Source organism: Tetranychus urticae, chromosome 2, assembly GCF_039701765.1.
Source record: "Tetranychus urticae isolate SD_2017Ah chromosome 2, NJAU_TeUrti_SD_1.0, whole genome shotgun sequence".
In the NCBI taxonomy this organism is placed as follows: domain Eukaryota; kingdom Metazoa; phylum Arthropoda; class Arachnida; order Trombidiformes; family Tetranychidae; genus Tetranychus; species Tetranychus urticae.
The window spans coordinates 14,279,192-14,395,747 of NC_142959.1; the positions used below are offsets into that span (position 1 = coordinate 14,279,192).

Here is a 116,556-nt window from a genome sequence, read left to right on the forward strand (position 1 = left end):
GCTTCAAACATTCCGCACTAGCTTCACATCTTTGTTTGCGTTGGGCCTCTGACTATGTGGAACTCAATTCATAGTCATTTTTTTGAGGGCTAATTCGTCTTTTAAGATAGTGTATGTGATACCAATCGATACGTTGAGTTCTGCAGATAATAGTTCAACAGAAATTTTCTTGTCCTGCCGTTTACAATGACATTTTTAAGATAACCTTTAGGTGATTGGAGTAAAAACTGGTTTCGTGTAAGGATAAGTTAAGGAGAAAGAATTGAGAAGGAAAAATGAAGTAATTATGCTTGAGCTTTTTAAAGCTAAAATGGACATGTGTGAAGCACACTGCGAAGGGTTGAGTAAATAATTATATTCTGAAGATGATCAGAGTTAATGACAATTAGTAATATGAGTCGGATTTGAATAACGTAAGAAAATCGTTTATTAACATGAGAATCGAGAAAGTATCATGTTTGGGTTAAATTCAAAGGAATCATCAAGTTTAATTTAGGAAAACTTATATCATCCGAAAGAGCTTGGAAACGGCTTTCGAATGATGTACTGAGTTAATGATGAAAACATTAATTGTTGGTGAGATAAGATGATCCTTAAAAATATTCAATATTATTGAGTAGACATGAGAGTTATATTTGTAGCTCGACACTGGATGAAGTTACAGACATATTAATTAAAAGTATTTCAGATGCTCTTTCTAATGATATGTTAATTGTCTTTGTCGGTTGTTTGATTCTTTAAAAATAGTAGGGTCGCCAGGATGACTTTACCCATTATATTCCCTATGTGAATACATAGACTTTTGACAGTAATCAATTATATATCATTAGTTAGAGCTTGGAAAGACAAAGCAAATGATATATAAACCAATTAATGCTGAATTATGTGGTTGACGAGTAACTGATGACCCAAGTTTGAGTCGAAAAAGTGAAAAATTGAAAAATTTAAGGTTAAATGAAATTAATGGTAAATATGCTTATCAGAGTGAATCTGTTGTAGTCTTGAGGTCTGATTACAACCAACACCTTTCCCTGCTTCACACATTTCCTTACAAAAATGGTTATGAGTAAAATAAACTAAATAGTAAAATGAGTTACATCGATTGGTAAATGTATTGTAATTACTGCTTTTAGGTTAATGCAAATCAAAAATTATATTAATATCAAAGTAAAAAAATGAACATAATGAACTCAGAATGTTTGTTCGGTTATGGTTTTGTGCAGTGAATCAAATAAAAAGTATAGAAAGAAATCATGAAATGTTCAGTAATTGTAAACTGTCCTACGGCATACTGGAAGTTGAGTTTCCTTGAGAATATCATTATACGGATGATTATTGACAGATGATAACATTAAAATCCGTCATAAATCACGATCTGATAACTTTTTAGGAATTCCAGACCTCGGTGTTGCAAAGATAATATTGTAAAGATTTCAATGTTTCAATTGAATTGAAATAATCAGTGAAAAATGGTCAAAGATACGATTTAATTTATTATGAAATCCCACAAGATGATTGTTTGTTCGAGTAGAAAATTAGCAAAATCATTCCATAATAATTTTCTCGGAAATGAAGCTTTATCTGAAATCCATGTCTCTTGCACATAAACAAAAATTATCTAACCTTTCATCATGAAATTCATTTGCTGCATTAATTAAGCATTAACCATGCATCTTTTTATATTCAATTCGATATTCATTTCCAAATCATTATTCTTATCATAATCAGTTTTCAAACCTAAATTTTGAATTTTCTCAATAGAGCCTGCTAAAAATGAAAATAACGACCATGAATCTAAGTATTACGAAACTCATATTACATGCTTTGAATCAAACTTACAGTATTAAAATTATCTCTCGGGGTCGACTTTTGAGTGAGTCCTCAACCATCCGAAGCATAGCATTTTACTCTTTGATAAAATTGTTTTCTCCTCATGATTCGGATGATTATTGATTCCTGGTTCTTTGGTTATTGATGAAAATTCCCAAATCATTGTAACATTACAATCAATACAACGCCAAGATTTTTTATAATTTATTACAATTTTACTATCATATATAAATTCACGGTATACTAAATTGAAAGGACAATAGCCAAATCGGCCCAAAATTCAGAACTTGCTCAGCCATATATCAATCGAAAGCTTATGATGAGTAGATCGGGCCTCCCTAAAAATCGGGTCAAATTTCGTATCACCTGGGGAGTTATTCAGCAGATTCCTTGATACCCAATGACGACCACCTTAAACATATTTTTTCAGATAGAACTTTGCATGAAAAATCCAATGATGCTATGCATGTTGCTCTAAACCTGTGGCCTTTTGAGTTATTTTACTTTGAAAGTTTTGCATGCTGCAAATGAATATATAAAGCCGTGGCGTTTCTTAAAAACCCTATGAGGACCACCTCTGACCTAGTACATATTGTTAAGCGCCCTAAATACTATCATGAAAGGTCAAAAATAATTCTCTGAATATGTGGTTTTTAGATTTGCCATCTACAAGTCACTTTTTCATAATGTCACTGAATATAAAATGCCGTGGTCAAATCTAAAACTACATGTTTAGAGTATTATTTTTTAGGGAGGCATACTCCTATCATCATAAGCTTTCGATTGATATATGGTTGAACGAATTCTGAATCTTGGGCTCAAAATCGCACATTTTGGCTATCCTCCTTTCCCTTTTTGTTTTTCACAAATCCATTTTTTTTAACTCAATATTTCCCTATGAAACTGGACATAAAACTGAACTTTTTACGTGCATTTCTTGTTTCAAATCAAATGCAAATCTCAGTATTCATCTGTGAGAATATTAGGGGCTGCAAAATGTAAGCGTGAAAAGTGGGTTATTCGTGTCAATTTTATTGATTTTACACATAGTTACCCCTCAGGTCAATACAGTTTTGCCACCGGTGTGGCAGTGCGTCAAGTCCACTTTTGTACCCAAATTCCGGCTTGTTTTCAAAAACGGCGGACATAATCTCTTCGGATGCCCCAAACCGCTAACCCCGTACGAATCTTTTGAGATTTGAGAACAAAAAGAAGTCACTAGGGGCCAGGTTTGGAGAATAAGGCGGATAGTTGATCATTTGGCATCCTTTCTCTTTGAGTAAGGCCATTGTTTGTGCAGACTTGTGACAACGAGCGTTGTCTTGCAAGAAAACCGGTTTTGTTGCGCCTCTCTCTGGTCTCGATCTTGATAAAAAATTGGAAACTTCACGGATTTGGTTGCAGTACTCATCAGAGTCAACAGTAGTACCAGATTCCATCCACTTAAGATATATAATTCCGCTGCTATTCCACCAAACGCGAGCCATCAACTTTTTTCCAAGGCGGTTGCCTCTGACCTCTTCCGATATGTCTTGCTTATCTTTGACCCGTTCTTTTGACTCTTGTGATGTCAAAGGGTCATAAGCATATACTTAAGTTTCATCCATAATAAGCTAATGCTTAATGAAATTGTTCTTGTGGCTTTGGTACAGCTTCAAACATTCCGCACTAGCTTCACATCTTTGTTTGCGTTGGGCCTCTGACTATGTGGAACTCAATTCATAGTCATTTTTTTGAGGGCTAATTCGTCTTTTAAGATAGTGTATGTGATACCAATCGATACGTTGAGTTCTGCAGATAATAGTTCAACAGAAATTTTCTTGTCCTGCCGTTTACAATGACATTTTTAAGATAACCTTTAGGTGATTGGAGTAAAAACTGGTTTCGTGTAAGGATAAGTTAAGGAGAAAGAATTGAGAAGGAAAAATGAAGTAATTATGCTTGAGCTTTTTAAAGCTAAAATGGACATGTGTGAAGCACACTGCGAAGGGTTGAGTAAATAATTATATTCTGAAGATGATCAGAGTTAATGACAATTAGTAATATGAGTCGGATTTGAATAACGTAAGAAAATCGTTTATTAACATGAGAATCGAGAAAGTATCATGTTTGGGTTAAATTCAAAGGAATCATCAAGTTTAATTTAGGAAAACTTATATCATCCGAAAGAGCTTGGAAACGGCTTTCGAATGATGTACTGAGTTAATGATGAAAACATTAATTGTTGGTGAGATAAGATGATCCTTAAAAATATTCAATATTATTGAGTAGACATGAGAGTTATATTTGTAGCTCGACACTGGATGAAGTTACAGACATATTAATTAAAAGTATTTCAGATGCTCTTTCTAATGATATGTTAATTGTCTTTGTCGGTTGTTTGATTCTTTAAAAATAGTAGGGTCGCCAGGATGACTTTACCCATTATATTCCCTATGTGAATACATAGACTTTTGACAGTAATCAATTATATATCATTAGTTAGAGCTTGGAAAGACAAAGCAAATGATATATAAACCAATTAATGCTGAATTATGTGGTTGACGAGTAACTGATGACCCAAGTTTGAGTCGAAAAAGTGAAAAATTGAAAAATTTAAGGTTAAATGAAATTAATGGTAAATATGCTTATCAGAGTGAATCTGTTGTAGTCTTGAGGTCTGATTACAACCAACACCTTTCCCTGCTTCACACATTTCCTTACAAAAATGGTTATGAGTAAAATAAACTAAATAGTAAAATGAGTTACATCGATTGGTAAATGTATTGTAATTACTGCTTTTAGGTTAATGCAAATCAAAAATTATATTAATATCAAAGTAAAAAAATGAACATAATGAACTCAGAATGTTTGTTCGGTTATGGTTTTGTGCAGTGAATCAAATAAAAAGTATAGAAAGAAATCATGAAATGTTCAGTAATTGTTTGCAGTGGTTAAAGGATGGAGAGCAAAGTGATTTGGTTAACATGTCGGCAGGTTGATCTTTTGTTGAAATGAAATAAATCTTAATAAAAAGCTTGTTCTTGATAATCGCGAATAGCGTGAAAACGAATGGCAATGTGTTTTGTTCTTTGATGAAATACATTATTCCGGGTTAACAATATTGCTCCCTGATTGTCATTCATAATTTTTATTGGCAATTCAATGTTGATCGAAAGATCTTTGATAATTGAATGTACCAAAGTAAATCTCTCATACATTCAGCAATGGAAACATGTTCAGCTTCGGTTGTTGATTGAGCTACACTTCTTTGTAATCTTGAACACCAAGAAATGGGTGATTTTGCTAAGGTAACAACAAAACCTGATGTTGATTTTCTGGTAACAACATCAGCAGCATAATCAGCATCGGCATAACCGATCAAATCAAAATTATTAGGTGAGAAACAATATTCAATGCCAACATTCACAGTACCTTTATGTCGTTACAATTATGTCGTTGGTGAGTAACTGATGACCCAAGTTTGAGTCCAAAAAGTGAAAAATTGAAAAATTTAAGGTCAAATCAAATTAATGGTAAATATGCTTATAAGAGTGAATCTGTTGTAGTCATGAGGTCTGATTACAACCAACAAAACATGTCAGAACCATTTTTGCATTAGGCTTAAGCCATTTTCTCCCTTTTTAATCCAATTGATGCTGCTTAGGGTTCAAAGTCGGAATCTTTTTCATTAAATATTTCTTTAAAAGCATTAATCTAGCTAAAAAAATTGGATTAGTTAATTAACTGAATCAATTTACTGTAATATTCAAAAAATCTGCTGTCCTCATACTCATTGCCAGCAGTGTACTTTATTCTTGACATTGAGTAGTCAAATCTCATTGCTAAACCTTGGACTGTTACTTTACTTTGTCTTGAAATTTGGAAGTCACTACCTAAGGCAGGTCGTTACACTGAATTGACATTTATTCTGATAACATTGAATTTACTCGTTGAGTTTTTGATAAAATACTTCATTGAGAATCTGATTTTGTGAACAATTTAAAATAAAAATACTATAAATAAACGCACAGAATTTTAATGAGTGTTTGAATTCATTGAAATTTTAATTCTTCATAACATTTGTAGCAATTTTCATTGGTAAATGAAACTGGCCAAGGTAATTATAATGGTTAATGAGAGGGTAAATAGCGATGTAATGAAACTGTTGTTTATAGTGAAGAGGTTGGCGAAAGTAAAGCCAACATCACTGAGCGCCATTCGAGCAATGAAAATGTCATTCTAAGAGACAAAATTGAGAAGTAAAAAGTTAATCATTTCAATGGACTACAATTTATTTTACTTACTTCATGGCATGATTCAAATGTGTTCAATTTGAATGATAGTTCATACAAATCTTCCATCCCTTTACGTGATAAATTGTTTACTGAAACCAAATTGTAAGTCAAAAGGATAAATAGGATTGCGTCAATCAACATGTATAGGAACCAACTTGAATCGAACCTTGTCTTTCGTCCAAATGACATGACAATGTTCATAGTAACAAAAGCAAAGTATTCCATATAGAATCTTGTAATGTAGTAGCGAAACAATTGTTCAGCACTTTGAGTTGATCGCACCGCATAACTATACTTTTGTCTCAAATCTCTGATTTTGTGGAATAAATGACCAAATGATTGGTCAGATAGTTTATTTAAGTTAGCGATTTGTGAATTGATCTGATTAAAAGCAGCCTTTAGACAGAAGCAAATGTTGCAAATCATGTTTAGATGGAATAATGAGCCGAATCTGAAGAGTGCTGCATGAAAGCAGCGTAAGATGAATACAAATGGATTGTCAGTATGAATAGATAAACCTTTAGCTGTTATGATGTACAGTGTCATGTAAATGGTGAATGCCACACTCAAAAGGGCTTGAATAATTCGACGATTGCGTTTGATTTTTCGAACTGCAAAGCTGTCCGTTTCAATGTGCAACAGTTGAATAGTAGAGATAAATTCTCTGAAGTGATCCATATTAAAGCCAAAAACGATCACCAAACAGGTAAACAACAGATTGATTACATCTGTAGTATGAAATGAAAATTCCAATAGCAAAATCTTTGAGGTGTATCTGCAGTTACTGAAAAGATAAAAAGACATCCATGATAGTTGGAAAGCTGATCCATAAGCAGATGTCAATAAGAGTACTATTTTAATCGCTGGTCCAAGTATGTATTTGGAGGGTAAAATGTACCCATCCAAGATCACTTGGTTGAATATATTTAGAGGTTTGGGTTGAAACATTTTATCTGTAACTGCTAAGGTTTGACTGAAAATGATTTCCCAAAGTGCAACCAAATTTATCTATCAATCGATTTGATCCAGAATTGGTAAGCAAACACGAATGGCTTTTTTGTTCAATTCAAAAATTATTTGAACAAAAGAAACAGTGAAAACTATGGATACACATACATAGTAAATGGAACCATAATCATTTATTATCATTGATTGTCCAGTTTCTGCTTTATTGTCAACCTGTTTTCATGAAAACGAAATAATCATTTGTATGTGCGATAAAATATTAATTCAATATTCCGATAGTTTTTTATATTCTGGTGATATCCCGCTTGGATCGCGTAATTCATACCTGTGGCGAAATAATATTGATTATCTGGTATCTTGAAGCAATAGCTGGAGTTGTCCAAAACGCAATCAAAAATTATCTTCTAGGGTTAAGCAATTCATGCTTCTTTCATTTCACCTTTAAAGATCGAATGAATAACCATGAAGATAGTTCCGATAATTGGAAGCTTTGAAAATAGCAAAATCAGCACCCGTAAAAGGCAAAAAATTTTAATTGAAACATTCATCGTTTCACTGTATGGATAATCATGCAGTCAAAAATAATCTTTAGAAACTTTAACGCATAAAGGGTACTCTCATGATGAGGAAAAATAGAACTGAGAAATGCTGTGAAATCGAAAGCGCTTATATTAATCAGGAAAGTCATTTGATTATTGCACCGTTGAAAATATGCAGGTAGCTATAGTGACCTAGAAACCCTTTGGCTGAAAGTAAAGATCACGATTAGTTATCATGAGCTAAGCATGAACGCCTACTAGATCCTGCGGAGCGAACAGGCATCTTAATTTCATCTTATCTTCATTTAAAGTTGCACTTTTGGGTGAAGATGTCCTTTGATTTTACTAATTCTTTTCCTCTCCATCTGTTGATTTTACTAATGGACAAATGATTATTTCATGACGGATAACGAAATTGCCCATTTCTCAATCCTTTGTATTGACACTAATGATGATTGAAATATGATTTCCGAATATTTACTGTTGAATTGGCATCGATGTCGAGTTTGGTCAACGAGTCAAAGTTTAGAGTGAGAATTTACTTTCAGACTCTGGATGGCTAAAGAGTAAACTATTTAGTTATTAAATAAACTTAAACTGAATATACTGATTGTTCAACTTCGAATAATTTGAGAGTTTGAAAAATTTTGTATAAAAGTTGTAATTGAAAAGCAAAGAATTATTGTGAGTTGAAATGAAAATTGCGAGGCATTGTTTTTACAAAAAAGTACGAAATGGATTTCTTTTTAATCAACATCCAGTCGCTATATTTTAGATTAGCTCAATTTGAAAAAAATTACTAATTGTTTAGCTTAGAACTCATCATGTTTAGTTTCTGACTTATCATCGTCATCATCATCGGCTTCTTCTTCTTTATCAACCTCTTCATCCTTCTTTTCCTCTGCAGCAGCTTCAGTTGCTTTCCTTTCTTCTTCATCCTGTTTCTCTTTCATTTTTTTCTCCTCTTTAACTCTTTCCAAGATATCGTTCAATGTTTCATCGGCTTCCTTTTCACTGTCAGTGATCAAAATGTTGTCAAAAATGGTTCCAGCTTTAACTTGCCATAAATCAAAACCAACACTACAGATTTCTGGATATCTGTAAAGTTTATCATCAGCAACGTAATCTGGATTATCGATTTCAGGATGAACCCATGGTCCTTTGTATGCTGGGTTATCGATTTGTTTTGGTTTCCATTCACCTAAATATTAAAAATACAAAAACAGGACAAAGAAGAAAAATGAAATATAAAGTACAATAAAAACTGAATTGAGTTGATATCTCACAAGAAATATTGAGAAATATAGCAACCCAACTTCCAATACAAAAAACTAATAGATTCATGTAACCATGTTTCTCTACTTTCACTTTTTATTCATTTTGAAATTACCTTTAAATGCTGGATTGTTAATTTGAGGTGGTTCCCATTCACCGTCCATTTCATCGTCCCAATCTTCGGGTTTAGATGCATCAGGGTCTGGGATATATTCTGGTTGATCCCAATCTTCAGGTTTTTTGTCTTCAGGGTCATCAATTTTGGCTCTGTCATCCCAATCTTCGGGTTTCTTTGCATTAGGATCCTTAATTTTCTTGGGTAATAAGAAGTTCCAATCTTTTTCTAATTCTCCTTTCTCTACGGTTTCACCGTCAATTGATACTTTGTAAGTGTTGTCAGGCTTAACAGTCAATCGATAAACATGTGTATGGACATCATCCTTACAACGAATGTCTTTATTAATGAGCAAATTTGTTCCTTTGTAGTTGAAAATAGCATGGACTTTTTTGGTTGCTGGACCGCAAATATCAGGTCCAAACATAAGTAAGTATGGAGAATCACCATGAAGTTGCTTTTGATCAAGTGCACAATCAAATACTTTCAAGTATCCACCACCACAGTCAATGTTTTGTTCGTGTTTTACTGTTGGAATCAAATGGAATCAAATGAAAGAGAGTGGAATAAAAAAATTAAATATCAATCAGATTGTAGATAAAAGCGACTGATTGAGCATTATTATAAATGGTTACTAAGGTTCCATCAAATATGAAATCTATTCAAAATCAACCGCCATGTATACTGCATGGAATTGTTGTTTACTTTATCATTAAATTAGTCTACATTTGTATTGCCGTTCTTCATTACTGATTACTTAATTGTAGTTAATAAACTAAAGTATAATGCTGTTTAAGTAGGCGATTATGTTGACGTCACACACCCAAACCACATTTTAACAGGGGAGCAACAAACTTGATATTTATTCATACACTTCTGGACAAAGACATATTGCCACGTTGAGACTTAACAACTGTAACAACATTTCTCTAGTAATGCTCAAAATAGATAACATTATGATATATTGTATTATCACTGATTGTAATATCGATATACTAACCTGAAAATTGTACAACCAGGTCTTTTCCTTCATTATCAAACTTATTGTCTTCAAATTTAGCTGAAAGACCATAGAATCTGGCATCTTGAGATGTTTTGATTCCCTTGTCTTTTAAATCATCGCCATAAAATTTACCGGCTGTCCATTCAAATTTACCAAATTCTTTACCAGGAAATTCTGATTGTACCCATCTTTTCTCCCAATTTGGTGTATCAAACTCTTCTCTAAAATAAACAGTTGCACCAATGCCTGTTGCCAGACAGGCTACAAGGCAAAATACTAATTTTACTAATTTCATTACCTAGAATAACAACAAGACAACAAGACATTAATCAATAAAAGGATAAATTGATAATTTAAGATCAATCTAATCATAAAAGAAACAAGAGAAGATTGAAGAATAATCGAGAAATTTGATTAAATTGAAAAACATTGACAGATTGAATCTGCAAAGAAGGATATGAAAGGAAATCCCAGAAAAGACTTTACTTGACTTACCTTAAATTTGAATAAAAAGATGTCAGGTTAAGAAGAATAGATTTTTATTGCAATAAGTTACAAATAAATATGGGTAATATACTTAATAAAGTTACAAATGCACAATTAGTAATTAAATTGATTGACACAAACCCAATTGAATTACTGATTAATAAACTGACGAGTCTAAACACAATTGTTTAACCTGGTAAAGAAATGATCCAAGTGTAAGCTGTTCATTGGCTGAAATAAAATATGCACGCAGTCGCAGGTTGATACTCTGGTCACAAATAAAATTTTTAATCTTATCATTTATTAATTAACCCATTAATTTCATTGTTTTTTATACACAAATTAATATTGTTTGATCAACAATTTATCAAAGGAAACAATAAACTGAAGGTCAACATATTAGCATTTTAATTGTAATAAAAAATAACCAAGTTTGTGCTTTAAATGAATAGTGTGTCTCTATCTAAATGCTGATATTATCTTTAAAGAGACTCTTAAATGCCGGTTAACTCAAGTCACATTTGTTTGATTATAATCAGTCTGCTAATCAACATAGACTCATAACATCTGGTTTAAAATTTAACATTTCATCTCACCAGTGTTTCAATAGCTAATTGCATTTTCTCGAATTGAAATTGGCTACATGTACATTAATCAACGTTACTCTTAAACCTAATTTTTAAAAGTGGTTTGATTTTAATTACAAGTAACAAAATCCTCTTAACAAATTGATCCCTCAAAAGGAGATTATTACAAAACGCTTTAAGATATTAAATGAAATTCTTAACAGCTGAGCCAATGGTTCTAATTAACACATGATGAAGTACAAATTATTATAAATGTCTAACCAGAAAATAAGACACCAAAACAAGACCGTCTTTCGGTTTGGGTTACCTCGAGCGTAGCTCTATCTGGTGGTGTTATTTAACTTTTGATCGGTAAGAACCAATTTTAAACGAGAAAAAGTTAATTCTTTGTAAGTTGATGTTGGTCCAGTTGATTGATTAAAATTATATCATTCGACTGATTTTAAATTAACTGACATATTGATTGATCATCAGGTCATGACTAATAACTTGTATTTTCGCGCTTAGCAACGAGGTTTTTAGAAAATAAAGTCATGTGAATGAAATGAAATTGAAAACAAGTTCTTTACCAAAGGATAAATATATTTGGAAGAGAATTCTTTTTTTTTGTATTATCAGTTTGATATACATTTTTAAGTGTGTAAATACGAGAGCGAAAGAGGTAAAGGTAATAGAGTGGAGTAAAAATAAGAGAATTGAATGAAAAGTGGGAAATTTAAGACCAGAAAGAAAGAGTTGAGAAGTAGAAGAAAAGGAAATTTTTCATACAAACATTTAGACTGCATAAATTGAATTTGATAAAATATTTCAACGACAGTTAAATTAACACCAAAAAAATCTTGATTTCACAACGATTGAATCGCAATTTTTTAAATATTTTTTTTATATATATTTACTTAGATTTTTCTTTAATCACTGGAGATTGTAATAGTTTCAAATGATACTTGAATCGGTTTGAAATTGTCAACAAATCCTTAGAAGATCACCGTTAAAGTTGCTTGATAAATCTTTAAAATGGTCGTCATTGGTCAACAAAACAAAACCATAGTTTCACAAAAAAATAAAAACTGAAAAAACGCAAACAAACAAAAGGCTCAATATTATCTTTGTAATTAATATAATATATATAAACTATATATATTTGTTCATGTTAACTGCTTTGTTTCATCCTGTAGTCGTCTTCAAAGTGTAAATAAATTAAACATTCAGATTGAAACACATAACCAAGCCAGAGGAACGCAGGATATTTTGGGGTCCATTCAACGATTTCAATGAGATAAATAAACAGGGTTGATGGGCAGGACGTAAATGAAAACAAAATGAAAATCGAACATAAAAAAAGAAAAAAAGAAAAAAAATTGTAAGAAATAAGAATAAAAAAAGTAAAAAACAAGGCAAAAAGGGTTTCAATATTTGAATAAATAAAAGGAGTCAATATATTCTCAAAAACATTGAAGAAAGCAAGATGATAATACTGAGAAATGATAGGTATAATAATAATAATGATAATAATATAATCATCGCAATCATAATGATAAAATGGTTCCCTAGACAGCAAAAACAAACGATATTCATTAATGGTTTGTTCAGAGGTTGAAATATGGGTTAGTAATTTGATCAAGCTGATGTTATCCGTTTACCATGAAGTCGAACCATTATGAATTCATGTTTCCCTGGATGACGATCAGTTGATACAGAATTTTTTGATGTTGCTGTTTTCATCTCTTTTTCAGCTTCTTTCTTCTTTGCTTTTGAGAGTCGAGCAACTTCACAATAGGTTAATTTACCTCCATTTTCACAAATATCATCACCATTATTATCACAATCATTCTCTTTGCCATCAGTTTTACCCTCGCCATCAGTGCTATTATCAGAAAGCTTGATTCCTGAATTTTCTTTGCAAGAATGATGATGACTGTTTAATTTGTCCTCAATAGGTAAACCTCCATTAAGTGTAACTCGCAATGATACGTCGTCAGGTCGAGTTGAACAAATTGAAGGCTTTTTTGTCTCTGAAATTGGAGTCATTTGGCGGAAACTTTTAAGATATCCTTTCAACAAAACTTTAGTCGTCGTTGCTGATGTTCCTTGTGTAGTTGTTGAATTGGAAATATTTTTTGACAATTTGGAAATATTGGCTTCATTAGTTAATGCTGGAGACGAGGATGGAAAAGATTCAACAGAAGGACTTTCGGCAATACTGGCTTTGGCAACTTCTTTATCATCAATAACAATAGCACCATCCTGATTATCACCTTTAGAAGAAGTCACTAGATCAATATTTTCGTTCATCTTGTTATCATTATCATTATTACCACAGACAGTATTTATATTTTTATTACAGCTAATTCCTTTTGCATCTTTTAAATTTTCACCATTGTGTCCTGAAAAATCATGACTTTTCTCATGACTATCATTGCACGTTTCAATCTTTTTAATTGCTCCATTGGAGGTTAAATGTACCCTGCCCGAGTGATGATTAAGTGTTGAAAATAAGCTTGGATTATGGGTTGATGAAACATTTGACTTTTTGTTGCTGTCTTTTGTCTCTTTGGGTAGACAATTAACATCCAAGGTAGACTTTGCTCGATTGTTGGACTCATTATTATTGATTGATAAGGTTTTGCAGTTAAGGTTAACTTTCATTATATCACTGTTATGTTTGTTACTGTGTTTGTTTGAGGCAAGAGTAGGGTTATTAACAAAAGTACTGCTACTACTACCACCAATATAATTGATATTATTACAATTACTATTACTACTGTTTTTATCACCCGATGATGTTGAACTCGTCCGACCAGTTTGACTGATTGTACGAAGAGACTTTCCTGTCTTAGAGACAGTTCCTCGAACTATGTCGGCTAATGATCCATTGGAATTTGAATTTAAAGTAATTTTGATCACAGATTCACGATTGTCCGTATTATTACATTCACTTGATGGTGAAGTTGAACTATAAGAATGAGAAAACGTTATAATTAGAGTTAAATACTGTGTGAAAATGCGTTTGTTAGATACTATTGTAATACTTACGAGATGCCGTTTGATGAACCCAACTTGGGAAAGTTGTGTGCGTCTGCTGGAGCATCTACTTCTGAGCTCGGAAGCGGAGGAAATGCCGATGATACAAGATCAAAGTCTTGAGCCTTTGGCATCTTTTTCCTCTCTGGACTACGAGCATGCTTGTTTTCATTAACAGTTCGTGGGTTAAGTTTGCTACTTGAATTGACTGTTGTTATCTCAGATGTTTTTGCTGTTGCTGATTGCATCGGTGATGCTATTGCAGTTGCTATTGTAGTTGTAATCGTTGTTGATGAAGATGCTACTGATGTTGATGATGCATTCGCTGATTGTGCTGATTGATTTACTTCATCTTTCTTCTTCTTTCTTATTGGTTTTGTTAAAGATCGAGCAGAAAGATTGGATTGAATAGCATTTGATGCAGTCAGAACTGACTCATTATTATTCAATCGACCAACAACAATCTCATGTTTACTTGAATCATTGAAATTTGAAGATGATTCGCGTGACTCAGTTCCTGTTGACAAAAGATGACAGTGTGAGAAAATTCAATTGACTTTCATAATGAAGGAAATACTCTTTTAAACTAAAACTTACTGGAAGAGTTTACTTTCTTTAATTGAATCTGAGTTGGAAGAGCCGCTGATAGATTATTTCTTTGATTATCATCACAATTATGTGATGAATTTGTCGACCATGGCTCTGTTGAAATTGAAGAAGAAAAGATTATTTTCAATATTAAAATGTCTCAAAATAAGGAAACTCAAACTCATTCATCAAAACTGACAAAAGAAACAGTAATTTTTTATCTTTACCTAAATTTTTGACTCTTTTATCACCGTTTTGATTGATTTTGATAGATAATCTGAAATAAAAGAAAGGAATAGTTCAATATTAATAAGATGAAAATGAATTCGTGTTTGAAAATAGAGTGAGGAAATGGATAGTTTACTAAATGAGTAAAATTAGCTGGAAGAATTACCTATTTTCTGAACTTTGCCGATTTTCATTGGAATGCGCATCATTTATTTTCGCTGAATTTGTCTTACTTTGCAGATGAACATTTGAATGATGATGAGTTGAATGATTGTCATGATTCGAAATTGGCGTTGCGCTAAACCGAGATCCAGGACAACCATGATTAACTATTGAACCCGAATAAGAATTGTGATTCTTTCGCAAATTTAAATGGCAACTATTACCAGTAACACCTGAACTACTGATTGAGGCATTTGTCGAAGTTCCAGATCCACGAAGCAAGAAAGGCGATGGTCGAGAAGGTGCATTGTGGACTGGCTTGAATGCAGCATGTGGTGAGAGACCGTTTAAAGTGAAAACTGTGCTTAAATCGTAGCATTGAGTCGTTGATGGAGCTGGATATGTATGCAGCATAGTAGGTGGTGGTAATAAAGTTGGGAATATCTGTTGATGGAAAGAAAATATGAATAATTATAAAAGAGGAAAAATCAATCTCTCAATTAATTCATAGCCATTCATTAGAGAATGAGAGAGATGGAGAAAAAGGTGTATTAAATGACCATCAGGTACATACTGAAGGGATTGTTGGATAAGATGGATTAGTTGGAATTGCTGGATTGTAAACACCATTGGCATTAACTGGACTCTCCAAGGTATTCAAGTTTCCTTCAAATCCAATATTTGGTTCAGCTCCACTTTTAAAAGTTGTATAACTCGAGATAACTGGTTTAGCTTTAATTCGAGCCTAAGTGGATGTTGAAATAGTAAAAAAATCAAGATTGATATCAGAAAAATTGGGTTGTGTGAAGAACAGAATATCGACCATTTTAATGAAGACTTACCATTATTGGTTTATCTTGAAACGTTTTGACTTCTTCTCTTAAATATCTGAAAGCTCGTTGAGCATCTTCATCTGATTCAAATGAAACATACCAACTATTGTTGTGCGCGAATTCACAAGAAACGAATTTTGGACAATCTTTACCGCTAAAGAGATCTTGAACGTCCTGGTCATTTATGAATGAGGAGAGAGAGAAAGAAAAAAATGAAAATTCTTTCAAATTCAAGTAAAATATCTTGAAATTTCCAATAAATTTTTAGATAGTCTTACTTTAAGAGGAGTTGATTCGGGTATTTCCCTGAGAATGAGAACACATCTTTTGCTGATTGGACGAACTTTTTGACCACTATCGTCGACTTGAACACATTGTGATTCTATAGTAAAAATAATTTAGATGGTTATGTTAGCTATTATGTAAAGTAATGATTGAGTTAAAATCGATGAACAGTTCACTTACCTTTAAGAACACTAACAATGAGGTCAATGTTGCGAGTCAATCTTTTGATTTGATCGAAGTTGGCAACAGTACTGATTGGAACATATTGATCACTGTCCATTTGAGATTTTAAATAAGAATCACGGGATAAATTTTCACGAGAAAAGTAATACTCTAATTGATGTTGGAGCATAACTTTTAACCTGTCTAGCGGTATTGATTCCTCTAAAGGCCTGATTTCCTCTTTTGATTGATAAGAATGCTGCTGAAAGTGATGATGGTTACCTGCTAAGAAAATAGATGATAAAAATAGAAAATTAATGAAAAATTACTTAAAATGAAAATCACAACACATTTGAAAACTCAACCATGCCAGCATATGCATGTTGAATGATGACATTAAGAGAACTGCATAGATTGAACAAAAACAACTAGATTTAGTTAATTGGTTATTAAAATGTAAATGTTGAAACACTCAATCAACACATATTACTAAAAAATTAGACAGAATTTAATTTAAATAAAAAAACTAGACCAAAATAACAACTAGACATGCTTTTTTCTCTGTTTCAAGTCTTTAACAAAGACTTGTAAGATGTATCAGAAGTTCAATTTTTCAAAATTAACCGCTATGCTTTAATCTTATGGCCAAGAAGTATTACTCTTTGTTTATGGCGGTGGATCGTTTTATTTTTGCAAACCTAATGTGAGTTAGTTCCAATTATTTCTTTCTAATTAATTTTGTGTTTGTGTAATTAAATTAACAACACCCTAAAGATTGGGATTGATGATTGGAAATTCTCATTAATCAATAAACACAAGAAATCCAGTGCTTCTTATGGACTAATTTATAAAGGATAATAAGTTGTAATGAATCTATATTTGTGTACCAAACGAATCATCTTGTTTTGAGTTACGATGGAATTTTAATATGATTTTATAATCATATCATGTCTGCCAATCTTAAGAATTTTAATCTTCAAAATCAAGAGGAGTGTTTAAAAGGTAAGATCACAGCTTTTTTTCGTGAAAATGTTAAACAGCAACCAAACAAGATTGTTATTATTTGTGTTTTTGCTTTCTTAAACAAACCTTTTCTCAAATGATCAGGAGGAATGAAAGGTGCCATATTGGTCGAGCCATGGTCAATGCTCTTATTACATCTACATTGGCATACTTTATTAGCAAAATCAACGGAGCCAGCTAACCATGTATTTGGAACCTCAAGAGAAATCAATGGATTGGCTGCTACTGCAGGAGGTGCCAAAGCTGCTACTGGTGTAGCAGTTGATGATGACGACGATTGAGGTGACAATTGTTGCGATTGGGGTGGCGTTGAAGATGAGGTCAAAGATGTCGATGATGATGCATTTAACAATGGTTGGAAACATTGACCTGATCCTAGGTAGCCCGAATCCTTAGAAGCTCTGCTGCTACTTGTACTGCTACTACTTCCACTGCTGCTTGAACATCCACTGTCAAAATTGCTTTCATCAAATCTTTTCCTATTACTATTTTCATTATTACTATTGTTAGCATTTGACACTTTGTTTAATTCACCGTTTTCCTCATTTCCTTTGCATCGTTCAATTGTATCATCGTCTTCAAGAATAGGATTGGTTGAGGAAGAAGATGATGAAGATGACGATTCTTTACCAGAGCTGGTAATTTTTATCGATTGGGGCACTCGCAAGCAACGTCTATTGCCCTCATCATAACTGATGCCTTCATTGACTGCTGCTATGGAAGAAAAATATGGAGAAAAAGAATGAAATGGAGATCAGAATTGTACATTTTTCAATTTAATCTTTTGATTAATCTAAAACTAGACGAGATCAAAAAATAACGAGCATCAAACCCACAGCTCATCACCCTTCAGCCTAGTATACCTCAGGACATTGACTCATACATCTCATGGTTGTTCAAAAACCCGTATTATAAGGTATAATATACAAGCCCTCATAATTCAACACCTCGAGTGTAAAAATTGCATAAAAAGGTGAGTTCAATCAGCTGTTTCTATCTAATTTGTTATTAATTGTTATCTTAATGTTATTATTTCTCTTTAGAATCTGCGGTAGTTCGAGGAATATATACCTACAAGGATTTTTTCGTCATTTTTGGGTTTATCTTTCAGATTACGAAAAATAATGAGACACATATTTAGGCTTCTTTCGCTGGTGCACCTTTAATAATATCCAAGCACTTTAAGTAAGGATATTGCATTGTAATGTATTTCAGTTACTGAAAAGTGACTCAACACTTTCATTTTGATGTTTTCATTCAGAATTAGTTTCATGTCCTTTTCAATGATTGCAATACATTACTGTCCTTACTAAAAACACCTGAATATGATTAATAGTGCACTAGTGAAAAAAGCCATAATACGCGTCTCATTTTTCGTTCTCAACAAGATAAGGTCGAAAAAATTCCTAACAGTTACAAGCAAGGGTCCTTCCCTTGTGAATATCAAATTTAGGTTGGATTACTGTTGCTGACGAATCGTTTTGATCAATTTTACACAGAAAGAGCTTTGTTATCTCTGCTTGTGTACTAAATCGGTAATTGAATTATATTTTCCAGAAAAGGCCGAACAAGAAAAGTCAACTAATTGAGTGATTTATTTTTCTCCTTCTTGGTTTTAAAATTTACATATGTATACACAAAGTCTGAATGCATTTATTTCGTTTTGCAACAAAGTATTTGTACTGATTCTGTTTTTGCATAAATTCAGTATGAAGTGCTCACAATCGACTCTAGAAATTGTCAGAAAACAAAAAAAAAGTAATAAATTGGTAACCATAATGAATATGGTGATGAAAAAGAAGATGTTTCAAACCAATAATATGTAAGGTATGTACACCTAAGCAACTTGATTCACAAATAAACGACTGACTTCGTTCTTTCTTTATCCTTTTTCTCTTATTTAGTTATTTCTTATTTTTTATCTTGTTTGATCATTGTTTCCAGTTTCCCAAGTGATTGTTATGATGATGATGAAGTTACACAAAAGGAAAAAAAGACATAAGTAGAAATCGAAGGAAAGGAAAGCAAAAGGAAAATAAGAAGAGGAAAAAAGAGGCCAAACCATGGTATAATCAAATTGCAATAATAGATTCAAGGCACGATTATGTTTAACTTGGAAGTGGCCAGAGAAGCAGCGTCTCAGACTTTTGGATAACAACAATAACAGAAAAAGCTATATATTCAAGTAGATAGGAAACAGAAAGCAAATATCAACAACAACAATCATAATAATAACAGCATCAACAGTAGAAACAAGTGAACACACTAAACAAATTAATAATATCAAGTAATGGAAGACAAGTGAATAACCAGAATATAATAAGGAATGTAAACAAGGAAGCAAATATGGAAGTGGAAAAAATTAAATCAAGATTACTTCATGGGGATTCTTGAATAACTAATTGGAGAGAAAGGTAAACCCAGATGATGATAATCAATAGCAGACCAAATAATCAACAAGCTACTCCATTTATTTCATGATAAAGACATCGTATATGGAATAAACAGAAGATGGTTTTGTTGACGTTCATCATCATAATGGTGATAATGGCGATGATGGTGATGATGGAGATTATATGGAAGGGATTTCAAGAGGAAAAACAAAGAAGCAAATGCAAATTACATGATAAACAGGAACCAGAGTGAACAGTCAACAAATGATTTAACCAATAATCAAATTGACCTTGGTTAACTTTAATGTTCCCTTGCCTACAAATTTTGCTTGTTTTATGGGTTTCATTTGAAAAAGTGCAGTTAGTTGCTAACTTGTTGCTGATATTGTTGCCAGCAAATGTTCACCAAGGATAGACCAGAAAGACTGACGACGAAAATTAATTTGAATATCTGTAAGATGCAATTAATGTTAATATTTATGAAGACAGAGTACAAGGCAAACGATTATAACATAAATTTTTATTATCTTGTAACCATTTTGCCAGTCCATTCTGTCAGTAATAATTTAATAATATTCAATTCATTCCATGATAAATTACTTTTCATCGACACATTTTTCAATTTTTAATTCTAGTCATATCATTCTTTTTCTTCTTTTTTTCAGCCAGTTTCTCCAGTCAACTCATGGTTACAATGTGGATACATTATTAATATTGGATTGAGATAAAGTAACAAAATATATTGTAGGAAACATCAAATCAAATAAGATTGATTAACTTCACTCATCTGGATAAAGCTGGTGTTGTATCCATTGATAAATGACTCTGTCTGCCAAGTTTGATGATCAAATGGTTATGAAATGCAATTTAATGTGATTGTAATAAACGTTAATTGATATGTAATATTACGTATCAATTTTACAATCCTTTTCATTTGATTATCATTACCAATTTTCAGGGAAACATTTATGGGCTACAATGTTTTTTTACCTTCACCAGTGATTAAAAGAGTGATAAATTGTCATCAAATTGAAATTGATTTTTCTTGTTCTACACCCGAAACATTTTCATTATTTGACCGCTTCTAGTTAATTACTCTAATCACTGAATCTGACTGTTACAATAAATACAATGCAATAAGGAATCAAATCAGTGAAAGCTACAAAAAAAGGTTCGTAATGAAGGAATCAAATGATAAGCATTTTGCTAATGTAAATCAATCAATGTATTGCAATAATTGAAAGGTAAATTACAATTAGATTATCAACCAATCAATAAACATTTCATTGTCTCATTAAATCTTTAAACTAATCAATATCAACCTTTATTTTCACCACAGCCAACAATCAATGTAAAAAAGGCAACAACCAAATGAGCAACATAAAGGCAATCCAATTCAAGAGAAATGGTAAACTGATCAAATGAATATCTCATGATAAAAGGAATGGTGGAAATGTCAAACAGTAAATTATTTTCCAATATCAATCAACATTGAGAAGTAAATTGTGGAATTAAAAATTGTACAAAAACAAAAGTAATTGGTAATTAAAACTGCAATGTTTCCATCAAAACCATTACAACCAAAATCATGTATTGTTGACATACAGCAAGATGTGTGTAGGTTGATAGGTAAAGATGATGAAAAATGATGAACAAGAATAATCAAGAAGGAGAAATGAAAATATCTCAGTTTAACCATGATTTGGTTGCAGGTATGAAATAGGTAAACAACGTGTTTAATTAATAGCTGTAAATCAATGGAAGCCTAAAGGTTATGAGAAAGGGTAAAAAATACCAGAAAAAAAAGTTAAATCAATAAAGATATATTAAAGATGTCATGAATCTATTTATATATATTGATGATCATGATAACCAGGCATCCATAACCAGAAAAAAACATTATCATTAATGCATATAATTGTTTAGTGATTCAATGGATTTGAGTAATTCATGTAAATCTGTAAATTGAATTTTGTGTCTTCCAGATACAAATCTCAATGTATTGTTGTCAGCATTGTAAACAATTTTCATCTCATTATTTGTATCTATTTAAATTGTATTTGTTAGCACAATAAAAGGACAGACAAAAGGTTGGAGATACTGAGAATGAATGGATTTTAATTAAATCAACTTCAAGTGAAGTTTATTAATGCTAACAATTTACATTTCAACAATACTTATTGACTATGTAAATAGGGAACAAAACTGTTAAACTTTGATATTTATGCTCACAGATATTTCAATGTTAGATGGATAAACGTTAAAAAATCAATTTTCATTCACCGATAGAGACCAGGGAAGGTTACAAATGTTAAAAGCTAGTTTACAGCAATACAATTATGTGACTCTTAATTCAATTCAAATCTTCAATTGTAAAGGTTAAGGTTTTGAATCAACTGAATAAATTGAAAAGTCAAATACAAATTTGTAAACAAAGCTGTCTTTTTAACAGCAACAGCTTTATTTAACCTTTCAACTAACACCAAATGTTTTCATGTTTTAAGTTGACGATTTTTCAGACGAATCATTTTTCCCTGTGTGAGAAATTCATGAAACAATTGCCAATTCGCATCTTTGGTGACAAAAAATTTAAATTGTGAAAAGGTTAGAGTGATAAAAGTCAATCTCAATCAATAAATCAAATCAAGTTACTGAGATTTGAACCAAATCCTTGGTAAAATAACCCGATGTCTTTCAAGCTTGGAGTCAAATTTATTACAAGCGTAATTTAAACTCATAATTGAAATGCTGTAATGATCAACTCTAGTCATAAAAACCGATCAATAATTCATCTAACCTTAGCTTGACTCAATTATCAGAGTGATGCTAAAATAACATGATGACGCTCAATAAACTTGCAGCCAAATAACCGTTTAAGATGTTTCAGATATTAGGTTAAAGTCAACTTGAACCAAATAACCCAAATACAGTCTCGTCTGATCAATTTGTTACAATAATGCAAAATAAGACGATATTGAAAAGTCTTATTCAGCCAAAACAGCTCAAGTTGAAGCCAAATTTTACACAAAATTTCGTCTCAAAACAAAGGTTATGTTCATGGTTTTCCAGTCAATCATTTGAAATACTCTGAATTTCAACGTTTCTCTGTTAATTATTTTCATGTTCAACATTTTCTTTATGAAATAAATGGATAAAAAGTGAATCAAATGAGTGTAATGTAAATTTTCAAGTAAATAATGATTACCCTTGTAAGCATTAAAAGCACATCAGAGACACTAAAGTGACCCAACTCTTGAGAGTGAAAAAAGCAAGACTTATTCAATAAGAATGAACAAGATGAAGAAAAAAACAAAATAACATGAAAAGTAACAACTGGGAATGATAACTACAAGTCAAAATAACACTTTAATTTGACATTTTTTGTCTACTTCATCTTCATCATTGTCTTCATGATCATCTTGAGAGGAAAAAAAAGTAAAATGGGTTAAATGGTTAAAGTTATTCAGGCTCAATGGAAAAGGGTAACAATGAATTCACCAAGGAAAATGTATATAACCATAATCTTGCAATTTTCTTGCTCTTTTCACCTTTTCCTTTTCACCATTTTACTGGTTCATCAGTCTTCATCATCACCCTAAACATCATAAACATCATTGTCATCATTATTGTCCTTGCACCTTCAACTAATTTTGTTATTCAAATTGTTTGACTTTTTGCCTCTTCTTCCAACCCTAACTTCAACACTAATTTTACTTAATAACTTAACACTAATGAATATCAAATGAATAATATTAACAGTTAGATTAAACAGTATTCAGAGACAACCATTAATCTAACATGATAACCAATTTCACGTTTTTTTCTTATTCTTACAACAATACTTTCAGATTCTTGAACACACTTAATCAGTTCAACAGTTATTAATTGGACAAAAAAGCTATTAATAACATTTCAAGTTATTCACTTCAAAATTGATAATTCAATTTGGCTAACCAGTGATGCAGTTTCAACCTTTTTTTTGTCTAACTTGAGTTTTCCTTATAATTTGATGATTCCTAATGTGATCATGAATTTTGAGCGATTGAACAGAATTGTTTTTGAATAAATTCATTGCTATGGTAAAGGTCAAAGGGATATATTTTTAATGGTAAATACATTTTGACATATGTTGATGTTTTAATCAAATTGCGAGTTTTCCTTTGTTTTTTACTGTAGTTTAATGAGACATTTGCTAATAAAGCAACAATTGTGAAAATGTTTTTCCCTCAAATGGCAACCTTTTTGGAAGCTAATTAAACTGATTTAAAACTGTATCAAACTCAATTAAATTCAAGTCTTTTCAACAAACACTCTAATCCAAGATAAACCAATTTGATTGCCTTTATTGTTGACGATTAAAACAGTCAATTAGAGTCTTTTTAAAACCATTTAACTGACGACTTCAATGGAAACTGTTGTTAACTTCCTTTTATTTTGCTAGTTAATCAAAATTGAAATGATTATAAATAATACAAATCAATGTTTGCACATGAAAATTGGGTAAAAAATAAAGGCACAAAATGAGTGAAAAAATGTACGCTTGAAAGGAATTGAATAATATTGAGAGTAAATAGAGAAAAAAATATAATATTAAGTTAAAGTCAAGAGTAAAGAGGACAAGTAATGGTCAGTTTGGACAAACTTAGCATTTGGTAAAATCAACTCCTACGTAACATCAGATTAATGGATAAATGGTTGAAGTTGACGAGAATGATGACGATCATGATGACTATGATGATGGTAATTGGATTAGATCAATTTTACAGTGGATTGAAAGTTAATAACAATTTGCAAGCCAACTCTAGATTTAACCCGATAACAGTTAAATCTTATAATCTGGTCTACTTAAATAATTGTTTTCAATGTAAGGAGGATCTGCCAAAATCGACTCCAATTTTTCCCAATAAATCTTTTCCAATCCAAATTGTTGATTACGAATATTTAATTTGCTTTTCATCTTCCCAAGACATTAAAAAATAAAGACTTAAAGAGTTGAATTGATATTCACACTCGAGAAATGAAATAATTGCTATTTCAAAAACCTTTGATTCCAAAAATCAATAAGATTTTTATTTAACTATCAAAGCTTTTCACTTTCATGAAACATTCGTCTTTTCATTTAGCATTTAAAAATCATCTGAATTTCATCAAGAAATTAGTCAACAATCAATTTAACCTGATTAACACCATCGGATTATCTTGCTACATCAACGTTGAACCTCATGAAACTGGGAGACATTTTGATTCCTCAACTTGACCTTACTTTGGCTATTTTCAGCTCATGAGAATATTTCAAGAGGCGATTTTGTCGATTTTCATGAGCAGATCCTCTTTGGTGTTCAATTAAAACGTTGTTTACGTAGTTAACCAATTATTGATTTATCTTTCTAGCATCTAATAAAAGGTCTAATAAAAGGATTTGAAAAGGGAAAAAAGAGCAAAATTTTGGGTTAATTTGGTAAAAGCTGAACAACAATCTTGACTAACCTTTACATTAACTTGGTTGTAATCCTTGAAGATGTGCTCATTTGATTACATCAAATGATTTAATCTTATTTTGCTAGTTAAACTGAATGGCTTAATAACAATCAATCAATACATTTGTTACCAGTAAAAACTAATTGATCATCTTGTTATTATCAACAATTGCGTAGGAAGTGTAAACACATCAAACAACAAACCCAAATGAGTATGTAAATAGAGTCATTTTTTTACTTGTTGTTTGTATACATTTCAATGAATCTATTTTTATCCCTTCAATAGTCATCCATTCTCATCAATTTCATCATTATAATCATCATAATCATCATTATCTTCATTGTTAATAACATTGGTAACCATAATTCAATATTAATCACATTAATAATTGAAAGAGTTGAACGAGTCAAAACGAGAAAACAAAAAGCGAAGACTTATTTTTAGACTCGCTGGTAAACTGCTATTTATAAAACGTTTGCCTTATATTAAGAAATGATAATGATGGACCGTCAATTGATCAGATAATTTACGTTCATTGAGCAAATCGGAAATTCAGCTCAATCATGATTATTATGGAGTAAAAATGAATAGAGTCTAGAAGATGAAGAAAAGGCAAAATTAGAAAAGAGTTGCCTACTTGATTCTATTTTTTGCATAAATCACTTTTTTCCTTCTTTACTTTTTCCTCAATCTAATTTAAATTATCAGCATTTTAGGATTTATTGGCTTTGCCTTTGCAATCCTTTGGAAATTCATTTCCAGTCAAAGATAAGGTAAAAATGGAAACCCATTCAACCCATTTCAATCCATATTATTTATCTCTTCACCTTCACTTCATCCATTGAAACTTTTCATATTTTCAACTCTTCTTTGTAATACTTTCACCATGAAAAAAAGAGTTATTTTCAACATTTGCTTTTCACATTTTGTAACGTTTACTGTTGAGTTAAATGTACAATTATAATGTAGCTTTTGTTGCTATTTCATGTTTGTTTATTTGTTTGTTATCTATTAATGTTCAATCCAATCAACCAGAACTTTCCATTGCTATTCAATATTATCTCTTATTCATATTCGTTTGGTTGAAAGAAGAAGAGAAATGCAAAGAAAAAACAAACAAAATGCAATTGATTTTCGATGAATATGAGAAGCCAGAAACTGATTAACTCTGATAGGCAAAGGATAATCAACGATTAAAGTTGTAAAATCATGTAAACATTTTCTTGCAAAAAAGAAGCAAAGTTTTCCATGAAAACGAACCATAGCAACAAGTGACTTTACTCTTCCATTTTCTGGTTTTTTTTCTGGTTCTTATGGTTTGTCCATTGCAACCTTTAATCGCACTTTTACATTGATGATGTTCACTGAGTATCAACTTGATCATGTTATTATTATTAATATTTAATTGGACATTTTTTTTCTCTCTTTACCTTTGTTTTCATATCGAATCGTAATTATGTCTGATAACCTGATCATGACAATAGTCACAGTTACCATGGGAATTCAAGTAAATGTAATAGAAAAATGAAATTATAATATTTATAATGATTAGCAAATGATTAATCAATGAAACTCTGGTTGAACTGAAAAGGGAACAAAATCATTGAACACAATATTGAATGTTCAGTTTAAATGAATGGCAAAAACAAAAGGCTTTTACAAAAGGCTCAGAGAAACAAAAGTTCAATTCGATTCAATATTTAAGAAGATTCTTCAAGTTAATTGAGTCGATTGTCAGGCAAATTCAAGTACAATAGTTGATAAAATGTTGACCTTTTTGGTGCAAACATTTTTCTTCGATGAAACAGGTTTTCATCAGATAATCATTGATATTTATTATTTATAAGTTTTCTGTAAAAATATTTTCCACCAAAAATCCCGGGAATTTTGCCTTTTTTTACACTCAAAGGAAATGTTATTATTCTGATTCTTTGCCTGATTCAATCTGAATCTATCTGGGTTTAACTTCCCAGACAAACTTGATGAAAGACAAAAAAGATTGGCTAAGTTCATTTACCTTTTCAGGGTAATATTCAATCTCAATTGGTTTGTTTTCTTCTTCGTTTTTTTCTGTCTTTTTGTTTTCTCAGGTTTATTCAAAAAATTAATATCAAGAAAATTCATATTCATTGATTGAGAGCTTTCAATTGCTTTGATTAACACTCTTCAAGTTTGCTTGTCCTTTTCATTTACATTCAATTATAACAGCAATAACTTATCGATTAATTTAATTTCCCTGATGAAAATGGTTAACCTAAATGATTAAAGTTGCGTTTTTGGTTTATCATTTTATAATTATCATTTGATTTGAAACTTGATTAGGATTGACCTGAAAATGGAAAATGAATTTAAAAAAAAGTAGGGAAATAAAAAGTTCATCTGTAAACATTATTTGCTTATAAAGTCTGCATTAAACAAGTTTTTTCACATTTTCATGCTCATAATTAGACTCGAAATTTGTAGTTAATCAAAAAAAACTAATTTGTTTGTAATTTAAATTGAAACTATCAAGACAATCTCAAGAGTCAACATTTGGAGATTTAAATTAAATATGATTAATCAAAGTTAACAGTTTTCCAGACAAACAATTGTAGACTTATTCAACCTTAAGATTTGCTTATTAAATATGCAATTAATTTGAATAATTTCCGAGTTAATTAATCAACATTTAATTTACAGAATCAATGATAAGTTGAAATCTTTAAAGTTTTAGTTAAATTGGCTATTTTTGATCAATCGATGGATGTTAATTAGAAATTTCAATTTCTGTAATTAGCCATTTTCCTTGCAGTTTTGTTGAACATTTTCAGTTTGGGTTTTGGGTTTCATTTTTTGGTGCAAACCTTTTTTTTACCTTCTGGGGTTTGAGCTCGGGTTTAAACCTCAAAAGGTTTGATTGATCAATGATTCATGATTATCTGATTCTGTTCTTACCTTTTGATAAATCCAAAGTTCTTCTTCTCCTTCCGTCATCTCGTTTATCATCATTGTCCCTCCTTGTCTTTGGACGATCACGTGAAGATCTTGAACTGTTATTAGCATTATTACAGCAGGAATTGTTGAGACAATTGTGATCACTTTTGAATGTATCACGAGATCCAACATTGGCCATTGGAGATCTGAGACATGTTTTGATCTGAAATCGAAACAAGATAAGTTAATCAATTTGACCAATTGGTATCATGAGCCAGAAAATATCGTTCAATATCAAACTTAATCGTGAGGAAAGCTGAGAAAAGGTGAAAAGTAAAGAATGAGAAGAAACAAGATTTCAATTTGTATTCCAATTCTTTGTGTTTCTTTGAAAAAGCAAATTTACTTTTTCGTTTCGTTTCAATCTTTTACCTTATTATTGTGATAATACTTTGAGTTAAATAATATTAACTAGAGAATGAAAGTTGGAACAAAATGAAATCTTCGAAAAAAATATCTTAAAATTAAAGATTATACAAGTTATTGTTGGGAGTGAAAACTCCCAAAGAGAGTTGACTTTGCTTTGTTTTTGCCTTTTCATTAAATTTAGAGTTAATACGCTTCTAGAATCATGATACAGAATTAATAAGAAACTTTCAATGGAATTAGTATCATTGAGTATTAAAAGGGAAGTAAAAGGTTAAATGATGATAAGTTTAAGGTTTCAGTTTCAAGTTTTCATGACGGAAGTTGATTAATATTCTGGTTGCTGCTTGTAACAATTAAGTTGACTTGTAAGGTGTAAGTCATCTTGACTTTTGGTGATTGTTCAGGTTCAATAGCATATTCAGTAGATTCACTAATTTTTCAACTTTCTTGTTTCAAGATTTAAGGTTTAAATTAATATGTCAAGGTATGGATGAAGGTTTGGATTTCAATTGTCAACCAATTTGCAAGGTTTAATCATTACAATTGACTTTTTTTGGGTAAATGATTATCCAAATGTTAAAATGGTTTTTGTCTTTAGCGTGTTTAACGACTGTCACTGATTTTTATGATTTATTAATGATCACAGAAGAGTGAAAAATGATGATTAAGTGAAAATGAAAAATTGAATTAAATAACAATCAAGAATAGAGTTGAATTGATTTGTATGGTTATGAAGTTGATGGTTAAACAAGATTGGAAAATACAAAAAAGATGAAAGTAAATAGAGAAAAAAATGTCAAATGTTTACTTGAATTCAATTTGTTGGAAACAATTAAATTAGTCTTGAATTTAGATTAAAGTTTAATCCCAAATTAAAGAGTAAATTGTGAAGAAAAGTGTTTGCTGTTAATGTTTCTTTTCAATATTATCATTATAATCAATTAGAGAAGGTTAATGTTGATGGAAATCGCAAAGAAACAATCAAAATGATTGTTGCATGAATTGTTACATTGATTGTTACATTGGCTGTTCCATGTGCTTTGATTGTACATTAATTATGATTATCATGATTCTTGTGAATGGTTAGATTGGTCAAATAAATTGTTGAAAGGAAATGTTTTGTTGAAAAAGTGAAATAAAAATGTATTGAAATGAAAAAGGTAATGAATGGTTAGGAAATTATTGGCACTGATTACTGATTATTTTATGATTAATGTTTCCATTGGTTCAGTCTTTTCATGTTTCAATATCATCATCATCATCATTGCTATTTCACATTTTAAGGTTAATTTAGTTACAATGGAAGAAGAAAAAAAAATCAGAATAATGTTAATAAAACAATTTCTTGCCAATCATTAACAATCAATTTGTCTAACTTTCTATGGGGAAAAAACAATCAATTTTGGTAAGGTGTTAAAGATTGTTCAATTGATTTAAAGTTATCTAATGCCATAAATCAATCTAGTTAATTGTGTTACGATTAACTCTTAACAAATCTATAATATTAGATGATTTCTGAGGGAAATAAATTTTCTGGTTTCTTTGCTGGTCTCATCTCTTCCATATTGGGTTCACTTAATTCCGGTAATCTGTAACATTAAATTAAAAATTTGTTAAAATCAAGTTTGGCTGTAGACTCATGATTAGCGGATTAGATTTGACTAAATGTTGATGAACAATTTAATTACTCAACATTTTTTCTTGCATTTCATTAGGTAATGGGTTGAGAGAAGGTTAAATAGGTGAAAATTAATTCATTGGGATTGAGTGAAAACAGATCAACTTGAAGATGATTAACCATTAACAGTGATAATAATATCTTGAGAATCAGTGAAAGGAGTGTGATTAATATTATTGTTGTGTTTACAGTAAAACCGTGAGTTGAAAGCTTAAAAAAACAATTCAACAGTTTGGGTTGTAAAGCATTTTAATGTACACCAAAACTATGAAATTGTTTTTTTTGGTGTTGTGTGAGTGTCTCTTAATTATCTCATTAAAAATGTGAATGTTTAATTAAGATATAAATATATACAGCTACATGCATGTAGATTGTATACATTTATGCACTAAGATGGGATAGTTTAGCTGATAATTACTTCAATAGAGTGGAAGAAATGTCTTGACATGAAAACGACAACAAAAAGTTAATCACAGTTTATTGTGCTTCAATGTTTGGATATTACTTTGCTCTATAAATTTGATTGTCAGTATACAATTGGTGAGACTGAGTGTCATCAATTGAATACATAATCACACTGTGAACGTGAAAGATTTGTAATACCATTAAACGCAATTGACACAACAGTTGATATTGTTAAAACCAATATACAACTGTTGCAGTTGCTGTTGCTGTTGCTGTTGCTGATGATGATGACGATAATGATGATGTGAGACAGATAGGGAAAATTTAAACACTGAAAGCTAAATGGCAGTTGATGGCAGCAATACAATCTCCATTACATATGATTAACGCTGTAAAATGAAAGAAAATCTAAATTAGTAAATCTGGTTAATTGCAATTGAGAACAAGAAGTTTAACACAAATATACTCTTTGATATATGATCAGTAATCAGTATTGATGACGGTGATGATGATAGATTGACTGGGTAAAAATCAATAGATGGCGGTTATGAGATAAAAAGTGAAATCGATTCAATTTTTGATTGAGACAATTCACAGGTGAGATAATATTGATAGAGCTTGATTGTATCGGTGATATTGGAGGGTTAGAATTGAAATAAATTATTATTTTACTCCATCATTGTCAAGGTCCTTCTCTTTGATGCCTTTTTTTTTGTGTTAAAAAAGAGAGAGAAACAAAAGTCCAAAACAAAGAGTTCTTTTGTTTACATTTAACTTCAGCTGATCTGCACCTTTTGACTCGATAAATTTGTTTCTATTCTTATTGATCATGTTTGGTATTTTACGTAACACGACAGTCAATATCAAACAGTTTACTAATAAACGTCATCACCATGATCACTGGCATCACTTTTATTTCTCTGTCCATCAAGTTGACATCAATGAAAGAGCTTTTTTAGTAAAGATGAGAGACTTTATCTAGCCTACCAAGACTAATGATTGTGGTTTGAAGTTGCTAATAAAAAGGAGTGAAAAAAAGGAGGTGGATGAAGGAAAGATGGAAAGAGGGATAAAAAGAGAAGTAGAAAGATGGTGGTTATGATGAGGATGATGAAACACAAGATGTAAGATGAAGTGAAGGTAAGAGTAAATAATCCAAACGAGAAGTGGATGATGAAGGGAAAGATGAAAAGTTGAAACGAAAGAAATGTTAAAAGAATTAAGTAAAACCATGTTTACCACCAGATTGAACACTTTATCCACCCAAATGGCAGAGACACTAAAATACCAGAAGACCAGTTGAAGAGTTTGGTTTAATTTTGCCTTTAAGCTATTAACCAAAGAATTTATACTGACAATTCAATCGATTAAATAAATAATTTCATGGTCACACTAACTGAGGAATTAAACGCTAATCGTAATCACTAAATCGCAACACCAAAAGATATCTTAAAAATCACGGCCATAAGTCAACAGTTCACTTTACATAGAAATCATTTATAATTTCAATAATTACTACCCTCTATTGACAATTTATTTAACCTCGCTTTTTGAAAAATCATTGTCTTGGTTAAAGATAACGGCTTTTTTCGTATCTTAATTTATGTTTAACCATTTTGTTTAATATTTTTATTCTTAAGAGTTATTTACTTTAATTTTAATTTCGTTATTTAGTCTGTTTGTGTTGATTAAATGTGAATAAGAGGGAAATTTATTCTAGCCTTGTTCATTGATGAGATTCATGATGGTTACATGTTAGAGAACAAAAAAACATGCTAATGCACATGATGTAACAACAGTGTTACTATTACACTTAAGTCTTGTCTGTTTACCTCCAATTATAATCAGGTTAATGATTGTTTAGCTTGTCTTTTTATTTTTATTATTTAATTTTTACCACTTTTTACTTTAATTTTGTGTTCACCATTTCCTTTATCTTTGTTTTTACCACCCGTTTTTTTTATAAAATTGTGAAATCAACTGTTACCATTAAGCCTCTTCCATGTATTACCGTGTTACCGCACATTCAAGCTCTGAGCTTTTAAATGAGTACCTCATTTATAAGTCTTTTTTGTTCTCAATAACGATGCGCTATGAGCTTAAAATTCACTTAGAAAAACCGGTTTACAATTAATTTATTTCTTAAGAATAAGCACTGATTTGATAAGCTTGATTATCATTTAATCTTATCAATCATTCACTTGTTACATCAGCAATGACCGTTTCCGTTTCCAGTGTAAAAGTTTCTTTTCCTTTGCAACCATGCCTTTCTTAGCAAAATTTAAAAAAATGAAAACGACTAATGAAAAAATCGTTGATTCTTGTATTGACCTCAGTACGAGGGAAAGATCGATAAGTCTAAGTGATCAAAACGGTGAAAATTTATGTGTGAACGACAATCTTAGACCATCAACCAGTTCAACGCTGTCAGTTGGAGAGGAACATAACGGTGAGCAATTTCATTTAAACCGTAATTTTGGATCATCGACAAGTGCAACGTGGTCGATTGATGAGGAACAAAACGGTGCTATTATTTGTTCAGACGACCATCTCGGACCATCGACCAGTGCAACTTGGACAATCGACGAGGAACAGAACGGTGTGGATGTTCATTTAGACGATAATCTCGGACCATTGACAAGTGAAACGTGGTCAGCTAGCCAAGAACAAAACGTTGAAACTCTCGATGCTAATGAACTTCGAGGATCATTGTTTTCAATCAATGAGGAGCCAAACGGTGAGAGTCAATTAAACAATAATTCCTATCGTTTATCACCCCGAAACGGTTTTTCAAACCAAGAAAGTTCCACCGACAATTTTTGGTCACAGTTACTGGGTGAAAGTTCTGAAGCCTCACTCAGTACCCAAAATTCTGAAAATCAACGTTCGTCAGCATCTAATGATGATTTATTAGCTAATGATGATGTACCATTAAAGAAACGTCGTAAAAGTTATACAACCGGTGACAAGCTTAGATACATTGAAGAGATCAGAAAAAACAATTATTCGATCAATAAAGCTGCCAAAATTTTTCAAATCCCAAGAAAAAATATTCAACGTTGGATTTCTCAGGAATCAGCATTGAAAACGGTTCGCGATGATCATGACGAGACAGTACGTCTACGTAGAAAGATTCCTAGGAAACGAGTACCAAAGTTCCAAGATATTGAGAAGAAACTTTTAGAACGGTTCTATGAACGACGATGTTCAGGACTCAGAGTTTCAGCTGATTGGTTGAAAAAAAATCAATGGACATAGCTCTTGAGCTCAATATACAAAACTTTTGTGCATCAAACGGTTATATTTCTAGATTTCTAAGCCGTAACTTGATTACATTAAGAAACGGTACTTCTGTTGGACAAAAATTACCTCAAGATGCTAAACGTCTTGCCTGTAATTTTATTGGACATTTTGAAACTCTCAGACAAAGATACAACGGCTGTGATATACTCTATGCTAACATGGATGAAGTACCGGTCTGGATTGACATGCCTGCCAATCATACATACGAAAGAAGAGGTGAAACTTCAGTCAAACTATCGTCAACCGGTCAAGAAAAAACGAGATTTACAGTTGTGTTAGCAACTCTTTCTAACGGTTTGAAACTAAGGCCAATGATCATATTCAAAGGTCGTGATGGTCGAGCTGAAGAGTATATCGGTAACGTTTTTGTAACTTACTCAAAAGGTGGTTCAATGAATGACGAATTGATGCAACGTTGGTTAAAAAAATGCTGGAAAACAAGGCCTAACAATATTATTGATAATTTGGATCATAGCGCATCGAAAAGACGAACCGTTTTAGTGATGGATTCATTTCCTTGTCATAAAAAGGAAAATTTCATTGAAGATCTTGATCGTTTTTATAATACTTCAACGGCTATAATTCCAGGAGGTTTGACAAAGGTATTACAACCTGCTGATGTATCATACAATAAAACGTTTAAAACAGAGATGCGTCGGTGCTGGGAAGACTGGATGGAGAACGGAAGAAAAGAGTTCACCAAATGACCATTGTGACCATTTATTAATTTATATCAATGGTCACATGTCTTACAAATGCATCTATGTAAGTGTAAAAAAGCGCAACTGGCTTATCAAAGCCTATCTTAAACGGTTACATCATTATCTAAGAAGCGCTTATTCAAGCAACAAAAACGGTTCATAACTCCGACTCATATACAAGTGCATGATTTTACCGGTGAAGAAAAATTAGGCTTATAAGTGAAGCTGATTCACTCATAAGCACAGAGCCTATTTGAGCGGTAACACGGTACTGTTTCTATGATTTGTTTTATGTGCTGTTGGCTGTTGATATTTGATAAATCACTGGATGGATTCTGATTATGATTGTTAATTATTTAATGGCTGAGTAATTAGATGTATTATATCAAGGTGTTATCACCAAAATAAAATACAGATTATCATCATTATTATATCTCGTAATTCTGATATCATTCTCATCAATATCAAGTCTTAATGATGCATGTAGATTATGTGGATAGTTTTGGCAAATGAATGAAACTCACAATTGTCAGATAAGATTTGCATTGAAACTGTAAAGGATCACCAATTCTTTCTCATTATTTTTTGGTTATTAATGTTTTTTTTGTTATCTTCAAGTTTCACTTCAGATCAAGTTTCATGTCAATTGAAAGGGGTAATCAAGTTGTTGCTGATACATTTTTGTTATTTAATCAAACCTTTCGACAGTCATGTTGCGCTTTTTTAACTCTTAACGTTTGTTATTTATTTTTTTTGCTAATAATGCTTCAATATTGATTTATTGATTAACCAATGATCCACACTAATCATTTTTGTTTTTTTCTATATCACAGATCCATGTTAATGGCCAATTGGTCAAGCAGTTAATTGTAAAATAATTGTGAACGGGAAAAATGATTTGGACAAAAGCGTCGTTATGATCACTTGGTAACAAAAAAATTAAGAGTGAAAAAAGGATTCAAGAATTAGGAAATTGTTGGTTGATAAATTGTTTATTATCTGGTTATTATGCCAAGAATAATGATGATGAAGATGATGGTCGATTGATTGATTTAATTGAGTAATCAAGTGAAATATAGCTGAAGTGAATCATTTACTTTGAAGAGTACAACTACAACAGCATCAACAGCAGCAAAAAGGGTAAAGTTAAAACGCATTTATTATCAATTATGGTATTAATATAACGGAAACCTGATTAAATAGAATCACCAGTTTCACGTTTTTTTTATTATTTGTTTTAATTTGATTACTCTTTTATTTAATCATTAATATATTATTTAGATTTCAATTTCTAATTTTGCCTCAATTTTCTTTATCCAGGTGATAAAATGAAACAATGAGGATGATATACATTTCACTCGGTTATACTCGATAGAATTGAGTTCATCAAGTAAAAAGGAGTAAAAAGGATAACTCTATGGAAATGTTATTAAAATATTAGGATAACAAGAAATTGCAGGTGTATGATGGCACAAAATAGGAATAACAACAAGAAAAAGAAGATGATAAAATGAGAAAAAGATCTTATTTTGATTAATCTGGATATGGAGACAGAAAAAGACGAATTGGATTAAAAAAGTTCAACCATTTAAATTATCAAGACATCACTTTACGGACAAAATAATGAGACAAACAGAAGGGAAAAAAAGAAGTGAAAAGCAAGAAAAGTAATGGCAAAGAAACCTATGGAAAGAGTTACTCTACATCAACTGTATTTACCATGTCATCAAAATTACAGGAGAAACTGATAAACCATTTGGATGATGAATTATTTTGTATAAAATATTAACGAAGGAGAAGCAGTAGAGAAAGAAGGTAAGACGATGACAATCCAAAGGGAAAAAAGATGAAGAGTTAAGAGAGAAGGGAAAATAGACAGAACCAGATAGACAGAGATGTTTATGAAGAAAAAAAAGCAATATTACAAGAAGACGAGGAAAGGAAAGGCAAAGGGAGAAAGAGTTATGACCTTTAACCTATGCTAGGAAGTGAAAGTCTCTTCTAAATTGGATAGATTTGCTTCCGCCTCCGTAAAAAAAATGTATAACATCGCCTACACCATTACACTTTTATCATCAACTCTATTTTATGTGCATCATCTTTTATTCTGACTAAACTCAATGGAGAGAGAAAAGGCAAGAGAGACTGGGTGAGATTGAAATATATTTCAAAAGTAAAAGGTGAGGGAGGATTGATTGAAAATTGAAAAGGTAACCTGATGAATACAATGGATGATGACATGAGAAAAAAAAATGATTAGGATATTTGTAAGTGTATTATGTTGATTGTCATTATAACTCAAACAAAACATTGGAAAAAGTTAAAGATAGTCTTTTTTTTTCAATGTGTGAATTGTAAACAGACAGGGGTGAAAAGGATGCTGATTGTGATGTTAATGAAGAGAGGTAAAAGAGTTATCATTTATTAAACATTTCATTTAAACTATTATAATTTTCATTTTACTTAAACATTTTTTTTTGCTTTCCTTTTTTTATAGCCTTTTTGTCATCTTATTTACTCATGGATTGTTTCATCTTTTACTCTCTTGATTTTGGTTCTGTTCAAGATGGAAAACCAACAAGTCTAAAACATTTATCCAATCATTCATGGGGAAATTTAGGTCAAAGGTCACTCGACTATCCATTGATGATAACTACGTAAATTGGTGTAAGGCGGGAGGAAAAGGAAGCGAGAGAGATAAAATAGATTCTGTTTGAAGATCATACTCTCACCCTTGCATGATCTTGCACAGAAGATATTTTTTTGAATAAAAATAGATAGCGAGGTGTTTCTACCCTCCATATTGATTATATCATTGCAATTGAGTGATAGTGTGTGTGTATGTGTCAGTGAGAGAAGGGAAAAAAAGAGCAAAGTAAGGAAGAGTAGAATCAGATGATGAAAAAGAGGCAACATGAAAAGAAAGATAAATGAAATCTCAAGATGATAGATAAGGGAATGTAAGGAGAGCAAGTTGGTGATCAAGAGCGAATACGAGATGGAAATGTCAATATGTATTAATGTTGACAGCCTGTTGCTTATTTCTGTATCTGACCTTCATTAGAATTGACCCCTTTCACCAAAGAAGTTATCATCATCATAGTCAATATAATAACAATATAACTCTCTCCAGTGAAGCAAACTAAAGAAACTGACGTTGCTGATTTTCACCAGCTAACATATTGTTTACCTTTTTACACTGAAATCAATACCAAGAAAGCCAAGTAAAGCAACAATTTGAAAGAAACAGTTGAACACAAGAGGAAATTGGTTAAAGGAAATGGTTTCCATCAAAATATCAAGACAAGTTTGGAGAATGAAGCAGAATGAGAAGCAAAAAACGTCCAAAATATTTGAAAAAGACTATCTTTTTCTTCATCTTCACCAGGTTTCCACCAGGAAAGTTCATTATATCAAAAAAAGTGCAAAATCCTAACGGTGCAAAGGTTGCCTGTCTTCATTTTTTCATAACCATCTTCAACTTTATCTGTCTCTTTCTACTTGTTTCTCAATGGTTGAGAGTATCGTTAAAGCGCGGGTAAACGCTTCAGGTGATGACAGTTATGGCGCAGTAAGGGAAAGAGATGATGACGACAGATAAAAAAGAGGATTGTAAAGTAAGAGAAGAGAAGGGAAACTTGAAATATCGTTTCTGTTTTTTCAGTTATAACGATGGAAAAAAAGTAACCAAGTAGATCACTAATAACTGAAAACGGGTAACCTTTAAAAGCCTTGAAGCTATGCAAAATCCGGTAACAAATATTTGACCTAACACAGCTCCTGTTTTGTTGCTATTTTTGGTTTATTCGTTTGTTTTTTTTCTTCAATTTCTATCTTCATCTGCATCATCATCATGTTTCAAAGTTTCAGCTTTTTTTATCTTGTTTTGCTCTTTTGCTTTCTCTCTCTTTCCATCTTTCTTTTCTCTAGCTTTACCTGATTACCATCACATCGCCATCACATTTCTTTCCATCTATCTGATTGATGTAAATTTTATCGTAAACTGAACCATGTTTCAACGTTTCTACATTACTTGTTCAAAGATATGTTCAAGGTATTGCAAGATAAACCCCATTCAGACCAAACCATTCACCTAGACTGGAGCGCATTAATCATAATCAACAATAAGTATGATAATCATGAATAATATTGCCTAAAAATATGAATCTTATCCTAATCTTTCTCTTATTTTCTTCTACTCTTTTTTATCATTTCAGTTTTCCATTTCCGCTCTGATCATAATCAACGACTTACAAAAAAACGTCAATCAACGCACTGTGATGGCACACGTTTCAGGTCAAATTCCGATCAACAGTAAAGAGGAGAAAGAAAGAAAGATGATGAGAAAAAGCAAGAGAGGAAACTTGAATGGTTGAGTGAGAATAACGAGTGAGTCGATTATTAACTAGTACCAACATAAAGCGGCCTAACATTGATCATCTTTCTCTCTCTCTCTCTCTCTTTCTCTCCCTTTTGATTAGAAAGAGAAGATATAAATATATATATATTTATGAGAGAGTAAGGAAGAGAAGGAAAAATGAAGAGCGGGATTCAACGTCACGTTACGTTCAGCAGTAAGAGTCAAAAAAGGGCGCACGTTACAGGGTTAAATTTGAGCTTGATTAAAAGTAGAGGCAAGTGAAGCAAAAAAATGAACCATTTGATAATTAAATAAGAAATGTGAATTAAGTTTGATAATTTTCTGTTTTTAGGTGTTTTATGGGAAAAGGATAGATTACCTTTTGGATTACGAAGCACCTCGGAGAGTAAGCTGTGCATATGTAAGTGTCCTGGGAATCCAGGAAGGAAGGAAGCGGAAAACCAGTGGCTTGATGCAACGTCATCAATACGGTCAAGCAGTTAGCTTCGTTGTATGAACTGCCTCACTAAGAAAGAGCGAGAAAGAGAGAGAGAGAGAGAAAGAGAGAAAGAGAAAAAAACAAGAAATAGAATACAAGATGACGGTGATGATGGAGATGAAGACGGTTATGGTGGTGTTGAACGAGCGAAGATGTAAAAGAAAGGCTGGAAAAGAGATAAAATAGATTGCTGTTTAACTCCGTTATGTGTTGATTGTTTGTTTCTTGTTGCTGTTATTGTGTTATGGTAAGTTAGATAAACAGGTACACACACAGATGATGATAAGTTAAACACGATTAGGAATGATGTATTAGAAAAAAAATAAGACGATCAACAAGATGAAGAGTAACAGGTAAAGATGTGGTCAAGCGTTTTGTTTATTTCAATATAATCTTTTCACTGTATTAATTGTAAATGTACGTATCACTTTATATGTGTTACACCAATATATCAACAATTGAAGCTAATGTTGACGTAGAGCGTAATGATGATTATGATGTTGGTGATAGACAAATGACTATGATGATGTTAATTTCAACTCGCAATTATTTCTTTTCTGTGTTGGTGTTATTAATTTCATTTGGGATTTTATACGATTTTTAAAAAACAATTTAATTAATGGCACACAATCCAAAGTTTAATCCTTCAGGTATTCCTCATACTGTAAAGGTTGCTCTTGCTGTAGGTAAAAATCACTGGTGATAAGATGGTATTATTAATGATCATTTTCATTTCAATGGGAATGATGTTGATAAAGATGGTGTTGATAGTAATGGTAATGGTGATTGTATTGGTGACGATGAGTTGAGTTTAAAAAAAGCATCATAATAATCCATTGGTTTCAATGTTGATTTGAAAACGATTTGTTGGTGGAAATCACTTTTGTAACCCAAACCAGGGTTAAAGATTAATCAAGGTTGATGAAAAAGAGCGACAATTTGAAATTGAAAATAAAAAGCTTTTGATTTTGTTTTGATTGTTTTGATGATGATTGTTGAGAATCCCTTTTATTTGAAGACTTCCCATATGGTTTAGTTGAGAGTTAACAATATTTACGTTTACAACCGTTAGTAAAAAAGAGAGATTGAAACAGTTACTGAAACTTTTACTCACTTCTGCACACTGAATCTCCCAAAGTTGTCTCACTCTGGTTCTCTTCTTCTTCTCTCTTTCAAGTCTTACATTTTTCTGTCTTTCTTACTCTCTTTCTTATTCTCTTTCTTCTTTCGTCTTCTCTCTAGTTGAAGCTAATTGTAATAAATTGGAGTAAAAAGATTGCGATGAAAAATAAAACGCGGTAACATTAATTCATGTATTAAACTCGATACTTTTCTGAAAACTGGATACAAATAAACCGCTTCAACATTTAACAAATGGGAATCAAGAATGGTTAACAAGGAAACTGGACAAGATGGCTGGCAACGGGTAATTTCAAGTAAGACCTTTTTGTTATCATAATTTATTTGATTGTTTACCACAGTGTTTTTAATGGACAATGGTTACCAAACAATTTTTGTTAATGTCAATCAGGATCACAGGATCAGGAAGACACACCGAGGACATGGAGAGACGATAATAAATAACAAGAGTGAAAGGTGAGAAAATAGTGAATCTTTTTTTTTTATTTCTAGCTTTTTTATTCGTCTGTTTAACTTGTTGATTTAGCTGGTGTTTTGTTTTCTCTTTTTTTAGTAATATTATATTTGATGAGATTTAATTGTGTAATGGAGGTAACACTGATTTAATGATTCTGACGTTTAAAGAGTAGATGGAAAAATAGAGGTAAAATATGTGTAAACAGACGGATAAAAATGAGGATGAAACTGATGATGATGAAAACATGGTGATCACCATTATAACCGCTATTGGATTCCTTTTTGTTCGTATTAACATCAACTCTTCTCTGTGCTCATGTTTACAGTTGTAGTACCACTCGTTGAAAAAAGAGAATGTGAATTTTTAAATATATACTTCGTTAATAATGATAATATCGATAGTAATTTACAGTTTTTTTAATCACAATTGAACAGTTGTTTCTTTAGTTGGTAACGGTTTGCGTTTCTTTTTCCTTGCTAATCTAAAATATCACAGATTCAAAACGAATGTTCGATGCACTTTCTTCTTTTTTCTTCTTCATCTTTTAATCATTCTTCATCACATCAGCTCACTCATTCATCATCATCAATGTCTCCCTTTTTTTCTTCATCCAGAAATGAAACTGCTCAATATTTACAATTACTTCTGAGTCAACTCCTCACCATGATTTAACCATGCAAAATCTGTGTTTTTTTAAAAAAATTTTCACTTAATCTTTTCTTTTCTGCATATTTTGTCTTACTATTCTAGATGTTCCCTTATCATCATCCTGATCCTTTGTTTACACATTTTGCATATCATTGTCATCATTCACAACACTGGTATTCATCACATTTTACTTTTACATAATACTTCCGGATCAATCTTATAATACCTTTTCACTTCCATGCCTGAAAACTTGAAGATTCTGATTTCAATTGAATTGTCACACCGAACCATTCGTTGATCTTGGACCAGGGCTAGCCAATCGATTCAACATTCAAAGTGATTTCTAAGAATTGAAAGACGACATTACCGCACAGATCATAAAGTGCACGCGAATTTGATTCCACCAATCAGTTGAAAGGATAAGTCAGATTTATGCGTAATGCTATTTGCAGATTAAATAATAATCATCATTAGTATCCTCATCTTCACCTTCTTTACTTTTGTTCTTAAACACATTTAATATCACCTTCAACCTAACTCTTTCATTTTCATCTGATCTTTCCTTTCCACTAACATAATCCTTTCCATTTTGTTCACAATCCCTCAAATCAACTGGTTAATGCTACTTATAATAGACGTTTACATGCTCTTTCCATAGATAATTAACATCATCGTCTGTTGAAAAAAGATTTTCTCTTTTAGTCGACTATTAACTCAAATCGTTTACATGATTAACGTATCCAGATTTCTCGTTTGAACAGAATCTAATTTCTTATTAATTAAATTCAACTAAATTATTTGGCAAGTTAACCATATGTTTTAGTTTTATTGAACCAGAATATGTTAGCTTTTATTTAAACCTTAGTAACTGACTAATCAATTAGGTCAGAAATTATTCTTCGTAATTTTGGCTGATTTGTGAATCAATGATTGTTATTAATATTAAAATTTTCTCTCCTTCAGTAAATGATGATTAAAAAAATAAACCATTGTTGAAGGTTGAAATATGAATAGAGATGTGAACGACCCCAGGCTTATGGACTGGTTGACTAAATCAAATGAATAAAGTACAGGTTATTAACAATAAATAATGATAATTATTGCTACTATTATGATAATAGTAAGCAAAATAAAAATGGTTTCCACAGACAGATGGTTAAGAATGGAAAACATGTTGAAAATTGAAGTAGCTTAGACTCAAAATGTTTTTTTTGTGTTGTCCAAAAAAGTGAATTCAAAAATCGTCAACTCCTGTTATCAATTGTCTACCATTCAAATTGTATGATCATTACAAACTCAATTTAACCTCTAGTCATTGTCAAGAGTGACTTTTGGAAATACTTTTTGGTGTTTTTTGTTGTGATAAGAGTAAAGATACGATGAAGTGTTTAAATTGTCTCTTGTTAATTCTTGGAGTCATCATCCAGGGTAAGTTGTTGAAGTATTTAGTTGATAGACTTATCAATTCTATACAATAACCAGCCATTTCTTTTATCTGATTGATATATTTTCTTCATCTAACCAGAATCCGATTCCATATTGATTGAACGGGAAGACTTTGATTTTGCCTGTAGCAATATCAACCGATTAATAAAACAAGGAGTGGGTCCGATTGAAGCCGCTGAAAGGGCAACAAAGGAGTTACAAATAAAGAAAGGTCACAATTTAGATGAACCAACTGGATCCTTTAATAAAAAGGCACATCAAGTTGTCCAATCTGCTGACGGTCGTATTAATTGGCTTTTCTCAGTTTTCAGTTCAATTTTACAATCACAGGCTGTCAAGGTTCAAGTGGGTGACACTAATTCAACTAAAGTTGGTGTTTTTGGTAAACGGGAATCTCCTTTGAATCTGCAAATTCCTTGTGAATTAATTCCATTTCCATCGGTTGTTGATTCTACTGATGGACAATCGATTAAATTGATGCTTCTTTCAATCGACCATTTTCTTAATGAAAATCGACTTTGACGAAACCAACAATCCTTTAAACGAATAAAGATGAAGACATTTTATATTGAATTGGAATCGATTTTAACCTAAAAGTCTCCACGAGTTTTAGAGTGAGAATTTACTTTCAGACTCTGGATGGCTAAAGAGTAAACTATTTTGTTATTATATAAATAAATCCTTCGAATCCTTTGTATTGACACTAATGATGACTGAAATATAATGATTTCCGAATATTTACTGTTGAATTGGAATCGATGTCGAGTTTGGTCAACGAGTCAAAGTTTTAGAGTGAATTTATTTTCAGACTCTGGATGGCTAAAGAGTAAACTATTTAGCTATTAAATAAACTTCAGCTGAATAAATTGATTGTTTCACTTCGAATAACTTGAGAGTTTGAAAAATTTTGTATAAAAGTTGTAATTGAAAAGCAAAGAATTATTGTGAGTTGAAATGAAAATTGCGAGGCATTGTTTTTACAAAAAAGTACGAAATGGATTTCTTTTTAATCAACATCCAGTCGCTATATTTTAGATTAGCTCAATTTGAAAAAAATTACTAATTGTTTAGCTTAGAACTCATCATGTTTAGTTTCTGACTTATCATCGTCATCATCATCGGCTTCTTCTTCTTTATCAACCTCTTCATCCTTCTTTTCCTCTGCAGCAGCTTCAGTTGCTTTCCTTTCTTCTTCATCCTGTTTCTCTTTCATTTTTTTCTCCTCTTTAACTCTTTCCAAGATATCGTTCAATGTTTCATCGGCTTCCTTTTCACTGTCAGTGATCAAAATGTTGTCAAAAATGGTTCCAGCTTTAACTTGCCATAAATCAAAACCAACACTACAGATTTCTGGATATCTGTAAAGTTTATCATCAGCAACATAATCTGGATTATCGATTTCAGGATGAACCCATGGTCCTTTGTATGCTGGGTTATCGATTTGTTTTGGTTTCCATTCACCTAAATATTAAAAATACAAAAACAGGACAAAGAAGAAAAATGAAATATAAAGTACAATAAAAACTGAATTGAGTTGATATTTCACAAGACATATTAAGAAAATAGCAACCCAACTTCCAATACAAAAACTAATAGATTCATGTAACCATGTTTCTCTACTTTCACTTTTTCTTATTCATTTTAAAATTACCTTTAAATGCTGGATTGTTAATTTGTGGTGGTTCCCATTCACCGTCCATTTCATCGTCCCAATCTTCGGGTTTAGATGCATCAGGGTCTGGGATATATTCTGGTTGATCCCAATCTTCTGGTTTTTTGTCTTCAGGGTCATCAATTTTGGCTCTGTCATCCCAATCTTCGGGTTTCTTTGCATTAGGATCCTTAATTTTCTTAGGTAATAAGAAGTTCCAATCTTTTTCTAATTCTCCTTTCTCTACGGTTTCACCGTCAATTGATACTTTGTAAGTGTTGTCAGGTTTAACAGTCAATCGATAAACATGTGTATGGACATCATCCTTACAACGAATGTCTTTATTAATGAGCAAATTTTTTCCTTTGTAGTTGAAAATAGCATGGACTTTTTTGGTTGCTGGACCACAAATATCAGGTCCAAACATAAGTAAGTATGGAGAATCACCATGAAGTTGCTTTTGATCAAGTGCACAATCAAATACTTTCAAGTATCCACCACCACAGTCAATGTTTTGTTCGTGTTTTACTGTTGGAATCAAATGGAATCAAATGAAAGAGAGTGGAATAAAAAAATTAAATAACAATCTGATTGTAGATAAAAGCGACTGATTGAGCATTATTATAAATGGTTACTAGGGTTCCATCAAATATGAAATCTATTCAAAATCAACCGCCATGTATACTGCATGGAATTGTTGTTTACTTTATCATTAAATTAGTCTACATTTGTATTGCCGTTCTTCATTACTGATTACTTAATTGTAGTTAATAAACTAAAGTATAATGCTGGTTAAGTAGGCGATTATGTTGACGTCACACACCCAAACCACATTTTAACAGGGGAGCAACAAACTTGATATTTATTCATACACTTCTGGACAAAGACATATTGCCACGTTGAGACTTAACAACTGTAACAACATTTCTCTAGTAATGCTCAAAATAGATAACATTATGATATATTGTATTATCACTGATTGTAATATCGATATACTAACCTGAAAATTGTACAACCAGGTCTTTTCCTTCATTATCAAACTTATTGTCTTCAAATTTAGCTGAAAGACCATAGAATCTGGCATCTTGAGATGTTTTGATTCCCTTGTCTTTTAAATCATCGCCATAAAATTTACCGGCTGTCCATTCAAATTTACCAAATTCTTTACCAGGGAATTCTGATTGTACCCATCTTTTCTCCCAATTTGGTGTATCAAACTCTTCTCTAAAATAAACAGTTGCACCAATGCCTGTTGCCAGACAGGCTACAAGGCAAAATACTAATTTTAGTTTCATTACCTAGAATAACAACAAGACAACAAGACATTAATCAATAAAAGGATAAATTGATAATTTAAGATCAATCTAATCATAAAAGAAACAAGAGAAGATTGAAGAATAATCGAGAAATTTGATTAAATTGAAAAACATTGACAGATTGAATCTGCAAAGAAGGATATGAAAGGAAATCCCAGAAAAGACTTTACTTGACTTACCTTAAATTTGAATAAAAAGATGTCAGGTTAAGAAGAATAGATTTTTATTGCAATAAGTTACAAATAAATATGGGTAATATACTTAATAAAGTTACAAATGCACAATTAGTAATTAAATTGATTGACACAAACCCAATTGAATTACTGATTAATAAACTGACGAGTCTAAACACAATTGTTTAACCTGGTAAAGAAATGATCCAAGTGTAAGCTGTTCATTGGCTGAAAAAAAATATGCACGCAGTCGCAGGTTGATCTCAAATAAAATTTTTAATCTTATCATTTATTAATTAACCCAATAATTTCATTGTTTCTTATACACAAATTAATATTGTTTGATCAACAATTTATCAAAGGAAACAATAAAACGAAGGTCAACATATTAGCATTTTAATTGTAATAAAAAATAACCAAGTTTATGCTTTAAATGAATAGTGTGTCTCCAACTAAATGCTGATATTATCTTTAAAGAGACTCTTAAATGCCGGTTAACTTTACTGAATTGTCAAACTAGTTTCAAACTTTGAGATTCAAAGTAGAATCAAAACATCTGTTCATGAATCAAAATTATGATCCAATAACTGAAAATGAAACCTGTCAATTTAGCTTTAACCAAAGTTAGTGTTACATGTCAAAATTTATTGAAAATTCATCAAACTAAATACTTCAATCACTGTTGAATTCAGTTAGAAGGAACCATGGACAAAATAAAAATCGAACAGCTTTGTTAAAACTGAAAAAGTTAGGATTTTAATTAAAAATAAATGAAATATGATATGAAATTCAATCTTTCAAAAACAATATCAAATTCAACTTTACAAGTTGTTATTATCAGAAGAATTTTGTTTATCACTCTGTAGATGTCGCTAACGACAATTATGACAAAAGTGGAGATGAACGCCATCTTCTGCTCTTTAAAATTACTGTTTACATGTTGGTTGTTTCTGAAAGTTTCAGAAGTTGGTTTTTAGTTGTTGCCTCAGTTCAGTTGCTTTGTTAACATCATGATGTTTAATTGAATCTCACTATTTTTTAGTATTGTTATTTAATACTTTAATTGTTCCTTTCATATGTTTACATAAATATTTCTTCGAAACTCATCCTCCATGTTAATTCACAGGAATAAAGTTTATTTTGTAATGTATGTTCTCCTCGGATTTTGGCCTTAGTTGGTGTTTTTACAACAACAACTACAAGGGTCAACATGTTACCCAAAAAAGTCTGTTTTCTTATTGGATTCACTTTGTGCCTCTTGGTACCCTATTCTTTTGCTCAAGGTAAGTTTCTTAATGGTCAGATCAATCTTTATTGTCTTTAGACCAAGAACTTTTTCATTTCTTTTATAAGAATAGTATAAGAATAGTAATTTAGGATAAAACTTCAATAGTTATAAGATATCACAAATAATTGTAGGTAGATATTCAAATTGATTATCTTCAATCTATATTTTGCTTGGTCAGTTTTCATTTATTTGAGTGTTGCATAATTTTATGAAAATCTTTATATTCAATCTGAATTTTTCACTTCCTAACTTTGTTATATCTTTCATGATTAGACAAAAGTTTACTTTAATATCTTCTCATCTCTTTTCATGCTCTCTCCAATTTCATTATTCTTTCACTGAGGTCATTAGTTTTCATCTCTCATGGATCAGGAACTGAATTTTATATGAGACTATCTGATTGATTTTTATTGAAAATGTTTACTCCCCTAGTATGAATTTTTCTGTTTCTCTTTCCCTCACAATTTGTTCCGCTATTTATTTAAAACCTTATAAGTTCAATGTAGCAACACATTTTCATTACCAATTTCACAAATCCTTGATTTTAATTGATTAGTTTAATTTTCTTTCCACACCAGTTATAGCACCACCTAATCCACCCAGAGATTTACAAATAGAAGTTGTATCTGGTAAAATAGTTCACCTCGATTGGAGTCCTCCTTCCTCTGGACATATCACTGCTTATGGACTAACCATCGTCCCATTATCAGAGCAAGATGAAACGGGTATACGTAATCTACAGGTTGCGGCAACAGATGATTTACCTTTAACTCTACGTGATCTTACACCAGGAGGAACTTATGAAATTCAATTGCAATCAATTAATGGTAACATCTCAAGTAATCTTTTCTTGTCAGCCAATTTTACCACCAAACCAAACACACCAGGACGTTTCATCGTCTGGTTTAGAAACGAGACAACCCTGTTGGTGCTTTGGCAGCCTCCTTACCCTGCTGGTATATTTGATCAATACAGGGTAAGCATTGAGCCTCGGGATGCCATCCAATCAGTTCTCAATGTTGACAAAGAATCAGAACCCCCGGGTCCAGCTCAAGCAGCATTTTATGGATTAGTACCAGGTCGAGCTTACAATATTTCCGTTCAAACAGTTAGTCATACACAGATAAGTACACCGACGGAAGCCAAATACTGGACTGTGCCACTACCACCGACGAATGTTACCTTTGATCAAACCACAGTGACATCTAATTCATTTGATGTTAAGTGGTCACCGCCGAAATCATTATCTGAATTTGATCGTTATCAAGTTTCATTAAGCATGAAAAGTTCGATACCTAAATCAGTACCTAAGGATGCACCGCGAATGGTAACATTTAATGAAAATCTTGAGCCCGGAAAAACTTATGAAGTGGTTGTTAAAACTGTTTCTGATAATGTTGCTAGTTGGCCGGTAACTTGTAATGTTACCACAGCTCCCTTACCTGTTTCAGAATTGAAAGCTTGGCCTGGAGAGGCAGGCGAGATTAATGTTTCCTGGGTTGCTAATAATGATTCAGTTCAAGATTCTTATATGGTTAAATATCATGAACTGGAGGCCTTCAATTCTGATGGATCAGTACAAGTTGTCCATGAGACTAAAGTGGTTCTCGAAAATCTACTTGATGGCCGTAATTATTCAATTGCGGTGGTTGCTGTGAGCAAGGGGATTAAAAGTGAAGAAATTGTGATTTACCAACCAACCAAGCCAGCTCCACCAGTAATTGGAATCTTGGAGCCTGTCACTAATAACAAACTAAATGTTTCTTGGAAATCAGATGTAAACAGCCGTCAAGATTCTTATAAAGTTGTTTGGATCAGAAATGATACCCAAGAAAAAGAGGAATCTATCACTAAAAACAATTGGCTTCTTTTAGAAGGGCTTTTTCCTGGCGGGTCTTATGCTATCAACGTATCTGCCATTAGTTATGGTCTGGTCAGTGAACCTCACACATATGATAAAACTATACCACCTCTACCTCCAGGAGGACCTCAAATTGCCAAAGCTTCCAATTCAACGGTAATTTTAACCTGGACACAACCCAACCAGTCTCTGGTTGACCATTACATTGTCCGTTATCGACCTGTTGGATCTACATTTTGGCGTGAAATGGGAGTTATTAACATTACATCAACAGAAATTCGTGATTTAGTTGCCGGTGAACGTTATGTTTTTCGAGTGAATACAATTTCTAATAAAGTAGAAAGTCCGGATGTCCGTGAAATAGAGCAAACAATGTACCCAAATGCAGTGGAATCAGTTACTTACTCAATAGGATCTGAAAATATAACATTTAAATTAGTTACACCATTAGGACGTGTTGATTATTACATAATTGTTTATAATACGGTTCGTGAACCCACTCAGCAAAACTCAAAACAAGTTCCAGCTGGTAACAATACTCGTGTCGGAACTCTAGTGACCATTGTAATAGACGAGCTTACTCCTGGTGATATGTATTCCTTCCGTTTTTACGCTGTTAGTCATAATCTTCGAAGTGAAGGGATCGGTGTCCAAACCAGAACAAGTAAGTAGCGAAACAATTATCAGATAAAATGAGGAAACTCTTCCCTTCTAATCACAATTACCTATCATTATGCGTGTGTTCAGTTATCACTGTGCAAGTATCAAAACCAAATACATAACAGTTATCTTTCCAAGATCCGGTTATCGATTTTAAAATGGCAAATCAAAAATATCAATCTACCTTAAAATTAGTGTTTGTGTGTTTATTAATACGAACCATTTGAGACTAAAATTATGTCAAAGTCGAATGAGCTTGACAATCAAATGTTGCTGGTGAAGAAGTAAAATGCAAATATCTTTTTTTTAATCAAGATAATTTTTCACCCAAAAAAAGCCAGATGATAGTTTTGCTAATCAAAGCTGTTAGCTAAAGATAATTTATAATGAAAAATATTATATAAAGCTATTGGTAGCGATAAAAGAAACGAATACGTGTTTCGCTGTCTTCCAACGAAAGAAAAATTGAGAAAGCAAATCATTTTTTAGAGACAGTAAAAGTCGAAAGAGAAGGTGGCCTCAATTGACTTGTTTTCAGTTCGAGTTTCAGAATTACATTCAAGTTAGTCATGAATAGTGAAAGAAATACCTGTACAAGTTTGAAAAGTATGACCATTTGCTTGACTTTAACCTGTTTCGCTGCTTCTTGGAATGTCCTGAGAGGCAAGAGAGAAGAAGGAGAAAAAAGAGAAAGAAATGAATCAAGACTTTGGTACGTCTTTTTCACACAAGAAGCCAGAAGAGAAAGAAAAAAAGTTGTTCATGAAGATGAAAAAGAGAGAGAATTTGAGGTTTGGAAGATAAAATGAAAAAAAAGGAGTAAAGGAGAATAGGAAGGAAGATTGTTTTTGAAGAAGAAAAATCAAGTTTCGAGTTGTAATAATTTTTCTTCCAACAAATACACACCTTTAATTTTTACCATTCACTTAACGGTTATTAACTACAGAAAGTTTCAACAGTTAATTGTTAAATTGTTGTAGGTTCATTTAATCATTGGCTGACTCAACTTTTATACCAACCGTTTGTTATAAAACAATCACAGAAAGACACACAAAAATATAGCAAAAGGTAAAAGAGCAAAAACTAAACTCCAATTGACTACAACAAGGTCAATAATTACTAATGATTAGGTGAATAAAGCCTACGATAATTTGGATAAATTAAGATCTCTTCCTTTACATTAATCTACATTTGTATAGTGAAAATGCGTTTACTTTTAATGATAAGGTTGATCATGTTGAAAGGGCGAGATAAATGTTGGCGTTTGGTGTTGCTTTCAGTTGATCTTGTTTTTTGTTTCTTTTTATTTGTATTGTTCATGTTTTTTTAGTGTGTCGCTATTCATCTTCAGGTTAACTCAGGGAGATTGGCTCATGAAAACTGGTTGTCACTTGAATGGTTTGATGAGCATGACTAGGTAGTGATGTTAGACTATTTTTCAAAATGAAACCCTTTTACTTGAGCATTGAGAAACGATTAAATTCCAAGTTTACCGTTTGTTGCCTGATTAGCACAATTGAACTTCATTGATTTAACCATTTACACAAAAATACATTTTTCACTGCCACTAACCAAAGAGGCGAAAAGCAAATTATGATAATGATGATTAAGGTGTGAAGAGATTTGAACAAAAAAACGTTGAAAACGTTGCGACCTTTTTTGATTATATCTTCAATCGAAGAAGCAACAAGTGAAACCTTTTTTTGCATAAAATGAGTTTGGTTGCCTTCATCACTTTCCATCTTTATCATCAGCTTCTTCAGCCTTTTCATCCTGAAATGGCAATTTAAAAGGTTGAAAACAATAATCAAAAATTGTATGCATTTGTAGGAGCTTGAGGTTGAAAAAAGCTTTAACTGAATGAAAAAAAAGAGTTAAATTAATGGTCAATTAAGCTTAGCCTTTACTCAAATAGAACAAGGTCATTTTTTCATTGATCATCGGCTATTCTGTAAACGGTATTGTGCTTAACCACTTTCTTCTGTATTAATATCTTTACTAATTTAAAATTATCTCAATTTACCTTTTAACTTTTTATACGCTTTGATTGACCGCTGGTCAATGAATAACAACCTTTCAAAGCTATTATTGTTACTCGTTGAAGCAAACTAAATATCAATCAAATTAACCGATAATCTGATTGACAGACATTGAATAATGTTATGTAAAAATTACAATATTTGAAATTTTCTTAATCACTATTTAATTGTCATTTTGGATATTTTAATATTCATTAATCTAGTTTTGCAGTCTATTGGTTGCAGTTGAAAGGAAAAGTACATGTAAATACAAAGTTTACAATTTCTCACTCTTAACTGATTCAAGTTAATGATAACAATTAATCGTCAACAGCATCAACAATAAGCTGTGAGAAATGATATAATTTGAATGATTGAAATGATAATATGAAAACGTTTTAACCACACAAAAGGAGTGAAAGTTGATTCGTGATAATATAATGTTTACAATTGTGAAAACATTCAACAAATGGAAACATAATCAAACCAATTTTACCTTTTCAATTGTCAAATTAATAATCAAACTAAAACAAGTTCAATAATTAATGAACAACATTTTATGAAACTAAAGATTCAAGGTTAACATGATTGATACAAAACTTGATCTTAGATTTTCTGGTTAATCTAAACCCAATCTGGTTTTATTCGTGAATATCTTATCCAGTCTCCATTGCAAGTTAGAGTTAAAAGCAACTGTTGAAAAAATGGAAAACATGAATCTTCATGAAAAATGGTTTGAAAATGAATTTCGTTAATGAAAAGAAACAAAAATTGCTATCAATATCGAGAAAACAAGCTTCAATTGTTTATCATTAAAAGCCAATTCTCGATATGCTCGATCTGGTTATTACAGTTATTACGTTTAGCATGATTATCAATTGAACAAAAGGCCAAGATTGTTAATTTAGTTTTGAGAACGAGTTAAAACTTGTGTGAGAACGAAAATTTTATTTCATTTTTTTACCTTTGATTTACCAAAATAATATCAACTTATTATTATCAATTTATCATTAGCATTTGATACAATTGAAAGGCTTTCAATCAGTTTCGATCGACATCATTTTCAACTCTACATTTGCATTTAATTTGGGTTTTCAACTCGTCTCTGAAAACCTTGATTTTTGCTCGTTTTCTTGCAATTTCAAGAATCAAATTGATTTTAAATATTTCAATCATTTAATCATAATTTCTGCCGGAATCAAAATTTTACTTTTATTCAAGGAAATCACTTTTTTACATCGATTGATACTTTCAATGAATGGCATCAAGGATGATTTGTGTTAACTTATTGTTTGCTTGTTATTGATTCTTGTTTCTGCTGTTTTTCACTGTTGATTGTTTTGCTATTAGTTTTGTTTTTTCACCATCATTTGGATTCACAATCATCTTGACCCAGAAAAAGAAGTGAACTTTTAAAATGATGAAAGATGATTATTTCTTGAATAATGAGATAAGCATGAGGTCAAAATATCTTTTCGCATTCATATTCATCAGATGAAACAATTGTCATCTGTCAACCACTCAATTGTTGCTCATTCAAATCAACTTTTCCTTTCGCATTTTCACTCTTCACCAATCTTTCAATTTACAAATTTTCTCATCTATTTATGAAAACCAATCGTAATAAACTGATAGATTTGATAATCATTTGCAAAAAAAGTTCACAATTGAGTGCAATTTTATCTTCAAGTCTGTAGTTTACATATTATTATATGGTTTAACTGTATAATTAACAAAAGGATGAAATGTTTAGCTTATCAATAGTTTCACCGTTTTCACAAATCTCAAGTAAATAAGCTATCAAATTTATTATTTTATTCAATATAATCATTGGATACAATTTAGCCAGTCACAGGTTAACAAGGCAAACAAATGATCAATACTAAATATATTCAGTTGCCCGGTACAGTCACAAGAGAACCTGATTTTAAGGCAAATATTCCGGGCTCTTTCCTGTTCTCTTCATCTTTCCCATCATCATCATCATCTATTTTCTCTTTCTTTTCTTCTTTTCCTCTTAGCCCCTGGCCAATTCCAGGCTCCTCAAAAGTCAGGCCAAGGTTTGAAACATTTAGCAAACCTTCTGAGAAAAAGAAAGCTATTTTTGCATCTTTGTCCGCACTTAACATCGCTCGCATTAATTGCTTACCTTGAATCAATTTTTTCCAATTACATCATTTTTTCCATTTTATCAACAATTATTGAAATTATTTGATCTATTTCATTGCCTGCCATTTAATGTTTTATCAACTTTTTGCATTTCAATAACCTTTAATAACTCGGATGTTTGTTTGCAATTTATGTTTGCTATTGATAATAGTCTAATAATCAGCTCATTATGGTAATGATTTTGATTTTAGATCCAATTATTCATTTTATATTACTGTGTTAATTAAATTATTTTATCTGTAGCAAATTGCTACTCTAATTGATCATTTACTGAACAATTTCTGGTTTTACAATGAAACTCTAAAGCTAATTGGTATTGATAGGAAGAAATTTGAACAATTTTTTGCGCTCCAGATCGTTAACTTAATTATACTAGATTTAACAATTTCGTCTTAATCGTTTAATCTGTGTTTTTTCAATTTTTCACCGTTTTTCAATCAATGTGCTTTATTAACTTCATTGGTAATCGTTTGGGTTTACTTGTTACATTCTGGTTCTGAGTCTGGTTAAGAGTGTTTTGGTCACCAGAATGATGTTAAATAATATTGTTACTCATTTACCAATTGGCTGATAAACAAAAAATATTGCGATTAAAAACGTTAATTGTTGTTGAATGATTTGTCTGATTCATTGATGGGACGATTAACGAACAACATTTTTTTACGTTGACTTAGCAGACTTTGTTAACTATTTTCCGCCACTATTAACATTAATCATGGTCAATTTGCAATTAAAGTAATTTTGCTATTGTTTTTCTTTTGACTAATGACAATTTTAATTAAACATTGACTCGATAATTTAATACTTTTCCTGTTTACCTTCTCAATCTATATGCTTTTTTCAAAGCAATTCATTTTTTTACGTTTGTCTGTATTCAAACATTTACAGACTCATTGATTAGTTGATAAGGTAATTACAAATTCATTGATTACCTCATGAAATGGCTTGATTAACATGACTGGTAATGCCAGAAAAAGATCACTGAACACACCTTATTTATAGATTAAATCAATGTTTATTTGCGATTGAATGCTAATGAATCCTTTTTATTTGTCATTTATTTAAATTATTAGTGCCTGTGATCAATTCTGTAATTAACATTGTTACCGATGAACAAGAAACTAAAACATTGGGAATCAAGTATACACCAACACCTCGAAGGAACGTTATTTTTGATCGATATCGGTTCCAATTGGTTAGCGATCAATCAATTCCTGCCCAAGAAAAATTGCATAACGATACTTCTCGCTTGGTTTTATTTGATAACCTAATACCTGGTCGTTTGTATAACATCTCAATATGGACTGTAAGCGGTGGTGTCCATTCTGTTCCAATTATCAGAGAAGTCCGTCTATTTCCAGAACCAGTTCGCTCTCTGTCTGCCTTGAAAACTACCGATACCGAAATAACCTTGGTATGGGAAGCTCCAATCGGTGATAAAGATGGCTACGAGATAACCTATCTTGATCCTCAGATAACAAATCGGCTGGTTCGCAATATTACTTTTGCAGAAAAGATATTCTATTCTGGCTTGAAACCTCATCAAAATTATTCCTTTGAAGTCACCACGCTCAGTGGATATGGAACCTCAACTATGCTTCGAAGTTCACCCATTTCTCAAACATTTACCACCTCTGAATCAATTCCTGGTCGAGTTGCACTTTTCCATTCAATTGATGTTAAACCAAATGAGATTACACTGAAATGGGATTTACCAGTTTCAGAGCAAAATGGTGTTATTACTGGTTTCAATATATCTTATTATCCAAAGGGTAATCCGGTAATGAAACACCAATCTTTTGGGCCAACAGAAAATCAGGGAACAATTTATCAACTAATTCCAGGCAAGGTCTATGTCTTCCAAATTCAAGCTCACACCAAAGTTGGACCTGGATCAAAGGCTACCTGGGAAGAAGCCATGCCTATTTGGCCACCGCCTTTACATTTACCCAATATTGTGCCCACTGAGGTGGGTCACACTTCTACAACCATTCGTGTTCGTTTTAGGAAAAACTTTTTCTCCAACATGTACGGTCCCATATTGGCTTACACCATAATTGTTGCCGAAGATGATACAGGAGACACTCGACTGTCTGACCTTCCCTCTTGGCATGAGGTTCAGAAAAAGTCAACTTGGCCTGCTTACCAAGTTGTTGAACCCTATTATCCTTTTAATGGCTCTTTAGTTGAAGATTTTACGATTGGATCAGAGGATTGTTTAAATTCAAATGCCATTAAGAAATATTGTAATGGTCCCTTAAAATCTGGTTCAATCTACAAGGTTAAAATTCGAGCTTTTACTGCTCCTGATAAATTCAATGATACACTTTATTCTTACCCCATAGCCACGGATCCAGATAATACTGCTTTGTACGTGGGAATTTTCCTCCCATTGTGTCTCCTCATCCTTCTTGGTTTCATCATTTTGGTCTTGAAGCGTAAACGTCTTGGTCCATTCAGTTCAAGAATCAAGAAAAATACCAAATCAATTCCACATATGGGTGGTAAAGAGGATGCTCTTTCCATTGCTGAAAGTGAACTTGTAACAAGCCGTCCCATCAAATTAAAGGATTTCTCTGAACATTATCGTATCATGTCTGCTGATTCAGATTTCCGTTTCTCAGAGGAATTTGAATTGCTTAAATATGTTGGTCGTGATAAACCATGTACAGCAGCTGATTTACCAGTTAATCGACCCAAAAATAGGTTTACAAATATTTTACCATATGATCATTCTCGTGTTAAACTGTTGCCCACAGATGACGAGGAAGGCTCAGATTATATCAATTCAAATTACATTCCTGGTTACAATTCACCAAGAGAGTTTATTGTTACCCAAGGACCTCTACATTCAACGAGAGATGATTTTTGGCGCATGATTTGGGAACAAAATTCTCGAGCCATTGTAATGTTAACTCGTTGTATTGAAAAAGGCCGTGAAAAATGTGACCGTTACTGGCCTTCTGAACCTCAACCCGTTTATTATGGTGATATTCAAGTAACAGTGCTCAATGAATCCCAATATCCTGATTGGTCCATCTCCGAGTTTAAAGTCATGAGGGTAAATAAAAAGACAAAACCAAGCATTCATTATCATTATCATTTCTTCCAGTCAAACTAATTTCCAATTCCAATTTTTGTTTATCTTCCATTACAGGGTGATCAATCCAGGATAGTTCGTCATTTTCATTTCACCACCTGGCCTGATTTCGGGGTTCCTGAGCCTCCAATAACCTTAGTCAAATTTGTCCGATCATTTAGAGAAAGAGTATTACCTGATAGCAACAAACCTATTGTTGTACATTGCAGGTTAGCTTCTCATCTTTCAACCCTTTTCCCTTTTCTCTTCCTCTTTCTTCAATCTTAACCGCAACCATTTCAATTTTTCATTATACTCATCATCATTTAAAAAACCAACTAAAAACCAGTTTTATTTTCCTACTTCTTTTTTAAATCTGTTCACTTCCAGTAATATGATTTTACCTTTATCTTCTTTCCACATTATCCATCATTGACCTTCCACATAATAATCATTATTAACATTTATGATTATTAGATCTATTATTATAATCCCAAAATATTGTTACTATCAATCCTAATCCTTCCTTATTTTCATTTTTCTCATCTCATTCCTTTTCTTAATTCAACCTTTCAACCTGATAAGATATCAACCGCTAAAACCCAAAAATCCTATCTTTCTCTCTTTACCAGTAACAATCGGTAATCATTCCAACTAATCAACCTGATTATGAATTGGTAGTAGACTAAACCATTCCTTTTTTATCCTCTCATTACACTCACAATTAACCAACTCAATTGTTTTCAATGATTGAACAATTTAAATCTTTTTGTTATTTGTATATTTTTTTACTGTTTGCTCACCTCACAGTATTGGAAACAAGTTGATCTTCAGTCACAGCTTTTACAGTTTAGATTAACAGATTATCAACACTTTCTTACTTTGATCATTAATTGAAACTTTGTGCTGCTATCAATGTGCAAATGTTTACGCTTGACTCGTTGAAATCTTCGTTAGTAAACTCGACACACTAAACTAAACAATTTTTTACCCTTTCACCAACCAAATATCAACCTTTATTTGCTACTCATCTTGTCTATCATGAAACATGTAATAATCATGATTACTCTGCTTTTATTTAGGAAACATGTTTCCGAAAATTTAACGTTCCCATTGCGCAAAAAAATAGCTTCACTTGACAGTTCATTATTAGTACTGATGATTACAGGTTGATCAGCATCACCAGCATAAAAAAAGTAAAGTAAGAAAATTGTGTTTAAAGATAATCGGAAAACGTGTGAGAACCTCAATCAAATAATACTTATGAAACGATTTAATTTCAATTGAGAAGCTATAAGTATCGTATTAAGGTTGATCAAGTTGCGAAAATTATGTTGTGATCAATCAAGTAGAGTCGCTTTTTGATTGTATTATCGTGTGTAAGTGAAAATTGGGCGATCAGACAAAAAAAGCTCAATGATGATACAACTACTTATAATTTCCTTGATTTTCACTGATCAGTAATTACAATAGATTCTGTCAATTCTGTAGATTTCTGTCAATTTTCACTTGTAGGTGTTGAATATCAACTTTGCTATGAATCCATATATGATCAACACTTACAATTTTATTGCTCTCCACAATATTTCATTTCAATAACAACTGTCCATCTCAACCTTCACTTATTTTCACTTGATATAGCATAATGCGATCACTTGTCGCCTACAATCTTACGGAAGTTGATTTACCTTTATTTGGTCATCCAATTTTACTTAATAAGGAACCTTACCTTACATTAAGCTTTGAATCACAAATTATTTGTTGAATAAAAAATGGTCAAGGTTAGTTGAAGATGTTTAATGATGAGTAAATATTGAACGTTATGGATGATACTTTTACCTTTTTTTACATTCAAACAAAAACAATCAAATTATAATGCTATTTAATCGTAGTCTGTATTTTTTGTTAATTGGTCATTTATATAAAAAGATTTTTTTGCTCAATTGTTTTTTCCAAGAAAAGTGAATAGTTGGAAAAGCTCATGAATTGAATTTTTGTTCATTCATATGAATGACTTTTTGTTGAAAGTTTATTCATTTTTATCCATTCACTTTTACTGAATCTGGATTAGCTGCAAAAAAAAGGTTAACTGACTCATTAAAAATAGTTTATGCTCAAGTTGGTCATGTTTATCAATACGTAAACTCAACGGCAAATGTACCATTAAAATACCATTCAATGATTAAAAATGCACCAATTTACTATTCCTTAATCATCTTGTTAACCAAACAACTTTATCATTGGAGTGTCAATCAGTGATAAACTGTTTCACTCTAACCTCTAATATTATCATAATTTTGAAATTGAATTGCAAATAATATTTACTTTTACCTCCTTCACTATTAACTTAATTAGCTTAATTTAGCCTGATTTAACTTTGTCGTGATAATTTGTCTTTGATTTTGCTTTTTGTATTACCATTTCATTAACCATTAACATTGTCAAACTTGAATTCCTTACTTCTTTCCATGTTCCTCTCCATCCAATTATCTAATTATAAAACAACAAATTATGATTAAAACATGATTAATTAACTGATTTACCTTCTCTCTTCTTACAGTGCTGGTGTTGGCCGATCAGGCACCTTTATCGCTTTGGATCGTATCTTACAGCATATCCAAAAATACGATTATGTTGATATTTTTGGTATTGTTTATGAAATGAGACGAGAAAGAGTTTGGATGGTTCAGAATGAGGTATCTAATTGAAAACAATTATTTTAAACAGCAAATAATTAGAGGATGTTTATTTTTACACTTCGCAACATTTTTGTCAGCTTGAACATTCAGGTCAAATTTGATACCTTTTAACCTGTTGTGTTATTAGTTAATTTTTGCTTCATAAATCATTCTTAAATTTATTCCCTTCTTACAACCTTTTGTTTAGCTGATTTTTTTCAGCTTTTCTTCCCTAAAATTCCATATTATTTTCCAGCAATGAAAGCCAAATCTTTATCAATGTTATTTAGCTTGAAGCCAAATGTTAAACTTGATATTCATGATGAAACTTCCTTAATTGTAGCTGGTTTAAGGGATGAGGCCGGAAGAGAGTGACAATGTTTTCACATTGAGTGATTAAAATTGATTGATAAACATGACATCAATTGGGATCGGCAACATTTAATTTGGCAATTTTTCAAATAAATTATCCAACAAATGATATTGTATCAATGATTGCTTGATTGTGTCTGTTGATCACATCTTTTTTAACCCAATCTCATGAACCTTTACATTCAGAAACATTTACATCTAATTGTTCAGGTCAAATTTGCTGTTTAACTGTATTTATATAAACTATTTTTAATTTACTATTTGCTGATAATTAATGAAATTTCTTCTTCTATTTTCAACAGCAACAATATATCTGTATTCATCAGTGTTTACTTACTGTTTTGGAAGGTAAAGCTGACCTCTTGGACTCGCCCAGACCTGAAATGCATCTTAATCCTGGGTTTGATGGTAAATTAATTCAAAGTAAATTGTTTGCCAATCAATTCTAATAATTCTTTTGTTTTCCCTTTTTTATACAGATGATGAAGGTATCGCTGAATCTGGGATCTGAGAGTTTACTTGATTATTGTTAGCTAATTAACGGTGAACCTGACTTGTCCAAACTCGGAGGCCTGAATTGGATTGAATTTTATTTTCTTTTGCTCTATTTATTTAACTGAAACCAAATCAAATCAGGGCTGATATAAATCATGAAAGAATTTGCAAGACTGGAAAAGCACAAAACAATGAACTTTGATTTCAAGGATCGCCAAGAATGAAAAAAAGGATGAAATTAAATTTATTCATCGAGATTTTATTTTTCAATGTTCAGCTCAACGATAATCATGAAAAGAATCAACAAATCAAAATGTTTCTTCTGTTAAAAATTGAATCTAAAATTATAATATCATAATTTCAAGCTCGTTGGAAGTTAATAATTCAAAGACTGGAATCAAGTTTTATACAATATTTGCACCAAAGAATGGTATTTAAAAAAAGTATCTTTATTCTTCTCATGGTTAATGGAAGAAAACCATCGAATCATTGATCACTTATCAAATCAATATATCAAATTCAAGATCAGCCGACACTCAATTATGAGACTGAAGAAGCGAGCAATCAACAGTGGATCATAATCAAGACAATTTTAGCAACATCTAAGTCATAGTTTTATTGATTAACGAAGCCCCAATCATCTCAACACTTCCAATTCATCCAGGAGAAAATGAATTTCCAATTTAATTGTTTCCCTTTTCTCCTCTCAAATTACTCAATTTAGATCTGATATTGTAATATTTGACAAAAAGCGATGTTACAGTGCCATTTGTTTCTCTTATTTTCATCATAAGCGAAAGGATAAACATTACTCAAAGTCCATTTTATTCATTACTGGACACGGCTAAATCTTGTAAAATCAACCCTTCTTTTGACCTTTTCAACATCTGACTGAGAATTAATTCATATATTAATTTTTTTGTAATCTCTGCCTCACTATCATCACTCATTTCAAACAAAACAATCTAATTTGTTTATTATGTAAATTTTTGTTCCTCATCAAATTTTCCCTCTTCTCTCATCATCATCTGTTAAATATAATGTTCATTTATCTAATTGTTTCATTTTTTTCTCTTCTAATAACCATTTGTAGAAACAAATCTCTCATTTCTCTCTTTCATAGTTAATTTCATTCTCTCTTATTTTTAAATTCTTATTTATCTCTTGATTTTGTATCAAATCCTCACAATTATCATTTCCATTTGTCTGCCAACAAAGTTTCAATTTTCAAAGAAGATCTTGAATTCAAATAAATAATTCAATAAATCATATTGAATCCCCTTGTTAATTCAATTCTCATTTATTTAATACTCTTTCAGCTCAACTAACTCTGAGAATCAATTTAACTAATTATTTCTATGTAATTTTATTCGCCCTGGACTTTTTTTCCTGAATTATAGCTTATTTAATCAAATCGGCACCAGATATCACTATTAAAGCATTAAATTGCAACAGAATTCAGTTCAATTTGAAATTTGAAGATATTTTAGTTAGTGCATAATTAATTTACAAATGTACACATGGTTTCTACAATATTCATCTTCTTATCATTTTGGCTCTTCTAGCCTTCTTTTTCATGTCACTTGTCGACTTTTCGTAATCGAAAAGCTTGTTCCAAATAGGTAGTTGGGCATCTTCTGGTATATGAGAACGATACTCCTTCATTAAATCAAATTGTTCATATTCGTTGTGATGTCTGTTATGAACAGAACGTTTGTAATAATATTCCCAAACACCAAGCATTTTCTCGATTCCATAAGTTTGATGTTGATATCGAATTTTGAACCAATCTATAGACCAAGGTAGAGGAAGCATTTTAACTTTGATTGGATTCACTGGCACCGGAGCACCTTCTTTTCTCAATTCTGGTTCCATATCCAAAGGAAAAGTAGAATATTGAGGTTCTGCATCTCTCAAATATCTTAAATCTGCATCTAGACGCTTCTCCAATTTTATCACTTCGATATTTTGTATAGTTGGGTTATAAAGATCATATCTAATTTCGATACCCTCACGGTCGACAATATTTCTTAAAGTAAAACATGAATTGAGGCCAGTGCCTTCTCTAAAAATGCAGATACCAAGAAAACGAGATATTTTACCAGCAGCATTGACATCAGAAACTGTAACAGCAAGAATTGAACCAACATAAAATTCTGGAATATCCATATTGGTTTTTCTCTTTAACATATCGTTATGCTCTATAATTAAAAAGATGAAAGAAAATTTCAAAAGATTTATCATTAAAACAATGTCTAGCTTTTATCTCTATTTATGTCAATTGATTTTGATACTCACCTAAAACAGTTTTAATTTTATGTCGATGTTCAGGCTTAGTTGAAGGGAGAAATTCAGGATATTTTAGTCTAATTGACATTAAATCTTCCTGAATTAACTTTTGACTAGATGGTATTTGTCTTTTAACCTCTGATGTAGAGGTATAATTGCATGGAAATCCTTTTCCTTTGTCAAAAATTTCTTTCTTGTGAATCCAGGACCTAGATGTTCGCAATTGACATTGAAGCGGCACATTGTAAGAATGAATTAATTTAATTACTCGAGGTAAAACCATCTCAACAGAACAAAAAAAGAGTCTTCAAAATTAAAAACAAAACACATGAAAAACCATTGCTAGCTCTTAAAATAGATTAATCGCTATTTTAACAGCAGATTTTTTAATTGCATCATTTATACTATTATTTACATTGTATTGTTTCTTGACTTTTCACATTTCAATTTAATTCGTAATGAAGATCACATTTTGCCTCGTAAATCACTCTGAACTTTGTTTTCTGAATTTAGAGCTTATTTAAGCAAAATGGTACCAGTTATCACTATTATTTCATTTAATTGCAACAAAATTCAGTTCAATTTGAAATTAAAAGATATTTTAGTTTGCTGTCAGAATAACTTTTGTAGCTATTTTTCGGTAAAAAGTAGGAAGGAAAACTAAGAAAGTCTTATATTCCTCTGGATATCTACTTATTATCTTTCTTCCATCTCTTTCAAATAGAGATGTTATTTTAATTTTTGTTGTCATTTTTTGTTTTTCAATTTTCCTTAATTACTAGTTTTGTTTATTTTATTTATTGTTCTCAATTTGCAAGGTAGATATAGTCCTCTACCAATCTAGCAAAACCTGTTCTGATTTCAGTGATGCTGGGTAAATATGAATGATGACAAGGAATGTAAGGATACATGTAATGAAAACAATGTAATTCTCAATAGTAAAGCAGCCAATGCTTCATCGTCATCAAATGGACCTCCATCTGATTCCCTTCATCCACACCAATTATCGGGACCCAATCATAATCATCATCACCAAACTCAATATCATCATCAAGATTCTGGGAACAACTTAAACTCTTCCAATGGTAGCTCTATTAATTTGAAAAACGGTGGTCCAGGTTCTGGGTTTAATAATAACAATAATAACGCACTAAACAACAATTTCAATTCTGACGTATGTCGAGATTTCTTACGTAATGTTTGCCGACGAGGTAATGGATGTCGATACCGACATCCAGAAGGGACTGAAGCTGAAGAATTGGGGAAAAAGGTTGATTTAATATTTTGTCATGATTTTCAAAACAAAGAATGTCGCCGGTTGAACTGTCGTTTTATTCATTGTACAAAACAAGAAGAGGAAATTTATCGCATCAGTGGCAAGCTACCTTCTCATCTGATCGAGAAACTATTGTCCAATAAACAGTCATCTGGCTCGTTTCATTCGTTGAATCAATCGCACCAAGTTGATTTGAAATCAGCTGTCTGTGATACAAATGGATTGGTTTCTAATTCATCTTTAGCTTCTTCTCTCGCCTCTTCCCTTGTTTCATCACTTGCTTCATCTTTATCATCATCGTTAGCCTCATCCGTTGCTTCCTCCGTTGCCTCCTCTGTAGCTTCATCCTTTTCTACCTCGATACCTGTCTGCAAAGACAACCTCAAAGGAGATTGTCGTCGAGGTGTGAGATGCAAATTTCGTCACATCTCTCAAGCTGAATATGATCTTGAGTTACGAACCAATGCTGCAGCTGCTAATGCTGCTAACGCTATCCAGCATATTAGAACTCCGTCTCTAGACAGAAATCACCATGCATCAGGTGTTTTGTTGGACGGGCCAACATCATATCAAGTTGGATTAGCCCCACCTGAGCCTAAAAGGCGAGCTTATGATGCATCCCTTGGTTTTGGTACTCAACCATTTACCTTGTCACCACAACGCGCGCCCTCACATGTCGGTCTCTCCCAGGTTCACTCAATTAGTGATTTTGAATTTACTTCAAAACAAACATCTCTCCCACCGTTAACTCAATCAACTTCTAATTTAGTTTCCTATTCGCAATCCAGTCAACTTCCCAACCAAGCTCTGTATAGTAATTCCCGTTTCTTAGAAGATGAAAATTGCGCACTTCGACGTCGTGTTGATGAATTAAAAAAACAAGTGGCCGATTTGATGGCCACAAATGAATTTCTACTGGAACAAAATGCTCAGCTACGTACAATGGGCAAATCAGCCCACCAACCTACCCCACCTCAATCAGGACCAGCGTCAATACCACCTCCACTCGGGCCACCGCCAATTATCAAACCTGAACTCATCTCTAGTTCAAGATCTGGAGAAATACCGGCGGCCCTTGCTGCCACTCTAAATTCTCAATCTGGAATTCCTGTATCATCAATGGCTGCTCTGTCAACAAGCGTTATCAGTACTTCAACAACTCCCTTGGTTAGCTATCCTATCATGACTGCAGCCATTCAGTCGTTACGTCCTCCTATTATTCCTCATTCACTTAGCCACTAGAAGAAACTAGAAAAATTTTGCAATTTAACAAATCGGACAATTTAAATATGTATTCAATACTTACAGTATACACATCAAAATAACTTAATTCAACTTGCTTTGCACTCTGTGAACAAAAACAACTTTAAAGAAAGATACAATAATCATATTTATTAATCCATATTCATATAAATATTTATATATATTATCCTCCTGGTAGTGAGAAAATATATATTCATTTAATATAAAATATCATTCAATGGTCCATTCAAAATATCTGTACACTATTATAAATATACAAACACATTTACATATATATTTACATCAAAGTGATTAGATTACGCGATTTTAATCGAAGCTGCAATGTTACAGAATCGACACCAATTAACAATTCTCAATTCTAAAGCAATCATGTTATTTATTTATTTCTAATTAATCCTTGCACCAACATTTTTCATGTGTACACTTGATTTTTTGATTCTTTTACCCCTTTATTCATTGTTTCTCAATCAAATTTTTGTTTTTTAGCAATCTTGGAATGATAAAAATCTAAAAAATTAAATAAGGAAATGATAATTGAAAACTTTCACGATACTTTTTCTTGACTTATGTTTACATGCTGATTTTTAAGATTATTATTGAATCGAGTTGAATGGGAGTTTCGAGCATTAAATCATTAACGCAAATGCCACATTGATTTTATTTTGGTCAATGTAATCTACATCAATTATCCCAGTGATAAACTTGTTCTAAATGTATGGCCATGAGAGCATTTCAATGTGAGAATGAATCGGATGCTCCAACAGATGCATAAAACTTTCTGAAGTCAAGCTAATCAAATGGTATCTCCTAAGTTTTACCAACAATCTTTAACAAACACATTTTCATACAGATTATTTAACTCTGAAGTAAATCAATCAGCACAATCAGCGAATGCATCATCATCAAGAGTAGCATCTTTATCAACAACGATTACAACTACAATGCAACTGCAGTAGCATCACCAATACATGGACTTAGGGATGTTTTCAAACAATTTAATCGAGCGGGCTATCAAAGGGTTGATGAACTAGATAAAAGAGGGTGCTAATATCTATTGTTTACATGTTAGTCTATTAATTAAAAGTGTGAAAAGTGCCTTAATTAAATATGCCAAAATTAACATCTCGTAAGTATTACCAACAGTATCTAACAAACGCATTTTCGCAGATTATTAGACTCCATTTATTACGTTTTCTCATTTTTTAGTTCAACTTAACCATCAAGTGAATGTAATAATACGGACAATCGTGAATCTGCGATCAAAATCAATCAAAACGGTGATAAAAGAGTCAAAAATTTAGGTAAAGATAAAAAATTACTGTTTCTTTTGTCATTTTTGATGAATGAGTTTGAGTTTCCTTATTTTAGGACATTTTAATATTAAAAATAATCTTTTCTTCTTCAGTTTCAACAGAGCCATGGTCGACAAATTCATCACATAATTGTGATGATAATCAAAGAAATAATCTATCAGCGGCTCTTCCAACTCAGATTCAATTAAAGAAAGTAAACTCTTCCAGTAAGTTTTAGTTTAAAAGAGTATTTCCTTCATTATGAAAGTCAATTGAATTTTCTCACACTGTCATCTTTTGTCAACAGGAACTGAGTCACGCGAATCATCTTCAAATTTCAATGATTCAAGTAAACATGAGATTGTTGTTGGTCGATTGAATAATAATGAGTCAGTTCTGACTGCATCAAATGCTATTCAATCTAATCTTTCAGCCCGATCTTTAACAAAACCAATAAGAAAGGAGAAGAAAGATGAAGTAAATCAATCAGCACAATCAGCGAATGCATCATCAACATCAGTAGCATCTTCATCAACAACGATTACAACTACAATAGCAACTACAGTAGCATCACCAATTCAATCAGCAACAGCAAAATCATCTGAGATAACAACAGTCAATTCAAGTAGCAAACTTAACCCACGGACTGTTAATGAAAACAAGCATGCTCGCAGTCCAGAGAGGAAAAAGATGCCAAAAGCTCAAGACTTTGATCTTGTATCATCGGCATTTCCTCCGCTTCCGAGCTCAGAAGTAGATGCTCCAGCAGACGCACACAACTTTCCCAAGTTAGGTTCATCAAATGGCATCTCGTAAGTATTACCAAAAGTATCTGAAAACGTATTTTCACACAGTATTTAACTCTAATTATAACGTTTTCTCATTCTTATAGTTCAACTTCACCATCAAGTGAATGTAATAATACGGACAATCGTGAATCTGTGATCAAAATTACTTTAAATTCAAATTCCAATGGATCATTAGCCGACATAGTTCGAGGAACTGTCTCTAAGACAGGAAAGTCTCTTCGTACAATCAGTCAAACTGGTCGGACGAGTTCAACATCATCGGGTGATAAAAACAGTAGTAATAGTAATTGTAATAATATCAATTATATTGGTGGTAGTAGTAGCAGTACTTTTGTTAATAACCCTACTCTTGCCTCAAACAAACACAGTAACAAACATTCCAGTGATATAATGAAAGTTAACCTTAACTGCAAAATGGTAATAATAATAATGATTACAAGATGAACCGAAATATTGATATAGCGACTTCTATTAAAGGTGATAATCAGGATGGTGTTATTGTTATTGATGATAAAGAAGTTGCCAAAGCCAGTATTGCCGAAAGTCCTTCTGTTGAATCTTTTCCATCCTCGTCTCCAGCATTAACTAATGAAGCCAGTATTTCCTAGTCTCGAAAATATTTCCAATTCAACAACTACGATGACTAAAGTTCTGTGCTATCTTAAGTTTCCGCCAAATGACTTCAATTTCAGAGACAAAGAAGCCTGCGATTTGTTCGACTCGACTGACGACGTATCATTGCGAGTTACACTTAATGGAGGTTTACCTGTTGAGGATAAATCAAACAGTCATCATCATTCTTTCTTTATTTTTTGTGAAACAATGCTTTTTTCTTGTTGACGAATGACGACCATTTTGAATATTTTTCAAGCAACTTTAACGGTGATCTTTTAAAAGTTGTTGACAATTTAAAACGATCCAAGTATCATTTGAAACTATTACAATCTCCAGTGATTAAAGAAAATCTGAGCAAGTATATTTGGTAAAGAGATCAATTAATGCATTTTGTCACTCAAATTTTTTACTTAAACACAATTTATAAATATACACACTATTTCTACAATATCTATCTTTTTATCATTTTGGCTCTTCTAGCCTTCTTTTTAATTTCACTTGTTGACTTTTCGTAATCCGAAAGCTTGTTCCAAATAGGTAGTTGGGCATCTTCTGGTATATGAGAACGATACTCCTTCATTAAATCAAATTGTTCATATTCGTTGTGATGTCTGTTATGAACAGAACGTTTGTAATAATATTCCCAAACACCACGCATTTTCTCAATTCCATAAGTTTGATGTTGATATCGAATTTTGAACCAATCTATAGACCAAGGTAGAGGAAGCATTTTAACTTTGATTGGATTCACTGGCACTGGAGCACCTTCTTTTCTCAATTCTGGTTCCATATCCAAAGGAAAAGTAGAATATTGAGGTTCTGCATCTCTCAAGTATCTTAAATCTTGGTCTAATCGCTTCTCCAATTTTATCACTTCGATACTACGAATAGTTGGGTTATAAAGATCATATCTAATTTCAATACCCTCACGATCGACAATATTTCTTAAAGTAAAACATGAATTGAGGCCAGTGCCTTCTCTAAAAATGCAGATACCAAGAAAACGAGATATTTTGCCAGCAGCATTAGGGTCAGAGACCGTAACAGCAAGAATTGAACCCACATAAAATTCCGGGATATCGATATTGTTTCTTCTTTGTAACATATCATTATGCTCTATAATTAAAGAGGTGAAAGAAAATTTCAAAAGATTTAGCATTAAAACAATGTCTAGTTTTCATCTCTATTTATGTCAATTGATTTTGATACTCACCTAAAACAGTTTTAATTTTATTTCGGTGTTCAGGCTTGGTAGAAGGAAGAAATTCAGGATATTTTAGTCTCATTGACTCCAACTCTTCAGGAATTAATTTTTGACTGAGTGGTATTTGTCTTTTATCATCTGGTGTAGAGGTATAAGTGAATGAAAACCCTTTTCCCTTGTCAATACCTTTTCCTCCTTTGTAAATCCAGGATCTTGATGCGGACCGTAATTGACAGTAAAGAGGCACATTGTAAGAATGAATTAATTTAATTACTCGAGGTAAAACCATCTCAATAGAACAAAAAAAAGAGTCTTCAAAATTAAAAACAAAACACATGAAAAACCAGAGCTAGCTCGTAAAATAGATTAATCGCTATTTTCACAGCAGATTTTTTAATTTCATAATTTATAATATTATGTACATTGTACTGTTTCTTGACTTTTCACATTTCAATTTAATTCATAATGACGTTCAAATTTTGTCTCGATAATTTTTACCACCTCACCAGGCCTCCGAATCCCCCTCACAGTTCGAGGAAAAAAATATTCAATTTCATAGGTTTATAAATTACTCAATAGAGGACACTAATATAGTCATTAAGGGAATCAAAGTTGATTTTTTCATTTTTATGTTCAATGTTTAGAGTTGGAAATAACACGAAAAAAAGTTATTAAATATATATTGGTATCGAATTAGTAGCTATCGATAATTTTTTGAAGATTTTACCCTCATTTCCATAAGCTAATGCTAAACGACACTTTTTTACTTAGGGTCACCAACGACACAAACCCTGTAATCGGCAAATCATATCTATGATGCTAATGAATTATCACAACTTATTAATGCATTTCAGTGTTCACGATAAAACTGAATACAGTCTAAACAAAATATTAACATAAACAAACTGAATCAATATGAGTCTTTTAATAAAACAATAACGAACGAGACAAATACGAAGTTTGAATTGTATCTCGTCTTCTAATAGTTTGGCTCAATTTTGATTTTCAATTTATTGTGTGAACATTTTCACACCAATTGACTCAAAGTGAATACACAATCTATTTTGATGCAAATATATTTGGTTGAAAAATAATCATTGACCGTGATATATTTTGATAGATAAAAGATTGATTTGAGAGAAGCAATGAAATGAAAAGAGGCAAAAATGAAGAATCACAAGTAACTGTAAACGCAAAGAGTAAAGTACTGTAAAGTCTGTACTAAAAAGCACCAGACAAATCTAAATAGTTAGAATTTCCGTTTCCGAGTTTCAAAGTTATTTGTCTAATTAACTATTTATGCTGGTTATTCAGCCGTTTTCATGAGTCAAACTATCAATTTTAGTCAGAAATCAATCTGATCAAACACTGCGTATAGTAGACTCGTTTGTCTGATACAAGCCAATGACATTAAATTGCATGATCGTATATTTGATACACATGAGGAATATTTCATCGAATATATTAATATCTTGACTTTTTACATCGCAATTCAATTCGATATAATTGAATTTATTCATTTTAAATTCCATCAGACAAAGAAGTCTAATAACGCGTCAATTACTGATTACTAGAGGAAAAGGAAACTCTAACTATTTAGATTTGTCTGATGCAAATCAATGACATTGCATAGCGAGATTATATAATTAACAAAAACTTAAATGTCTCGTATAATTTAGATCGAGAATGCTTTATTTGTTGCAAGCTGGTGACTATTAATCATTTGGGTATATAAAGCTAATTCAGAATCATTCGGCTATCAATTGTTACAATTCTTACATAAGTTACATTCACCATACAGTTTACATTGTCACCATGAAATCTATTTCTATGTATCTTATTTTCATCTTGTTGGGCATTCTAGTGAGTATCTTTTTCATTGATATGAATTATTTGCATTTTATTGTTAGCCCTTAAAGGGATGAAATATTAATAGCAACCAAATGTGATAAACGCTGTTGAATTTTTAAATCATGGCTTAATTTTACTTTGCCTTTGCAGGTTTGTCCATCTTTGTGTCTTGCACAAGGTCTTTTCAAAGACTTCACATTCTGCACCACCAATGACAATTGTACTCTTCCTCAGAAATGCTTGCGTCGTATGTATCTTGACTTTTTACATTGCGATTCAATTCGATGCAATTCAATTTATTCAGTTTTTTATTGTATTCTCTCACTCATTTTTCTATTTTATATTCATTTTCTTTCAGCTATCGGGCAACCATCTGGTATTTGTTTGGCAATACCTGGTCAATGAAAAGGATGGCTTTATGCTTCGATTACCTTTTACTGGAACTTCTCAGCGAAAACTGTCGATGATTTTTCATGTTTATGTTGAATCAACATGCTAAAAATAATCAATTAGAAACTAAGATCTAAAAATAATAAATAAAACCGATATGATTTTACTTTGAAACTTTGATACTGTCATCTTCATTCTTTATTGAATCTCTCCACTATCATCCCTAGCAGCCAGTGTCCCTCGATAATTTTACTACGGTCACACTTATCAAAACCGAAATTTGCCTTATGAGTTTTATCCTGCATTTTATTCAATTCCTCAAGTGTTAACTGATTGTCCAGTGAAAATAGTCAATTTTCCAGATTAATAAATTATTCAATAGAGGGCGCTAGCATAATCATTAAGTGGATAAAAGTTGATTTTATGATTTGTTCAATGTTATTAGAGTTTGAAATAACACGAAAAAAGTTATTTAATAATATTGGTATCAAAAAGCAGTTATCGATAATTTTTAGAATATTTTACCCTCATTTATTCATCTCTATTGCTAAACGACACTTTGTTTATTTAGGTTTATCCAGCAAATCAGCAACACAGACCATGTAATCGACAAATTATAACAAGGATACTAATGTAACAATACGCTAATGCATTTCAGTGTTCACGATAAAACTGAATACAGTCTAAACAAAATATTAACATAAACAAACTGAATCAATATGAGTCTTTTAATAAAACAATAACGAACGAGACAAATACGAAGTTTGAATTGTATCTCGTCTTCTAATAGTTTGGCTCAATTTTGATTTTCAATTTATTGTGTGAACATTTTCACACCAATTGACTCAAAGTGAATACACAATCTATTTTGATGCAAATATATTTGGTTGAAAAATAATCATTGACCGTGATATATTTTGATAGATAAAAGATTGATCTGAGAGAAGCAATGAAATGAAAAGAGGCAAAAATGAAGAATCACAAGTAACTGTAAACGCAAAGAGTAAAGTGCTAAAAAGCATCAGACATATCAGAATAGTTAGAATTTCCGTTTCCAAGTTTCAAAGTTACCTGGCATTTGTCTAAGCAACTATTTATGCTGGTTATCCACCCATTTTCATGAGTCAAACTGTCAATTATAGTCAGAAATCAATCTGATTAAACACTGCGTCTATTAGACTCGTTTGTCTGATACTATTAATGACATTAAATTGCATGATCATATACTTGATACACATGAGGAATATTTCATCGAATATATCTTGACTTTTTACATTTCAATTCAATTCGATATAATTGAATTTATTTATTTTAAATTCCATCAGACAAAGAAGTCTACTAACGCGTCAACTACTACTAATTACTAACGGAAAAAGAAACTCTGACTATTTAGATATGCAAATCAATGACATTGTATAGCATGACTCTATGGTTGACAAGAAACTTAAATGTCTCGTATTGAATTAGAATGTTTTATTTGTTGCTAGCTGGTGACTATGAATCATTTGTTTACTTAGTATTGACTACAAGGGTATATGAAGCGCATTCAGAATCATTTGGCTATCAGTTGTTACAATTCTTACACAAGTTACATTCAACGTACAGTATACATTGTCATCATGAAATATATTTCTATGTATCTTATTTTCATCTTGATGAGCATTCTAGTGAGTATCTTATTCATCAATGTGAATTATTTGCATTCTATTGTTAGCCCTTAAAGGGATGAAATATTAATAGTTAGTGAATTGTGATAAACGCTGTTAAATTTTTAAATCATATCTTAATTCTACTCTGCCTTTACAGGTTCCCTCATCTTTGAGTCTTGCACAAAAATACGAAGACTGGGCATTAAGGTCATGCAGACGCGATAGTGATTGTAAACCTGAAGAGAAATGTTCACGTAGTATGTATCTTGCCTTTTTACTTTCGCTTCAATTCGATAAAATTTAATTTGTTCAGTTTTGTATTTTATTACTCATTTTTCTATTTTATTTTCATTTTGTTTCAACTATCGAACAGCAACATTTTTTTGTGAAGATAAATAGTGAAAATCAAGAGGATGGCGCTACCCCTTGGATTTCCTTTTACAGGAACTTTTCGGTGAAAACTATCGATGATTTTCCATGTCTTTGTTGAATGAACATGCTATCAGCTAATCAATTAGATACTAAGAACTAAGAATAATAAAATAAACGAATATGATTTTACTTCAAAACTTTGATTCTGTAATCGTCATTCTTTATCGAAATCCGAAATCATCCCTAGCAGCCAGTGTCCCTCGATAATTTTGCTACAGTAATACTTATCACGACCGAATTTCGCCTCATAAATTTTTACCGCCTGGCCAGTTCCTCCGGATCGTCTCTCAGTTGATGACAGTCGATGAAATCATTACTACGATTCATGTTTGTATAAATTTCGTCTAAGCTTTTCTGCTGTAAATATACAAGGTGGTATCGACTTCTCCATCGGTATTAATTTCTGACTTCTTTCAGTGTTCAGGATAAAACTGAATACACTCTAAACGAAATATTAGCATAAACAACAAACTAAATCAATGTGAGTTTTTTAATAAAACAATAGCGAGCGAAACAAATAGAAAGTTTGAATTGTATCTCGTCTTCTAGTTTGGCTCAATTTTTATTTTCAATTTATTGTGTGAATATTTTCACACCAATTGACTCAAAGTGAATACACAATCTATTTTGATGCAAATATATTTGGTTGAAAAATAATCATTGACCGTGATATATTTTGATAGATAAAAGATTGATTTGAGAGAAGCAATGAAATGAAAAGAGGCAAAAATGAAGAATCACAAGTAACTGTAACTGTTTATGTCAAAAGCTAATACTGGCAACTGTAAGATGTTACACTGGGAATAACATGTCAAATCATTGAAGATGAAGGAAGAAGAAGAAGAAAAGCAAAGATGAGGATGAAAAATGAAAAAGTAAAAAAGTGTAAAGAAAAGGAAACGAAAATAAGTAAAACGAAAGCGACTTTTACGGTTCATTTGGTTCAAGGGAAACTGTCGATGGAGAAACCTGTGAGACTCTTTCATTTCTTCAAGTTGTTTCCATATAATTCATGAAATATCTTCAAATCGAATTTTTCATTCCAAAAAATTGAGGCAAATCAGAAAAAGGGTCAACATTTGACTCATATTGAAATCTTGAAAGAAAATCTACCTCTTGGTGAACCCACATTTGTCAGGTGAAAGTATTGGATTCAAAAAATTGTCAGATAGTTTGTTTTACTTGTGATTAATGGTATTGACTTTTCAGTTTTTTAACTTCGATTTTTTCCTCTCTCAAATTATTGATATTTGATTGTTCAGTCCCAATCAATATTCAATACAAACCCACTAGTCATGTATGGTAATTGCGTTTAGAGCATTCAATATCTTCTTGGAGACTTCATATTATAAGATCAAGAAAATATTAATAGATGGAATCGAAATTATGCTAAAAATCAGATCGAAGTTATCAATGAAAATTATTTGATAAGCTGAGTGTATCTGAGAAGCACTCTTATTTCAATGAGTCTCAATTTTCAATGGACTTACCTTTGATGGGGATTTGACCAGATTGAAGGTAGAAATGGTCATTTCATTGTTAAATCCTAGTTTTGAGATTCATTTTTCTTTCCATTTCCATCATAATCATCGTTACAATCATCACAGTTCTCATCTAATCTGATCTCATTTTATTCCCATTCTTACCTTTTGCTTATGGAAAAAGTAACAAAATATTTTCTCGACTTTTTTTCAATGTTACGTTTTTCTTCCCTTTTCACTTGTGTTTATCTGATTGTCCTTCTCATAATCCTAGAGGCCATTTCATTTCTTATCTGTTCTCTCTCTCTTTCCCTGTTCATTCTGAGCGAAAAGATGAAGGAGATTGAAGATGGATGAAGACTGTGAAATTGGATTCTGTGAAATCAATTGAAGGTTCAGGTAATTTGGTTTTTTGCTGCTTCTTCTTCAAACTCAATCTTCCTCCTCTTTTCACTCCTTACACAGTAACTCGTATTTTTTCACTTTACTTTTTTTCCAGTTGACACATTCAAAGATCTATTTACCATTGCAAGTAAAAACAGCAGCAAAATCACTGATTGTACATTGATTTATACATCAGCGACACTTTTAGATTATATGAATTTTTCAGTGAAATTCAGTTTGAAAGGGCAAAGAGAGATAAAAGAAACAATTTAAGGCAACAAAATTGAAACAAGGAACCTTATTACTTTTGATGATGATTACCTTTTTCCCTGTGAAAACAATGTTCATGGAGAATCGATTACTGTCTTTAAGACAATCAGGAAGGATATATGGTTAAAAATTGATTACTTTTCATTAACAAAGCCATTTTTATCTTCAACATCTCATTTCAATTCTCTTGCTGAATCTAATTCAATTATCGATTCAACCAGCAATGAGAAACAGTGAACACAACTTGCAAGATGAAACATTGTTAATGATGATGATAATTTGAATAAAGGCACAGCTAATAAGATCAATAGGTTTGATCGTTTAAACTTGCCTAATAAATTATCCAAGTGATTCAAATCAATAATCATAATTGCTGTCAGTAATCAACTGAGAATCGTTGGCTTTTCAGAGAAATGATTATTTCAAATCATCTCTTCAAATGTAAATGTTGAGCTTACATTTTACAATCATAATTGACATTTAATCGCTGTTTACTGAATTCAATGTTTAATTTTACTGTAAATATCAATATTTTCCAGTCAACTCATGTTGGCAAGAAAATATGTTTCATGTTATTTCAAATTCATTTTCAGAGTTTGTTTTACTTTTGACTTTTTTTTCTTCTTCTCTGATCGATTTTTCAACCTTTTTTTTCTTGCAACTTGAAAACTTCTCGACTTGAAGATGTTTGAACAAGCAAAAGGACCAAATTTAAAAGTCGAAATAAAAAAAACAAAAGAATATCAATCAAAGTATTTCTGTGTTTTTTTGCTTTACCAAATGATTGGTTGACTTTTCCTTTGCCATCGACAGCAAACATGTTTACATTTATCAACTTGTAATAATGATGCTTGTTTTTGTTTCTCTGTCCTGATTCTCATACCACTTTGACAGATAAATTGTGAAGATAAATCACCAGCATTTGAGTTTTTTAAGAAAAATATGTTTAGAAATAAGATAAATTAAACTTTAAACAGCAAATCTTTTCTCATTTCTTTTCACTGTTTCTCACAATTTTTTTCATTCCAATATTTTAACCAACAAACGAAAATTCAAACGTTATTTGACTTTTAAATGTGCTTTCTATCAAAATGGCTATAACCTTACCTTGTTGACCACAGTCTGTCTCATTTCAATGTCCAACTATCACAACTAAATGGCCGTATTCAATAACATGCATTAGATGATCAACAATTTTGTTGCTCATTTAAATTCACATTTCATTGCATTTACAATACTCTGGTGCTTGCTTAGTATATAATCGTAATATCAGCTAATCTTATTATTATTAATAGAAACACTTTTTCATCCAAAATTTGTAACTGATTCCTTAAGCGTTCACTAATTGTCGAGTAAAAAAGTTAATTTTCAATTTTCTAGGTTCATAAATTACTCAGTAGAGAGCACTAGTGTAGTCATTAAGGGAATCAAAGTTGATTTTTGATTTTTATGCTTGTTTAATGTTTCGAGTTGGAAATAACACGAAAAAAAGTTATTGAATGTATATTGGTATCGAATAAGCAGTCATCGATAATTTTTGTCCTTTCCTTTTGTAATTACCTTTCATCTGATTTTGAAAATTCAAACACTTGAGGAATCGAATAAAATGTAGAATCAAAATACTCCAAAAGCTTAAGAAAATTCAGACAAACACCGGTCTTAACACTCATTTTCTAGACATTCAGAAATTAATACTGATAGAGGAGTCGATAGCGCCTTGAATATTTACACAAAAGCCTAGACGAAGCAATTCAGAAAAACATGAATCGTAGTAATGATTTGCTCGACTGTCTGGATCTGAGAGCCGATTAGGAAGAAATGTCCAGTGTGTCAAAATTCATGAGGCAAAATTTGGTCGCGATAAGTTTCACCGTAGCAAAATTATCGAGGGACACTGGCTGTTAGGGATGATAGCGGAGATTTCGATAAAGATTGAAGATGACAGTATCAAAGTTTCAAAGTAAAATCATATCTGTTTTATTTATTATTCTTAGATCTTAGTACATGAATTATCAACGATAGTTCTCCCTGAAAAGTTCCTGTAAAAGGAAATCAAAGAATAAAGCCATCCTATTGATTTTCAAAAACCTGGGCGAAGCGCACAAAGACCAACGGGACTCGATCCAACTGAAACAAAATAAATATAAAATAGAAAAATGAATAAGAGAATACAATGCAAAAAAATAAATTGAATTGTATCGCAATGTAAAAAGTCAAGATACATACTATTTGCACAAAACGTAGGATAAGGACAATCTCCATCGTTTTGGCAGACTCCAAGGTCTGCGTCACTCAATACTTTGGGAGTTACTGCAAGACACAAAGGTGGACAAACCTGCAAAAGTAAAATTAAGTCATGATTTAAAAATTTAACAGCGTGTATCACAATTTATTAACAATCAATATTTCATCCCTTTAAGGGCTAACAATAAAATGCAAATAATTCATATCAATGAAAAAGATACTCACTAGAATGGCCATCAAGATGAAAATAAGATACATAGAAATAGATTTCATGATGACAATGAGTACTGTATGTTGAATGTAACTTGTTCAAGAATTGTAACAATTGATAGCCAAATGATTCTGAATTAGCTTTATATACCCTTAGTCAAGATTAAGTAAACAAAGATTTGACTCATTGTCACCAGCTCGCAACAAAGAAAACATTCTCGATCTAGATTAAACGAGACATTTTTAAATAGTTTTAGTTTCCATTTCCGAATAGGTGTTGTGCTGGTTAGTTCAATGCCATTTGTCATTTCTAGCAATTATGCATCCTGGTTATTCAGAAGTATCCACGAGCCAGACTGTGGATGGTTGTAAACACATCTGAAAAAGCTGATGTATTGATTTACTTGATTCAATCATTCAATCAATTAATCAAGCTATGCAAAATTATTCAAATGATTCAATGAAATTCATTGTCATTCTTTTAATTAATTCTATTCTGAAAATGGTGTGAAAAATTCGTTTTGCTCATGAAATGAATTGAAGATTCTTGAGAATGACTATTAATAATTTCTTGACATTTGACTTTTAGGATTTCAATATTGTGACTTGATATTTTTTAAATCACGACAGTAAAAGCAATGAGTGCGCTAAGTCCACTCAATATTTAGTCTTATTTCAAATGGTCAAGTGCTATACTCCAATTTTCTAGCGGTTTTTGACTTGACCTTTTGGTTTACTCTTGAATAATATTTTTTAAGCATTTTCATAAAACAATAAGACAACCTCAATTTAGGAAAAAATTCAAGTAATTTACGTTTCTTTCAATTATATCTTTCATCTTCATTTAAACTTGCAAGACTGGACAATTGATTAACAAAATGGCAAAGTTTGAATTGGAAAAGTTAATAAAATAAAAGACTGTTAAATGGTGAAACAATTAAGATTGATTCACTGAAACCAAGAAACCAACCAAACTAAGCGAAAAGAGAAGCATGAAAGTTAATGAAAAAACATGATAAGAAAGGTGATTTTCTGAGTTTCAGTTTATTCCAAGTTAATGGCAAGATAAAGATCAGATACTTTGAATAACAAGGTAAATGAACAGTTCAAGTCGCAAATGATAATATTTATGTTGATTCCCTAGTCAATTAGGTAAACAAAACAAATGAGTTGGATGAGATGAAACGATATCATAACACAGTAAAAGTATGGAGTGAGAGAAACTGAAAAGATCAACAAAAAATATCTCAACTTGAGTTGCATCAATTTACTTTTTATCTTCATCATTGTCTTCCTTTTACCTGATCATGAGGTGAAAAGGATTTCTTCAGATTCAATAAAGGTTAAGTAGCAATGGTTTTGCCATAGAAACCCAATGTAACCCAAAATGAAACATAAATGTTTCCTCAGTCTTTCAATCTCAATCTTTACCTTCTTTTCCCATCTTTTTCATCTTTTCCTTCCCTTGATCCGTTTACCTTTCAATCATCTCTTTACGACAATCGTTTTTATTCACAATAAAAGATGAAATAAATGGTGTTACCTTTGAAGGGAAAACCGAGAAAAATGAAACAATGAAAACGTCTGTTCAAGGTTTAATGATAATACAAAAAAAGCAAGATGCTAATATCAGTTTAAAGTATCTAATAGAGCCTTTCATCGGACATTAATCAACATTTATCTGCATCGTTATCATCATGTTGAACCTTTTTCATTTGAATGAAAAAAATATTTGACTCACATTGTAAACAAAACCAGAATTGATGCAAAAACTTGATTTATCGCTTTTTTCATCACATTTCACTTGTTATGAGAAACACCTTGATTTATCCTTATCATTGAATAACAAAAGTTTTACATTCAATAGACAATCAAGTTATTATTGAGTTTTCATCTTTATTCAGCAAAAGTTCCTTTTTTCACCTTTTACTCAATATTTTTTGATTTATTGTTAATGTGGATGAAAATAGTTCATAAAGATTGCACCCAGAATATGTTTGAATTGAATGCCGATTCGGAAAGGATCGATGAAGCTTGTCAATGCTTTTTGTAGCATCATTCATTGTCTTGATCTTGCTTTATTGACATGAATCAATCAAATGTCTAGTTCATTTACTGTCAAGAATAGATCATGACAGGTTGAATCTTGTTATGCTTTGTTTGTTGAAGGTAAACTACTTTCAATAATCACACATTTGTTTTCATTTTTTAACGAAACATTGCCTTTTGGTTTCATTTTAGCACTTGATTCCATGTCAGTGGAATCGTTGGTCAATATTCAAAATCAAAGTCAGATTTGTTTTTTTAACCGATCACTGGTTCAAAATCAGTGTCCTTTGCCTTTCTTATCAAAAATTGAATATCCAAGTCTTTCATGTTTACCACAGTAAAACTCGACAATTGAAATCGTTTATTGATTATTTTTTGAATCTTTTCTGCACAAGATTGATTAAAATCTTTATTACAGTTACTATTGAAACCTGAGTTTCCACCTTCCTGACACTTGTTTAATTTGTCTCATTTAGACTCAATTACAGCAGACTTTGTCATTTATTGGTTCATTTTTGGTGCAACTTTGTGTTAAACTGTACATTTAACTTTTTTCATCTCATCACAAGCTGATTGAAGCTATCAAAATAAAGCTGTGCTTCAAGTTTCAATGTCATTAGAGAAAGAATTCCAGGTGAAAGTGTTATCAATATAACAATTGTTTGATCAGTTAACAGGTGAATAACATAAAGCAAATGGCATTTAATCCAGTAACATTCGAAGATCAAATTATTTCCAAATAACGTTGGTCAGAGTTGACTTAAATGCTAAAGTCAATGGTTAATCTGTTCATTACGATAAATTACGTCTTTAATTTCATGTTAAACTGAATAAATACTTGTAAATCCAATTACAAGCAACTTGTCTAATTCATTTATCCTAAAATATCATTCAACAGCCACTTAATTTGCCAAAGGAATCATTCTGGACCAAAATGACTCATTTCAAGTCTCAAATTAATCAAGACTCAGGTTCCAATAAGACTTCAACAGTCTCTTTGGAAGGTTAAAAATTGATTTAACTTTCGCTGAAAAGGTAAAAGGTTGATAATAGCGATTTCAATAAGTCTCTTTGCTCTTTTGAATTTTGATGTTGATCAACAGCTAAGCTGGACAATCCGTTTACAATGAGATTGACTCTAATTTTGTCAGATTGTCGTTTTGTTTGTTTGATTAATTTGATTATATTGAAGATATTATTTCCGGAAATCACTGAATACCATTTGGTTCAACTATCATCAATTAAGATTCTCCCTGTTGAGCAAGCAGAGATGATCCAATGGATAGGGAAAGCTTGAAATGTTGATAAATCATACAATGATGAATGTTGAGTAAAAAAAGATGAACAAAATGCAGGCAAAAGTTATACTCGTAGGCAGTGTAAATCAATCAATCAAAATGAAAACAGATTAAGTCAAATCTGATCAACAAAGTAATTGTCTTTTACAATTTGCATCCTTTTTTTTCATTCAAACAACGTTTCAGGTCAAGGCATACACTTAGTGTGTGAATGGTCAGAGATGTAGAGCAAAATGAAGTTTTATTTGTCCATTTAAAATGATGAAGGCAAAAATGTCAGATAATTTAATAATAGGAAAGTGAAAGAGGATGATGAAGATGATCTTCTCGATGATAAAATGAGATGCTCGCTGAGAAGACAAAGTGAAGGACTGTAATGACAGTGAATAATAAACTTTGTAAGGTAATAGTTGACATTGATTACCCTTAAGCAATGGTGAGGCTAAAGTATGAAGTTGAAGAGACGGTAAAAGGATGGAAATAAATGATAAATGAACCTTTCTCTTTCTCAAATTAATTGAAGATTCTTTGAACAGTTGACATTGATTACTCTCTGCTAACAGTCATTACATTTGTTGCAAATTAATTTCATTTTCAAATTGTAATATTAAAAGGAGATTTTTGTTTTTCGCTCCTTTTTTTGCTTTTGCCGCACATCAAATCAGATAGTATCGGATACAATCAGATATTGTCTGATTACTCATTAGTTTTTGTTGTTGTTTGGTTCAAGCCATTTTCATTGCTTTTTTTTACTTTTTACTTGTGTTTTACCCTAAATTAACCCAAAATTTGAAAGCTAAATGAGAGGATTGACAAAATAATAAAAGTTAGGAACCATTGGCAGGTTGTTATGAATATCCAATTACTCACAATGAATACATTTAAACAAGATGTAAGTAAGAAATGCCCAACTCGTAAACATCAACATGAACATAAACACTAACAATCTTATTCAATTTATTTCTTCTTTTTCCTCTCTTACTCTCTTTCTTTCCCTCTTTTCACTATCATTATCTCTTTCTCTCTCTTTTTTACAGCCTCGTAAACAATTTGTTGCTCTTCACCATTTTTATCCTCTCTGATTTGGCTGAGTTTTTATCTCTCTTCACTGTTAACTTCAAAGATGAGGATGATTGTGTGTAAGATGATCTCATGTTTTAAAGGAAAGGCTGATTTCTTAGGAAAAAGACAAAATCAACTATCGAAGGCAAAAGGACACGAAAAAAGCAAAGGATGATGAGAAAGATGAGGACGCATGATGAAGATGATAATGATGGACAATCTAAAATAGACCAAATACACGCAAGTAAACAAGCAAGCAAGCCAGGAAGAGAAAAGAGCTAAAAATAATCATAAAAATGACCCTTAACCTCGACTATTTAACCTTTTGTTTGATCGTTAAACTCAGTGGCAATTGTGATAAAGAGGCTGATCCAGTTTGGTCTGACGGTGCTAATAAACAATAAATATGTTGATGGCGATTCGTGGAAGGAAACACACAGCAAAACATTGGAAACACACAAAGCGCTCAACAAGCCCAACTAAGAATTGAACTGATGTTTATTGCAATCATAAAATTTGAACTAGTTTGTTGTTGCCAAAAAACAAATGATTATATTTCAAAGGAAAGTTTAGCAAAAGATTTGTAATTTATTTAATTACTATCAGATTGGTTTCACTCTAATTAGTGTATAATATATATTATACATTAAATAAGTTTACGATTCAATTTTACTTTTAGATGAGTTATTGCTATTTTTGATTTCATGAGAGTTGTAAACGCAAACAAAATGAAAACCTGATTATCAGTGAAAAAAAATAATCGCAAAAATACGTGTATTGGATAAATCCAGTGAAACAATTAACTAGTTGACTGGTAAAAGTAGGTTTGCGTTCATTTGATGATATTGCTTTTCTTGTTGTAAAAGCTTGTGCTCTGAGAATTGACAGTGAACATTTGATTCTTTGGGTTAATTGTTTTCTGGTTTCCCTGTAATATAAATACCAGTTAACCAGAAAAGATGAGAAAAAAGGTAAAACAAAATAAAGCAACAATTAATTTGATTGAAGTTGCAACTGAATTAAACCATTACAAATATAAACTGGTTACCCGAAAAAGCAAATGAAAACTATTGAGATTGAAGAGAGAGAAAAAAGAAAAGCTTTAATCGTGTTAACCTTTTCTTCTTCACCTTGATTGTTAACCTGATCTGATGAATTACGATGAAAATAGATTTATAAATCTATTGTTGTATTATTGATTCCTTATTCAAAGCTCTTTGATCAATGAACTTTTAAACCTATGAAAATGGAAACAACAACAGCCTTGTTTAACCATTAATAAAGCAATAGTTGCTCCAGAAAAAAAGGTCAATATCATTTTGAGGTATAAATTAACAGTTGAAAAGCAATTCATTATTATTAGCACCGATTCAAATTAAATTTATCCACATTAATACCAAACGCAACCAAACGTTACATTCAACAATTTACAATGACTATGGATCTAAGTTTGAATCACTTGATTGTTACAATTCATCTTTTCAACACTTCAAGTTGATCTACTGTTTAAAATGAATGCCTTACTCTATCATTTCACGCTTAACTCAGTTCATTTTATCGAATTTAAGTTCAGTAGTTTTCCTAATCCAAAGTTCATCAGAAATTGTTAGCTCAAAATTTGTAAATTCAATATAAATTCATATTCAACCATTTTCTTAGTTGGTTCAATTAAGCTTTTTAAATTGAAAATTTTAGCTTTCAATATCAAGTTTTACTAAAATGTTGATTAACTTGATTGAGTTTTAGTTTAAATAGCTTTATAAATTGTTGTTAATCTGAACTTTTCTGTTTAACTTCATCGATCAGCCAATATTTTGATTTGGGTTCAAATTGATTATCAAAGGTAAATCGATTGAAGCTTTTGTTTTTGCTTTCCATCTACATTAAAGTTGATAAAGGTTTTACCAGTCATTAAAATTAGATTATTGTAATTGATAATTATCGGTCTGTTTAATGAAATTATGATTGAAATTAATTTTCTCTATTCAATCTAAATGAAATATATGATGGTGAAGATGACGAGAAAAGATGATTAAGAATAGGAAAGAAGTAGAATGGAAGATATTTTGATTAGATTGTTGCATGATCACTACAGTAAGTAGCATGAAAAAGATTGACTAGAAATTGACTGTATAATAGGCAATTATATCATCGACTCAGGCTCAGGTAATCTTACCTGGTTCTGCAATCAGGCTAATATTAATATTCATAGTAAAACCTACATGACATTCAACATTCATTATTGTCAAGATGACTGATTATTTGTAATAATAGGGTGAGCTAAGAAAAGGTAATCCTTCAAGTAAACTGGACAATGAACACTTGGAGTATAATCGGAAAATGGTGGCTAATTATTAATCGCTTTTGTTATGAAAATATTGAGATTGGCCAGATTTTGTTTCCATGTTAAATTGAAAAGCGTAAAGTTGGCAAAGATTGATTACGATTGATCGTGAAAGGTAAATGCTAAAGCTATGCTCTTCACCTCCATAGCGTCCATTTATTTAATTATCAGCATATTGATTAACCTGGAAAAGATGAAGAAAATGTAAATTAATGCATGTTGAATGGTTAAATGGTTCAAATTCATTGGAACTTGTAAATCAGTTAAATTAAACTGAAAAGGTTACCAAACTTAACTGGTTCTTTCCTAGCCATTTAACGTTAAATCAACCTGTGAAATTATTTTACCATTGGAATTATTATTATCATTTGTTGTTGTGCACTGAGATGACAAATGAAGCATTTGATAAAGATTAAAGTTGATTGAGTTCATTTTAAACTAAATTGTTGAAAATGATGATTATCATTATTATTGGATTGTTTTTTAGCTGGTTTCAATTGATTGTCAAGTGAAGTGTAATTTAGAGAATGGAAAGGATCATGTTTGGTGTCAGAATGTAAAAAATGATCAACTCTGGTGATGCTGGTGATGGTGAGGAGGAGCAGGAATGGATGATAAATTTATACTGTATCAAAGTTGTTGTTCAAGATCTATTATCAACTTGAAAAACGGAGAAAACTTTTTATTGATTGTGACAGTGTTAAGCCTTCCAGATCAATTTGATATCTTGTCATAACTTATTCACAATCATGATGTTGAAGATGAAAATAAATGAGAAGATTGTAAGATGTTAGAGAAACCAAAAAGATGAGGATAAATTTTCTTCCATCCAATTGTATTCATATTTTTTCCTCTCTTTTCAACAGCATTCAAGACCAATCCCTTTTTTGTAAATTTTGATAATCCATTTATGCCTTTTTAAAGGAACCTGAAAAAGCATGAAAAAAGTATAAATTAATTTCAATAATCTTGTAAGGATAAACACTTGGAAAACTATAATATTATAAATCAATTAATAACTCACAAATTAACTAATTATTTGTTAACCAAAAACATACTTAACAACCATCGATTTGAAGCTCTACTTTCAACAAATCCTTAAAAGAAGTGGAAAGGCTTGTTAGTCCAAACAGAATGCAAATCCACAAGCGAAATAATATGATGTTGATAAGCCAAATTAAGCATTATTTGAATAACCAATTGCTTATTAACATCAAGATAAATTAACGATAAATTAACGATATAAATTGTTGTTTACAGTAAAATAGATTTTTACGTTGACTAAGCGATTGAAAAGTGAAGACTTGAAAAAATTTGTGCGTTGATGGCAAGTTAAAGATGAAAGTACACAATTATTTAAATTGTATTTTACTTGGAGCAATATTTAGCAACTATTTGATTACAGTTTAAACATTCTTAATGATAATTATTAACGTCGACAACACCTAAAACCAAAAGGTTAAATAAGAGTTGTTACGAGATGTCTTAAAACTGAGGTTGGGTTAACACGATAAACCCTTAAGGCAACCATGCTTTCTATCACACCTAAAAAACAGATTATATTTTAAGATGATGATGGTGGTGGTAAGATGACCATTTTTCACTTGTTTAATATACTTTTAAATATCAATTTTAATCCAGTTATAATTGGTGGTTTTAAACAATTATTGAAACAAAAAATCAATTACATAAAATATCTAGTTGAACATTAAGACGCATTACTTTACGATGAATCATTGTTATTTGCTTTGTTAAATAAGGGAAAATTGTTTAAGTTCAAACTGCTCCAAGGGGTTGGTTAAGAAAGCTAAAAATCTAATTGAAATGGCGTTTTTTGGTTTTTGTTTGTCTTCCAAGATAATGATTTAGAAAGTGAAATGATGAACTACATGAGCATGTTGATTGTTAATTTCACAGGGAAACAGAAAAAAGTAAAAAGAGATTTCAATAAGATTGACAAAGTCTGTGAACACAAATTATAAGTAGACATTGAAAAGAGTTGACTTGTCTCTTTCCATTTGATCATTGGTAACTTATTTCCATGATGTTTAGTTGACTGTAAAACTCACAATTCCAAGTTGCCCTGAGGTTAGATTAAATAGTAAACATGAGCAAAATTCAATATAAAATAAAGCAAAGACGGAGAGACTTTCTTCTGGTTAAACAGACGAGAGACAGAAGAGAAAGAATGAAAGGTGAGATTGGATTGGAGGGAAATACAAACATTGAATATGGTTTCTTCTTCTTCTTCTTTTTTTATATAAAACCAAATGCAATCAAATTTGGAACCATTTTCATCTGTTCCATGATTTGTTTACTCACAGAGAGATGAAGAACCGGAAATTGAAACTTGAAATGTTAACATTTTTCAATAATAAACTGATGATGAATAAAATATGATGCAAAATAATCAATTGAACCACTTTATTCAAACATTGAACCCAACATTGGGTTAACCAGAAAATCTTCACCAAAACCCATTTTCTCTCTCCCAATAACTCAACAATTGAAGTCAATAAACTCAATTAGATTAACTAATTTCATCTAACAATTTAAATTAACTCTTAATAATTAAAATGCAACACCTACATTGGACCAAAAACGATTTAATTATTGAATATAACCTAAAAAAATTGTATCACATCTATTATACATTGATTAACATCTGTTTGATGTGAATTTATTTTTGACCATTTTCAGATTACTTAATTATTTTTACCTTAATAAGAAATGCTTGTTGCTTTTTAATTGAATGCCAGCCATTAAATTGATTAGCTTGAGGTTCAAATTTGATATTAAACTTGATTTACTTTTATAATTAGCAAAATTGTTGTAAAAGCTGTTGGTTGACAGTTAAAGTGTATTAATTGTGTTCATTTTTTGATGCACACTTTTGTACCAATAAACGTATTCATTAAGCTTTATCATAATTATTTATTACCATTTATCGATATCAATCAGTTTTAATTAAAAGCAACTCTATTAACCTGAATTGGTGTGAAATGAGAGAAGCAAAGAAACAATATTTCTGATGATAAAGTTAATTAATAATAATCAAAAATCGGGAAAAGAGAGAAAATTGATTAACAGAAAAGGTGAATTGATTAATGTTGAACAGAACTGAATCAATTGATATCAACCTGGTAATTCAATCAATTTCAATCTCTTTGTAAATTGATTGAACATTTTTAATTGAAAACCAATCCAAGTTGATGTGTAAAATTAATGAAACAAAAAAGAGATGAAATTTTGGCGATTCACCTTTTTGCTTCAAAAACACCATCAAGATGAAAGTGATTAAATGAAGCTTCCATGTTCATTGATTAATTAACTTATCAACAACTGTTCAACTTGGATTGTTGGTTAAATTGAGAATGATTATCATCTAAAAGCATTTAAAGTTCATTATCCAATCTCACCTTACATTGAGTTATCAGTTAAAGACCATATTTATAAAGATAAGTATCAGAATGGTTTTTGCTCGTGTAACACTGTAAGTAAGAAGATGAACCTGAAGATGAGAAAATATGATAAAAGGTGAGATTCATCATGTTCATCATGTTGAGGTGTTTGACTTGAAATGTTCAACTCTTTTATTGTGTAAATGTGAAAAATGTTGAACATTTAACCATTAATTTAACTATCAATCTTTAAATTTAAATTTACTCTTCAATTGTGATTCAATTTTGCAAGCTTAAACATTATTTAAAACCAGGTCAGTTCCGTGATGTTGGATTCACCTTTTCATTTACCTTACATTATCTTGGAACTAATTTTTCACCAATAAAAGGGAAAAGATGGTTTCCATTCTCACGACTTATTGTCTGATTAGTCTGAGACATTTTACCTTCTTAACAAATAATGATTGATCAACATGTAAGGCGATGTTGCATGATTACTTCAACACTATTTAAGTCCTCTTTAGTTTATCGCTTAAGTGACTTTTACCTTCACTCTTCCCTTACCTTGTGTGTTTACTCCATGAAAGGAGCAAGGTGAAAAGAGGATGATAAAAGGATGATCAGATGAAGACATTGTCTTACCGCTCATTGAACAAGTTAAATTGTTTACCAACAAAAAGAGTTACTTCGTTTCACCATTCAATCTCAACTCTTTTTATCCTCATCATTCCCTGTTTATGCATCTTAAGTGTTACATCTTAATGTGATCAGCTTCTGTAAACCTTTGCTCGAAAAAAAACGAGTTAAGTTAACATTAGTTGTACAAGAAGCAAAATCATAATGTACAAGAAGAGTAAAGCATTTGAAAAGGCACAAAAAAGGGTAAATATTTTGATTCTTCTTCTTCTTTTCTCTTCTTCATTTCTTCTTCCATTTACATCCGTTTCTTTCACTTTTGGGTTTCATGGTGCATCTGAATGGCAACATGAGAACCCCTTTTTTGACGATGAAACTCCTTCTTTTTGTTCATTTTAACTTAAATAACAAAAGCAGATGAAAATGAAAAGATGAAAATGTTGCTTCCATGGTTGGCTGAATGTTTCATGTAAAAAGGAGAGAAAAGTTTATTCTCTTGTTTACAAAGAAAGTCAATGTGCTTTGAAAAGCGCCACTGGAAACTGAATTCATCTTCTAACCTCTCATGATGAGCCTGAAAAGACTCACGAACAAACTGAGCAAACAATACAGGTAAACTAATTAAACCTTATTTAGTCACCTTTTTTCCTTTCAAATGTTTATAATGAATAACCTTGCGAATCAAATTGACCATCAACTTTGCTTTGTCTTGCTTTACTTGCTTCTTTGTTTGTCCCATTAATCAACAAAACTTGATTCATGTTCATCTTCAACAATCACACAGATTAATTACTTGGCTAACCAGCAAATTATTCAACTTATCGGAAGCTTCACTCGAACATCCTGAAACAATTATATTAATACAATGAGCTTCATTCACTTGCAGCCATTATCATAATTAGTTGAAGGCAATTGTCAAGATGATCGGTAATGTTAAACCCTAATCAATGTTGACACGATGATAGGTCAGTGCGCCTTTAAAGGCGCTTCCCTGTGTGTTAAATGAAAAGGCTTTACAAGATGACATCAATGAGGCGTAGCACTGGCAGTTCGGCGAGTGTAGCTTCCGCTAATTAAAGGTCTAAAAGGGCGAAGAGAAAAAGACATTTTCTAATGAATTTGGTCACACATGCCGATGGTGACACGTATTTTCTTGCGCGTGTCCGGATATTAACATGTGTCAAGTCATGAGTCACTTTGTACCTTTAACCTCGCCCTGGTCGTGGACAGGTAGCCAAGGGTCCAGAAGGTGACTAAAAGGGCCTCTCAACCAAAGAAGACAAATGATTCTATCGATTGGCTTCAAATCATTTGGTTATTATTTTAGTCTTTTGTTTTCTTTTCGTAAAAAATGACTTTTCTTTCTTTCCGTTTCAACTGGGCCATTGATTTACTCGACTGGATAATGATGTTGATATTGATTATGATGGTGATTGGGACGAGAGTGATGATGTTTAAAACAGAGCAATTGTAAGTTGGAGAAGAGCGAAGAGCAGGAAAAGTAATAATTTATAGCGATTTCATTCATAAGATAACATAAAAGCTGTGAAAAGTGGGTGATTAATGTTGTCTAATGGGTTACCTTCAATGGACCATGGATGAAGGTGCATTCATCATCAAATATCTTGGGGCAATTTAGAGCCACTTTTACTTTTGTTTTGTTTTCCCATTGCATTTAAAATATAAATAAAACCAACTTTTCACTTCAACAATCCCAATCCTTAGTTGAATTCATAATTAAAAAGGCGGTAATTGTAATCGAAATATCCATAGAAAGCACAAAGTTTAGCCAAAGCTTCGCTAATCATTTGCATACGCATTCAATTGCATGAGTATGAATGAACAGGAATGTACCGACGCGTTTTGGTAAATGAATAAGATTCACAAAGATTGAGATCTGATTAAAAAGATTTTATTCAACTCATATTTTGAAGCATGTAATTAGGATCTTCAGGATGGTGCATTGTATCAATGCGGTAGGCTAAGTATTTCAATTAGCCCCTTCCATATAGCCAATATCCAATTCTATCAAATAATTCACGTTGTGACAGAGTTGTTCCATTAGTTTCTGGACTAATAGTTGTAGCGGCTTGTACCATTGACGATCCAAGGCTGATCACAATAAGACTGATTAGAATCATCTTCAACATTTGAATCCGTTTGGAAGCCATTCTGTTCACTTTAACTTTATAACTTTACTTTGTACACTTAATTCAATTGTAAATTTATATTTTAACTTGAAATCAACTTGTAATCAACTTGACTGATGAATTGTATGATATGATATAAGATGTGAAAATCGGTGCTTTTAAAGGTAAAATGAGACCAAACTGAATCAATAAATCCCAAATAACTTCATCATCTAATGTATTGATTAATGATTGAATTTATTATACAACATTAAGCAAATAAAGTTATTAAATTTTATTTGATCAATAATGATCAATGTATAATATGAATTATAATGTGCTTGTCTAAGGACATTTTGATCAATTAAAACATCTCCAAAGATCTACACGAGACAAAGGTTCAAATATTAATAGTCAAATCAATCAGTATTTAAATAACAAATAGTGCAAATTATTCAAAATCATCCAGTTATAATTCATTGATTTCTGTTTAATTAGGCTTTCTAGCAATCAAGTAACAAAGAAAAACTTTATTCGGTTTTATTCTTCAGTTTAAACGAACGATTTTAATGTAAAATTGGCATTAATTTAAGGGTTTTTGCTCTTAAAAACTAGTAAAAAGACATAATCAACACATTTGTGCACAAATTGACACAAATACTTGAAACTAATGGGCAAAAACGAGTAAAAATTGATTTCTTTCAAATTATATTGTGTTGGTTTGTAAGGTTATAAGAGCTGAGTTCATTCTCATGGTTTAAAGATTTCTCTTATCCACAGTTCTCAAGAAAATCGCGTTCAAAACGGAAACTTGTATTGCTTTTTGTACAATTACGGAGGCATATCTCTGCATGAAACTCGTGGTAATTATGTATCTTTTGCTGAGCAACCAGAAAATGGTCTTATTTTGAAAAATAACATTTTCTGTTTCTTTGAAATAGAGGTAGTTCGATTTTTAGTTAAACCGATCGCATTCTGTGACCATGAAAGTTAGTGAGGTTAAACTTGATATTCGTCGATAGAATTTATTAGTGCACATTATGCATCAAATACTTTTTCCCCTTTCTCAACAGTTCTGCGGATTTTGGCCATCTTCCTTAAAACTTCGAGCCTTGATATTTCGAGAATTGCATCACCTACAATCATAATTCTTTCACCAAACCAATTCTTTACTAGTCAAAAATTCAAAACAGTTTGATAACTTTTCATTAGCACACTTTAGTCATGATGATTGGGCTTTAAATGTACAAAAAACAACTTTTTTAGCAAAAGAAACTCATCTCAACCCATTTCTTGTTAAATAAACCAATTTTCTGGTTCAACTTACAAATCGAATGCAAAGAGTGCTGTAAAAGGCACGAAAATTTGATTTGGGAGTTGGAACTTGGTGCTTTCGTAGGATAATAGAAACTGAAACTATTGTTGCTATTTAATAATTCATCCGATGGACAGTTCTCAACAATATCGAGGTCAAAGTTACAACTTCCATCGCCTTTTGTACAGTTGTGTGATTATATTTTTGAATGCTATTCATTTTTACAATGCAACGTTTACCAATGCAACAAGCGAATGGTCTTATTTTGAGAAATATCATTTTCTGTTTCTGTAAAACAGGTCATTTTTGATTTTTAGCTAAACCGATCTCTTTCTGACGCCATTAGAGTTAGAAAGCTGTAACTTATTATGAATTAACAAATAAAAGTGTTACACATTAATGTCTGAACAATTTTTCCAATTTAAAAACAGTTCTCTTGATTTTGGCTCTTTACCTAAAAACATCGCTATTTCAAAACATTGATATTTCGAAAACGGTGGATAAGAATGTGGATAAGAGGAATCTTTAAACCATGCGAATGAACTCAGCTCTCATAACCTTACAAACCAACAAAGTATGGACTTGAAAGAAATCAATTTTTACTCGTTTTTGCCCATTAGTTTCAAGTATTTGTGTCAATTTGTGCACAAATGTGTTTATTATGTCTTTTTACTAATTTTTAAGAGCAAAAACCCTTAAATTGATGCCAATTTTACATTAAAATCGTTCGTTTAAACTGAAGAATAAAACCGAATAAAGTTTTTCTTTGTTACTTGATTACTAGAAAGTCTAATTAAAAAGCAATCAATGAATTATAACTGGATGATTTTGAATAATTTGCACTATTTGTTATTCAAATTCTGATTGATTGACATCATTAATATTTGAACTTTTGTCTTTTGTAGACAGCTATGTCGATGTTTTAATTGATCAAAATTTGCTTAGACAAGCACTGATCATAATTAAGCAAATAAAATGATCTGATTCAGATTTAATCACATTATGTGATGAACTTATTTGGGATTTATTGGTTCAGTTTGGGTTAATTTGTACCTTTAAAAGTATCGATTTTCCTATCTTATATCATATCATACAATTCATCAGTAAAGTTAATTACAAGTTTATTTCAAGTTAAAATATAAATTTACAACTGAATTTAGTGTGCAAAGTAAAGTTATAAAGTTAAAGTGAACAGAATGGCTTCCAAACGGATTCAAATGTTGAAGATGATTCTAATCAGTCTTATTGTGATCAGCCTTGGATCATTAATGGTACAAGTCAATGCAGCTTGTCCGCCCTGTCCTTGTCGCACTCCTGCAGCTACAACTACCAAGCCAACTACTACAACTGAGTCACTTGAAGAATTTTTGAAGCATTTCCCATTCCAATAGATTATTGTTGTTGTTGTCTTGATGCTCATGCTGAAGTTTCCTAAAAGCTTGTTTTAAAATATGAGTTGAATAAAACCTTTTGAAACAGATATTAATCTTTGTGAATCTTATTCATTTACCAAAACACGTCGGTACATCTATGTTCATTTATGGTCAAGCAATTCGATTTCATTTTAGAAACTTTACTTTATTGAACAATAATTTAATGATGAAAAAGGTTGAACAGTTTCCAATCAAAGTGATCAACTTAAAAAGTCAAATTTAAACGAAGAAAAACATTTCTTTTTTTCTCATTCGCCATTTCGTTCATTGAAAAAAAGGCTTTTCCCTGAAAACAACTTCAAAAGATGAAACAACTTTGAAAATGAGTGAAAAAAGTTACTCAAGATAGTCATTGAAGTTTCCAGTTAAATGTATACACATTTATCCATGAATGGTTCACAGTTTTATCAATATTTTTCCAGAATTTACTCAAGGGACAGATGAAAAGATGGATTGACATGAAAACTGAGCAAGTTGAAGAGCTGATAGAGAAAGAGGAAAATGTTTCAACAAAAAAATACTTATTCAACTATCATGTTTACGAGTACTTTTTTCACTATTACTTTTCAGTGCCCATTTCAGTCACTTTTCACTTTTTGTTTTCAATTGCACCTTAATGGCTCTTTCGTTCCTCATCATCCTCATCTTCATCATCCTCCTGATTCCTCTCTCTTTACATTTGTCTTTTGACTGTTAACACACAGCAAAGAGAAGCTTGTAAAAACAACATTTTTTAACAGCATCTTTCCTCTCTCATCACTTACAGGAATCAAGATCAACTTTATTCCTCATCTTTTTTCTTCCATCCTTCAACATTTTCACGGACTCCCTTCATCATGATCATTATCATTTCACCCTCATCTTCAATTGATGTAAACATTACTTGTTTTATAACATTGAGGAAGGAGGAGAAAAGATGAAAACGATCAACATCAACTTGTTCCATAGTCGGATAATCAACATGAAACTTGTTATGTAAATATTATTGGTTATCGTCATGATGATGGATTAATCATGTTTACCATTGTTAAACCCTAAATTAACTCATCTAACAACTTCAACAATTGAAACAGGAAAACAATCAAATCATTAAACAGTTAATGAAGCAATTTGAACAGATAAAAGTACCATTCAATGGCATTCAACGAGAAAAGAAACCAAAATTTTTAAGTCGCTGTTTAATTGGACTTTTAAGTCGATCACTGCGGTTCAGAATTGTTGAATCTTTCTCATCTAAGCATTAATATTAAATAATTTGTATCGAAACGCGATACGAAGTAAAATTCGCTTTTCTACGGCAAATGAAATCGAATTGCTTGGGTGTAAAAACGCGTTTTGAGATACAGATTTACAGAAATATCTGATTCAAGAGATTTTATTTAAATCATATTTTGGTGCATGTAAAAAGGATCTTCAGGCTAACCCGTTGTATTATTGGTATTTAAATTAGCCTAGAGAGAACCTAATCCAGCCAGTTTTTCGAGCTCTTCTATAGCTTCAGGGGACAGAGTGGTTGTAGTTCTTGGCTTGCGAGCTTTAGCTGCTTGTACCATTGACGATCCAAGGCTGATCACAATAAGACTGATTAGAATCGTCTTCAACATTTGAATCCATTTGAAAGCCATTCTGTTCACTTTAACTTTATAACTTTACTTTGTACACTTAATTCAATTGTAAATTTATATTTTAACTTGAAATAAACTTTACTGATGAATTGTATGATATGATATAAGATGGGAAAATCGGTGCTTTTAAAGGTAAAAATTAACCCAAACTGAATCAACAAATCCCAAATAATGATGTGCAGTGCTTGTTTAAACTAATTTTGATCATCGGTGGTCAATTAAAACATCTATATCGCTGTTTAAACGAGACAAAAGTAAATATTAATAAAGTCAATTAGCATTGAAATAAACAAATAGTGCAAATTATTCAGAATTATTCAGCTTAATTCATTGATTGCTGTTTAATTAGACTTTCTAGCAATCAAATGAACAAGAAAAACTTTTATTTGACTTTAATTTTTTGATTTCAATGTAAAATTGGCTTTAACTTAAGGGTTGTTGCTCTTAAAAATTAATAAACAGACAAAATCAACACATTTATGCACGAATTGACACAATATCTAAAACTAATGGGCAAAAACGGGTAAAAAGAGTGACCATTGATTGATTTTCTTTGATATTGTGTCGTTTGTAGTGCATGAGAGGGCATTTGAATCCATTTGCGTGGTTTATAGATTTCTCTGTTCCACAGATCTCAAGAAAATCGAGTTAAAAGTGGAAACTTGATCGCTTTTCAGTACAATTATGGAAGCATATTTCTTTATGAAATACAGGTTTCTGAGTTGCTGAAATGTACTACGGATTAAATACTAAATTAACGTTTACAATGCAATAACTGTTCGTTTGATTTCAGCCATTTACCTTAAAACTTCGAGCCTTGATATTTCGAGAATGGCATCACCTACAAACATAATTCTCTCAGCATATCAAATCTTTACTAGTCAATAATTTGAATCAATCCAATAACTTTTCATTAGCACACTTGGTTCGTGATGATTGAGCTGTAAATGTACAAAAAACAACTTATTTAGCAAAACAAACTCATCTCAACCCATTTCTTGGTAAATAACCCAATTTTCTGGCTAGAACTTGCACATAAGATGTTAAGAATGTTGTAAAAGGCTCGAAAATTTGAGCTGGGAGCTGAGATTTGGTGCATTTGTAGGGTTATAAAAAGTGAAACCATTCAAGAAAATCGAGGTCGAAATTGAAACTTCGGTCGCCTTTAGTAAAATTGTTTGATTAGATTTTTTGATGAAACTTATTTCAACCATGTAACCTTTGATGAATATGGTTTTTTTTGAGAAATAACAAATGAGAACGAATTGCAATTAAGCTCATCATCTAATGTATTAATTAATGATTGAATCTATTATACAATATGAAACAAATAAAGTTATTAAATTTTATTGGATTAATAATGATCAGTGCTTGATCAAGCAAATTTTGATCAATTAAAACATCTGCATAGCGTCTACTTGAGACAAAAGTTCAAATATTGATAGTCTATCAATCAGTATTTAAATAACAAATAGTGCAAATTATTCAGAATTATTCAGTGATAATTCATTGATTCCTGTTTAATTAGACTTTCTAGCAATCAAGTAAAATAGAGAAACTTTATTTGACTTTATTCTGAAGTTTAAACGAATGGTTTAAATATAAAATTGACTTAAATTCAAGGGTTTTTGCTCTTAAAAACTAATAAACAGTCATAATCAACACGTTTATGCACAAATACTCGAAACTAATGGGCAAAAACGGGTAAAAACTGATTTCTTTTCCATGAATATTGTGTTGGTTTGTAAGGTTATGAGAGATGAGTTCAATTGTGCGGTCCAAAGATTTCCCTTATCGACAGTTCCCAAGAAAATCGCGTTCAAAGTGCAAACTTTTATTGCTTTTTGTACAATTACGGGAGCATATCTCTTCATGAAGCTCGTGTTACTAATGTGTATTTTGCTGAGCAACCAGAAAATGGTCTTATTTTGAGAAATAACAATTTCTGTCTCTTTGAAATCGAGCAAGTTCGATTTTTAGTTAAACCGATCGCATTCTGTGACCATAAAAGTAGCGTTAGGTTAAACTCGCTATTTGTCGACAGAATTTATTGGTGCACATAATGCATCAAATAATTTTTCCACTTTCTCAACAGTTCGCTTGATTTCAGCCATAGACCTCTTAATTGACCATAATTCTTAAGAGTTGTTGCTCTTAAAAACTAATAAACAGACATAATCAACACATTTATGAACAAATTGACACAAGTATTCGAAACTAATGGATAAAAACGGGTAAAAATTGATTGCTATCAAATGTGTACTGTGTTGGTTTGTAAGGTTATGAGAGCTGAGTCCATTTGTGCAGTTCAAAGATTTCTCTTATCCACAGTTCTCAAGAAAATCGAGTTAAAAGTGGGAACTTGATCGCTTTTTGTACAATTACGAAAGCATATTTCTTCATGAAATACATGTTTCTGAGTTGCTGAAATGTATTACGGATTAAATACTAAATTAACGTATACAGTTTAATAACAGTTCGCTTGATTTCAGCCATTGAACTCAAAACTTTGAGAGTAAATATTTCGAAAATGGCATCACCTACAAACATAATTCTCTCAGCATTTCAATTCTTTTCTAGTCCATAATTTGAATCAATTCAATAACTTTTCATTAGCATACTTAGGTTAAGATGGTTGGGCTTTAAATGCACAAAAAACAACTTATTTAGGAAAGCAAACTCAACCCATTTCTTGGTAAATAAACTAATTTTCTGGTTCAATTTGCAAATGAAATGCAAAGAGTGCTGGTAAGGGCACGAAGATTTGAGTTGAGTTGAAACTTGGTGCTTTCGTAGGATAATAAAAACTGAAACCATTGTTGCTATTTAATAATTCATCCGATGGACAGTTCTCAACGAAATCGAGCCTAAAGTTACAACTTCGATCGCCTTTTGTACTGTTGCTTTTTGTACAATTACCCAGTGATGATCAGTGCTTGTTTAAGCTAATTTTCATCAATTAAAACATCTGCACGAGACAAAAGTTCAAATATTAATAAAGTCAATCAATCAGTATTTAAATAACAAATAGTACAAATTATTCAGAATTATTCAGTTATAATTCCTTGATTTCTGTTTAATTAGACTTTCTAGCAATCAAGTAAAAAAGAAAAACTTTATTTGACTTTATTCTGCAGTTTAAACGAATGGTTTTAATATAAAATTGATTTCAATTCAGGGTTGTTGCTCTTAAAAACTAATAAACAGACAAAATCAACACATTTATGCACAAATTGACACAAGTACTCGAAACTAATGGGCAAAAGTGGGTGAAAATTGATTTCTATCGTATGTATACTGTGTTGGTTTGTAAGGTTATGAGAGCTGAGTCCATTTGTGCGATTTAATGAATTATACTATCCACAGTTTTCAAGAAAATCGCGTTCAAAGTGGAAACTTGAATCGCTTTTTGTACAATTACGAAAGCATATTTATTTATGAAACTCATGTTACAGATAAATCTTTTGCTGAGCAACCAGAAAACGGTCTTATTTAGAAAAATAACATTTTCTGTTTCTTTGGAATAGACCAGTTCGATTTTTAGTTAAACCGATTGCATTTTGTGACCATAGAAGTTAGTGAGGTTAAACTTGATAATTGTCGACCAAATTTATTGGTGCACATTATGGATCAAATACTTTTTCCCCTTTCTCAACAGTTCTGCGGATTTTGGCCATTTTCCTTAAAACTTCGAGCCTTGATATTTCGAGAATTGCATCACCTACAATCATAATTCTTTCACTAATTCAATTCTTTACTAGTCAAAAATTCAAAGCACTTTGATAACTTTTCATTAGCACACTTGAGTCATGATGGATGGGCTTTAAATGTACAAAAAACCACTTATTTAGCAAAACAAACTCATCTCACCCATTTCTTGTTAAATAAACCAATTTTCTGGTTCAACTTACAAATGAAATGCAAAGAGTGCTGTAAAAGACACTAAAATTTGATTTGGAAGTTGGAACTTGGTGCTTTCGTAGGATAATAGAAACTGAAACCATTGTTGCTATTTAATAATGCATCTGATGGACAGTTCTCAAGAAAATCGAGGGCAAAGTTGCAACTTCGATCGCATTTTGTACAGTTGTGTGATTATATTTTTGAATGCTATTCGTTTTTACGATGCAACGTTTGATGAACAACCAGAAAACGGTCTTATTTTGAGAAATATCATTTTCTTTTTCTGTAAAACAGGTCAAGGGCAATTTTTAGCTAGACCGATCGCTTTCTGTGGCCATCAGAGCTATGAAGCTGTAACTTATTATGTGTTTGCAAATATTAGTGGTACACATCAATGACTGAACAACTTTATACGGCAAATAGAATTGAATTTCTTGAATACAATGCCGCGTTTTGAGAAAGAACAAAAATTTACAGTGATTAATATCAGATTCAAGAGATTTTATTAAATCATATTTTGCAACAATTGATCATGGATCTTCAGGCTGAAATTATTCGTAAACAATTTATAACAAAACTTTGGATCATCAATTACCATTTTGCAATCCCGTCAAATATAATTCTAAGTTCATCAAGTGTCGGAGGGCCTCTAGTAGTTCTTGGCTTGCTTTTAAAGGTAAAAATTAACCAAAACTGAATCAACGAATTGCAAATAAGCGCATCATCTAATGTGGTTAAATCTATTATGAATAAAATTATTTAATTTATTTGCTTAATAATGATCAGTGCTTGTCTGAGCAAATTTTGATCATCGATGATCAATTAAAACATCTAAATTGCTGTCTTCACGAGACAGAAACTCAAGATAAAGTCAATCTATTAATAAATAGTACTAATAGTAATATCTAGTAGTAATATCTACTAATAAATAGTAAATAGTGTAAATTATTCAACATTGTTCAGCTATAATTCACTGATTATTTAGCAGTACTAGGATTAAGTATCATTAAGTATGCACCAGAAACGATGCAAGAATAGCACCTTGATCGATTAAACTGAGGTCATTCTTAACAATTTACAGTCAATCAAGACCATAAAACGCATTCTTTTGCAGCAAAAATTGTTTTTAAGAACCTTAAAATCGGCCAAAAAATAAATTTCTAAATCAAATCGAGCTTTGATTGTTGAAAAATTGCTCTTTTAACACTTTAAACACAATTGAATTTAAACAATCCAATCTTATGAAGGAACCAAGTGATTGATAGCATCTTTTATGATACAATTTTGATAATTTATTCAAATACATTTGTAAAACTGTAGAGCATTTTAATCAATTCAATTGATTGTTTCCCTTATTCATTTGATTGCTAACAATAAATGTCAAACACTGTTATTCAATTTTACCCATTTTTTGTTTGTTATTTAACTGTTAGCTGTAAATAACAATATCTTTTCACTATTAAAGATGCTGCTTGAAAAAAATGATAAACATTGCTAAATGTAAATATCATTTTGAATGCAATCGATGTGATTTAACAAGACAAGGCAATTTGACTGTACAGTCAATGAGACTCTTAAAAATATTACCTTATATTGAACGATCAATAGATGTATTAAAAAAAGTAAAATAAAATGCAAGTTGAAGAATGGAAATGAAAGTGAAGCAAAAACAGTTGAATAACATTGAGATTATGATTGAAACAAAATGTTGCCAGCAATTTGAATGAGATTCATGAAACAACTCATGGGATTGAGAGGAAAATTGTATTTAACCATTAAATAATATGCATAACAGGGAGAAACGAGAAAATGATAATAATACATAAATGATTCTTGCAACGTATTATTATCATTAGACTAATACTTTTTCTTTGCCCTGAATTACTATCACTTTTATCATGAACATTGAGTGACAGACGAGTAAAATATCATCCACAGTTGAACCATCAAGGTTGACTTGCAACTCAAATTTACAACTGAATTGATGGTTGAGTAAATTTTTCAACAATTTTTATCACAATTGAAATCAAATGAAATGCTTCTCTTTGGGAAAAGTTAGTTTTTTGGGACTAAATTTATATTCTAAAATGGAAACAAATTGTTTGGAAAGTTGAAGTTGCCCATTAAAGTCAACTGTAATTTTACTGTAATTTACTGTAACTGTAATTTACCAATTGGATTACATTTACAACCAACTGAGAAGTTGAAAGAGATTTCATTAAAAATATGATTTTAAATTGATTAGTTTAAGCTGTTAACCTTTTTTGTTTACCAGTTAATCAAGTATTGAAAGCAAGTCGTGAAAGTAATCGTTAAAATCAAATTGCAAATTAAACTTGATTCAGATTGATTGTCGCTGCATAATAATCAGTTTGATGATCGTATCTTGATGAGATGAAAAGAGGTAAAAAAGGTGCGTTTTATGGTCTTTTGATTGACTGTAAATTGTTGAGAATGACCTCAGGTTAATCAATCAAGGTGCTGTTCTTTCATCTTTCTGGTTCATATTATAATCAACTTTTTCCTCTTTTCATCATATTTTCATTTGTTTTATTCACAGATTTTCATTCTCATTAGTTTGTTTCCCATCTGACCATTTACAAGATAATACTTATTACATTATAATAATATCATAATAATAGCAATAATAGTTCAATAGTGACCAGAAAAATAAGGTCAGTTGGTTCTGAAGTCAACTTTGCACTTCAACAATCAAAATGCTTAGTTGAATTGATCATGAAAAGCTAATAATTGTAATCATAAATAGCCAAGCTTGGCCAAAACTTCTGTAACCATATGTTAGAAACTAAAATTCAAGCCAATTTTACACTGAAACCATTCTTTCAAACTTAAGGATAAAGTCGAATGAAAGTTTATCTTCTTTATTTGATTGCAAGAAAGTTAATTTAACAGCAATCAATGAATTATAAATGAATAATATTGAACAATTTGCACTATTTGCTATTTAAATTCTGATTGACTGCTTTATTAATATTTGAACTTTTGTCTCGTGTAGACAGCAATTTAGATGCTTTAATTGATCATCAATGATCAAAATTTGCTCAGACAAGCACTGATCATTATTAAGTAAATAAAATTCAATAATTTTATTCATAATAGATTTAATCACATTAGATGATGAACTTATTTGACATTTGTTGATTCAGTTTGAGTTCATTTTTACCTTTAAAAGCACCGATTTTCACATCTTATATCATATCATACAATTCATCAGTAAAGTTAATTACAAGTTAAAATAAATTTACAATTGAATTTAGTTTGCAAAGTAAAGTTATAATAAAAAGTGAACAGAATGGCTTTAAAATGGATTCAAATGTTGAAGACGATTCTAATCAGTCTTATTGTGATCAGCCTTGGATCGTCAATGGTACAAGCCGCTACAACTTGTCCGCCCTGTCCCGGCACCACTCCTGCAGCTAAAACTCGCACTCCAGAAACTACTAGAACAACTCTGTCATTTCGTGAATTATTGGCTAAACTTCCACCTGTACCACAATGAAGATGCTGATTACATGCTTCAAAATATGAGTTGAATAAAATCTTTTAAAACCAATATTATAATAATTAATCTTTGTGAATCTTATTTATTTACAATAACGCGTCGGTACATTTATGTACATTAAATTCAAGCAATTCGATCTCATTTTACGTAGACAAGCAAACTTTGCTTTGCTTCGCGTTTCGATATTAGTTTAACATTGAACATTAGTTTTCAGATGAAAAAGATTGAACAATTTTCAATCAAAGTGATCAAATTAAAAAGATAATACTTATTAGGTTATAATAATATTACAATAATAGCAATAATAATAGCTTAAAAGTGAATAGATGAAAAGGTAACCAGAAAAATAAGGTCAGTTGTTGCCTTGTTTAATGATTGAAAAGATTTTTCTTGTTGCTCTTTTCTTGACTTTTTCATTTTTACATTAAAAGTGAGATTGATCATTTAAATTTGACTTTTCTCGTTCATCTAATTGTAATTATCATCAATTTAGGAATAACAAAATCTTAAGTCTTTTGATCAATTTTTACAAGCTGTCTTTTGATCCATCTTAGGAGAGATTCATCTTTCAATGGACTTGACTTTGAGTTTCATTTTCCTTTCAAAATTGACCTTCACTTATTCATTATTAGCGATACATAATAACGTCCAAATGGTTTGAAAGATTTGACTTTTTTACATGTTTCATGATGCTAATAATAATATTGATAATGATTATAACAACAATAATAATAGCCGCTATAATAATGGCAATAATAGCAATAATAATGATAATAGTCCGAGGAGTGAAAAAGCTAAGCTTGGTCTTGTTAATTTGGTATTTTCAATTTTGTTAAAAACTTGCCTTAAGGTGAAGACAAAATGATGATGGATAAAAATAAGGTGAAGAGCATCTCTCATCATCTACGATCTGCCAATTCATCAACATAATACGACAAAAGGTAAAAGCATAACCAAAAAAGGCTCAGACTTTCAATTCACTTTTTTTCTTCTTCTTCATCTCAACACAAAAGATTGGCAGGAAAAAAAAGGTTTTCAGAAAAAAATGAAGTAGCAAGAGTCTTTTATATAATAATATGAATAAGATGAATGTAAAGATGAAGATAAGATGAAGACAAGATGATGAGATGATGAGAAGGGCGATCTCAGATGTTAAGGATAAAAAAGTGATGCTAAGTGTTGACAGAGTTTTTGGCTTGAAATTTTTCTCACTTTTTTTTTAACTTCAACCGATTCTTTGCTTTTCCATCGTCTACAAAGTGGCCTTTTAAAACGTCAACAATCGCAATTTTGACCTTTTCAAAGATCCTGTCTTGGGTCTGGACTAAGATGATAATTTGGTTCAATTGGTATGAATTACATTTTCAATGGTTCAACATTTTTCTTTTGCTTTCAACTTTTCACATTTGTTATTAGCTTAACAAATTGTGATACGAATTAGATTAACTGTTATCCTATTGATGCAGTTTTTTGCTATTGTTCAATGTGAAAGCTTTAAAGATGATGGAAAGATGAAGAAGAGAAACATTTTATCTTCATTTTTTGGCCGCTTCATAGGTATTATTAAATGAATATAAAAGTAGATCACAAATTGAAATATAAGCTTAACTTGAATCCATTGAACGATATTGTTATTAAAGGCCATTTCTGCCAATCTCAATGATAATAGATATTATTTTGTATTTTTTGTTCCTGATAAAGTAACCTTTTAACGGATAAAAAAGGCTCTTTTTGCTACTTTTTTTTGGGTTTTGATTGTAAATGGCCTTTTTAAAGGATAAAGATGATGAAGATTAGGGTGAAAAAGAATGGGATTTTCATGGTGAAATTGTATGAGAAGAGAAATGATGACAAATGATAAAGATTGGTCTTTCATCAGTTTAATATGGAGATTAATGAGACAATTAGAGTGATTAGAATCTGGTTTACAGCTTTTCTGGTTAAGATTGTAACCTTTGTTTTCCAGGATTGAATCATCAATTAACTCAATCATCTTAATCATCATATTTAATCATCATCAGTTATTTACCTTTCCAGTTTCATCAACAAGTCTAAATTTGTTAATAATTGGATTGGACAAAGACTGATCATGAAAAGATTAAAGGTAAACAAATGCTGTTTTTTCAACATTTTGTAAGGGATCGACACTACTTTTGCCTCTCTTAATTTACAGTTTGTAATTCAATGTCAACCCCCATTAGTTTAATATCACATGTTTAGCTTTTCTTCCTTTTCCTCTTTACTTAATATAAATACTGGTCAATTTGACCAACAGATTAGATTATGTTTTTCTCTCTCTCTCTTTAAAACTGTGATCAACAAATTGTTAATTGATTGAAGAGGGTATTCTCTCAATACTGTGTTCATCATAATCAACTTAATTTACTTAAAAATAAGTCTAATTACTTATTACCTGTGCTCTTGTGTTAACATTTGATTTACTGGTGACTTAGACATCTCAACTGAAATAAAATAATTTAACCTCAAATTGATTAACAACGTTGATTATACTTAAAGTTATTGAGAAACTGATCTCAGTTGTAAGTCTCTATTCCTCATCCCTGAAGAGACCTTACAAATGGCGAGGATGCTACTCTGAAATCGAACCAGTTAATTGTGTACCATTATCGTGTTTTACTGAAATTGAAGAGAGTTTCTCTCAAAACCTAGTGAAGATTAATCAACAAAATTACTAAACAAAAGCTGAATCTTCACCGTTAAACCTTGAGGAGAGTATTCTCTCATAAATAAAGATTTGTCATTAACACAATCAACTCGTTCGTCAGAATCTTACGATTAAACCTAACCAACATCAGACCTCGATAACTAGTTCCTGCTTTTTCAAATTTAGTATCAATATTGTTCTTCAAATCGTCATTTCGTTGAATTGAAGAGCGTATGCTCTCAAATGTGATAAAGCTGATCAACTATAAATCTGGTTCTGTTGTAAATTGGGTTCAACATTAAGTTCTGTTATAACCTTTATTTAACCTTGGTACAACATTGAAAACTAAGCAACTATATTCATTCCTGCTTACATCTTGAAACAATCGAGGCTTTCATCATTGATCAAACTAATTTAGATTCGCTTTGGTCATTTTCTCAGTTTCCTACTCTTGAAGATAGCGTTGAAGATACATCAATAGTATCAATCAAACCAAATATGGCAACTGTAAAAGATTACTTATCATCAGAAACTGTTAAAAGAGAAACAGCACAAGTTCTCGGTCTCAACATGCCACCATCAATGAAGATAAACTATGTAACTGGTCAAGTCAAACAAGCATTGAGAACAAATGCCATTTATCATAAATCAATTAATACAGTTGGTGAATGGAACCTAGAACTTGTATTTGATAAAAAATGGCTAGAAACACCTGAAAGTATAAAACGTTTACGAAACTATAAAATTACTGAAGATAATATAGTAAATCTAGTTTTGTCTGAAATTGATGATGATATTGATTTAGATGAAGAAACATTGTTTGAAATGGGTTTTACAGCAGCTCAAGTATCTCGATTCAGACAAATGGCTCAAAAAGAAGCAAACAAAGACGAAGAAACATTTGGACCTCAGTCATTATGCTTTAATCGCTTACCAGATAAAAACCAAGATAAAAGCAAAGTAACCTTTGAGCCTAATAAACCTTCGACAAGTTATGAATACGAGAAACCACCGCAAGAAGCTATTTCAGCGCAAGATAAATTTATTGAAATGAATAAAGACAGAATAATCCAACCATTTGATGAAAGATGTGAGACGATTCTAGCATATTTAGATCGTTTCGTTAATTTGATGTTTGATGTTTATGAATTATCAGAAGACATTGCAATTAAACTACTAAAAACCAGAGTCTCTGCGGACGTTTACCAGCTAATCAAGAATATTGAATCAAGATGTCACAATTTAACCTTGAAACAACTGATTACAGAAATAAGAAAAAGTTATATTGGGCAACCAGAACTCATTGCCGCTAAAAATCGTTTGTTTTATCAAAAATTTCAAATTGGAATGGACCCCCAATCATACGTTAAAGCAATTACAGACGCTTACAAAACAGTTATCCCATTTTCAAAAGACATTCATATTGCTTATTGGTTATTAACCTTGTTACCTGAGAGACTCGTATTTAACGCTATTCACGAGCAAACAATTGATTCAACTGAAAAGGTTTTAACGTTACTAATTACTTATGTTAATAGGATATTGACTGACAATATAAGAAGGAATGAAAGAAGATCAGAGCCTAGAATTGCTCAGTCTAATCAAAATTATTACAGTCAACCAAATAATTATCAACAAACAAACAACAATCAACAGCAATATCCTCAACAACAAAACAACTATCAAAATAGTAATCAAACAAGTAACAATAATCAATCTCCTAGATACACTAGAGGAGGTTACAACAACAGAAGAGCGAACAATCGTGGATACAGAAACAATTATAACCGTCGAGATAGACCTCCACGTTATGAAGATGCAATTCAATCATCATCTAATGCTAATCAAAACCAAAATACAAGTTCAAACGTAACTAATACGAACCAAAATTCATCAAATGCAGCAACTCCTTGTTTGATTTGTTACGCCCCTGGTCATGTTGCTGCAAATTGTCCTCAAAACAATAATACAAATAACAATACGGTTAATCAAGCAAATTATTTACATGTTTTAGCTACGGCTTCAAGTGAAAAGAAGAATAATGTCCCTGAAATCAAAATTTTGGTAGAAGAAACTGATTTATCAATTAACGGTTTATTTGATACGGGTGCAAATGCTACAGTTATTAAGACTGAAGTTGCAGAAAAACTTGGTTTAAGAATCTACAAATTCAGAGAAAGCTTCATGGGATTTGCAGTAACAACAACGAAAGCTGCTGGTGTAACTCAAGTAATTTTCAAAACGGTTGAACCGTTCTATCAAAATGCACTAAGAGTTTATGTATTTGACAATTTACCTTATGATATCATTTTGGGATCTAACTTCTCATATTGGTGTGATGCGGGTGCAACAATTGTTAATCATGAACGCTGGTCAATTTTTCAACATGAAGGAACATTTTTTCCTCTCAAATTATCAATCAAGATTCCATCAAAAGTTAGTTTTGATTATGTTTTCACTGAGTATTTTCCAAAAATATTTGGTCCTGAAGTTCCAAGTGAACCAGAAAAAACACCAGAAAAACCAATTAAGAAAAGGAATCGAAGGAAAAATAAAAAAGTGGATGATAATTCAGCAACTAACCCAGATTTCGCAGTAAATTCTTATAACATACTCAACATTGAAAAAACTGAAAATGAAAAGTATGAAAAAACTTTCATGAAGATGAAAATCCATAAAAGAAAAGAAGAGTTTCCTTCGCAAATTGACTACGTAATGCAAACGTTGAATTGTGGGGTCGATCCAAGACTTAATTATGAGCAAAAAATAAGATTGAATAATTTTTTCAAAGTCTATTCGGACGTGTTTTCGAAATCGAAATACGATATCGGAAAAATTCCTGCTGAAAAAGTTGGAATTAAAATTGATTTGGGAATGAATCCAATACCTCAATGCAAACCATATCGACTGGGACCTGAAAAAAGGGAAATTTTAGACAATATGATAAAAGAGCTGATTGAAAACGATATTGTTGAACCATCAACATCACGAGGTGGTTCACCTGCCTTTTTAGTTCCAAAACCTACTCCAGGTACTTACAGATTTGTCACATCATTTCAAGAACTAAATGCTTTAATGCGAACCAGAAATTATCCAATGCCAAACATTGAAGATTTTATACAAGCACTTGCCGGTTACAATTACTTTATCACTATTGACTTTGCCCAAGGATTCCATCAAATTGAATTAGCCCCTGAAGAGCGAGAAAAGGTTGCCTTTGTCACTGAAACAGGCAAATACCAATACATAAGGCTACCAATGGGCTTAGCAGACAGTCCAGCATATTTTCAACAATTTGTCAACAAAATCTTCGGTAAACTATTATATAAATGTTGTCTAGCATACATTGATGACGTAATCATTTTTGGAAAGACATTTGATGAACTTTTGATGAATGCGACCCAAACCTTTAACAAAGTTAAAGAAGTCGGACTTAAAATTCAGCCTGATAAATGCAAGTGGGGGCATGAAGAAGTAAAATTCCTTGGACATATTATATCTGGTAAATCTATTAAACCAGATCCATCGAAAATTGAAAGATTGAAACAATTTAGTCCACCTAAAGATTTAAAATCACTGCAAAGTCAACTCGGATTATTCAATTATTTGTCGAAATTTATACCAAATTATTCAACTTTAGCTTCAAACTTATTTGAATTATGTAGTCGCAAGAAAAAATTTAAATGGACTTCAATACATCAACAAAACTGGGTGTAATAAATAAATCGATAAATTGAATAATAAGGGTGAATACCAAATCAGCTCTGTATGCTCCAGTAATTATTCAGTTGGACAGTTGATTTAATGACTTAATGGGTAATGCTTTATCTAGTAATTAGTAAAATGATTGCTCTATTGAACTTGGAAATGATACAATGTTATTAATTTGTCCAATTGATGTTTATCACTGTTATTAATTTATATTAATTGTTATGAGGGAGAATGAAGGAGAAAGGAGATATTTAGTATAAAAAGGATTACAACTGACCACTTATGTTTCATATTCACCTAACCTTTCAGTTACCAACCTCTCTAAGAATCAGTGCCTGACTCTTGAGGTTCCTTACCTACCTTTACCACCGATACCTTCCTCAACCTTACTGTACTAATATTGTAAACCTTTTTCCCTTAAATCATTGTAAACCATAACTTGTAACACATTATATGTTCTTTGTTAATTGTAACTGATATTGACCCACATGTTGTGAACCTTTCCGTTAACAAATAATAAACTACAGCTTCAGCAATATATTCTCCATCCGTTCCTGATAAAATTCTTTCAATTGGTGGCCATTATGAGGGCTGGAATAATCTACGCCTGTTGAGTCGTTCCTGTTCGGTAATTTATCTCCGTCCAGCCAGTTGTTATTACAAAGTTCTTCAGCTGTCCGGTCTGCATCCATTCTCCGTCCTGATTGCCTACCACGGTGAACCCAAAGTAAGTAGTATTTCATCAGCATGCTTAGCTTTATGAACCCTTATGCTAGATCTAAGCCTAACATTGCTACCAGTACAATGAATACAGTCCCTAAAACTGCAAACCTGATATCCTATCCGTCCATACCAGTATCCATATCCCCATTCACGGGTGACGAAGAGAACGTGAATATCATTGATTGGTTCACCAATTTTGAATATGCTGCCGAGGCTTTAGGTTGGAGCCAGGTTGACATGTTCAAATCTCTCCCTGCTTACTTAGATGGTACAGCACGGAGATGGTATACCTCAACTTTTAATTCAGTAGTCAAACCAACAACTTATCTTGAGTTAAAAGCAGCAATGATTGCTGATTTATGTCCTGCTGACTACCGCTCTTATTTAAGTCAACAGCTTCAGCAAGCTAGGCAAATGCCAGGTCAGCCATCAATAAACTTTATATATGAAATACAAGAATTATGTTTGAGAATTGATGAGAATACACCAGAGGTATTTATCGTGAGTATGGCCAAGGAAAAATTGTTACCACAAATTAAGTATGGCGTTACTTTACAGAACCCACAAAGCTTAAACAGTTTAATACAATCAGCTAGATTAGCGGAAAGAGCCATGTGTAGTTGCAACGGTCCTTTTGAAGAAACCTCAAAACCTCACCCAACAGACGAGAACCTAAATGAAACTATGTCACATTTACAGGGAGTAGTGAATCAATTAGCCAATAAAGTCGAGCGACTAACCAGGCAAAACACTCCTCACAGGCATTGTAATTTCTGTGATAGGGCAGGTCATGTTGAAGACGAGTGTAGGAGGAAAGCAAGGAACCAAAACTTCAGGCCTTATTATCCTAATCAGTATCCAATGAGTCCTACTCAGGTAATGATGCCAGGTCATCAATTTCAGCATCAAGTATTAACTCAACCACATTTTAATCAGCCAGAGACAAATTATAGACCCAATTTACCCAAACCAGCACCAATACAAGAACCAGAACCCAGACCCAGTACTAGTGGCTGGAAGAAATTACAAGAAGAAAAAACTCAACAAGAAAAACAAAAAGAAACAGAAATTCAGAAACAAGTTCCCAAAAAGAGAGGCAGACCTCCAAGTCCTAAACCGAAAGGTAAAGGCAAAACCTATGTTAAAGTCATAGCTAGGTCAGAAACGTCAGAAAGTGAAAGTGATCTTGAAGTAAATGCTGTTACTAGAGAAGTTCCACCTCCCCAAGCTCCGATACATAAGTGCGAAGTGGAGGATTATACAGTGAATGTGCAATCAGATTCAGAAGATGACTATTCAGACTACGAAGATCTAGAAGATGACTCAGATTTTGATGAAAGTGTCTTTGATTTTGAATTTACTGACGAAGAGGAGACCTTAGACGCAGCACCACCAAACACTCCAAATGATAATGAAAGTGATTCAGAATCACTACAAATTGAAAATGCTAGAAATAGCGTGAACTTGCTTTCAAAGAACCTTATCCATCAGAGAATAAGAATAAACAAATCAGATTGTGACGCTATGTTAGACACTGGTTCTGAAATGTCACTTATCAGCGAGAAAGCTGTAAAAAGACTGCAACTAGGAACCAGAGCTTATCACGGAGTATTACCTTACGCAGCTAATGGTAAACCATTGACAATACTAAGCGAGGTTGATACTCTAGTCGTGATTACTGATGGTAAAAGAAAGGCAATAATCAAGACTCCATTACAGGTAGTGAAACAGTTGCCGAAGAAGTTCGATGTTCTTTTAGGACAGGATCTATTAAAGAAAGCAGGGATCAGAATTGATTGCTCCGATGGCTCAATCAATATCAAAGATCCAACTAAACAAATAACTATTTTAACGTCAGAGTCAGAGCAAGACAATTCAGAGTCAGAACCAGATAGTGAAAGTTTCGCTTTCAGTGAAACAGACGTAGAGCCAAATACTTCTAGTGAAGATGATTCTGAAATCAGTGATTCTATACAAACGAATGAGATTGAGTTTAGCTCATCAGCAATAGAAACACAGTTAGAATTACAAGTACAGCCAGGAACTTCAGCGCAAATTAATGAAGAGTTAAGTCTTTTGGCCGCTGAATATCGCGACATTTTTGCTGTCAGTTCTAACGAATTAGGAAGAACGAATCTCTTCGTCCACCAAATCAAAACAGAAAACCACTCTCCAATCTCCCAATCTCCTTATAGTCAGAGTCAAATCAAACGTGAAATAACCAAAAAGCAAGTAAATGAACTACTTGAAGATGGAATTATTGTCCCATCTTTCTCACCTTGGTGTTCACCCGTTGTACTTGTGAGCAAAAAGACGGGAGAATGGAGACTCTGCGTGGATTACCGTAAACTAAATGCAGTAACAGTAAAAGATTCTTACCCCATTCCAAACATTAATGTTTCATTGGACGCTTTACAAGGATCTCGTTACTTCAGTCTACTAGATTTACGGAGTGGATATCACCAGGTGGAACTCGATCCTATCGACCAACCAAAAACGGCTTTTGTTACTCAGTTTGGAATGTACGAGTATAAAGTCATGCCTTTTGGACTCTGCAACGCACCAGCAACATTTCAAAGACTGATGGACGTTTGTTTAGCTGGTCTAAAATATAATACATGTCTTGTTTACATCGACGACATCATCATCTTTAGTAGGACCATTAAAGAGCACTTCGAGAGACTTGAAGCGGTCTTTAGAAGACTTCGAACTGCTGGTTTAACATTGAAACCCAGCAAATGCACCTTCTTTCAAACAAAGATTTTGTACCTTGGTCACATCATTAGTGAAAAAGGACAAGAGCCTGATCCAGAAAAGATTAGAGCTGTAAAACAATTTCCCCTTCCAACCACTTTGAGAGATGTGAGATCTTTTGTCGCTCTTTGCTCCTACTACCGCAAATTCATTAAAGACTTCGCTAAGATCGCACAACCATTAACTCACCTTACCAAGCAAGATGTACCTTTTGTTTGGGCTACGGAACAAAATGATACCTTTGAAAACTTAAAAAACTTACTGTGTACAGCACCAGTCCTAGCTCATTACAATTATCAACTTGAAACTCAACTGAGGACTGATGCTTCAGATGTTGGACTGGGCGCAATTCTATTACAGAAACACGAAGCTAAATGGAAACCAGTAGCTTTCGCCAGTCGACAAATACGAGGAGCAGAATTGAACTACCCTATTTCTGACAAAGAATGTTTGGCAATCATTTATGCCATCGAGAAGTTCAGGCACTATCTTGAAGGTATACATTTCGAGATAGAGACCGACCACTGTGCTTTGTGTTTCCTTAATAAAAAGGCAAAACTACCACCTAGACTAATGCGTTACGCATTGACTCTACAGTCTTTTAATTTCACCATAACTTATAAATCTGGAAAAATACATGCAGACGCTGATTGTTTGAGCAGGTATCCAACTATTGACCCAGAGTTTAATCGAATTGATGAGGACGACATTGAACAAGGCGATGATATATTCACGCTCTTAATTTCGAAAGAAGAAGAAGAACATGGAGAATTAATAGCTGAACAACGTAGTGATCCGTTCGTTCAATTAAAAATTCAACAATTGGAGGGAAAAATACAAGGTAAAGGTAAACCAACAAAACAAGATCAACGATTACGAGACGGTGTCTTGGAAAGAAAGGTAATAACTGAATTTGGAGAGAATTGGGTCCCAGTATTACCAGAAAATTTGGTAACTAAAATTCTCGAATCTTATCATAATGATCCAATTTCTGGACACCCAGGCCTACTTCAAACGTACAAGAAAATTCAACCCAAATATTACTGGCCGAAAATGAAGAAAGACATCCTTAAATTCGTCAAAAATTGCAACAGCTGCCAGATGAACAAACAAGGTTTAGGAAAAACCAATCCACCACTTAACCCGATAAGAGTAGAAGCACCATTCGAGAAGCTTGGAATTGACATTCTAGGTCCTCTTCCAAAGTCTTCTGGAAAAGAATACATCATTGTGGCCACTGATTACTTTACTCGGTGGGTAGAGCTCAGGGCCCTTGGGAAAAAGAACGCCAATTCCACTGCAAAATTTCTGACTGAACAGATACTAAGCAGACACGGTTGTCCAAAAACTATTTTAAGTGACCAAGGACGTAATTTCATCTCTGAAACGGTGCAACAATTGAGTCGTTTCATGAACTCTAAATGGCAGTTTTCAACGCCTTACCATCCACAAACTAATGGTTTAACAGAGAGAGTCAACAGAACCATATGTCAGATGTTAATGCATTATTGCCAAGACGAAAACCGTGCAAAATGGGCTGAAGTTTTACCTTTGATAAATTTAGCTTATAATACAAGCCCAAATACAAGCACGAAGTTATCCCCATTTTACCTACTTTATGGCAGACAACCAAACTTACCTATTGACGTAAAATTAGAATCAAAGGAAAAGGAGACTTCATTACCAGAATACTGTCAATTTATCGAACAAGAGTGGGCGCTGGTAAAAGACCATGCAGCTATTTGTTCAGAGGAAGCAAAACAACAGCAGAAACAAATTCACGACAACAAGAAGAAAATCAGAACCTTCAACATAGGAGATTTAATCCTACGAGAAAAGAACATCAGGTCAAATAAACTAGAATCAAAGTACGAAGGACCTTATGAAATCACTGATAAAATTGGTGAAACAACCTATTACATTAAGAAGGATGACTTGGAACCATTTCGAGTGCACGGTTCACAAATCAAACCTTACATTCAAGAAAATTCAACCGAAAAAGTAATGGATAGAAAGGAAAGCAAACCAATTCAATCTAAACACAAGGTAATTCGAACGAGGAGAAACAGAGTTTCGCTAATATCTTTAGCATTACTTTACTTTCTTGCTTTGGTTTGTGGAAATGAATACGGAACACCGCTAGTGTGGCGGGAAACTGATAATAAATTTTTAGAAGGAAGAAGACTAGTAAATTACACGGTATTGCTAGTAGACCCATGTAGCATCAAAAACGTAGCTATTTACACTCTAGATGACATGGCTAAAGCTGAATGGGTTAATGAGACAACCTGTGCCTGGACGTGGAATAAAAACGGATCACCAAGCATAGGATCTGTAGAGACTGCACAAGCTTGCAAATATCTTTTCTCATCAAGCGAAAATTGTAAATCTCAAATTTCAGAATGTGTGAAATTCACGACGAACGTTGAAATATTAGCGGCAATAAGGTTGCAGTGTCAGTACTATATAAGAGAAGGATGGCTTAAGATAATACAAGAATGCACTAAGGTGTCTAAACGCTCGAGACGTGGTTTGCCAGCTGCCGCATACTTTTTCTACTCGCTATTTATGTTTGGTGCAGGTGCCGTGACAAGTACAGTCTTGTCTAGCTCGAAACCACAATCAAGCTCCGAAATAATTCATGATTTTATGAATGTAACTACCAAAGTATTAGCTATACATCAAGATAATGTGAATGCCCTAGTTCGACAGGTTAAACAGCTACAAATGGACATCGAGCAACTACAAAACATCTTACCCATGACAGCATTTATGGCGGGTACCGTCACTTATAATTTGCACCGTATGCAAGAGATCATGGCAGAAACAGCCACCAGTGCTTTAAATACCGGTAAAATACCCTATTCAGCAATAAATTTCTTCAAGATTAAATTACCATGTGGAAGTAAATGCCCACTTGACTCCATGTCGAAAGCAAGTTGTTCAGCTCAAAATACAAATGATGAAAACTTTCTGTCATTTTTATTTGATGTTGATGTAATAGCGGAAGAAATCGTCGTGCAAAAAGCGGATCCCTTCATACTCATTGAGGAGAGAAATGGTACTGAAATATGTTTGAAAACATACGATGGTCCCGAATATGTCATAATCAACAAAACATCAACTGAACTCTGTGAAATATCAAGAGAGGAATTGAATCAACCAAAGCTATTTTTTGCTGGAAGACGCTGTAAAAAACCTCTTCACTTTGGTAAATGGAAGTTATCTAACTGTTTAGAGACTAACAAGTACATTGTCAAAGTACCGCAAATCAAAATAGTCAACGACGACTTCTACATCTATTGTATGGGACATAATTTGACAATGTTTAACTTG

The 116,556-nt window shown here is 31.9% G+C and overlaps 9 protein-coding genes and 5 long non-coding RNA genes across 29 annotated transcripts; 7 read left to right on the forward strand and 7 right to left on the reverse strand.

Annotated features, from left to right (window-relative positions):
* Positions 1 to 8,257: 8,257 nt before the first annotated feature.
* On the reverse strand, positions 8,258 to 10,974 carry LOC107362028 (calreticulin). The gene is made up of 4 exons (XM_015929023.3): positions 10,501 to 10,974; positions 10,003 to 10,303; positions 9,003 to 9,530; positions 8,258 to 8,813 (listed from the first exon to the last, which is right to left on the reverse strand). Exons 2-4 carry the CDS (start codon positions 10,298 to 10,300, stop codon positions 8,425 to 8,427), a joined length of 1,215 nt encoding a protein of 404 aa, XP_015784509.2. The 5' UTR covers positions 10,301 to 10,303; positions 10,501 to 10,974; the 3' UTR covers positions 8,258 to 8,424.
* Positions 10,975 to 11,639: 665 nt separating this feature from the next.
* Positions 11,640 to 39,556, reverse strand: LOC107362000 (uncharacterized). Of its 11 annotated transcripts, none has more exons than XM_089267503.1 (13): positions 39,420 to 39,556; positions 28,186 to 28,387; positions 17,447 to 18,091; positions 16,376 to 16,639; positions 16,189 to 16,292; positions 15,920 to 16,084; positions 15,652 to 15,822; positions 15,082 to 15,521; positions 14,915 to 14,964; positions 14,697 to 14,801; positions 14,112 to 14,616; positions 12,866 to 14,031; positions 11,640 to 12,257 (listed from the first exon to the last, which is right to left on the reverse strand). In XM_089267503.1, the coding sequence occupies exons 1-13, from the start codon at positions 39,522 to 39,524 to the stop codon at positions 12,229 to 12,231; spliced, it is 3,951 nt and encodes a 1,316-aa protein (XP_089123629.1). In that variant the 5' UTR covers positions 39,525 to 39,556; the 3' UTR covers positions 11,640 to 12,228. The 11 variants fall into 11 exon arrangements, with proteins under 11 accessions (XP_089123629.1, XP_089123627.1, XP_089123624.1 ...); XM_089267501.1 differs by having other exon boundaries at positions 16,376 to 16,642; XM_089267498.1 differs by having other exon boundaries at positions 12,719 to 14,031; positions 16,376 to 16,642.
* Positions 39,557 to 40,833: 1,277 nt separating this feature from the next.
* On the forward strand, positions 40,834 to 43,937 carry LOC107362062 (uncharacterized). 5 transcript variants are annotated; one of them, XM_089267510.1, is made up of 5 exons: positions 40,834 to 40,975; positions 41,071 to 41,135; positions 41,206 to 41,322; positions 41,887 to 43,212; positions 43,310 to 43,937. In XM_089267510.1, the coding sequence occupies exons 4-5, from the start codon at positions 43,164 to 43,166 to the stop codon at positions 43,750 to 43,752; spliced, it is 492 nt and encodes a 163-aa protein (XP_089123636.1). In that variant the 5' UTR covers positions 40,834 to 40,975; positions 41,071 to 41,135; positions 41,206 to 41,322; positions 41,887 to 43,163; the 3' UTR covers positions 43,753 to 43,937. The 5 variants fall into 5 exon arrangements, with proteins under 5 accessions (XP_089123636.1, XP_089123634.1, XP_089123633.1 ...); XM_089267508.1 differs by having other exon boundaries at positions 41,233 to 41,322; XM_089267507.1 differs by lacking the exon at positions 41,206 to 41,322.
* Positions 43,938 to 44,135: 198 nt separating this feature from the next.
* Positions 44,136 to 46,524, reverse strand: LOC107362036 (calreticulin-like). The gene is made up of 4 exons (XM_015929033.3): positions 46,377 to 46,524; positions 45,882 to 46,179; positions 44,882 to 45,409; positions 44,136 to 44,691 (listed from the first exon to the last, which is right to left on the reverse strand). Exons 2-4 carry the CDS (start codon positions 46,174 to 46,176, stop codon positions 44,303 to 44,305), a joined length of 1,212 nt encoding a protein of 403 aa, XP_015784519.3. The 5' UTR covers positions 46,177 to 46,179; positions 46,377 to 46,524; the 3' UTR covers positions 44,136 to 44,302.
* A 773-nt stretch (positions 46,525 to 47,297) lies between these two features.
* Positions 47,298 to 62,278, forward strand: LOC107363654 (tyrosine-protein phosphatase 10D). Its single transcript, XM_015930916.3, has 7 exons — positions 47,298 to 47,653; positions 48,237 to 50,183; positions 55,440 to 57,427; positions 57,524 to 57,675; positions 60,006 to 60,141; positions 60,798 to 60,903; positions 60,975 to 62,278. Exons 1-7 carry the CDS (start codon positions 47,581 to 47,583, stop codon positions 61,004 to 61,006), a joined length of 4,434 nt encoding a protein of 1,477 aa, XP_015786402.1. The 5' UTR covers positions 47,298 to 47,580; the 3' UTR covers positions 61,007 to 62,278.
* A 174-nt stretch (positions 62,279 to 62,452) lies between these two features.
* On the reverse strand, positions 62,453 to 63,596 carry LOC107363681 (large ribosomal subunit protein bL19m). Its single transcript, XM_015930951.3, has 2 exons — positions 63,289 to 63,596; positions 62,453 to 63,191 (listed from the first exon to the last, which is right to left on the reverse strand). Exons 1-2 carry the CDS (start codon positions 63,560 to 63,562, stop codon positions 62,527 to 62,529), a joined length of 939 nt encoding a protein of 312 aa, XP_015786437.1. The 5' UTR covers positions 63,563 to 63,596; the 3' UTR covers positions 62,453 to 62,526.
* Positions 63,597 to 63,929: 333 nt separating this feature from the next.
* Positions 63,930 to 66,359, forward strand: LOC107363663 (uncharacterized). The gene has a single exon (XM_015930928.3). The coding sequence runs from the start codon at positions 64,160 to 64,162 to the stop codon at positions 65,795 to 65,797; it is 1,638 nt and encodes a 545-aa protein (XP_015786414.1). The 5' UTR covers positions 63,930 to 64,159; the 3' UTR covers positions 65,798 to 66,359.
* Positions 66,360 to 66,529: 170 nt separating this feature from the next.
* Positions 66,530 to 68,638, forward strand: LOC112539456 (uncharacterized). The gene is made up of 6 exons (XM_089267400.1): positions 66,530 to 66,555; positions 67,043 to 67,119; positions 67,224 to 67,337; positions 67,418 to 67,922; positions 68,003 to 68,336; positions 68,397 to 68,638. The coding sequence occupies exons 1-6, from the start codon at positions 66,530 to 66,532 to the stop codon at positions 68,502 to 68,504; spliced, it is 1,164 nt and encodes a 387-aa protein (XP_089123526.1). The 3' UTR covers positions 68,505 to 68,638.
* A 284-nt stretch (positions 68,639 to 68,922) lies between these two features.
* LOC107363673 (large ribosomal subunit protein bL19m) lies at positions 68,923 to 70,085 on the reverse strand. The gene is made up of 2 exons (XM_015930940.3): positions 69,748 to 70,085; positions 68,923 to 69,650 (listed from the first exon to the last, which is right to left on the reverse strand). Exons 1-2 carry the CDS (start codon positions 70,073 to 70,075, stop codon positions 68,986 to 68,988), a joined length of 993 nt encoding a protein of 330 aa, XP_015786426.1. The 5' UTR covers positions 70,076 to 70,085; the 3' UTR covers positions 68,923 to 68,985.
* A 1,422-nt stretch (positions 70,086 to 71,507) lies between these two features.
* LOC149093948 (uncharacterized) lies at positions 71,508 to 72,153 on the forward strand. The gene is made up of 3 exons (XR_016198240.1): positions 71,508 to 71,601; positions 71,740 to 71,836; positions 71,948 to 72,153. It is a non-coding gene; the product is annotated as an uncharacterized LOC149093948 (long non-coding RNA).
* A 1,399-nt stretch (positions 72,154 to 73,552) lies between these two features.
* On the forward strand, positions 73,553 to 74,197 carry LOC149093949 (uncharacterized). The gene is made up of 3 exons (XR_016198241.1): positions 73,553 to 73,646; positions 73,786 to 73,885; positions 74,002 to 74,197. It is a non-coding gene; the product is annotated as an uncharacterized LOC149093949 (long non-coding RNA).
* Positions 74,198 to 78,148: 3,951 nt separating this feature from the next.
* On the reverse strand, positions 78,149 to 78,788 carry LOC107360455 (uncharacterized). Its single transcript, XR_001568297.3, has 3 exons — positions 78,665 to 78,788; positions 78,422 to 78,530; positions 78,149 to 78,322 (listed from the first exon to the last, which is right to left on the reverse strand). It is a non-coding gene; the product is annotated as an uncharacterized LOC107360455 (long non-coding RNA).
* A 3,900-nt stretch (positions 78,789 to 82,688) lies between these two features.
* On the forward strand, positions 82,689 to 83,725 carry LOC112539087 (uncharacterized). Its single transcript, XR_003082675.2, has 2 exons — positions 82,689 to 82,888; positions 83,034 to 83,725. It is a non-coding gene; the product is annotated as an uncharacterized LOC112539087 (long non-coding RNA).
* A 1,264-nt stretch (positions 83,726 to 84,989) lies between these two features.
* Positions 84,990 to 87,139, reverse strand: LOC107370201 (uncharacterized). Of its 2 annotated transcripts, none has more exons than XR_001570566.3 (3): positions 86,427 to 87,139; positions 85,750 to 86,330; positions 84,990 to 85,586 (listed from the first exon to the last, which is right to left on the reverse strand). It is a non-coding gene; the product is annotated as an uncharacterized LOC107370201 (long non-coding RNA). The 2 variants fall into 2 exon arrangements; XR_001570568.3 differs by having other exon boundaries at positions 85,689 to 86,330.
* Positions 87,140 to 116,556: the final 29,417 nt, after the last annotated feature.

What these genes read in the sequence shown, in the direction of transcription:
- LOC107362028 (XM_015929023.3), bottom strand. Translation starts at nt 10,300, where the DNA reads ATGAAATTAGTAAAATTAGTATTTTGCCTTGTAGCCTGTCTGGCAACA. An exon ending in CCTGGTTGTACAATTTTCAG is followed by an intron (nt 9,531 to 10,002) that starts GTTAGTATATCG and finishes TGATTCCAACAG; the next exon opens with TAAAACACGAACAAAACATT. An exon ending in TAACAATCCAGCATTTAAAG is followed by an intron (nt 8,814 to 9,002) that starts GTAATTTCAAAA and finishes TTTAATATTTAG; the next exon opens with GTGAATGGAAACCAAAACAA.
- LOC107362000 (XM_089267497.1), bottom strand. Translation starts at nt 39,524, where the DNA reads ATGACGTTGCATCAAGCCACTGGTTTTCCGCTTCCTTCCTTCCTGGAT. An exon ending in GGTGCTTCGTAATCCAAAAG is followed by an intron (nt 28,388 to 39,419) that starts GTAATCTATCCT and finishes TTTCGATTTCAG; the next exon opens with ATCAAAACATGTCTCAGATC. An exon ending in CCGAATCAACTCCTCTTAAA is followed by an intron (nt 16,085 to 16,188) that starts GTAAGACTATCT and finishes ATAAATGACCAG; the next exon opens with GACGTTCAAGATCTCTTTAG.
- LOC107362062 (XM_089267510.1), top strand. Translation starts at nt 43,164, where the DNA reads ATGAAGTGTTTAAATTGTCTCTTGTTAATTCTTGGAGTCATCATCCAG. An exon ending in TCTTGGAGTCATCATCCAGG is followed by an intron (nt 43,213 to 43,309) that starts GTAAGTTGTTGA and finishes TCATCTAACCAG; the next exon opens with AATCCGATTCCATATTGATT.
- LOC107362036 (XM_015929033.3), bottom strand. Translation starts at nt 46,176, where the DNA reads ATGAAACTAAAATTAGTATTTTGCCTTGTAGCCTGTCTGGCAACAGGC. An exon ending in CCTGGTTGTACAATTTTCAG is followed by an intron (nt 45,410 to 45,881) that starts GTTAGTATATCG and finishes TGATTCCAACAG; the next exon opens with TAAAACACGAACAAAACATT. An exon ending in TAACAATCCAGCATTTAAAG is followed by an intron (nt 44,692 to 44,881) that starts GTAATTTTAAAA and finishes TTTAATATTTAG; the next exon opens with GTGAATGGAAACCAAAACAA.
- LOC107363654 (XM_015930916.3), top strand. Translation starts at nt 47,581, where the DNA reads ATGTTACCCAAAAAAGTCTGTTTTCTTATTGGATTCACTTTGTGCCTC. An exon ending in CGGTGTCCAAACCAGAACAA is followed by an intron (nt 50,184 to 55,439) that starts GTAAGTAGCGAA and finishes TTAAATTATTAG; the next exon opens with TGCCTGTGATCAATTCTGTA. An exon ending in TCTTAATCCTGGGTTTGATG is followed by an intron (nt 60,904 to 60,974) that starts GTAAATTAATTC and finishes TTTTTTATACAG; the next exon opens with ATGATGAAGGTATCGCTGAA.
- LOC107363681 (XM_015930951.3), bottom strand. Translation starts at nt 63,562, where the DNA reads ATGGTTTTACCTCGAGTAATTAAATTAATTCATTCTTACAATGTGCCG. An exon ending in TAAAATTAAAACTGTTTTAG is followed by an intron (nt 63,192 to 63,288) that starts GTGAGTATCAAA and finishes TTTTAATTATAG; the next exon opens with AGCATAACGATATGTTAAAG.
- LOC107363663 (XM_015930928.3), top strand. Translation starts at nt 64,160, where the DNA reads ATGAATGATGACAAGGAATGTAAGGATACATGTAATGAAAACAATGTA.
- LOC112539456 (XM_089267400.1), top strand. Translation starts at nt 66,530, where the DNA reads ATGTATGGCCATGAGAGCATTTCAAT. An exon ending in GGCCATGAGAGCATTTCAAT is followed by an intron (nt 66,556 to 67,042) that starts GTGAGAATGAAT and finishes TTAACCATCAAG; the next exon opens with TGAATGTAATAATACGGACA. An exon ending in TAAAAGAGTCAAAAATTTAG is followed by an intron (nt 67,120 to 67,223) that starts GTAAAGATAAAA and finishes TTTCTTCTTCAG; the next exon opens with TTTCAACAGAGCCATGGTCG.
- LOC107363673 (XM_015930940.3), bottom strand. Translation starts at nt 70,075, where the DNA reads ATGTGTTTTGTTTTTAATTTTGAAGACTCTTTTTTTTGTTCTATTGAG. An exon ending in TAAAATTAAAACTGTTTTAG is followed by an intron (nt 69,651 to 69,747) that starts GTGAGTATCAAA and finishes CTTTAATTATAG; the next exon opens with AGCATAATGATATGTTACAA.